Raw genomic sequence first — 121,896 nt, forward strand, 5'->3', positions numbered from 1 at the left:
AAGAGGAGAAACAATTCTTGATTTAGTGCTAAGTGATCAGGATCAGGTCCATGAGGTGAACATCCCTGTGGCAGCGAAAACACCACAGCAGCCCAACACTGTAACATTTAATTTCAGAAAGGGGAACTATAGAAAAGTTAGGAGGTTAGTGAAACAGAAATTAAAAGGTACAGCACCAAAAGTAAAATCTCTGAAAGCTGCATTGAAACTTTTTAAAGACACCATAACAGAGGCTCAATTTAAATGTATACCCCAAGTTACAAAACATAGTAAGAGAACCAAAAAAGAGCCACTGTGACTAAACAATAAAGTAAAAGAAGCAGTGAGAGGCAAAAAGGCATTCTATAAAAACTGGAAGTTAAATCCTAGTGAGGAAAATAGAAAGAAGCATAAACTCTGGCAAATGAAGTGTAAATATGTAATTAGGAAGGCCAAAAAAGAATTTGAAGAACAGCTTGCCAAAGACACAAAAAGTAATAGCAATTTTTTTTAAAGTACATCAGAAGCAGTGGGGTCACTGGATGATCAAGATGCTAAAGGAGCACTCATGGATGATAAGGCTGTTGTGGAGAAACTAAATGAATTCTTCATGGTTGAGGATGTGAGGGAGATTCACAAACCTGAGCCATTCTTTTTAGGTGACAAATCTGAGAAACTGTCCCAGATTGAGGTGTCATTAGAGGAGGTTTTGGAACAAACTGATACACTAAACAGTAATAAGTCACTAAGACCAGATGGTATTCACCCAAGAATTCTGAAGGAACTCAAATGTGAAATTGCAGGACTACTAACTGTAGTCTGTAACTTACCATTTAAATCAGCTTCTGTACCAAATGACTGGAGGATAGCTAATTTGATGCCAATTTTTAAAAAGGGCTCCAGAGGTGACCCCAGCAATTACAGGCCGATAAGCCTAACTTCAGTGCCAAGCAAACTGGTTGAAACTATAATAAAGACCAAAATTGTCAGACAGATAGATGAACACAATTTGTTGGGGAAGAGTCAACATGTTTTTTGTAAAGGGAAATCATGCCTCACCAATCTCCTAGAATTCTTTGAGCTGGTCAGCAAGAATTTGGACAAGGGGGATCCAGTGTATTTAGATTTTCAGGAAGTCTTTAAGAAGGTTCCTCACCAAAGGCTATTAAGCAAAGTAAGCAGTCATGGGATAAGCGGGAAGGTCCTCCCATGGATTGGTAACTGGTTAAAAGATAGGAAACGAAGGGTAGTAATAAACGGTCAGTTTTCAGAATAGAGAGAGTGGTGTCCCGCAGGGGTCTGTTCTGGGACCAGTCCTATTCAACATATTCATAAATGATCTGGAAAAAGGGGTAAACAGTGAAGTGGTAAAATTGGCAGATGATATGAAACTACTCATGATAGTTAAGTCCCAGGCAGACTGCAAAGAGCTACAAAAGGATCTCTCAAACCTGGGCGACTGGGCAACAAATGGCAGATGAAATTCAGTGGTGATAAATGAAAAATAATGCACATTGGAAAACATAATCCCAACTATACATATAAAATTATGGGGTCTAAATTAGCTCTTACCACTCAAGGAAGAGATCTTGGACTCATTGTGGATAGTTCTCTGAAAACATCCTCTCAATGTGCAGTGGCAGTCAAAAAAGTGAACAGAATGTTGGGAATCATTAAGAAAATGATAGATAATAAGAGAGAACATATCATATTGCCTCTATATAAATTCATGGTACGCCCACATCTTGAATACTTGGTGCAGATGTGGTCGCCCCATCTCAAAAAAGATATATTGGAATTGGAAAAGGTTCAGAAAAGGACAACAAAAATGATTAGCGGTATGGAGTGTCTGCCATATGAGGAGAGATTAAGACTGGGACTTTTCAGCTTGGAAAAAAGATGACTAAGGAGGGATATGATAGAGGTCTATAAAATCATGATTGGTGTGGAGAAAGTAAATAAGGACGTGTTATTTACTCCTTCTCATAACACAAGAGCAAAGGGTCACCAAATGAAATTAATAGGCAGCAGGTTTTAAACAAACAAAGGGAACTATTTTTTCACACAATACGCAGTCAACCTGTGGAACTCCTTGCCAGAGGATGTTGTGAAGGCCAAGACTCTAACAGGGATCAAAAAAGAACTAGATTAATTCATGGAGGACAGGTCCATCAATGGCTGCTAGCTAGGATGGGCAGGAATGGTGTCCCTAACCTCTGTTTTCCAGAAGCTGGGAATGGGCCACAGGGGATGGATCACTTGATGGTTATCTGTTCTGTTCATTCCCTCAGGGGCACCTGGCATTGGCCACTGTTGGAAAACAGGATACTGGGCTAGATGGACCTTTGGTCTGACCCAGAATGGCCATTCTTATGTTTTTACGTCCTCTTCTTGATTCACTTTGTTGAAACTTCACTTTCCGTATTTCTTCCACAGGTTTCGGTTTCAAAGAACAGCATTATATAGCTAAGCACATATTTCTTTTGCTGGTCCAGAAGTGCAGCTTTAGCACTGTAGTTGAATAACAACAACAAAATCACACCAATAATACTATGGATAGTACAATGCCCATATTACCCACAGATCACTAAGGGTTACATCCACTTCTCAGAATTGCAGCACCTAGCTTTTAGGCACCCTACCACCCCATGGAACCCTCAGCCCCAAATTAGGCACCCAGTGTCCCTAGCCAATGTATGAGGAGAGTTAGGCATCTAAGAAGGGAATTCACACTCCAGCAAGCTGATCTATAAATCACCTAAGCTAGCTAGTAGAAAATGCCAGGGATGGGGGTGTGGCTTAAGCCTCCCTTGTCAAAAGTAATTAGGCATCTCCTTCCTCTCAGGAGTCACAGCCACGAACTCTCTCCTGGAATACCGTTCCTAGATCAGGTCGGCCTTTTAGCATGAAAAATCACAAAGAGAGACTCATCCCATAATCCAGTGGTTAGGGTACACATCACAGATAGGGGAGACCAGTCTGCTCTGTCCAATTTGGAACAGGGAGTTGAATTTGGATCTTTTCTATCCCAGTTCACTGCCCTAACCAGACTATTGAACAAGTGATTCTCTTCTCTTGGAGCTGTTCCATTTTATATAAATAATTAGATTTTCACTGGTGCAAGAACTAAGAACTTGGGGCTAGATTCACAAAGGGTTGTGATGCTGATCATCACAATGCCTAACTTTTAGGTGTCTAGAAAATCACAGTAACACTGATTCACAGAGCCTGTTCATCACCTAGGGCTCCCTACAACATGAATGGAGAGAGATAGGTGTCTTAGATTGCAATTCACAAAAACCAGCATGATAGGCAGAGAGCTGCCTATGTTAGCCAGCTGGAGATGCCGAAGACAGGTATGTCCTTAGGCACCTATCTTCAAGGCTGGGGTTAAGTCCAAGCTGCATGGAGACACATATCTTTGCTTGCAGTCCACAATTGGAAACCCCTCCTAGTGAGGTGGCTTAGGAGCCTAAGATATATCATTTTTTCAGGCATCTTGCTCCACAAAAAATGTCTAGAGGAGGCCCACATTGTTACTTTTAGCCTAGTGATTAGAGCTCTTACTTGGGAGGTCCAGGTTCAATACCCTCCTCTACCTGAGATGGAGAAAGGATTTGAACAGTGGTCTCTAGCATACCTCAGGCAATTGAGCAAACCACTGAGCTATGGGATAGTTCAAGAGTTATTGGGTTAGCAAGAGAGAATGATTCTGTCACATGGTGGTTAGGGCACCAACCTGGGAAGTGAGCCCCCCCAGGGTCCAGTCCCCCTGTTCCAATGGTTCTTCAATTATTTATACACAGTGGAACAGCTTCACCAGAGAGATTGAAAGAGCCACACACCAGAATATCTCACTGAGCTAACTCACCAGATTTTGAATGGGACCAGATAGGGACCTTTCCTGTGAAATAGGCAAGTGAATGCCTATCTTCCCTGGATCACTCAGGTCTTAGGTGGGAGATAGGCATCCATGTGCCTTGAGTGGGGCAGCAGGTGCTTAGGTGCTAAGGGAACTTTTACAGCAGAAAGGAGTTATGTGAATAGTGGTGGAGCCTAAGACTGGGATTTAGGTGGCTAAACCCCAGATTTAGGTGACTAAATCAAGGATTAAGGCACCTAAGTACCTTTGTAAAAAGAAAAGGAGCACTTGTGGTACCTTAGAGACTAGCAAATTTATTTGAGCATAAGCTTTCGTGAGCTACAGCTCACTTCATCGGATGCATTCAGTGGAAAATGATTTTCCACTGAATGCATCCGATGAAGTGAGCTGTAGCTCACGAAAGCTTATGCTCAAATAAATTTGTTAGTCTTTAAGGTGCCACAAGTACTCCTTTTCTTTTTGTGAATACAGACTAACACGGCTGCTACTCTAAGTACCTTTGTGAATCCCATGGTTGGTCTCCCACTTCTCAGGGAATTCCCTTATAACTGGGATATGAAGTTAGTTGCTCCCTCTCTGGCCCTATGAATGTTTGTTCATTTATACAGTGGAACAGCTTCAGGAGGAGAGCTTTTCCCCTTCTATCATATAGAATACCCAATAGCTCAGTGGTTAGGGTACTCACTGGAGATGTCAGAGACTTGGGGCTGGCACTTAAGCCCAGATCTCACACATCCCACTTGAGTATTGGGTATTCTAGGGGATAGCCCTGCCCCAGTAATTTTTTGGAGAGGCTCAGTTTGGTAATGTTACTCCTGTTTATTATTCATCTATACAAATAGTGTATAGGGGCAGAAACAAACAAACTAGCCTACCTCAGTACAGTGCATTAACTGATAAAAGTGCTTAATTTCATTTTTCCTTCCATTTATTTTATTTTCCTTTTCTTCCAAAAGAAGTCATCAGTCAACCCTTTTAACTGAGTGATGGAAACTAAGTAAGCTTCCTACCAAGGCTGGGGGATGGCTTTTTCTGATCAAAGCTGTTTAGGATTATTTTTAAGAAACACTTTTTAAAATATTTTATTATATTAATGTGATCTGAATGTTGCAAGATATTTTTTGTTTTCAGATGACAAAACTTTTGTAAAGTATCTGAGAACCCAGAGGTTTAATAGGAATCTACAAAGAAAACAAACTATTTGACCCTGAGTTACCAATTAACAGTATCTCTCTGTGTTCTAGAAATAAAGAAGAAAATTACAAAAAAAGGGCAAGAGAGATAGCTCCCTCTACATATCAATCATTCCCAGTATTGGTTTTAAATTGCAAAACCTTACACTCATAAATTTTGGGTGATGTAAAGTGATGAAAGCTCCACCTCTTTTCCAGAAATCTTCAGACTCTCCTCGTATAAAACTTGTAGAAGAGCCAGGCTCTGAATTATATAAAGTTTTTTCCCCCTATTCGTTAAACAGGAGGATAAAAGAATACCACACTTTGTAAGGATGTCAAATGCTCAGTCATTGGATATCCCTGAAGTTCTTAAAGAAGATGACAGACCGAAGTGGGATAATAAATTGCAGTATATTTTAAGCTGTGTTGGATTTGCAGTAGGCTTGGGAAATGTTTGGAGATTTCCATACTTGTGTCAAATATATGGAGGAGGTAAGAGCAAGTTGGGATCTTTGTCAGAAATTAAACATAGAATACTAATTTAACGGTATATATAAAGCATGAATGGGCAGGGAAAATATGTTAATATCTAATATTCTATTTTTGCTTTTTTAATGTAACCTTTTCCACAAAGTAGAATAGCTTTCTCACTGTGTGAAAATTATATTTTAAAAAGATATATTGATTTAGGAAATGTCCACAAACTAGGAATACTTTACAGTAATCATGAATTAGGAAAAATCAGTGTTAAAACTTTTTGCAAACAATTTCTCATTATTACAGCTGTGCCATCAGAGCAGATTTAAACTTGGTTCTATGAGCTGAAATAAAAAGTGACACTTTGGAAAAGTGTCTGGAAGGCCTTTTGAAAGCTTCCTTTCTTTAGGAAAATTAAACCAATTGCTTCGTAATGCCATGCCTCATCAAAAGACAACTCAATTAAAATTCTAAATTATAAGTAAAATAAAATTGTATTTTAAATATATATCTTTAAATTATTTTAAGAAATGTTTGTTCACTATTGGATATTAAAGGTCTGAATACAAGTTGAAAAGGGCAACTGTGTTGACATAATGTACTCATACTTCTGTGAGGCATTTGATTTTAGTATTGCACAATTAATACTACACAAAAATAATGTAGCCCATATTAAGTGGATTCCCAACTGTTAAAAAGTAACTGCACCTGGAGAATCATCATAAAATGAGGTGTTTTTTGTGGGGTCACACAGGGATTTCGTTTTGGGCAATGTTATTCAATATCTTTCTCAATAACCTGTGTAATGCTGATGCCTTTGGGTTGATCATCATCCTCATCAGCGAATCAAACCTAGGACTTCTGGATCTTAATATCCACTACTACCTCAGCTGAAAGATTCAGCTATCCTATGCTAAGGCTGTAGAAGGCTCACCAATGTCTGTGTGATTTAGTCCCCACCAGAAGGGAATATAGTGCCACGGTGAGTGGACATGGCTTACATCTGGTAAATGTATAAAATCCATGCCAGTACAGTTTGCAGATGACACAAAACACGGAGTGTTAAATGAGCAATCAGGATTGTTTGGTAAACTAAGTTTAGCTGAATAATATGCCTTTTGGTAGAGCTAAATACAAGATCAGACATCTGAGAACCAAGAATGTAGATCACACTTATAGGATGGGGGTACTCTGGAAACAAGTGGCTCAGAAAGCTATTTAGGTGGCATGGTGGATAACTAAGTGAATGTAAGCTTCCAATGCAATGTAGTGTTTAAGAGTATAAACACTTGGAAGTATAAGCAGAGAACTATCAAGTAAATGTAGGGAGGTGTTATTACAACTAAATCGAGCATTAGTGAGACCATTTTTGAAATGGTATGTATGACGGGTTGGATCACAGAAACCCTCTTGGGGCTGCCAACTGATGTGCCAAGACTACTTCTTCCCCTGTTTTCCCGCCCTGGCAGCTTGGGACTTGAGTGCCCTGCATGGTTTGAGCCAGACCCGCTAGGCTGCTTCAACCCAGGCCCAGGTCTGAACCATGTCCCCTAACAACTGTAGGCTTAATTGAAAGCAGTTTAAGAAATGTTCCTGTCTTTAACACTCAGATGCCCAACTACCAATGGGGTCCAAACCCCAAATAAATCCGTTTTACCCTGTATAAAGCTTATACAGGGTAAACTCATAAATTGTTCCCCCTCTATAACACTGATAGAAAGGTATGCACAACTGTTTGCCCCCCCCCAGGTATTAATACATACTTTGGTTAATTAATAAGTTAAAAGTGATTTTATTGAATACAGAAAGTAGGATTTAAGTGGTTCCAAGTAGTAACAGACAGAACAAAGTGAATTACCAAGCAAAATAAAATAAAACATGCAAGTCTAAACCCAATACAGTAATAAAACTGAATACAGATAAAATCTCACCCTCAGAGATGTTTCAATAAGTTTCTTTCACAGACTGGATGCCTTCCTAGTCTGGGCACAATCTTTTCCATCTCTCTGGGTCCCGTCCCCCCCAATGGAAAAGCACCAGGTTCAAGATGGACCCCAGCACCAGGTGACATGGCCACATCTCCTGTGAGACTCCAAGCCTTCATTCCTCCTGCCTGACTCACAATTGTCCTGGCTGATGGGAGCCATCAAGATTCCAAACCACCACCAATGGCCCACACCCTGCATAATCACAATAGGACCTCAGAGCCACACTTCACACTTCCAGCTTCAGACACAAGAGTGATACATTTACACAACAAACAGGATGACCACACTCAGCAGATCACAAACTCTGCAATGATACTCCACAAGAGATCCTCCACACGAAGCACATTCCAGCCACACCACATCCACACTCACCAGCACACCTTCACAGAATCATATCGAGTGCAACATCACAGTACGCACACCTTTTAAAAAGTAAGCCGAAAAATTCGAAAGGGTGCAAAAATGAGCTACAAGAATGCTTCAAGGTCTGGAAAACCTGCCTTACAGTGAGAGACTTAAAAAGGTCAATACAGTAGCTCACAGAGAAGGTTAAGAGGTGACTTACTGATGATTTATATGCAAGTAGTAGGTGTGATGGCTAGAAGCAGAAACTAGACAAATTTAGATTAAAACATTTTTTTTTTACAGTAAGGATTGTTAGCCATTAGAACAACACCCCAGAGATATGGTGGATTCTCTGTGATTTGAAGTCTTTAAATCAAGTCTAGATATCTTTCTAAAAAGATATGCTCTGGCTCAACCAAAAGTTATGGGCTTGATTCAAGAATCACATTGAAATTCTATGGCCTGTGTCATGCAGGAGGCCAACCTATGTAACCTATCAAATTAATCAGCCTCTGACCCAGATGACTGGAGGATAGCTAATGCAACACTGATTTCTAAAAAAAGGCTCAAGAGGCAACTCTGGCAATTACAGACTGGTATGTCTAACTTCAGTACCAGAGAAAGTATTGAAACTATAGTAAAGAACAGAAATATCAGACACATCGATGAACACAATATGTTGAGGAAGAGTCAACACACCTTTTGTAAGGGGAATTTTGCCTCACCTATCTATTAGAATTCTTTGAGGATATAAACAAGCATGTGGGCAAGGGTGATCCAGTGGATATATTGTACTTGGGCTTTCAGAAAGCCTTTGACAAAGCCCCACACCAAAGACTTGTAAGCAAAGTAAGCTGTCATGGGTCAGTTTTCACAATGGAGCAAGGTAAAACTGGGTTACTGGACCACAAAATAGCATACGAAATTCAATATTGATGAGTGCAAAATAAGGTATATTGGAAAATATAATGCCAACTATACATATAAAATATTGGGGTCTAAATTAGCTCTTATCACTCAAGAAAGAGCTCTTGGGTCATTGTGGATAGTTCTCTGAAAACATCTGCTCAATGTACAGCAGCAGTCAAAAAAGCTAACAGAATGTTAAGAAACATTAGGAAAGGGACAGATAATGAAACAGAAAATATCATAATGCCACTATATAAATCCATGGTATGCCCACACCTTAAATACTGTGTGCAGTTCTGGTTGCCCCACCTCAAAAAAGATATTTTAAAATTGGAGAAGGTATAGAGAAGGTCAGCTACAGTGATTAGGAGTATGGAACAGCTTCTATACAAGGAGAGATTAAAAAGAGTGGGATTGTTCTGCTTAGAAAAGAGATAACTAAGGGAAGATATGACAGAAGTCTATAAAATTATGAATGGTGACAAGAAAGTGCATAGGAAAATGTTATTTTGTCCCGCAATAACACAAGAACCAGGGGACATCCAATGAAATTAATAGGCAGCAGATTTAAAACTAACATAAGAAATTATTTCTTCACACAACACACAGTCAACCTGTGGAACTTGTTGCTAGGGGGTGTTGTGAAGGCCAAATGTATAACTGGTTTCCAAAAAGAATTAGATAAGTTCATGGAGGATAGGTGCATCAGTGGCTATGAGCCAAGATGGTCAAGGACACAGCCCCATGCTTGGGTGTCTCTAAACCTCTGATTGCCAGAAGCTGGGACTGAACAACAAGGGATGGATCACTCAATAATTGCCCTGACTTGTTCACTTCCTCTGAAGCATCTGGCAAGGGCCACTATTGGAAGACAGGATACTGTGCTAGATAGACCATTGTTCTGACACAGTATGGCTGTTCTTATGTCCTTAAAAATCTATGAATCTTAGTTATTTTATTATTTAAAAATGAACCAGAATATTATTTTCCCAAGTTTACAATAGCAGTACTTAGCAATAACATTTAAAAATCACTTGTGTGGCAGTGATTGAATAATTTTTTCTCTAATGAATCATATCCTGCCATGGACTCTTATTGGCCTCCAGCTTGAGTTTTTCCCTAAATGGGACTCAGACACCAGGCTAACCCTTTGGGCTTGGTTCCATCTCAGTTATGGGGAGAAAAAAAATGATTCAATACTCATCCACTTGTACACCAAAATGTATGATCTGTCAGTGTACACTCCGTTACCCTTCATAACTTCCTTTCCTTTCTTACATGCTTTGATAAACTGGGAAAAAGTATCATTCACACCTGCATTAACACTCAAATGAATGGATCCATTCACACCTCAGAGGTTTTGTTTCAGGCTCACTGCAAACATCACTGTATTGGTTACACAGGTCACATCTAAAAATTTATATTTCTTTCTTTTTTCTTTTTTTTTTTTTTTTTTGAAGAGAGACTGTTCACAATCTGCTGCAAGGAAAAAAAATAACATCTTTGTCCTGAATTGAACTAAATCCAAAGAAAATCTTTCAGCTGAAATACATTTTCATATGCCTCTGCATTTCATGGTTCAATTTTGGACTAGAAGCAGAAGTGTAAAAATGTTATAAGCAAGTCCGTTATTCTGAGATTTATAAACCAATTTTTCAGATTCCAAATTGAACTTCTAAACCTTTTGTTTTTTGCTCTTCACTAATTTAAACATAATTAGGACAACTATGAAAAATGGCAGAATTATAAACTTGCATAAATGTCAAACAATGCACATTGACAAAAATAACTGAATTCATACAACAAAAGGCCCTGAACTTGCAGGATCCTCTGAGGAAAACACATTAAGAGCCATTGTGGATACCTCAGTTGAGATGATGTCTTTTTTAATAAGGCCTTTGGGTGCTCTGGGGCGTTACAAGCCAGTAAACCTTATAGCTGTATCTGGCAAATTGGTTGAAACATTTAAAAATAGAAAACAAAACAAATGGAAGATTATGATATGGTGGCCTCTAACCAACACTATTTCTGCAAAGGGACATTGCATTTAACTACGATTAGAATTCTCTGAATATATCAAACAGTAGAAGATAAAGGAGAATCAGTTAACATTATTTATTTAGCCTTTACAAGGCATTTGACAAGGTCCCTCAAAATAGGCTACCAACGAAACTAAGTAATCATGGGATGAGAGATAAAGTACTGTCATGTATCTGGCTAAGACAGGAAGCAAAGGGCTTGTGTACACGGTGTGACAGCGTGTACTAGAGGTGTGTGATTCTAAAGCCCAGCAATGTGTTGCACACTAATTGATCCATGTAGACCCTGCTGGTGCTCACTATCATTAACATTGAAACCGTACTATATTAACTCATAACAGGAAACTTTTCATTTATGCCAGCAGGATCTATACAGGCCCGTTACTGTGCAACACGTTGGTTGTGCATTAGAATTCACACCCCTGTAGTGAGCATTGAAAAGGTTAACAGCGGGGTGCGTTAAGTTTCCATACTATGTCTAGTGCTGTTTAGTGTGTTTATTTATGATCTAGAAAGGGGGTTGAGCAGTAAAATAGCAAAATTTGCAGATTACATAAAGTTATTTAGGTTAAACAATATCCAAAGGGCCTATGAGTAACTTCAGAGAGACCTAAACAAGCTAGGTAGATGGGCAGCACAACAGCAAATGAAATTCAATGATGAAAAATGCATGGTAATGCACACTGAAGGGAAAAAATATACACCTTACAGGATTCTAAGTTAATAGTATCAACTTTGGAAAGGGACCAGGGCATCATTATAGACAGCTTAATGTGCAGCTGTGGTCAAAAAAACAAATAAGATATTAGGATTCATAAGGATGGAGAATACTTCAGAAAATACTATAATGTCATTACATAAATCAGTGGTACAAACTCATTTTGAGTACTATGTACAGAACTGGTTACTCCCTTGCAAAAAAGATACTGCCAAACTGGAGAGGGTCCAGAAAAGGGTGAGAAAAATTATTAGGGACGTGGACAAACTTTCATCTGAAGAGTGACTGAAAAGAGTGGATAAGAGGGGCATAAAAAGGATATAAAATAGTGAATGGTACAGAAGATAATAGGTTGGGAGATTCTGTTCTCTGTCTCATAACACAAGAACAAAAAGACATTGAATGAAACTAAAAGGTGGCAAATCCAAAACTGACAAAAGGAAATACTTTTTCACACAATGTGCAATTAGACTGTGGAACTAATTGCCATATATAATTAAGGGCAAGAACTTAGCAAGATTCAAAAAGGAATTAGACATTTTATGTGGTTAACAAGAATATCCTGAGTTCGTAGTTAATGCTAACAAAATTTTGGAAGGAATATAAAACCTCATATTTCAGGGTTTACACCAATCTCTAAGTATTAGGGATTAGAATTAGGGTTCTTTGGGGGTGCAGTTATACTACATCTGCCTACTTAGGGGTTTCTTTCACTTTCCTGTGAAGCATCTGGTACTGGTCGCTGTCACTGAGGCAGGCTATTGAACTAGCTGGAACATTATTCTCATCAAGTCTGACAATTCCCAAGTGCTTATGTTGTCTACCCAGCACACAGCAGCAGTCAGAAAAAAAAAAGTAGAGTGAGCTAGATATTTTTAAAAGGCATTGAAAAATATTGAGATGTGATGCTTTGCAATTCCATAGTTACACCAGTGCAAAGTTGGTATAAAATGATATAATTATGTAGTAATTTATATCCACTTTGCATTGTTGTAAGCAATGACACAAAGTTACAGTGGTGAATAAGCTCTACTATATTGAACTGTAATCAGTGCTCCACACTTGAAGTTCCAGTTTGGTTACTTTACCTTAAGAAAGATAAAGTCATGAGACTAAAAAAGGTGTGGTGATATGGTGTGGCCTTGCACAGCACCTGACCTACCATTTGCTGCTCCATCTGAGGCATGGCTGGGTGCCCCTCTTCCTGTTGTCTACTACCTTCATTCTCTTTAGGTTATGAGCCCTCCATGCCCCTGACTATTTATAATAAGGAATTATACAAACTAGGTGTTTCTTGTGCATTCAGAAACTCCCAAGATTATTTATTCTGGAAAGTAGAAATTAGAAGATGTTTTGCAGATTATAGTGAAAAAAAATGATGGCCACAAGGTTTATCAAGATAAATAAATAACGTGGCTAGATTGATTTATTTAAGTCTTGTTAATTTCAGACTAAAATGTGACTTTGGGTGGGATTTTCAAAAGCACTCACTCAAACAACTTAGAAGCACAAGTCCCATTGACTTTCAATGATTTAGGAACATAAATCCCATTTATGTACTTTTGAAAAAAATCTCATCTTTCAAACCCAGCCCTGAGCAAGGAATGCACTTGGCCATACGAAATCCTGTAAAGCATTGTACCTCAAAGCCAGTCTATCCTGGGGATATCTGTGCCAATGTAGGTACAACACTATAAACCCTTAGTGTAGCTGCAATGCACCCGTGCAGTGTAGCCTAATTTGAACCTGGCATAGACAGGCCCTGAGGCACAGTGCCTTCCAAGGCATAAACTGCAATTCCCACAAGTGGTTCAGGTTTGGGTTTTATTCAAGTGTTTGGAAATCAGAGGCTATATTTTTCCTCATCTTTAAGTGCTCTACCAAACAAGGTATAAAAAGCAGGAACATATTTTCGATTAATGTCAATTGCTTTCCATCAGACCTCTGAACCTTATTCACGGCAATTTGTGTTACTAAGTAACTTGGGTCTAACACACTCAGCTCAGTACATTTGCAATCACAGAGAAAAACACAATATCGGTGCTGAAACTTTTATCACCCTCTGTCGTTAGTGATTATTTGGGTTTATTGCCTGAGTTAAGTAAGTTATTTACTTGCTATGACTAATAGATATGGATGCTGTTTGCCAGAGTAATAGCAGGTAAACAGACAGGATCCCTGGCAACTGGGATTGTAAAGGATTATTTTTAAAGACCCTGTTATGTACTTTGGAACTTAAAATTGACACATGAAAAAAGGTTTTTTAAATAACAAATATGTATTGTGATTTGGAAAATATGTAGGACTTGAAAAGAAGTAGCTAGTCTAACAGCATCTTGGTGCAGTGTTTTATTTCTGATTATAGCCTACCATAGGTATGTCTGCCTCAAGCAAAAGTCCTCAGTAAGAGAGCTTATGGGTCATATCAACTATTACTACTACACCTAAGCCCAGGCATGTGCCCTTACAGGATGAATTTAAAAAAATTACCATTCATGCAAACAGCAAGTTTTATTCTGGGGAAATAAAGTCACATTTTTCACCTTGGCATTCAAATCCCATTAGGGACGCAGTGCTACATTGCACCCAAACAACTGCTTTAGAAATCCCTATGGCCTACCTTATCCTCTGGCCTGATTTTGAACTAGCTGTCACAAAATACAAGAGTATCTGGAATAAAACAGATTCCTTATATTCTCAGCAGTGAAATATGACCTATACATATGAAATTCATTAGTTGTTTCAGTGAATGGGTTAGATCTTGAAAGTGAGAATTATGAAGTTATTGTAGGTAGAATAGATGTCTAACTTGCTCCTGCTTCTGGCCAAGTTTGAGACTCAGGAGGCCTCCATTTTACTGTACGGGAAGAGAGAGGTTAAAATTCAAGTGTACCTTTTTCAGAGGTGAAAGTAAGCTGGTCCGGTCTGGTATGGAGTACCGGTAAAAAAAGATGCAGTAGTGTACTGGCAAATAAGTGGAGCATTCAGTACTGGCTTACTTTCACCTCTTTTGGCTGCAGAACAAAAAGTTCAAACTAAAAGCTAATAAAAGCTTGGAAAGGGAAAACTCACTGTCAAATTTGTTTGTTGTTTCTCTCCCTCTCCTCCTCCAGCCAGGCTGCCCACGTGGCTAGGCTCCCTGTTCCCCCGACCCCCACACTCAGCAGGGGCTGCGGGGGCTCCCCTCTAGCTTGTAGCAGGGAGCAAGAGGGAGAAGCCTCCCCAGGTAGCCTGCTGCCTGCATAAGAACAGTTTAAATTGAGCTGTTCACTCCCCAGTCTGAACCAGGGAATGAGGGGCTATTTCTGGCTTCCTTGTTAATTTCACTCAGGGTTGTTGCTAGCAGCTGGCGAGGGGGCATTGTGTGAGACCAAGGCAGGGGCAGAATACAATAGCCATTTGGCCGCACAGCTTAAATCCAGAGGTAATAAAAGCCAGTGGAAGGGGAAAACTCACTGTCACATTGGTTTCTCTCTCCCTCCTCCTCCAGCCAGGCTGCCCACAGGGCTAGGCTCAGTGCTTCCCCGAACCCCCGCACTCAGCAGGGGCTGCAGCAGCTCCCCTCTAGCTTGTAGCAGGGAGCAGGGGGACTGACTGAGGGAGAAGCCTCCCCAGGATGCCTGCTGTCTGCATAGGAACAGTTTAAACTTGCCGCTCCCTCCCTGGTTCAGACTGGGATTGGGGCTATTTCTGGCATCCTTGTTAATTTCATTCACAGTTGGAGGGTGGGGAGGAAGGTGAGACCAAGGCTAGGCATTTACTGCACAGCTTAAATCCAGAGCTAATAAAAGCCAGTGGAAGGGGAAAACTCACTGTCACATCGGCTTCTCTCTTCCCTCCTCCTCCAGCCAGGCTGCCTGCCCCACGCTGCTAGGCTCCCCGTTCCCCTCCCCCACAGCAGGGGCTGCAGCGGCTCCCCTCTAGCTTGTAGCAGGGAGCAGGGGGACTAGCTTAGGGAAAAGCCTCCCCAGGATGCCTGCTGTCTGCATAAGAACAGTTTAAATTTAGCTGTTCACTCTGTGGTCTAAACCCAGAATTAGGGGCTATTTCTGGCTTTCTTGTTAATTTCACCCAAGGTTGTTGGGGTGGGGGGTACCAAAGCCTGGGCAGTTCTTTTCTGCCCCTTGGATGAGGCGATCTTCAATAATATAATACATGAAAAATACAATCAAAATCAGGAACCATTTCCAAGTTCAACTCTATCCCATTCCCTCCCCAGCAGAGGATCATGATTGTGATGTCTAAACTGCTTGCAGATCCTCTTTGAAATGTTACTGTTTAAAAAAAAAACATGGAGAACATGGTGGGAAGATGTGTTCTGATGATCAGGGTTTATTTTGGGCAAAGCAATTTTGCAAAACAACTAAAGATTCAAGGGGAAAGCAAATAGCCCTGGTTGCTGGCACAGAGTGCCCGAGGCAAGCAACAGGTGGGTTTGTTGCCCCGTGTGTGCTGCACCAATGACCACAATGGGGTGGAGAAGCAGAGAGTTTTATTTGAAGCTTTAGATATGGCGCAGGGAGACTGAGCTGTTTTAAATCCTGCAGCCCCGAATGCAGATTACATTACATAATTTATACCTTTTTTTTATTTAATTACACAAGCATATACAACCAATTACCTGTTGCCCCGTACAATACCGTAGCCAATTAGCTAAAGCAGCTAGTTATGTTTTTTTTTATTAGCATTGCTTGAGACTTGCCTTATTTGGTTATATTTATTACTAGTTTTTGCTAAACATTTTTTTTATTTATATGTTTTTTTGGCCGAAGCTGGTTTTGGCTAGCGAGCTGTGTGCAAACCTGTCTGTTTGTGTGCTAGCTTTTTTATAGTTTTGCAGGGTTACAGAAAGTTCAAGGAACGGAGGGGCTTCAGTTTGCCTGGGCCTAGAGCAAGAGGGCTTCATCGATACTCATGGTCTTCCACCCTCCCGAGTTACCTAGAGCAGTGCCCAGTGTTACCAACAACTTCCTTCTTTGAGTACACTTAATAAGCTTGTGACTGAGTTTTTTTATATTTTAAGGACAACAAGTGATTAAGCGCTGAGGAGTTAGAATTCTTAACAAGAGGATATAATGGGGTTTCTGTGGAGCGGGAGGCACAAAGTTTATATATGAGTGCCTTACAACAGGCAAGCAAGAGGAGAGTGATAATACACAACCCGGCACTTGTGAACAGGAGACTAACAATGCCTCCCCCCAGGTCAGGCAGCCATCCCCAGAGTGAGTCAAAAATAGTGGGCTTTTTTTTCTGGGCTTTTTACTAGTTAAGAGCCTGTTTGGCTGACAGGATGTGCTTGTTAATATTCTGTGAATTTTTTGGGACATACGTACAGCATGTATTTTTAATAATGGCACACACCCCGCCCTGTGCATCTGAAAGGTAATCTAGGGCCTGGCGGTTTTGCAGGGACAACAATTGGAGTTGATAAAGTTCCGTGTTGAGGCTCCTTTTTATGGCTAAGGTATTGGCGAACTTGGTGAGGAATGCAGAGAGCTGGCGATAGAGCTTGGCCAATTTACCCACCTTATATGCTGGGAGAAGGATTATACTGAATTTATTGTTTTTATTAATGGGTACGGGGGTGGCATACAGGGACTGCTGATGCCGGGGACAGCCCGACGGGAGTTGGGCCATGGCCCGAAGGGGAGGGGTAAGGTATTCCAAATAACAGCTTTTGTGCCAGTGGTGGGGTAGCCATTTATAGGCTGAGTTACTACAGACATAAAAGGACTGTTAATTAGCTACCATGCCATTGTGGCTTAATTTGTTGACTGCGGCTTTTAAGGGGGTATAATATTGAAGCCCTTTGCCTGTGTTTTGGCAAGCACTATTAAATAGAGGGATAGTGGTATTTGCGGAAGGGGACAAATAAAACTGACAGGTACTATTACCAGAGAATTAGGTATGGTTAGCAGTGGCTTTTTGGCGATAACAAAGGAGGCCCAACGGGACGGAGCATAGCTGGATTTGGATTTGGGCGGATGGGTCGCATTCCAGTAGGGTTTCCAGGGATTAGTGTTGCTGCTACACTTGGCCTTTTTAGTACAGTTTTTTGTTAAAGTAGGCTGTGTTTGAACTGAGTGGTGTTTGCTTTTAACTATTGGTTACAGAGGTCTGACCAGTTGTGGGGGGTCGCCCTTCAAGGGAAGCCGGCCGCATGGTAGGGGATCTGGAAACATATTTAGCAGTTGGAAAGATTAAATTTATGGGCAAAGGCTATTTTGAGGGCCTTATAGGTATTTACATTTAGGTTAACGGTTTTTATTTATTTTTTAGAGAGCGAGATATGGGGAATACTAGGCAAATGACACTCACTATGAGGGACCTTATGGTGTATATGCCCCTTTAGCCCCCCCCCGCCCCGTGCTTATGTTTTTTTAAACAATAATTTGAGTTTGAGATTATTGGAGGGTGAAGTGGTGATGGGCTGGATGGTCCACCGTTCTGCTGGTGGAGGAGTAGGCACCGCCTTCAGGCAAGAGTGATGGATTTAGTTTTTGTGTTTTTTGACCTTTGCTGCTGTGTGGGAAACCAGCAGGATGGTGTGGGGTCCCTTTTACTTTTTTGGAGAGGCTTGTTTTTTTAGGTACGAACAAGCACGGAGTCACCTGACTGCAAGGAGTGGACAGGGGCATTCAATGGAAGAGGCTGGAAGTCTTTGGTATACTTGTGGAGAGAAGAGAGAACAGCAGACAGAGAGCACATATACTGAGACAAAAAACTACACTTTATTTCTTATTTTTTTGCTAGAACCAGTGTCTCATTTATAGGCTATGCCCTTTTAAACATAATTTTAAAGGGACTAAGCCCTAATTTACCCTTTGGGAGAGCGCGGACGCAGAGCAGGACAAAGGGCAGAGCATCAGGCCATTGCAGGGAGGCTTCTTGGCACACTTTTGAGAGGTGTCGCTTAAGGGTTTGATTGGTACCCTTTATTACGCCACTGGCCTGCGGTCTTTATGGCGTATGGAGTTTTCAGGGGATCTGTAAGGCCTCTGAGATGTTTTGAATGATCTGTGATGTGAAGTGCATTTCATTGTTAGATTCCATTCATTGGGGCAGTCCGAAGCGGGGAATAAATTTTTTAACGAATTTGAGGGCCACTGTTTTGGCAGTGCAATTACAGCATGGGAAGGCTTTAGGCCATCCGCTGAATCGATTCACCAAGACAAGGAGATATCTGAACCCTTGGGTCCGGGGAAATTTAGTAAAATTTATTTGCCATACTAGTCCGGGGCCTGGGTTTCAGGTAGCTGGTGTTACTGGATGTCCCAGCCAAGGGTTATTTTTTTGGCAGACTAAACAGTCAGCTTGTATCTGGGAGCCAGGGGTTGGAGTCCAGAAGCCAATTAGTATTTTTTTATTAGCTGGATAAGGGCTTCTTTGCCAGCGTGAGTGGTTTGGTGTAGCTGCTGCAGTACTGGCCGGATCAAGCTCTTTGGTAGGAGGATATTTTGCGGGGGGGGGGGGAAATGAAGCCATTTTTTTTTTTGAAGACCGAGTTTGTTAGCTAGTTTTTTTTTTCCAGAGTACTGAGGGGTCGGAAGCTCCCCCACTGATGGGATAAGGGCATGCATGTGGGCATCCTTAGTTTCTAGTGGAGTCAAGGTGGCGGCACGCTTGGCTTTTTTGTTTGTCTGGGCGTTGCCCCTGGCCATGTCTTGATTTTTTTGATGGGCTTTACAGTGCACCACCACTACTTTTGAGGGGAGTTGTATGGCTTCTAGGAGCTGGAGAATTTGGGGCCCGTACTTGACTGGGGAACCTTGGGCCGTTAGCATTCCCCTTTGCTTCCACAGGCCAGCATGAGCATGTAGCACTTCAAAAGCATATTTTGAATTGGTAAAAATGTTGACCCGCTTTCCCTTTGACAGTTTGAGCGCACGGGTCAGGGCTACTAGCTCAGCAAGCTGGGCAGAGGTCCCGGTGGGCAACCCTTCGGCCTTCATGGTATCATGGAGGGTCACGACAGCATAACCCGCCCTCGTTTGCTTATTTATGACAATGCTGCTACTATTAGTGTACCACTTATAATTTGCATTTGGGAGGGGTTGATCCTTTAAGTCCTGGTGGCTGGAGTATTGGGCATTTATAATTTTTAAACAGTTGTGTTTTTGTGTTTTTGTTTTTGGCAAAAGGGTGGCTGGGTTAAGGGAGGGGCAAGGCTGCAGGGTGACCTCGGGGTTTTTTAACAGCTTAGCCTGATATTGAGCTATCCGAGCCTGGGTGAGCCAGAGCCCACTCTTGGTGTTTAGCAGGGCTCGGACCACATGGGGAGTATACACTTGCATGACCCCCCCAATGTTAGCTTCTTGGCTTCCTTAAGTACTAGGGAGGTGGCTGCGACTGCCGTAAACATGCTGGCCAGCCCTTGGCAACTTGATTAAGTTGTTTGGAAAAATGGGCCATGGGACGTTTACAGGTTCCCAACAACTGGGTTAGCACTCCCAGGGCTACCCCTTTTTGTTCATGTATATACAACTGAAATGGCTTAGAGAGATTCAGCAGACCCAGGGCTGGAGCTTTTATTAGCTTTTTTTAAAAGATTTTAAATGCCTTGTTGGCTTTTGGGGACCAGTGAAAGGGGTCGTGATTTGTTCCCTTGACACAGTCATATAATGGTTTAGTTTATAGTCCAAACTTTGAGATCTATATCCTGCAAAAACCCACCATACCCAGAAAGGCCATGAGCCGTTTACGAGTACTTGGGGTAGCGTCTTGACATATAGGGTTTTTTTTTTGTTTAAAAGCTGGCGCTCCCCTTGCCATATGTGAAACCTTAGGTACCGTACTTTTGGGAGGGCAATTTGAGCCTTACTTTGTGCAACCCAATATTTTTGGAGCCCAATATGGTTTAGGAGGCTCACGGTGGCTTCAAGGCAGGGGGATAGGCCCACAGTGGCAATTAACAAATTGTCTATATATTTCAGAAGGAGGACCTCCTTCTTATTGTTCCACATTTTTAGGTTCCTGGCTAAAGCCTGGCCGAAGAGGGTGAGGGAATTTTTAAATCCCTGGGCTAACACTGTTCAGCAAAGTTGCTTTTTAACTTTTTTTTGGTTTTTTTACTTGAAGGAGAAGATCTCCTGAGATGGGGTGTCAACTGGAATGGTAAAGAAAGCGTCTTTCAGATTGAGCACTGAAAAATAGGTATACTGTCCCCCTATAGAAGCCAGTAATGTATACGGGTTTGGGACAAGGGGGTGCAGAGTCTTAACCTGTTTATTTACCGCCCGTAGGTCTTGTACCAGTTGATACGTGCCATCAGGCTTTTGTACGGGCAGAATGGGAGCGTTCCAGGCTGACTGGCATTCTTGCAGGATGCCGTATGCTTGGAATTGGTCTATAGGCTCCTGCAGACCTTTTCTGGCTTTTTTTTTTATTGGATACTGTTTGATTTGCACTGGGCTTTTCCCTGGCATGAGCTGAACATTGACGGAGGTTTGGTGGGTGGCCTTTCCTGGGACCCCTGCTGCCCACACTAGGGGGTACACCTGGTCTTTCCACTGGCTTCATTCTGGGGCTTGCATAGCTGAGGGTTTAACTGCAAGGGACATGATCCATGCATTCTTGGGGGGTAAGGTAAGGTTATTTTATTTTTAGTAAAATGCAGGGTGGCGCCTAGGCGACAAAGCAGATCCCATCCCAGCAGAGGCGTTGGGCAGTCGGGGAGGTATACCAGCTTGTGGGATATAGTTCTGTTTCTTAAAGCGCATTTCGCTGGGACATACACTGGGCACTTGGTGCCTCTGCCTGTGGTGCCCACCACGATAAGGGAATCTGCTACCGGCAACCAAAGGGGTCGGTTTACGGCAGTTTGTGCCACTTTAGCGTTTACTAAAAAATTTATATCCGAGCTTTCCACCTGCATTTTTACTCAGGGTTCCAGGGGCAGGGCGGTCTGTCTCCCCTGCCACCTCTATTCCTGCTCCACCGCTGCCATTATGGGGGCATGCTTCCTTTTTGGGCATTTATTTTTTTAGTGTTTTTTTTTTCTGGCATAAGGCACACTGGTTGCGACTTAGCCGTCTCTCCTGCGTCCTCGTCCTTGGTTTTTTCTTTCCTGTCCACTGCTACCATTCCAGGGTTTTTTGTTTTTTTTTTTTTTGTGCCAGCCTGCACTGCTGCTACCAGTATTTTACATTGCCTTTTTTTTTAGGCTATAAGCTTGGTTTGCAGTTTCTAAAATTTGTGCCATAGTCATGCCCATTAAGTTTTTTTTTTTGCAACTTTTTTTTAATGTTGGGGGCTGCTCGGCTGGTAAAAATGCCTTTTATAATTGCCTCGGTTGCCTGGTCATCGGGGTTTGCGTTAGTATTCTGCCGAATGGCATTCTGAATGCACTGTAAAAAGGCAACCGGGCTTTTCTTTGGTTTTTGTATTATTTTACATGGTTTGGCCCAATTGTTGTGTCGGACAGCCGAGTGTCAGAATCCATGCAAAAGTAACTCCTTATAGGAGGTGAGACGGGTCATGTGTACGGGGTCATTCGGGTTCCACCTGGGATCTGCTAGGGGGACCACGTCTGCGGCAGCGGGGACATTATTTGGATTTCCTTTGTGTCTTTGCCATGCCTCCTTCCTTGCCTTAGCTATAACCTGATTTTGCTCCACCTCAGACAACAAGGTTCTTAGGAGGATATTACAGTCATCCCAGTCTGGATTGTGACTACTGAGGCACCCCTCGAAGACTGAAATAAACCGGCTTGGGTTCGTTGAGAATTCCCCAGCTTGTGTTTTAAAAGCTGCTAAGTTTATTGGATTGAATGGCACATGGGTGTAAACTTGCATAGTGGTGGCCTGGCACCCATCTGCCCCTGGGCAAGCCACAACAGTCTCGGTAATCAAAGGATAGAGTCCCACCGAGGGGGCAATCTCTGTAACCTGAGGTGTCCTACCTTTATAAGGTGGGGGTGTTGGGGCCGAAGGGGACACCGAATCTGCCATTACAACATTAGGGAGGTTCTGGGGGCTAACATTAGTTACTACCGGTCTTGTTGGAGTCAAATTACATCTCTGTAGAACATCTGTTTTATTTCTTAAAGTCATAAATGCTTGCGCATACAGATGTTTATTTCATTTACCCGTTTGCTGACAAAACAGGACTAATTGGAGGATCATATTATAATTAATTGACCCTCCCGGTGGCCACCGTTTCTGGTCCTCTAGCCGATATTGAGGCCAGTCTACTATACAGAACCTTTTTAATTTGTTTTTTGTTATTGGATCTGATTCAAACACTTTCCAGTTTGCTAGAATGCATTCTAGGGGCGTGCACTCTGCCCTGCCTGTGTTACTCTGTCCCTGTCCCATATTCCCGGACGACACTGGGCGTCCCCAGGTTTTAACAGAGAAAGTCCAGACTTCTGGACTGTTCTTACCTTTTCCAGGGGACCGGTTCCTCACCATCGCCCGCAGTCACTTCTCCATTATAGGGGCGCGTTGCACCATTGTGCCCTCCGGGGTCGAGCAAATTGCGTCTCCTCTGACGCCTCCCGATGAACTCACCGGTGCACACTGGGCGTCAGTTGTCGCCACAATCCGTTGACCGCCAGGAGGGGTCCAGGCAAGGCTAAATAGCAGCCTCGAGCCCCACGTTGGGCGCCAAAACCTGTTGCCAGCACAGAGTGCCCGAGGCAAGCAACAGGTGGGTTCATTGCCCGGTATGTGTTGCACCAATGACCACAATGGGGTGGAGAAGAAGAGAGTTTTATTTGAAGCTTTAAATATGGTGCAAGGAGACTGAGCTGTTTTAAATCCTGCAGCCCCGAATGCAGATTACATTATACAATTTATACCTTTTTTTAATTTAATTACACAAGCATATACAACCAATTACCTGTTGCCCCGTACAATACCGTAGCCAATTAGCTAAAGCAGTCAGTTATATTTTTCTTTATTAGCATTGCTTGAGACTTGCCTTATTTGGTTATATTTGTTACTAGTTTTTGTTCAACATTTTTTTTTATTTATGTGATTTTTTGGCCAAAGCTGGTTTTGGCTAGCGAGCTGTGTGCAAACCTGTCTGTTTGTGTGCTAGCTTTTTCATAGTTTTGCAGGGTTACAGAAAGTTCAAGGAACGGAGGGGCTTCAGTTTGCCTGGAATTAGAGCAAGAGGGCTTCATCGACACTCGTGGTCTTCCATCCTCCTGAGTTACCTAGAGTAGTGCCCAGTGTTACCAATAGCCCCATAGACAAAACCACAAAGGGACTGGAGGGGAAAACTGGATATTCAGAGGAAATTATTGTGCTTCCTTTGAAAGAAATAGTAGTTTTCATTCCACCCTCTTTATATATTGAATTAAACACCTGAAATGTGCTTAGGACATAGGGGCTCAGATCTCTTTTTGTTTTGTGGGTGTCCGTGTCCTGCAGAGTGCGGAGACTGAAATTGACAAAACTTTCTCTAAGTATCTTGTATATTTCATGGCAGCTATTCTAGTTGCCCTTCATTCACCTCAGTCTTCCCCTACTAATAGCCACCCATTGGTGTACCCCGTGCCCACTTTTATGTGCTTGGGTGGGAGATTAAACAATCCTTGATATCTGACTTGCTAGGAAATAGGGAGCATCTAGGGAAAGTGGGGCACTGGTGGGCATGGCGCAGTGGCTGGCTGGCTGGCTGTGGTTTTGCCTTGGTTACTTACTCCTTGGCAGACCCAGCCCAGTGGCACCTGCTGGCTCTCTGCAGGTAGCAGTCCACAGGGGTTGGTTGCTGGGGTCGCTGCTGGTCAGCGGCAGGCTGCAGCTGCATCGTTTGTGACACATTCATACACATACATACTGTATGTATTGCTGTCCTTATGCAAGCAAGTGACCACCCATTGCAGTGGCCAGGCACATTCTCCAGGAGTGCAGCCCATGGGGAGGGCGCCAGTGCCCTTTTGAGTGGTGGGGGGACAGGGGAGACAGTGTTTCTGCAGCTAACACCTCAGGAACTTCTGCAAGAGGCAAGGTCTGGCTGGGTACTGTCAGCGCACCTGTGGACACCCAGCTTTTGGGTTGCTGCTTAATGGTGCCCACAGGAAAACTTCCAGCCTCAGCAACTGCTACTCTGTCAGGTTGCAGGAGAGAGCCACCTAGGAGGCAGGGGAGGAGACAAAGGTCCGGGGGGCGTGCAGCAGCAACAACACAAGCGATAGCAGGTGGCAGGAGGGGGCTGCAGCTCCAAGGGGAACCACTACCCACAGCAAAGCCGCCCCAGTCCCTGTCTCAGTCCTGGCATGTGGAAGGTGTGAGATGGCTAGCCAATGGGGGCAAGAAAGGGGCATCCCTGGGAAGGACTAGATGGAGCAAAGCATCCTTGTAGAAACTCCCCACATTGGGCCATAAGCTGATCTCGCTGCTCTCTCTGTTGTCGTGCCATGCCTCGAGATGAATGTGGTGCACGTCTGCCCTTTGCAAGCCACAATTTCACATATGGCATTCCCCTAAGTATAAGGAGGTCCCACACATGAAATGAATAGCAAGCCCGCCACATGATGAGTGGTAAGTACAGTCTGTTTCACTGTAATGATGTTGTTCATCGCACTGAATCCTCTTTCGCAGTCAGCGTTGCTTGCAGCAAGGGTGTCCACTGCAAGGACGAGTTTTTTAAGTTTACCAGGAATGTTTTTTCCTCCAGAAGCCTTGAATTCAACAAATCCCAAGTGTGTTTCTTGTTGATTGATTCTCAGTTGATCAGCCAATGCTCTTATTTCCTTTTCTCCAAAGTAGGGATTCTCTGGATTCTCGTGCCATTTTTCAGGATTCAAAATTGACAAATTGTTAATTAAGTCCTTATAATTGGAAGCCCTTTCTTCACGTGTGCTTTGATTGGCTTTGTTTGAGGCAGTTGTGAAGAGTTTTGTCCTCACGTTGTCAATGACTGCTTGAATGAATTGAGACGAGTTGATTCTGGGGCTTTTTCCAGCACCGTTTAATCTGCTGTTTTTGAACATCATGGATTGTTCAGCCTTCTGAGCTTCTTCAGAGTGAATTCCTGGGTCTGTTTTTAGGTTTTCGATTCTCTTGATGTATATTTGCATTAGATTGTCTGCTTTTGGAATGGTCATGTCTCGTTCTTGTAACATCTTGGACAAGTTCTTCAGTTCTGTCAGCACATGCAGCATTAACGAAAGGTTTCTGGTGAAATTTACAGAACACAGCTTTGAATGTAGTCCTTAAAATTTAATACGTTCGCTTCCGACTCTTGACAGGTCTTGTGAGGCCGTCTCAAAGTGTTTTGCCAAAGCAGGGTATGTTTGCCACACTGCATTGACTGCTCTCCATGTTGACACCACCCACCTTAAATTGAATATTTTGCCGATTTTTTTAAGTACAATGGGTAATTCATTGGCATGAGCACTCAGTTCTCAAGAGCTTTCTGGTGATTGACTGTACAAGGAATATAATGCATCCCAAAAGGCCTTACAGTCATTTCTACCTCCGGTGACTTCTTAAGCTTCATCAACAGCAAGTTCCAGTCTATGGTTGAGACAATGCCATAATAGCACATTAGGAAAGTCCATTTGTAGTAGTTTTCCAACACCAGCTTTGACTCCTAACATCACATTTGCGCCATCACTACAGAAGCTGATCATCTCTTCCAATAACAGTTCTTTAGTGAACCCACAACGCAGCAAGCATTTCAAAATTTCCCCTTTAATGGCTGCTGGTGTTGTGCTTTGCTGCTCTAACAAGTCCAGAGGAAATGTAAGAGGCCTCATAATTCCATCTATACTGGCTTTGAAAAAAATGATGAGAGTCGAGTTTCCAGCAAGAGTAGTTGATTCATCAACAAATACTGTAATTTTTGCCTTACTGTTGATGATTTTGTTGACAATTCTCTTTTTCATTTCAGTGGCTATATGATTGATTATGTCTACACAAACTGTTCTACTATGCAACAAATGCCCCATTTCAATTCCGTTGATTTGCTGTAGATCAATAAGGATCTCGTGGTCACTGAGGGGTTGATTTGTTTTGGCAATGTAGTAGGCTGTTTGGAATACACGAGCAGTAGTTTCAAATGCTGCTTCTTCACTTTTAGCATTCAGATTAAGAAGAGTTTCTTTTTTAGCCATGGCTTGAATTTTTTCAGCCTCCATGTGAACTGCAGATTTCTTATGTTCGTTTATTTTTTTGTGAAGGGAAGACAGCTCTGTCTCTTTATTCTTTCCATATGAGGATATTTCACAAGAGGCCCACTTTGGAGAGATGTTAACCCCTCTTGCAGAATGGAGCTTCAAATCTGAAACGTCATGACATACTGTGCACCCAAGTTTACCGCCGAAGCAAAAAGCCAGTAGTTTTTCTTTTTGAACTCCTCAAATTGAATTTTTGACCACACAGCTGGGTATGGTGGTGGAGTATCAGCTTTTTTACAGGGCAATTCAGCAGTTTCATTTGTCTCCTTTCTTTGTGGTGGCTGCAGCTCACCACATGACAAAGGTGTAAAAGTGTCAGCATTTTTTCCCTGTGGATGACTAGTTACAGCTTCTTCATTTGTTGCTGTTCTTTTTGACTGACAATCCCCCATTTCCTCACTTTTACTTTTAAACATACCTGTTAGGGTCGGTTGAAAGTGTATCTTCTTAGGCGGCATTTTTTCCCCCACTTACTGTCCTCCAGCTGTTGACCAATAAGAAGCAAGCCCGCGCAATTACCATGTGGCGGTATGGCACTCAAAAGCTAACTTTGGAACAGCCACATGAATGTCTTCTTGTGAAAACAAAATCTTCTTGTCTTCCTTGACAGATCTAAATCTACTCTTATTCCAGGTATGTTCTAAATATATATGTCCAGTATGGATGGATCTCTCGGAAAAGATAGCTCTTCAGTGTAGGAATTGGACCAACAGCCCCCCAGGGGCAAGATGCCATTAAGCAGCACACATTAAGCAGAAGTTCCTGAGCTGCAAGTGTGCAGGGGGCACACCAATATGTGGCTATTAGTAGGGGAAGACGGGTGAATGAAGGACAACTAGAAGAGCTGCCATGAAATATACAAAATACTTAGAGAAAGTTTTGTCAATTTCAGTCTCCCACTCTGCAGGACACAGACACCTACAAAACAAAAAGAAATCTGAGCCCCTATGTCCTAAGCACATTTCAGGTGTTTAATTCAATATATAGAGAGGGTAGAATGAAAACTATTATTTCTTTCAAAGGAGGCACAATAATTTCCCTGAATATCCAGTTTTCCCCTCCAGTCCCTTTGTGGTTTTGTCTATGGGGCTATTTGCTTTCCCTGTGAATCTTTAGTTGTTTTTTTTTTTAATCAAAATTGCTTTACCCAAAATTAACCCTGATCATCAGAACACATCTTCCCACCATGTTCTCCATGTTTTTTTTTTTTTAACAGTAATATTTCAAAGAGGATCTGCAAGCAGTTTGGACGTCACAACCATGATCCTCTGCTGGGGAGATAATGGGATAGAGTTGAACTTGGAAATGGATCCTGATTTTGATTGTATTTTTGTGTATTATATTATTGAAGATCGCCTCATCCAGGGGGTAGAAAAGAACTGCCCATGCTTTGGTACCCCCCGCCCCAACAACCTTGAGTGAAATTAACAAGAAAGCCAGAAATAGCCCCTAATTCCTCAGTTCAGACCACAGAGTGAACAGCTAAATTTAAACTGTTCTTATGCAGACAGCAGGCATCCTGGGGAGGCTTTTCCCTCAGCCAGTCCCCCTGTTTCCTGCTACAAGCTAGAGGGGAGCCGCTGCAGCCTCTGCTGAGTGGGGGGGGGCAATCGGGGAAACAGGGAGCCTAGCTGAGTCAGGCAGCCTGGCTGGAGGAGGAGGGAGAGAGAAACCAATGTGACAGTGAGTTTTCCCCTTCCACTGGCTTTTATTAGCTCTAGATTTAAGCTGTGCAGTAAAATGGCTATTGTATTCTGCCCCTGCCTTGGTCTCACACAACGCCCCTTCCCCCGCTGCCAGCAACAACCCTGAGTGAAATTAACAAGGAAGCCAGAAATAGCCCTGAATCTGCAGAGTGAACAGCTAAATTTAAACTATTCTTATGCAGACAGCAGGCTACCTGGGGAGGCTTCTCCCTCAGCCAATCCCACTTCTCCCTGCTCCAAGCTAGAGGGGAGCCCCTGCAGCCCCTGCTGAGCGTGGGGGTCCGGGGAACAGGGAGCGTAGCCCCATCAGCAGCCTGGCTGGAGGAGGAGGAGGGAGGACAAGGAGAAATATGTGACAGTGAGTTTTCTGGCTTATTCCAAAAGTAAAGTTTTATTACAGACCATACTGGTAGTAGTAATAGTAGCTTTATTTTCTATAGCTAAGTCACACAATGGGAGGGATCCATGAAGTATATAGGAGAGGTGGGTTGCTTGTGTTTGGATTGTACGGGTAAGAAATGTAACTTACTTCCAGCCCTGGCCTCGCCCCTTCTGCCTGAGGCCCCTCCCCTTCCGGAGGGAAAGAGTGGGACCTGTATTGATAAGAGCTGTATTTTACTTTCACCCCTGACCTTTTTCCTAAGGAAGCAACAGGTTAGGTATGTGTGCATAAAATTGGAAGAAATTAAATCCCACTGTACACGTATCTGGCTATAGTGCATGTAAGTGTATATTCATAGAAAATTTAAGGCCAGCAGGAACAATTAGATAACCAAGTCTGTTTATCACAGTCCATTACATTTCACCATTACCCCTGTATTGAGCCCAGTAACTTGAATTTGATTAAAGGCACCCAGTCTGAATCTGAAGACTCCAAGAGATGGAGAATCTACCACTTTGTTGGTAGTTTGTTCCAATCTTCACTCACTCTCACTGTTAAAAAAAATTGGCCTTGATTTTTAATTTGAATTTGTCTGTATTTAGTTTCCATTCACTGTTTTGCCTTTCTCCACTAGATTAAAGATGACTTTCATAGATGTTATTTTCTCCCTGTGAATGTACATATACAAATCAAGTCACCTTTCAGTCTTAGTTTTGATAAATTAAACAGATTATGTTCTTTAAGTGCAGTCCTAGCCAGAAAAGCTCCAGGATCTTCTGGAGACTAGCCAGAGTTTCTGAGGGCAGGCTTAGGGTGTTGAACCAGTGTGAGAGCATGGACAGGACCAGCTGGTTGAGCACCAGTGCCCTTTCCAAAGGAAAAAGCAACGGAACAGTCTTGTCCACCTCCACAGCCAGTCAGATCCCAGAAAGTGAGTAGTGAATGAGACAGGGGATTGCAGGAAAATAAAGAATGTTTTATAATGAAGGTAGTAGAATGCTGCCCTGGAGAGATGGGGTGTCACCAGATTTGCCCATTACTTTGGGGTATGCTCATTTATTAGGGTTACTCTTCGAGGGGGGGGGTTCTATAATTTTATCAATGTTGTCAGGGATTTTTTAATCAGTTGTCCGAGATAAATCAGATCCCCTGATCACCATGAGTTTTCAAAGATAATAGCCAATGGCCCTGCAATCACATCCACCAACTGCTTGTGTCACGTGTGTTTTCAGATGGAGCTCTACTTCTCCCTTCTTCAAGACCCCTCCCAATCACAGAATCATAGACTATCAGAGTTGGAAGGGACCTCAGGAGGTCATCTAGTCTAACCCCCTGCTCAAAGCAGGACCAATCCCCAACTAAATCAGCCCAGCCAGGGCTTTGCAAAGCCTGACCTTAAAAACCTTTAAGGAAGGAGATTCCACCACCTCCCTAGGTAATGCATTCCAGTGCTTCACCACCCTCCTTGTGAAAAAGGTTTTCCTAATATCCAACCCAAATCTCCCCCACTGCAACTTGAGACCATTACTCCTTGTTCTGTCATCTGCTACCACTGAGAACAGTCTAGATCCATCCTCTTTAGATCCACCTTTCAGGTAGTTGAAAGTAGCTATCAAATACCCCCTCATTCTTCTCTTCCACAGACTAAACAATCCCAGTTCCCTCAGCCTCTCCTCATAAATCATATGTTCCAGCCCCCTAATCATTTTTGTTGCCCTCCGCTGGACTCTTTCCAATTTTTCCACATTCTTTTTGTAGTGTGGTGCCCAAAACTGGACACAGTACTCCAGATGAGGCCTCACCAATGTCGAATAGAGGGGAACGATCACATCCCTCGATCTGCTGGCAATGCCCCTAATTATACATCCCAAAATGCCATTGGCCTTCTTGGAAACAAGGGCACACTGTTGTCTCATATCCAGCTTCTGGTCCACTGTATCCCCTAGGTCCTTTTCTGCAGAACTGCTGCCGAGCCTGTAGCGGTGCATGGGATTTTTCCGTCCTAAGTGCAGGACTCTGCACTTGTCCTTGCTGAACCTCATCAGATTTCTTTTGCCCCAATCCTCTCATTTCTCTAGGTCCCTCTGTATCCTATCCCTACCCTCCAGTGTATCTACCTCTCCTCCCAGTTTAGTGTCATCTGCAAACTTGCTGAGGGTGCAATCCATACCATCCACCAGATCATTAATGAAGATATTGAACAAAACCAACCCTTGGGGCACTCCGCTTGATACCAGCTGCCAACTAGACATGGAGCCATTCATCACTACCCACTGAGCCCGACTATATAGCCAGCCTTCTATCCACTTTATAGTCCATTCATCCAGTCCATACTTCTTTAACTTGCTGGCAAGAATACTGTGGGAGACCGTGTCAAAAGCTTTGCTAAAGTCAAGAAACAATACATCCACTGCTTTCCCTTCATCCACAGAACCAGTAATCTCATCATAGAAGGTGATTAGATTAGTCAGGCATGACCTTCTCTTGGTGAATCCATGCTGACTGTTCCTGATCACTTTCCTCTCATGTAAGTGCTTCAGGATTGATTCCTTGAGGATATGCTCCATGATTTTTCTGGGGACTGAGGTGAGGCTGACTGGCCTGTAGTTCCCAGGATCCTCCTTCTTCCCCTTTTTAAAGATTGGCACTACATTAGCCTTACAGTAGTCTGGGAGCTGACCTTGTTTGTGAAGACAGAGGCAAAAAAAGCACTGAGTACATTAGCTTTTGCCACATCCTCTGTCACTAGGTTGCCTCCCTCATTCAGTAAAGGGCCCACATTTTCCTTGACTTCTTGTTGCTAACATACCTGAAGAAATCCTTCTCATTACTCTTAACGTCTCTTGCTAGCTGCAACTCCAAGTGTGATTTGGCCTTCCTGATTTCACTCCTGTATGCCTGAGCAACATTTTTATACTCCCCTCTGGTCATTTGTCCAATCTTCCACTTCTTGTAAGCTTCTTTTTTGTGTTTAAGATCAGCAAGGATTTCACTGTTACGCCAAGCTGGTTGCCTGCCATATTTACTATTCTTTTCTAGGGATGTGATCGGGATGGTTTGTCCCTGTAACCTCAATGAAGATTCTTTAAAATACATCCAGCTCTCCTGGACTCCTTTCCCCCTCATGTTATTCTCCCAGGGGATCCTGCCCATCAGTTCCCTGAGGGAGTCAAAGTCTGCTTTTCTGAAGTCCAGGGTCCATATTCTGCTGCTCTCCTTTCTTCCTTGTGTCAGGATCCTGAACTCAACTATTTCATGGTCACTGCCTTCCAGGTTCCCATCCACTTTTGCTTCCCCTACTAATTCTTCCCGGTTTGTGAGCAGCAGGTCAAGAAGAGCTCTGCCTCTAGTTGGTTCCTTCAGCACTTGCACCAGACAATTTGTCTCCTGCACTTTCCAAAAACTTCCTGGATTGTCTGTGCACTGCTGTATTGCTCTCCCAGCAGATATCAGGGTGACTGAAGTCTCCCATGAGAACCAGGGCCTGCGATCTAGTAACTTCTGTTAGTTGCTGGAAGAAAGCCTCGTCCACCTCATCCCCCTGGTCTGGTGGTCTATAGCAGACTCCCACCATGACATCACCCTTGTTGCTCACACGTCTAAACTTAATCCAGAGACTCTCAGGTTTTCTGCAGTTTCATGCCAGAGCTTTGAGCAGTCATACTGCTCTCTTACATACAATGCAACTCCCGCACCTTTTCTGCCCTGCCTGTCCTTCCTGAACAGTTTATATCCATCCAGGACAGGACTCCAGTCATGTGAGTTATCCCACCAAGTCTCTGTTATCCCAATCACATCATAATTCCTTGACTGTGCCAGGATTTCCAGTTCTCCCTGCTTGTTTCCCAGGCTTCTTGCATTTGTATATAGGCACTTAAGAGAACTCGCTGATTGTCCCGCTTTCTCAGTATGAGGCAGGAGCCCTCCCTTCTCATGCTCTCCTGCTCATGCTTCCTCCCAGTATCCCACTTACCCCAAGGCTTTGGTGTCCTTCCCCCACTGAACCTAGTTTAAAGCCCTCCTCACTAGATTAGCCAGCCTGCTTGCGAAGATGCTCTTCCCTCTCTTTGTTAGGTGGAGCCCGTCTCTGCCTAGCACTTCTCCTTCTTGGAACACCATCCCATGGTCAAAGAATCCAAAGCCTTCTCTCCGACACTACCTGTGTAGCCATTCATTGACATCCATGATTCGACGATCTCTACCCAGGCCTTCTCCTTCCACAGGGAGGATGGACAAGACCACCACTTGCACCTCAAACTTCTGTATCCTTCTTCCCAGAGTCACGTAGTCTGCAGTGGTCCACTCAAGGTCATTCTTGGCAGTATCATTGGTGCCCACGTGGAGAAGCAGGAAGGGGTAGCAATCCGAGGGCTTGATGAGTCTCAGCAGTCTCTCCGTCACATCATGAATCCTAGCTCTTAGCAAGAAGCAGACTTCTCGGTTTTCCTGGTTGGGGTGGCAGATAGACGACTCAGTCCCCCTGAGGAGGGAGTCCCTGACCCCCACCACCCGCCTCCTTCTCTTGGGAGCGACGGTTGTGGAACCCCCATCCCTGGGACAGTGCATCTCATGCCTTCCAATCGGCGGAGTCTCCCTGTGTTCCCTTCTCTCAGATGTATCATCTAGTCCACTTTCCGCATTAGTACCTGTGGAGAGAACATGAAAATGGTTGCTTACCTGTATCTGCATTGCTGGTACATGGATGCTCCCCTTTCTTCTTCTGGAGGTCACATGCTGCCAAATTTCTGCACCATCCTTCTATCCCCGCTGAGCAGCCTGCTCTGAATCTTCAGAATGTTGTGTCCGTAGAAGCATATCCTGATGTCTGTCCAGGAAATCTTCAGTTTCTCTTATGCAACACAGGGTCGATACTTGTTTTTCCAGACCTTGAACCTTCTCTTCAATATGGAGACCAGCTTGCACTTTGTACAGACAAAGTCGCTTCTGTCCTGTGGAAGAAAGACAAACATAGCACATCCTGTGCAGGTAACAACAGCTGAATGCTCACCATCCATATCACCTTTCTTCTACAAGCTTCCTCAGGTGTTGTAGTAAGAAGTGTTGCTGCAGAGTGAATGGGGAAGCTAAAAACACAAAAGAGTAAAGTTCAGAGAGAGAGAAGCAACCAGCTTAACTGTAAAAGTTATTTATTGGATAATAGTGATAACTACACAAGGAGAGCCTAAACCAACATAACATACATTATTAAAGGTTAATACCTGAAGTAGAAAGGAATGGGGGAGGGATAGCTCAGTGGTTTGAGCATTGGCCTGCTAAACCCAGGGTTGTGAGTTCAATCCTTGAGGGGGCCATTTAGGGATCTGGGGCAAAAATTGGGGATTGGTCCTGCTTTGAGCAGGGGGTTGGACTAGATGACCTCCTGAGGTCCCTTCTAACCCTGATATTCTATGATTCTATGAAAACAGAGACAGAAAGAAAAGGATCTCACTGCTCCCTGAAGCTTGAAATGGTCGGAGTTCCCAGGTGACGGTGGTAGCTCAGGGTTCTGAGTGCGGGAGACAGGCAGAGCCCCCAGCATGATCAGTCAGGAGATGGAGTCTCAGTGGGATACAGAGTTTGGGTCTCAGAGTAGCAGCCGTGTTAGTCTGTATCCGCAAAAAGAAAAAGGAGTACTTGTGGCACCCTAGAGACGAACAAATTCATTTGAGCATAAGCTTTCGTGAGCTACAGCTCACTTCATCGGATGCATGCAGTGGAAAATACAGTGGGGAGATTTATATACACAGAGAACATGAAACAATGGGTGTTATCATACACACTGTAATGAGAGTGATCAGGTAAGGTGAGCTATTACCAGCAGGAGAGCGGGGGCGGAGGGGAAACATTTTGTAGTGATAATCAAGGTGGGCCATTTCCAGCAGTTGACAAGAACGTGTGAGGAACAGTGGGGTGGAGGGGAAACAAACATTGGGAAATGGTTTTACTTTGTGTAACGACACATCCACTCCCAGTCGCTATTCAAGCCTAAGTTAACTGTATCAAGTTTGCAAATTAATTCCAATTCAGCAGTCTCTTGTTGGAGTCCATTTCTGAAGTATTTTTGTTGAAGAATTGCCACTTTTAGATCTGTAATCGCGTGACTAAAGAGATTGAAGTGTTCTCTGACTGTTTCTTGAATGTTATAATTCTTGATGTCTAATTTGTGTCCATTTATTCTTTTATGTAGAGACTGTTCAGTTTCACCAATGTACATGGCAGAGGGGCATTGTTGGCACATATCACATTGGAAGATGTGCAGTAGAACGAGCCTCTGATAGTGTGGCTGATGTGATTAGGCCCTATGATGGTGTCCCCTGAATAGATATGTGGACACAGTTGGCAACGGACTTTGTTGCAAGGATAGGTTCCTGGGTTAGTGGTTTTGTTGTGTGGTTGCTGGTGAGCATTGGCTTCAGGTTGGGGGGCTGTCTGTAAGCAAGGACTGGCCTATCTCCCAAGATCTGCGATCATGATGGGTCATCCTTCAGGATAGGTTGTAGATCCTTAATAATGCGTTGGAGGGGTTTTAGTTGGGGGCTGAAGGTGATGGCTAGTGGCGTTCCATTATATTCTTTGTTGGGCCTGTCCTGTAGTAGGTGACTTCTGGGTACTCTTCTGGCTCTGTCAATCTGTTTCTTCACTTCAGCAGGTGGGTATTGTAGTTGTAAGAATGCTTGATAGAGATCTTGTAGGTGTTTGTCTCTGTCTGAGGGGTTGGAGCAAATGCAGTTGTATCATAGAGCTTGGCTGTAGACAATGGATCGTGTGGTGTGGTGTGGATGAAAGCTGGAGGCGCGTAGGTAGGCATAGCGGTCAGTAGGTTTCCGGTATAGGGTGGTGTTTATGTGACCATCGCTTATTAGCACCGTAGTGTCCAGGAAGTGGATCTCTTGTGTGGACTGGTCCAGGCTGAGGTTGATGGTGGGATGGCTGACTTAGAACAACGCTTTCTCAGCTCTCGTCCCCTAATGCCCCTATTCTACTTGCGCTACATTGATGACATCTTCATCATCTGGACCCATGGAAAAGAAGCCCTTGAGGAATTCCACCATGATTTCAACAATTTCCATCCCACCATCAACCTCAGCCTGGACCAGTCCACACAAGAGATCCACTTCCTGGACACAACGGTGCTAATAAGCGATGGTCACATAAACACCACCCTATACCAGAAACCTTCTGACCGCTATGCCTACCTACATGTTCTTGTCAACTGCTGGAAATGGCCCACCTTGATTATCACTGCAAAAGGTTTCCCCCCTGCTCCTGCTGATAATAGCTCATCTTACCTGATCACTCGTTACAGTGTGTATGGTAACACCCATTGTTTCATGTTCTCTGTGTATATAAATCTCCCCACTGTATTTTGGGGAACCAGGGCGCAGGATCTAGGGGAGTGGTCTCTGTTCTCCATTCTGCATACTAATGGAGAGGTCTTAATCTTGTCACCCTTGTCAGGAGGGGTCTGGGTGTGTCTCCCAGCGCCCTTCACTGCTTTCTGCAAGCCTTTTTTCTGATCGGTTTTGGTTCAAGCAAAGACGGGGGTGGAGGTGTCTTTCATGAGTCAGACAGGCTAGATACTGCGCCCTCATTTCCCAAGAGCACAGAACTGACTGGTATCAAGTCCCCCTATTGATGGGGTGCTTGCGCTGAGCGAGTATCCCCATCACATCCTTACTCTGTGGTACCGGATCTGATCTTCCACCCATTGCAGCCACCGCATCAGTTGTTGTATCCAACAAACCAGTAGAACCAGACCAATTGCTAGTATAATTTGGAAACCAATGATCACCACAATGGGGTGAAGCATGATATTCAAAAGACCTGTTGCACTGGGGCTCCACCAAAGCAAAGACTCCCACCAGGAGTGATGGCCTGTGTTTTTAACTGTGGCTGAAATGGGGGAAACCTCCTTGTAAAGCTCAGGATAGGCATTTAAATGTTGTACAGTCCATATAGGCACAGTAAACTTAATATCACAACTAACAATGGTTGTTACATTACAGAAACAGTGATTAGCATAAGGCACCATGGGTTGGGTCCAATGTCCATTAATTAATACAATATTACATTTGGTTCTTATACACACACATGTGCTTTACCAACAAAGACAACAACAGACCCCTCTTCCTGGATAACATCAAAGGAACAGTGAGACTTATTCCCAAGTTACCCATTCATCCCAACCCTTATGGCTAGTTCCAATCAAGGGAGCACATGCAGGTGCTGTGTGAGAGATATTCATGCCCTCTAAGTGGATTTGAACCTCCTTCAGAGAAGTCTGAGGTTGCAGCTAGCAAGGGATGTTAAGAGTAACAAGAAGGGTGTCTTCGGGTATGTTGGCAACAAGAAGAAAGCCAAGGAAAGTGTGGGCCCCTTACTGAACGAGGGAGGCAACCTAGTGACAGAGGATGTGGAAAAAGCTAATGTACTCAATGCTTTTTTTGCCTCTGTCTTCACGAACAAGGTCAGCTCCCAGACTACTGCACTGGGCAGCACAGCATGGGGAGGAAGTGGCCAGCCCTCTCTGAAGGAAGAAGTGGTTCAGGACTATTTAGAAAAACTGGATGTGCACAAGTCCATGGGGCTAGATGCGTTGCATCCGAGAGTGCTAAAGAAATTGGCGGATGTGATTGCAGAGCCATTGGCCATTATCTTTGAAAACTCATGGTGATCCGGGAAGTCCCGGAAGACTGGAAAAAGGCTAATGTAATGCCAATCTTTAAAAAAGGGAAGAAGGAGGATCCTGGGAACTACAGGCCAGTCAGCCTCACCTCAGTCCCCGGAAAAATCATGGAGCATGTCCTCAAGGAACCAATTCTGAAGCACTTAGACGAGAGGAAAGGAAAGTTCCTCAAGGATCAGGAACAGTCAGCATGGATTCACCAAGGGAAAGGCATGCCTGACTAACCTAATTGCGTTCTATGATGAGATAACTAGTTCCGTGGATGAAGGGAAAACAGTGGACGTGTTATTCCTCGACTTTAGCAAAGCTTTTGACAAGGTCTCCCACAGTATTCTTGTCAGCAAGTTAAAGAAGTATGAGCTGGATGGATGCACTACAAGGTGGGTAGAAAGTTAGCTAGATTGTCGGGCTCAAAAGGTAGTGATCAATGGCTCCATGTCTAGTTGGCAGCCGGTATCTAGCGGAGTGCCCCAAGGGTCAGTCCTGGGGCCGGTTTTGTTCAATATCTTCATTAATGATCTGGAGGATGGTGTGGATTGCACCCTCAGCAAGTTTGCGGATGACACTAAACTGGGAGGAATGGTAGATACGCTGGAGGGCAGGGATAGGATACAGAGGGACCTAGACAAATTGGAGGATTGGGCCAAAAGAAATCTGATGAAGTTCAACAAGGACAAGTGCAGAGTTCTGCACTTAGGACGGAAGAATCCAACGCACGGCTACAGACTAGGGACCGAATGGCTTGGCAGCAGTTCTGCAGAGAAGGTGACAGTGGACAAAAAGATGGATATGAGTCAACAGTGTGCCCTTGTAGCCAAGAAGGGCCAATGGCATTTGGGGGTGTATAATTAGGGGCATTGCCAGCAGATCGAGGGATGTGATCGTTCCCCTCTATTTGACATTGGTGAGGCCTCATCTGGAGTACTGTGTCCAGTTTTGGGCTCCACACTACAAGAAGGATGTGGAGATATGGGAGAGAGTCCAGGGAAGGGCAACAAAAATGATTAGAAAAGGAGTAGTTGTGGCACCTTAGAGACTAACCAATTTATCTGAGCATGAGCTTTCGTGAGCTACAGCTCACTTCATTGGATGCATACTGTGGAAACTGCAGAAGACATTATATGCATCCGATGAAGTGAGCTGTAGCTCACGAAAACTCATGCTCAAATAAATTGGTTAGTCTCTAAGGTGCCACAACTACTCCTTTTCTTTTTGCAAATACAGACTAACACAGCTGTTACTCTGAAAAATGATTAAGGGTCTGGAACACATGACTTATGAGGAGAGGCTGAGGGAACTGGGATTGTTTAGTCTGCGGAAGAGAAGAATGAGGGGGGATTTGATAGCTGCTTGTAACTACCTGAAAGGTGGATCCAAAGAGGATGGATCTAGACTATTCTCAGTGATAGCAGATGACAGGACAAGGAGTAATGGTCTCAAGTTGCAGTGGGGGAGATTTAGGTTGGATATTAGGAAAAAAGTTTTCACTAGGAGGGTGGTGAAACACTGGAATGCGTTACCTAGGGAGGTGGTGGAATCCCCTTCACAAAGCCCTGGCTGGGACGATTTAGTTGGGATTGGTCCTGCTCTGGGCAGGGGGTTGGACTAGATGACCTCCAGAGGTCCCTTCCAACTCTGGATATTCTATGAAGAACCAAATGTTTTTGTTGATCCAATTTCAACACATGGGGTCCTGAAATTGGGGCTCTTAAACATTGGAGGAGAGCAAGGTTTGTGATCAGAGGGTTGAAATTTAAAATTTTCTTTTGTTGTTGGCCCAATTCCACTCTGTACAAATCGGGCTCATGAAATCCCTCCGAAATGGCAATATGCCCATAGAATTTAAACCAAATTGCTGTCATGAGCTTGTTACAATGTGTGCCTTTTAATAGAACTACCCAGTCTGGGGGACTTTGCTGAATCAAGTCATGTCCAGCTAAAGTCCAGTTAAGCGTTTGGCACAGCAATTTTGCTTTCTGGGCTCCACTGGAAAGCACCTCCAGAGGCTCAGAGGGATCACAGGTACAGCATAGAGCCTGGACCGCATCAGACTCCAGACACTTATGACCAGTAGGGTGTTGGTGCACCAGTGGGATGTCATGGGTTGTGCTCGGGACCTGTGAGGGGCCAGACAAGAGAGAACAAATTCCCACACTCCCCCTGTATATATTGGGAGAATCTGGGACCAATATTACAGGACAAACATGAAGTAGTGACCCACGTGAGGGTGGCCATAAGAAGTCAAGGACTTTTCTGGACTTTTCCTGTCTTAACATCAGGGTAGGCACTGACCAGCCCACTCGATGCGTATTTTCCAATGGCTCAAAGCTGTTCCTTCTTGCTGGCCAAGAAGGGAGGCTGACAGGATGGAGAAGACAGTCTTGAGGGTCAGGTGGTTTATCCTTCCATTCTTTGAGCTGTGAGGAATGAAACCATTTCCGCCAGGGTTTCCCATTTTTCCTATTCAGGATTTCTACCTGACAAACATTAGAGTTAGCCCAATTCACAATAGAGTAGTGGCCATCCCAGGTGTGTGTAAAGAGCTGCTTAGCAGTGACAGAGGCAGTGTTGGTTTTAGTAGGGATGGCTTCCACCCTGGATCTTTTTAAAACAAAGTCAGTGGATTTATACACAGTTGAAAAACTTTGGCAGCTAGAAACTGAACCACATTTCTCAGCACCTACACTGTTGCTTGCTACAGGCAATGATTCATTATGAGCTAACTCAATCAACTCACTTCCATACCCTTCAGTTGCAGCAAACTGCTTGCAAAAGCTACCATGAGGTTCTATTCCTTCAGGAGCACTTTTAGGCAACAATTCATTTTCCCCAGAAATTTTGTCCTTTCCCTTTTTAGATAGGGGTTGCTCTACAGAAACATCTTCCTGAGCATCTTTCTGGGGTTCATTTGAGTCCAGAAGGACTCCTGAGACAACTGACATATCCTCAATCATTATAAGCTGAGGGGCACATTCTGTCTGTTCCTCAGACAGAAGATTGGTGACAAACTCTCCCCCAGCAGATAAACTGCCATTCTTAATATTCACAGCGTTCGGAATTTTCTCCCCTTTGTTCCCAGACAAATGTTTGGAGATTGAGGTAGCTCCCTACATGGACAAGTCATTACCCCCAACAGACGCAGGCTTAGGAACACTTCCTTCCTGGTTTTCAGTTGAGTCCAGAACCACATCTGGCACAACTGACAAATCCTTAGTCTGCATAAACTGAGAGGTATTTTCTGCCTGCTCCACAGACAGAGCACTGGAGACATTTTCTCCCTGTGACAAAGCTCTGTCCTTGCCTCAGTGGGTGCTGCATTTCCTGGCAGATTTCACTAGCCTCAGGGGCTCACTGTGACCCTCTGCGTAGCCCTTCTTTCTCTAGAGGCAAGGGTCACAGCCTACTGAGCCACTTTCATCATAAGTCAGCAAGGGAGGTGAGGAGAGGCTACTCTCCCTTGCACAGTCTCTGTTGTCTCCCAGTCTCACTGATTAACTCGGGGGGGGGGGGGGGGAGCCCAGGCACATCCTCTACTCTGGGCTCCAGCCCAGGGATCCTAATAGTATCAGCTATGGTAGCTGACCTTTTGGAAACAGGACAAGTACAATTTCCTGGTCCACTTCCCCACAGCAGCAGCCCCCCAATTCCTCAATATCTCCTTCACCCTTACTTCAGGGCCTCCTTCCTTCTACCTGTTTTGGTTTGTACTGCTCAGTTTATCCAACAGCACAACTTCCTCCTACAGCTCCTGACATGCACCTCACTGACTAACTGGGAGGCTTTTAACTAGTTCCAGCCAGCCCTTGATTGGCTTCAGGTGTCCCAATCAACCTAGCTATCTCCACTGCTTTCTAGAAGGATCTTAATTGGCCCCAGGTGTCTTGATTAACCTGGAGCAACTGCCATTTGATTACCATGGTACCAGGAATTTGTTTAGCCTGGGGCTAACACACCTGTTCCTCACTACTTTACTGTAGCCATCTGGCCTTGCCCCATGACATATCTCTCCCACCTCCCACTCAACACCACAGAGTTGGGCAACTTGGGATGCCAGGCAGTGTGCTTGCAACAGACCATCAGCATTGCCGTGGTAGCATCCAGCCCTGTGCCGTATGCAGAACTGGAATGGTTGGAGGGATAAGAACCACCTGGTAACCCTTGCGTTCTTTTCCTTCTTCTGCTGCATCCACTAGAGGGGTGCATGGTCCGTCACAAGAGTAAATCACCGGCTTAAGAGGATATAACACAGTGCCTCCGTGGCCCATGTGACAGCCCTGTTCTCCGTTCTGTATACTAATGGAGATGTCTTAATCTTGTCACCCTTGTCAGGAGGGGTCTAGGTGTGTCTCCCAACACCCTTCACTGCTCTCTGCAAGTATTTTCTCTGATTGGTTTTGGTTCAAGGAGAGGTGTGTGTGTGGGGGGGTTCGACAGGCTCGATACTGCGCTCTGGTTCCCCAAGAACACAGAGCTGACTGGTATCAGGGGTCTATCCCTGCCTCTCACGCAGAGTTCCGGTATAATACTGGGCAGGTCACTGAAACTAAACTTTTCACAGGTGTGCGCCTCATTTTTTAGGTGCCTGACTTGAGACCCTGCAGTCTGATTTGCAGAAGAGTTGAGCATTCACAGCACCAACTGAAATCAATGTCAAGTTAATTTTGCATTTGGAGCAGTGTTTGAATAGTGTCCAGTAAACGATGCTTTGGAACCATCCATTGAACAATGAAAATAAAACACTGGATATGTGCTAATTCAGTGGCTCTCAAGCAGGGGTCTGGGGCTCCTTGGGGGGCTGCAAGCAGGTGTCAGGGGGTCCACCAAGCATAGCTGCCATTAGATTCATAGCCCCGGGCTGAAGCCAAAGCCTGAGCAACTTAGCTTCGCAGTTTGCAGTTCCCCCTGTGGTGTGGGGCCCCAGGCAATTGCCCTGCTTCCTACCCCTTAATGCTGGCCCTGGCTTTTATATGGAAGAAAACAGTTGTTATGGCACAGTTGAGCTGTGAAGTTTTTATAGCATGATGGGGGTGGGGGTTCGGGCTCAAAGAAAAAGGGTTGAGAACCCTGGTGCTAATTCAATGAGCAAGCACCATCCATTCTGTGCACTGAATGTGACAGGAATCCAGTGGGGAAAAATAGTATTATCATGGAATTAAAGACTGAATTATAATGAATATGCATAAATGAACCAATTTAAAGTTGCACAGGCAGGCTTAATTCTGGCATTTTCTAACTTCTGAGTACTTGTTTTAATAACCCTTCTGACAGGTGGTGCTGGCAGTAACAAGGGCCAGGTTTAATATCTAGAGGTTGCTCTTAACATTACAAAACAGAACTGGCTCCAGCCCTCACACAGAAAAACTGGAAAATGAACCACTATCCCTGGGCTGCCTCAAAGAGTCAATAGTCCCCACCTGCAAGCATTAAGTCTGTGTATAACAAAAGAAAACTTTTATTAAGAGGAGAGGGAACATAGGATTAATTTGCGAAAACACTGCGATAGAGATTCTGAAGTAAACAAACAATAAGTAAACCCACCATACAGTATCTTGAGCAGTAGTCCTTTGCCTCAGTTTCCCCCCTTGTGGTGTGAATGTCCTTAAACACACCACTCCCCTTTTCATAGAATCATAGAATATCAGGGTTGGAAGGGACCCCAGAAGGTCATCTAGTCCAACCCCCTGCTCGAAGCAGGACCAATTCCCAGTTAAATCATCCCAGCCAGGGCTTTGTCAAGCCTGACCTTAAAAACCTCTAAGGAAGGAGATTCTACCACCTCCCTAGGTAACGCATTCCAGTGTTTCACCACCCTCTTAGTGAAAAAGTTTTTCCTAATATCCAATCTAAACCTCCCCCACTGCAACTTGAGACCATTACTCCTCGTTCTGTCATCTGCTACCATTGAGAACAGTCTAGAGCCATCCTCCTTGGAACCCCCTTTCAGGTAGTTGAAAGCAGCTATCAAATCCCCCCTCATTCTTCTCTTCTGCAGGCTAAACAATCCCAGCTCCCTCAGCCTCTCCTCATAAGTCATGTGTTCTAGACCCCTAATCATTTTTGTTGCCCTTCGCTGGACTCTCTCCAATTTATCCACATCCTTCTTGTAGTGTGGGGCCCAAAACTGGACACAGTACTCCAGATGAGGCCTCACCAATGTCGAATAGAGGGGAACGATCACGTCCCTCGATCTGCTCGCTATGCCCCTACTTATACATCCCAAAATGCCATTGGCCTTCTTGGCAACAAGGGCACACTGCTGACTCATATCCAGCTTCTCGTCCACTGTCACCCCTAGGTCCTTTTCCGCAGAACTGCTGCCTAGCCATTCGGTCCCTAGTCTGTAGCGGTGCATTGGGTTCTTCCATCCTAAGTGCAGGACCCTGCACTTATCCTTATTGAACCTCATCAGATTTCTTTTGGCCCAATCCTCCAATTTGTCTAGGTCCTTCTGTATCCTATCCCTCCCCTCCAGCGTATCTACCACTCCTCCCAGTTTAGTATCATCCGCAAATTTGCTGGGAGTGCAATCCACACCATCCTCCAGATCATTTATGAAGATATTGAACAAAACCGGCCCCAGGACCGACCCTTGGGGCACTCCACTTGATACCGGCTGCCAACTAGACATGGAGCCATTGATCACTACCCGTTGAGCCCGACAATCTAGCCAGCTTTCTACCCACCTTATAGTGCATTCATCCAGCCCATACTTCCTTAACTTGCATTTCCCTCTGTTGCACCCCACTCTGGTTTGATGTCCCAGGTCAGTGAAGTTCCAGAGTCCAGGGGGTGTTGAGGTGGTACCTGAGCAATGCCAACTTCTGCTCATCTGCTCACCACTGCTACTGCTGGTAAACGTCTCTGCCACCACCTGCAGTAGTCTAAGGTTCCTCCATCTAGCCCAGTGCTTGTGATTTCACTGGGTAACATGGAACCTCATTGGGTTAGACCCACAATAGAGGTCTCCCTACGGGATGGGGAGCAAGCAGATATTAGACACAGTGTTGGTATATAATACTCTAAATGCTCTTTATTGATTACAAAACAAACCTTACTCACTCCACATTCACACCCTAAACATACTAAAGCAGAGTCCAAAGGTCAGAATGATCCTGATGACCAGTCAAAGTACCTTCCATCAGGATAAAATCATGAGATGCGGAGAGCTGGCAAAACCACATCTATATCCACACGGGACTCTGGATCAATAAACGACTCCAATTTGTAGAAATCATAGGCATCCATTTCTAGTTCATTCCGTTGGGTCATCGGTTTTTTGCCTTTGTTTACTAGGCCTTCTATCCGCACAATTCCAAAGAGACAATCTTGGGCGGGCCACCATGATCCAAGGCGAGCCATTTCCTCCAATTCTTATACAATTTTATAATCAGTCTAGCTGGTGTTATTTCCTTTTCTGATGATTTTCCGCATTTGTCTCGAAACATAAGATTGCTTTTGCACAAAGAGTTCTAATAGTCCCTGACCTTAAGTCCTTGCTTCAGTTGCTAACTTGCAATGCATGCATTCATGTCAAGCACGCATAATTCATACCAGGCCTCAATGACATCTTACATGGATATATGAATCACAATGTATATTGATATATATATATCTTTCCCAACAAGTGTTGCTGCCATTACCTCCCCTGCATTGTTTTCACCACTGTTTTCAACACTGTCCCCACACCAGGACTATGGCTCAGCCTCAAGACCAGCTTATCAGAGATTTCAGCTCTAGCGATCACTGAGAAGAAACAAGAACTCCCAATTGAATCCTAGCACCTCTCTCTTTAAAGACAGGGTGGGGGGAAATCACATGACATCTAGTACCATTTAAATGAGCCAACAGCACCAACCAGGAACACGTGTTGCCCGCCCCACCCCTGTCTTTCACATGGGTTTGGCATCAATACCCCACACCTAGCAAACAAGGCTAGATTTCAGGTGACTCCCCTCCATTAGGGCATATTAAGTATAGTTTGTTGCCTTTTAGTCAGCCAATAATAACAACATTTTATTACCCTTGAATCCAAAACTTATAATTTTTGATCAACATTGAAAATTGATCACTTTGGCAAAGCAGGCCTCTTTGCTGATCAGAGGCAAGTATGTGTGTCTATGCAAACACAGTCTTCTTCTGAGGGCTTTCTGAGGGCTTTGTCAACAGATGGCAGAGTAGAACACATTCAGTCCACTGGCTTACATCTTTGCAAGCTTAATAATGTTCTTTTTACAGTTTTTTTTGTAATTTAACAGTTTAAAAAAAAAAGAAAATTCCATCATATGGAATCATACTGATGCAAACCTTGGTCACAAGTAGGACTGGAACTTTTAGACCCACTGCCATTTTCTGTCAATTATTCCATTTGTTCAAATGGCAACCTACTACTGCTAGCTGGGGCTTCTCTGACATTTGCTAGCAGTAGGGGAATGTTGAGACCCATGAATCTTGGTTTCCATTCCAGTCTCTGGAGGGGAGCATATCTGAGTGGACACAGACGCTTTTCTCTGGGTCTCCTACAGCCTGTACCCATTCTGTTTCTTACACACATCCCACGCTAGCTCATCATCCAAGTCTCCCCAGCTTCCTCCTTGCATCCTCATACCAGTCCCGGTTCCCACATCTAGTGAGTCCCAGTCTCCACTGCTGGTCTACCTGTCTGAGTCCCAGTCTCCCTATCCCAGTCTCTTCAACCAATCTTCTCCCTGGCTCCTTCTCAGATCTTGTGCTTCCCTCCCCCTACTTGCTCCAAATCCCATTGCACAGCCAAACTATTAACTCCACCACTCTTCCCCTCTTTCCCTCCCCTCTGCCAATTCAGGTATCCTCTGCATTAGAGTCAGGTCGCTTCCACTTTCTTGATGTTCCCTGGGTTCCAGAAGATTGTATCCCTGCTCTTGGTTGCTGTGCCCAGAATCCCAGTGCCCACATCAGCAATTGTAAGGTTTTCTAATCCTTTAATTATTATCATAGCTCTTCTCTGAACTGGAGCTCCTCTCCATTTTATCAACATCCTCCCTGAGGCAGACACCTGGCATGGGAAATTTTCAGTCTAGTGGTTGAAGTTTGGCTGAATTATAAAATTGTTTCTCCCTGTCTAGTCTCAGCTGCCATGCAACCTTCCCCTCCCCTCACCGTCCAGCCTCATGAAGTAGAGGTAGTAGTAGAGGAGAGGGGCAGCCATGTTACGCATCAGAGATAGGTAGTGAAGGTAGGAGAAGAACTTGAGTCTTAATCTGGCCCTGTTTTCCATTGTGGAAATTTCTTCCTTCTCCCCTAATATAATGCTGCTGCTGCTTTTCCTCCAGCTAGATTTTGAATGGACCTGATTCAGGTAGGCATGCTCAAGTCCTTGAGGTGAAATAGACCATTTGTGGGTTGCTCTGGCATTTAGACATCCAGGTGCCTAGAGCGAGACAGCAATGCACATAGCCAGAAAAATTTAGGCATGTAGAGAACTTCAACAGCAGAAATGTAGACACCAGGTGAGTTAGGCACCTACAGCATTCAGCAGCAGCTGAATAGGGTATTGTAAATGTAAGGGGCATGTAAATGCTGGACTTAGGTGTCTAGGTCCTATCTCTTACTTTTTTCTGATCCTCCCCTTACTATGAAGAAGGTTCAAGTATGTGCAATGTCAGGTGATCAGAGGAGAAGGACAGGTGAGGATCCTGGGGTGGAAAACTGAGTGAGGGTCAGGTTTGTGGGAACCTTAGGGAGGGAAACTGAGGCAGGGGGAGAAAAGGCACTGGCTAGGAAGCGAGATGAGGGTGTTTGCTAGTGAGGGAGAAAAAAGTAGAATAAGTAGTGCTTGCTGGAGAAGGAGGGGAGATTAAACATTTGAAAGGAGGAGAAATGGAGGGAATGTTGGAGGATATTTGTAACCTTATGATTACTGAAGAGAATCTGCATTGCTTAAGGTTAGGGGGTTTGTAACATGAAGAATCTGAGTCATGCCTCCCACAACTAAACTGCTGACTGAGTAATCTGACCCTGTGCTTGTACAAGACCTATAGCAGTTGGGCCACTATCTGATTGTGGGCCTTGAGTATTACAGTAATAAAATATAACAAGCAGCAATAAAGCAAAAAAATCTGTGTGAGATGCAGAGCTTCTATGGCGTAACTATTTTTAATTATGTTCCCAGGGGCATTCTTGATCCCATATGTCATAGCACTTGTCTTTGAAGGAATCCCATTGTTTCATCTTGAACTAGCCCTGGGACAGCGCTTGAGAAAAGGCAGCATTGGTGTCTGGAATACCATCTCACCTTACTTTGGAGGAGTTGGTAGGTTTCTCCATGTTCTCTGAAAACTAGTTAGCCTATTGTCAAGAGCCATATTAAATATTGACTAGGGAACTGGTTAAGTAACTGAAACAAGTGCCTCAAGCTCCAACCCAGAGCAATACTGGCTCTAGGAAACTAAAGTTTGATCTCCCTGGTCACACTGTCCAGCAGTTCTTACCCATTCACAAGCATACAGGACTGCTCTCTGATATGAAGCCTCAAAACGCTTTTATTTAGGAAACACAAGACAGTTACATAAAATAAAATCAGTCTAGTGGGGACACAGTGGGTTTGTTAAAAATATCTCAAGACCAAGCGATGTGCCCAAGAGAACTCTGCTTGCCTCCCACTAGACCCAACCCCCTTTGGGTCCCTTCCACTCTGTTTGAGGAAAAATAAATGAATTAGGAATTAACCCTGGACAGAGACAAACCATTAATTAAAACAAGGGACCATTTGGGGTCCTTATCAGGAGTCACACAAACCTTCCTCCATCAAAAAATAATAATAGGACAATGTACAAGTCCCCAGCAGTTAAGCATGTAGAGGAATACTCTAACACTATTATGGGTCTGAACAGCCTAGCCCCATCCTGGGTACCTTCTGCAGGCCATTGACACTTGGGTGCAATACTCACAAACAGCCTCCAACATGTAAGTCACTCCCAGCTATGTCTGTGTGTGCTGCAGCCAGCTAGCCACACTTTGGCTCTCACCAGTCTTGGTTATGCTGCAGGGTGACTCCAACACACATCCCGTCCCAGATCTTCCCCCAAAAAAATGTATGTTCTGTACTGCCCAGCCCTCTCCCGAACAGTACAAATATGTTAAGTGCATTATTCCTTTAAGGGAATAATATGCACACAACCTGTTACCCAGACATTTAAACTTGAACACACTGGATTAGATAAAACAGTAAAACAAGTTTATTAATTACAAAGACAGATTTTAAGTGAAAACACGTAATGAGGCATAAAAGCCAGAAATGGGTACAAGAAAAATAAAGATAAAATCCTAAACTGGTGCTGAACTTCAATATTAATTTCAAAGTTCTCACCACATGCTTTCACTGACCAAACTGTCAGGTTAGGACTCCTCCCCCAGAGTCCAACAGCTGTTTCCTTTGTCTCTTCAGGCTTAGTGAATGCAATGGGTGGAGGGAAGGGGGTACCTTGGGTGTTTGTCCTTCCTTTTTATAGTTTCAGTCCCTTTCTTGAAAAAGATTTCCAGCTGAGAACCAGGAGCCAAAGAGTCTATGTGGAAGGATATTCCTTACTGTTTTTTTCACCTGTTTGAACTTTGTCTTCCCTTCCTTCTTGATGAATCTGTTCACTGCTTAAATCGATCAAATTAAAGCAAGCATGTATTCCTTTGTTTAGGACAGACCTGTTTGCAACTTGTGTAGGCAAAGCTATGCGGTTTGGAACATGTGTTAATAAACACCATACAGGGGAATATTATAACTTCATATACAATGTTGCCACACAGATGATACCTCACAATACATGTCTTGTACAAAATTGTTATAGTAATGTGTAGGGTATGAACACATGGGCCTATTCGGTCACACACACACAGTGAAAGACAGCAGCATATTAAGCTACTACCTGTAATGTGAAAAGGAGTACTTGTGACACCTTAGAGACTAACCAATTTATTTGAGCATAAGCTTTCGTAAGCTACAGCTCACGTCATTCGATGCATACCTGTAATGTGTAGACAGCAGCAGAGTGCACCAGAGACATTCCTCTGCATGCAGCACTAAATGGGCACTTTGTGGCATGAATTTCCTCTCACATACACCAATGGAAATCAGGCTTTTCTGGCTTCCACCAAAATAAGTATGGTTCTGCCCACTGATTCCTAGAACATTCCCTCAAGTGTTGGAAGTGATTGGATGGGCAACACCACAATCCTTCAGGCCAAAGATTATCTATTTGTAGCAGGATGGTGAGGAGTGGAATGAAAATGTTTAATTCCATTTGAAGCAAGGAACCTCTGAAATTCTTCAGAACAGAATTTAGGCCCATTGTCACTCATCAACTGTAACAGTAAACCAACCTGGCTAAAACAAGTTACCAAGACTACTGGACATCCTTGTAACTATAGCACAAGTAATTCTGGAAACTTCTGGTTATTCTGAATGGGCGCTGATTACAACCAAAAACATATCACCTTCTAAAGGTCCAGCAAAGTCCACATGAACATGTGTCCAAGGAGTCCGAGGCCACAACCAAGGATGTAGATAAACTGGGCTAGGATCATGCTGAATTTTCTGACACTTAGTAGAGCACTTCGCCTTACTCGCAATATCTTTGTTGATCCTCAGCTACCAGATGTGATTCTGGGTTATGGTCTTCATCCATACAATGGCAAAATGACCTTCCTGAAAAGCTTCCAAAACCTGAGACTGAAGTGATTTCAGAATGATCCCTTGCATTCCGCATCTGATGCGACCGTGATTCACAGATAATTCACATGAGACAAATTGTGTAAACTGGGGATTCTTTTGATCTTGAACAGTGTACATTGCAGTATGAATCCTTTCAGAACAAAAAGCACATCGTCCTTAGTGGTTACTTTGTTGACGTCTATGCTAGTGATAGGTAATTGTAACAGGGTCAGCACCTGCCTCTCATGAGCGTCCCCTTTCTCTGGCTTACAGTGCCTACAGTCTCTCAATTCTTTTCAGCAGGGCGGTACCCACCTCTCATGAGTGCCCCTTTCTGGCCTATCTCAAAGCCCTCGGTAATGTCCTGTAGCCCTTCCCAGGCTCTGGTCCTCAGTTCTGACCAACAGGGCCTCTCTCAGTACCCTAATTGTCCAGCTTACATGTGAAGGTTCCTGCTCGGGGGTTCATCGCCTGCCCTTTAGTCCTCTGACCCCAGCTCTCCAGCTGGGTCAGTCTAGATCAGTCCCCTTCCAGGGGTAAAAAGTTCCATGGACAGTCCTTTCCCTCGGCCGGTCTTCAGTGAGTCCTGGCAGCCAGCCAGAAGCTATTCCCTTGCTTCCCTGGTCCCTGCCATCAACTACCTGCCCTAGCCCTTGCAGCCAGCCAGGAGCACCTCTTGCTCCCCCAGTCTCTGCAAGCAGACTGCCCTCACTCTGGCCCTGCAGCTCCTTTTATATGAGCCTGCTGCGTCCTCACTGGCTGCTTCCTGCAGCCTCTCTGATTGGCTGCTTCCCCTTCAGCCACTTTAGCCCACTTGGAGGGCCTCTCCACTGCTCCTTTCCTGGGATGGGTGAGACAGGACTCCAAGGCCTCCAGTAGGAGGCCTTTGGGCCTAGTCCACCCCATCACAGTAATCTATTCATCAAATTGAGATAGATTACTTTGTCTGAAGTTTCTTTGGGTTGACAGGAGTTTGAGCGTAGCAGTCGCAACAGCCCATCAGCTTTGCCATGCTGAGTCCCATACAGTATAGGATAGAAATGAGTTGAAAGTAGCAATTCTCATCATTGCATATGAGCAGAAGCTAATGACAGAAAGCCAGGTTTTGGTCCAAAAAAATTGAAAGTAACAGGCAACGATCCATCAGCAAGGTAAAATGTCTACCATACAGATTGGTATGGAACTTTCCAAATTCCTAAGATAATGCTGAGAGCTTCTTGCTTTATCTGTGCATAGTTCTTCTCAGGAGTAGTGAATGTTCATTATGCAAAAGCAATTGCTTTCTCCATGCCATTAGGAAAAATGTGGGAAAGAACTGCAGCCACTCCGTGTGGTAAAGCATTACAAGCCAATTTCAATGGTAGTGAAGCATCAAAATGTGTAAGAACTTCAGCTGATGTCAGTTTATTTGCTTCCTTAAATGCACACTCGCACTCTTTAGTCCATTCCCATTTTTTCTTTGCTTGTAACAGTTCATGTAAAGGTGCCATTATCATCAGAATAGGCAGAAATGTACCATAGTAGTTAAGCAGTCCTAAGAATGAATGTAATACTGAAATGTTCTCTGGTGGTGGCGGCACTTCAAGAACTACCTTTTCTTTCTTTCTCTGGTGGTTTCCTTAAGCCACTGGCATCAATTACAGGTCCAAGGTATTCAACTGAAGATTTGAAAAACTCACATTTGTTTTGGTATACTCTCAGTCCATGGTATTGCAGTGTTTGAAAGACAGCACCCAAATTTTGAAGATGATCCTTTCCTATAACAAGGATGTCATCCAAAACAGCATTGAACTTCATTCAGCCCTTCAAAATCTCATCTATGGCTTTCTGGAACAGGGCAGGTGCCAATGTGATACTGAAAGGCAACCTGTTGTAAGAAAATAAGCTTTTTTGCATGTGATAGTGAGATATTTGCAAGATACCAGCTCAGCCTACATTTGTAGGTATGCATTGGTATGCAAATCCAATATACTGAAATACTGTCCACCACTAACAAACAAATCTTCAGTAGGAGGCAGTGGACACTGGTCTGCGCATAAAGCCGGATTCCGTGTCACTTCAAAGTCTCCACAAATTCAGACCGAGCCATCCTCCTTGATTACTGGTACAATGGATGTAGCCCACTCACTGTGAAACCAGTGACAGCGATCAATCAACAGTCCAAATCTGCTTCTACCAGAGGCTTCAGAGCATAAGGCACAACTCTGGGCTCTCAATACTTTGGTTGGCTTTCAGAGTTAACAGTAAGCTTCACTGACATGTTGTTCATCTTTCCAAGCTCTTTTTCAAAAACTTCAAAGTATCTGTCCACTATGTGATCATCATCAAGAATGGGGTGTAGCTATTTGATGATATGGGTCCCAGTGTGGGGTGACAGGTGACAACTAGGAGTGTGGAACTATAGAACTACTAACTGTGCTATGTAACCTATCATTTAAATCAACTTCTATATCAGATGACTGGAGGATAGCTAATGTGACACCAATTTTAAAAAAGGCTCCAGAGGCAATCCCAGCCATTACAGGCAGGTAATCCTAACTTCAAATTGGTTGAAACTATAGTAAGGAAGAGAATTATCAGCAACACACAGATGAACATGATTTGTTGGGGAAAATTCAACATGGTTTTTGTAACGGGACATCATGCCTCACCAATCTACTAGAATTCTTTGAGGGGGGTGATCCAGTGGATATAGTGTACTTAGACTGTTAGAAAGCCTTCAACAGGGTCCCTCACCAAAGGCTCTCAGCAAAGTAAGCAGTCATGGTCCCCTCATGGATCAGTAACTGGTTAAAAGATAGTAAACAAAGGGTAGGAATAAATGGTCAGTTTTCAGAAAGGAAAGAAGTAAATAGTGGTATTCCCCAGATGTATGAACAGGGATCAGTTGTGTTCAACATATTCATAAATGATCTTGAAAAGAGGTAAACAGTGAGGTGGCAAAATTTGCACAAGCTACTCATGATAGTTAAGTCCAAAGCAGACTGCGAAGAGTTACAAAGGGACCTCCCAAAACTGAGTGACTGGGCAACAAAATGGCAGATGAAATTCAATGCTGATAAATGCAAAATAATACACATTGGAAAACATAATCCCAACTATATATACACATACACAGAAAGGTGGAATCTAAATTAACTGTTACCACTCAAGAAAGAGCTCTTGGAGTCATTGTGGATATTTTTTTGAAAATATCCATTCATTATGCAGCAGTAGTCAAAAAAAGCTATCAGAATGTTGGGAATCATTAGGAAAGGGATAGATAATAAGACAGAAAATATCATATTGCCTCTATATAAATAGATGGTATGGCCACATGGCGTGCAGATGTGACTGTCCCATCTCAAAAATGATATATTGAAATTGGAAAAGGTACACAGAGAAGAGCAACAAAAGTGATTAGGTGTATGGAACAGCTTCCATATGAGGAGAGATGAATAAGAGTGGGACTTTTCAGCTTGGAAAAAAGAAGACTAAAGGGGGATATGATAGAGGTCTATAAAATCATGACTTGTGTGGAGAAAGTAAATAAGGTTTAAAACAAACAAAAGGAAGTATTGCTTCACACAATGCAGTCAACCTGTGGAACTCTTTGCCAGAGGATGCTGTGAAGGCCAAGACTATAAGAGGGTTCAAAAAGAACTAGATAAATTCATGGAGGATAGGTCCATCAATGACTATTAGCCAGGATGGACAGGGATGGTGTCCCTAGCCTCTGTTTGCCAGAAGCTGGGAATGGGTGAAAGGGGTTGGCTCACTTGATGATCACCTGGTCTGTTCTTTCCCTCTGAAGCACCTGGTATTGGCCACTGTCAGAAGACAGGATACTGAGCTAGACGGACCCTTAGTCTGACACAGTATGGCCATTCTTATGTTCTCCCAGGCTGCAAAAGCCAGCTGACACTCCTGTAGAGCCCTACATTACTGCTTCAGCTTCCTTCTGAGTCCACTCACCCGCCTCCCCACTTCTTTTCTATGGCTCTCCTCCTGTTCCATAGCTGTAAGATGAAGCTAGGTGTTCCTGCACTAGAAAACACTCTTGGTCCCACTCATCACTGAGGGAACCTTGAGATCATAGAATATCAGGGTTGGAAGGGACCTCAGGAGGTCATCTAGTCCAACCCCCTGCTCAAAGCAGGACCAATCCCCAATTAAATCATCCCAGCCAGGGCTTTGTCAAGCCTGACCTTAAAAACTTCTAAGGAAGGAGATTCTACCACCTCTCTAGGTAACGTATTCCAGTGTTTCACCACCCTCCTAGTGAAAAGGTTTTTCCTAATATCCAACCTAAACCTCCCCCACTGCAACTTGAGACCATTACTCCTTGTCCTGTCCTCTTCTACCACTGAGAATAGTCTAGAACCATCCTCTCTGGAACCACCTCTCAGGTAGTTGAAAGCAGCTATCAAATCCCCCTCATTCTTCTCTTCTGCAGACTAAACAATCCCAGCTCCCTCAGCCTCTCCTCATAAGTCATGTGTTCCAGACCCCTAATCATTTTTGTTGCCCTTCACTGGACTCTCTCCAATTTATCCACATCCTTCTTGTAGTGTGGGGCCCAAAACTGGACACAGTACTCCAGATGAGGCCTCACCAATGTCGAATAGAGGGGGACGATCACGTCCCTCGATCTGCTCGCTATGCCCCTACTTATACATTCCAAAATGCCATTGGCCTTCTTGGCAACAAGGGCACACTGCTGACTCATATCCAGCTTCTCGTCCACTGTCACCCCTAGGTCCTTTTCCACAGAACTGCTTCCTAGCCATTCGGTCCCTAGGCTGTAGCTGTGCATTGGGTTCTTCTGTCCTAAGTGCAGGACCCTGCACTTATCCTTATTGAACCTCATCAGATTTCTTTTGGCCCAATCCTCCAATTTGTCTAGGTCCCTCTGTATCCTATCCCTGCCCTCCAGCGTATCTACCACTCCTCCCAGTTTAGTATCATCTGCAAATTTGCTGAGAGTGCAATCCACACCATCCTCCAGATCATTTATGAAGATATTGAACAAAACCGGCCCCAGGACCGACCCCTGGGGCACTCCACTTGACACCGGCTGCCAACTAGACATGGAGCCATTGATCACTACCTGTTGATGATGATGGGGGCTGTTCTTGCACCTGCATCTTAAAAGAAAAGTTAAACTATCTGCTGTACCATCAAGTGTTGTGGGTAGCTGTGGTAGTAGGGCCAGGGACCTGAGGTTTGTGCTCTTCCTCTCCCTCACGCATTTGGAGTACCTCTACCTCCTCAGGACTCCTGTACAAAAGTTGATTCCATAGAATTGCTGCACTGTCACCGCAACCCACTCATATGTGAACACCTCATAGTCCTCTGCACAGGGGCAGCAGCAAACTATACCTGGTTTCCCCACTGCTATTGTGAAATGCTATCATGCATGAGAGTTCAGTGTTCTGGCCTTCACCCTGCCCCTTCTTCTGATCACCTGAATCTACATTTTCCCCATACCCTTAAACTCTTCCACCCCCTTTTCCACCTCTTTTCTCCTCCACCCTTTTCATTTTAGATTAAGATATTTGTTATAATCCCATCTCCTTCCACAGTCCTTTCTTTCCTTCACTATCACAGAATGTTAAGGACAAAGTGGCCACTCTTGTACTGCTCCCTGAATTTGAAATGTTATCCTAGCACTTTCACTCCCAGGGGAGGAGGTTTCCTGTCTGTGCTGTTGAGTAATTGTCATCTTGGTTCTATTCAGGGGAAGAGACCATCACAGCTGACCTAGACTGTTTTTAAAACCACCAAAGGGGAAAAACAAACAAAAACACTCACACAAAAACGAGAGATTAGGGCAAATGCAGTAGCAGGAGTGGCATAAATTTGTTGGGTAAAGTAAATAAGTGTTCTGACAGCTTATTTAAGCAATTTGTTTAAACTGAAATTTTTTTGTATTCAATAGGTATTGGTTCATTGATGGTGTCATTCATTGTGAGCTTATATTATAACACCATTTTAACCTGGGTGATGTGGTATTTCATTAACTCCTTCCAAGAGCCCCTTCCTTGGAGTGCTTGCCCACTAAATGGGAACAGAACAGGTAATTAATATTTCAAGTCTCTTGTTGGTGTTAAGGTTGCAAAGTGTTACCAACTCTTTTTTATTCCTATAATATGGCATTAAGTCCTACTGTACAGATTTTTTAAATGGCTCATTTTAAAATCTTCTCTTTGAACTAGGGCTGTCAAGTGATTAAAAAAATTGTGATTAATTGCACGGTTAAAGAATAATAGAATACCAATTATTTAAATATTTTTGGATGTTTTCTACATTTTCAAATATATTGATTTCAACTATCACACAGACTATGAAGTGAACAGTGCTCACTTTATATTATTTTTAATTACAAATATTTGCACAGTAAAAAAATAGTATTTTTCAATTCACCTAATACAAATGATGAAATGCAATCTCTTTATCATAAAAAGTTGATCTTACAATTCTAGAAATATGTACAAAAAATAACTGCACTCAAAAATAAAACAATGCAAAACTTTACAGCCCACAAGTCCACTCAATCCTACTTCTTGTTCAGCCAATCGCTCAGACAATCAAGTTTGTTTACATTTGCAGGAGATAATGCTGTCCGCTTCTTGTTTACAATGTCATCTGAAAGTGACAACAGGTGTTTGTATGGCACTGTTGTAGCTGGTTTTCAAGGTTCCTTCCCCACTCTGAACTCTAGGGTACAGATGTGGGGACCTGCATTAAAGACCCCCTGTCATAAATATAAAGGGAAGGGTAAACCCCTTTAAAATCCCTCCTGGCCAGAGGAAAAATCCTCTCACCTGTAAAGGGTTAAGAAGCTAAAGGTAACCTCGCTGGTACCTGACCAAAATGACCAATGAGGAGACAAGATACTTTCAAAAGCTGGGAGGAGGGAGAGAAACAAAGGGTTTGTGTCTGTCTGTATGCTGCTTTTGCCAGGGATAGACCAGGAATGGAGTCTTAGAACTTTTAGTAAGTAATCTAGCTAGGTATGTGTTAGATTATGATTTCTTTAAATGGCTGAGAAAAGAACTATGCTGAATAGAATGACTATTCCTGTCTGTGTACCTTTTTTGTAACTTAAGGTTTTGCCTAGAGGGATTCTCTATGTTTTGAATCTAATTACCCTGTAAGGTATCTACCATCCTGATTTTACAGAGGTGATTCCTTTACTTCTATTAAAAGTCTTCTTGTAAGAAAACTGAATGCTTTATTATTCTCAGATCCAAGGGTTTGGGACTGTGGTCACCTATGCAAATTGGTGAGGATTTTTGCCAAACCTTTCCCAGGAAGTGGGGTGCAAGGGTTGGGAGGATTTTGGGGGGGAAAGACGTGTCCAAACTACGTTTCCCAGTAAACCCAGTTAGAGTTTGGTGGTGACAGTGGAAATCCAGGGTCAAAGGATAAAATTGATTTGTACCTTGGGGAAGTTTTAACCTAAGCTGGTGAAAGTAAGCTTAGGAGGTTTTTATGCAGGTCCCCACATCTGTACCCTAGAGTTCAGAGTGGGGGAGGAACCTTGATACCCCCAAGCTTATTCTTACCAGCTTAGGTTTAAAAACTTCCCCAAGGTACAAACTTTGCCTTGTCCTTGAACAGTATGCTGCCACCACCAAGCGTTTTAAACAAAAGAACAGGGAAAGAGCCCACTTGGAGACGTCTTCCCCCAAAATATCCCCCCAAACCCTACACCTCCTTTCCTGGGGAAGGCTTGATCAGAATACTCACCAATTTGTACAGATGAACACAGACCCAAACCCTTGGATCCTAAGAACAATGAAAAAAATCAATCAGGTTCTTAAAAGAAGAATTTTAATTAAAGAAAAAGGTAAAAGAATCACCTCTGTAAAATCAGGATGGTAAATACCTTACAGGGTAATTAGATTCAAAACATAGAGTATCCCTCTAGGCAAAACCTTAAGTTACAAAAAGACTCAACAACAGGAACATACATTCCCTCCAGCACAGCTTATTTTACCAGCCATTAAACAAAATGAAATCTAATGCATTTCTAGGTAGATTTCTTCTTCCTGGTAAGTAAGTAAGTAAAGGAGTACTTGTGGCACCTTAGAGATTAACCAATTTATTTGAGCATAAGCTTTCGTGAGCTACAGCTCGCTTCATCGGATGCTGTAGCTCACGAAAGCTTATGCTCAAATAAATTGGTTAGTCTCTAAGGTGCCACAAGTACTTCTTTTCTTTTTGCGAATACAGACTAACACGGCTGTTACTCTGAAACGTAACTTAACAGGAGTTGTAAGGCTGCATTCCTGATCTGTTCCCGGCAAAAGCATCACACAGACAGACCCTTTGTTCCCCTCCTCCAGATTTGAAAGTATCTTGTCCCCTCATTGGTCATTTTGGGTCAGGTGCCAGTGAGGTTATCTTAGCTTCTTAACCCTTTACAGGTGAAAGGGTTTTGCCTCTGGCCAGGAGGGATTTTATAGCACTGTATACAGAAAGGTGGTTACCTTCCATTGATATTTATGACACTGGTGTAGCAAGATATTTATGTCCCAGATGCACTAAAGATTCATATGTCCCTTCATACTTCAACAATTCCAGAAGATATGCATCCATGCCGATGACGGGATCTGCATGTTCATTTTCATCATCTGATTCACATGCCACCAGCAGAAAGTTGATTTTTTTTTTTGGTGGTTCAGTTCTGTAGTTTCTGCATTGGAGTGTTGCTCTTTTAAGATTTCAGAAAGCATGCTCCACACCTCATCTCGCTCTGATTTTGGAAGGCACTTCAGATTCTTAAACCTGGGGTCGAGTGCTGTAGCTATCTTTAGAAATCTCACATTGGTACCTATGTGTTTTGCCAAATCTGCAGTGAAAGTGTTCTTAAAAACGAACATGTGCTGGGTCATCATCGGAGATTGCTATAACATCAAATATATGGCAGAATGTGGTTAAAATAGAGCAGGAGACATACAATTCTCCCCCAAGGAGTTCAGTCACAAATTTAATTAATTCATTCTTTTTTAAAAATGAGTGTCATCATCATTGAAGTATGTCCTCTGGAATGTTGGCCAAAGCATGAAGGGGCATACGAATGTTTAGCATATTTGGCACATAAATACCTTGCAATGCCAGCTACAAAAGTGCCATGCAAATCATAGAATATTAGGGTTGGAGGAGACCTCAGGAGGTCATCTAGTCCAGCCCCCAGATCAAAGCAGGACCAGCACCAACTAAATCATCCTAGCCAGGGCTTTGTCAAGCCAGGCCTTAAAAACCTCTAAAGATGGAGATTCCACCACCTCACTAGGTAACCCATTCCAGTGTTTCACCACCCTCCTAGTGAAACAGTGTTTCCTAATGTCCAACCTAGACCTCCCCCACTGCAACTTGAGACCATTGCTTCTTGGTCTGTCATCTGCCACCACTGAGAACAGCCTAGCTCCATCCTCTTTGGAACCCCCCCTTCGGGTAATTGAAGGCTGCTATCAAATCCCCCCTCACCCTTCTCTTCTGCACACTAACAATGCTTCACATGGGGAGACAAGCTGCTAGTGGGCATTGTCTTATGACTGTAGGATCACAACCAGGAAAGCTGTTAAGCACTGGGAGAAAGACTTTGGAGTGAGCTATGCTTTTAGATGAGAGTGTATCTTGTTACTTAAGTCTAGGTTTTAGAATGTATTTAATGATTTTGTTTAATATATAACCATTTGTTTCCATTATTTCAACTTACCATTTGAATCTCTATTCCTCATTAAACTTTTGCTTGTTTTTTCTATAAACATATCTAAGTGCTATGTGTTAAGCAGAGCTGTGACCTAAGGTGTAACAGATAACCTGATTTATAGTGTTCCTTTGAGAGCAGAATATCTGTGTCTGTGAACACTGAGTGGATCAGGGGCTGGGCACTCCAGGGGGATGTTTGGTGGCTTTGGGGCTTGGAGTGTTCCTATCACTAACCTACAGAGGGATAGTGGAGCCTCTGCAGTTTGAGAGGAGAGTGATTGTGTTGTCTGTGGCCAGTGGAGGTGAGGAGCTGACATCCAGCAGACACAGTAAAGGCTCTCTCATGCTATAGGGAGGTGATAACAAGGTGCCTCATAACCTTGGGTGCTCCCAGGAAGCATCACAGAGAGCCACCTTTTGAAAAAGAAATTTAAAAATTTTTTCACCCAAACATGACAAACAAAAAAGAGGTGATAGTTTAACAGTCTCAACTTCAGATTTCAAACACCTAGCATTCCTGGAACCACCTCAGTGGTACTGACTAAACCCATTATCCTACTGAGTTAGATCAGAGTACCATGCAGTTTGCTGTCTATGGGTCTTTAAGAGAAGACCTGGACAACTAGTATCTTATTTGGATAAGAAAGACATTAAAAACACCTTGGCACTTTTTGTAAGAGGAAGGAATTTTCCCCAATGTTCTTCAACAAAATGTTTCCATCCCCACTGTTGTGTAAGATGCTGTGTACTGGTTGCCTTCCACACTCCATCTCCTGGAGCTAGCTGAATTTCAGTAGTGCTATACTTTACAGTTTGTGAAGTGCTTTGGGATTTCTTGGATTATTCCAGATCCCAGATGTATAGAAACTGAATAGGTCATGAAAGGGTTGATCTAGTTTTCCAGAGTGACAAATTCCTGAGATCAGATGTTCTGACTTAAAATAAATAAATATCATAATCACAGACTTTAAGGTCAGAAGGGACCATTATGATCGTCTAGTCTGACCTCCTGCACAACGCAGGCCACAGAATCTCTCCCACCCACTCCTGTAACAAACCCCTAACCTATGTCTGAGCTATTGAAGTCCTCAGATTGTGGTTTAAAGACTTCAAGGTGCAGAGAATCCTCCAGCAAGTGACCAGTGCCCCAGCAAGTGATTCCTGCCAATCTGCCCTGGAGGAAAGTTCCTTCCCAACCCCAAATATGGCGATCAGCTAAACCCTGAGCACGTGGGCAAGACTCACTAGCCAGACACCCAGGAAAGAATTCTCTGCAGGAACTCAGATCCCACCCCATCTAACATCCCATCACAGACCATTGGGCACATTTACCGCTAATAGCTGACGATCAATTAATTGCCAAAATTAGGCTATCCCATCGTATCATCCCTTCTATAAACTTATCAAGCTTAGTCTTGAAGCCAGATATGTCTTTTCCCCCACTGCTTCCCTTGGAAGGCTGTTCCAGAACTTCACTCCTCTGAGGGTTAGAAACCTTCATCTAATTTCAAGTCTAAGCTTCCTGCTGGCCAGTTTATATCTATTTGTTCTTGTGTCCACATTGGTACTGAGTTTAAATAATTCTTCTCCCTCAGTGGTATTTATCCCTTGGATATATTTATAGAGAGCAATTATATCTCCTCTCAGCCTTCTTTTGGTTAGGCTAAACAAGCCAAGCTCTTTGAGTCTCCTTTCATAAGACAGGTTTTCCATTCCTCGTATCATCCTAGCAGCCCTTCTCTGTACCTGTTCCAGTTTGAATTCATCTTTCTTTAACATGGGAGACCAGAACTGCACACAATATTCTAGATGAGGTCTCACCAGTGCCTTGTATAACGGTACTAACACCTCCTTATCTCTACTGGAAATACCTCGCCTGCTACTTCCCAAGACCGCATTAGCTTTTTTCACAGCCGTATCACATTAGTGGCTCACAGTCATCCTATGATCAACCAATACTCCAAGGTCCTTCTCCTCCTCTGTTACTTCCAAGTGATGTGTCCCCAGTTTATAACAAAAATTCTTGTTATTAATCTCTAATCCCTTGCACTTTTCCACTATTAAATTTCATCCTATTACCATTATTCCAGTTTACAAGGTCATCCAGATCTTCCTGTATGATATCCCAGTCCTTCTCTGTATTGGCAATACCTCCCAGCTTTGTGTCATCTGCAAACTTTACTAGCACATTCCTGCTTTTTGTGCCAAGGTCCCTAACCTCTTCATTAAAGACGGAGGCAAAGTATTTGTTTAGCTATTGGGCCATGCCTAGATTATCCTTAACCTCCACTCCATCCTCAGTGTTTAGTGGTCCCACTTCTCCTTTCTTTGTTTTCTTCTTATTTATATGGCTATAGAACCTTTTACTATTGGTTTTAATTCCCTTTGCAAGGTTCAACTCTACAGGGCTTTTGGCCTTTCTCACTTTATCCCTACATGTTCTGACCTCAATAAAGTAGCTTTCCTTGCTAATCCCTCCCATCTTCCACTCCTTGTAGGCTTTCTGCTTTTTCTTAATCACCTCTTTGAGATACTTGCTCATCCAGCTTGGTCTACAACTCCTGCCTATGAATTTTTCCCCTTTCTTGAGATGCAGGCTTCTGATAGTTTCTGCAACTTTGACATGAAATAATTCCAGGCCGCCTTCGCCTTAGATCCACAAGTTTTTCAGTCCAATTCACTTCCTTAACTAATTTCCTTAATTTTTTAAAGTCAGCCCTTTTGAAATAAAAAACCCTAGTCACAGATCTATTTTTGTTTATCCTTCCATTTAGATTGAACTGAATTAGCTCATGATCGCTCAAACCAAGGTTGCCCCCTACAACCATTTCTTCTAGTACTCACCAAAACCAAATCTAAAATGGCATCCCTTTTATTGGTTCAGCAACTGCTTGGTGAAGGAACCCAGTTATTGCATCCAGGAAAATCTGAGCCCCTATTATTATTACTAGCACTTGTCCTCCAATCTATATCTGGGAAGTTAAAGTCTCCCATGATTACACAATTCCCATTAGTATTTACTTAATTAAAAACATTAAAGAAGTCTCTATCCATATCCAGATCAGATCCTGGCAGTCTATAGCACACCCCATGCACTAAGGCTCAAGTAGCTTTCTTCCCCAATGTGATTTTTGCCCAGACAGACTGTCTTGTCCATTCCAACACTTATTTCTTTACAGTCTACCTCATCATTGATATACAATGCTCCATCACCTTTGCCTTTATTTCTGTCTTTCCTAAACAGCACATACCCTTCAATACCTGTAGTCCAGCCATGACTACTATTCCACCATGTTTCTGTTATCCCTATAATATCTGGTTTCACTTCCTGCACCAGTAGCTCTAGTTCCTCTAGTTCCATTTTGTTACCTAGGCTCCTCGCATTGGTGTACAAACATCTTAATTTTTGCTGTTTGGCCTTGCTCACATTCTTTATCCGATTAGGCACAGACATTCTATTGTCAGTATCACCTATTAGACTGGTATGTACACTACCCTTCCTTCTTATGTCCATTCTCCTACCCACGGCTGTATCCTTTCTTACTTTGTTTTCTTCCCTCTCAATGTTAAAATCCGGCATGGTGATTACCTGGACATCTCCCAACCATCTCCCCAAATTCCTAGTTTAAAGCTCTCTTGATCAGTTGTGCCATCCTCCATCCTAGACGTCTATTTCCCTCCTTACTCAGTGAAGTCCATCCCAAGAGAACAGTCCTCTGTCCATGAACGCTTCCCAGCGGCCATAGCCACTTCCCAAAGCCCTCCTTATAGCACCAGTGCCTGAGCCATCTGTTGAGCATCATAATCTTGTCACACCTTTGTTGCCCTTCTCTAGGAACAGGTAGAATCCCACTGAAGATCACCTGAGCCTCGATTTCCTTAAGCATCTTCCCCAGCCTGGCATAGTCTCCCTTGATACATTCCAGCGAGAATCTAGCCTTATCATTTGTTCCCACATGAAGGGCAATCAGTGGATTCTTTCCCGCTCCTGTTAGGATCCTCTTCAGCCTCAGGTCCACATCCTGTATCTTAGCACGTGGCAGACAGCACACCCTTCTGTTCTCTGGATCAGCTCATTACAGGCCTGTCTATTTTTCTCAGTAAGGAGTCCCCAATCACGTAGACCTGCCTTTTCCTGGCAATGGTGCGATACTCCAGTCTATCCCCTGTTCCCTCTGGCTGCAAGTCCTCTCGATTCCTATTGTCCCTTGCAATCCTCTGCAACCCATCCCGTATCCTCCTGGGGCTCATATTTGGTGTTGTTATCTCCATTGACTCTTGCCCTCTTCCTATACGGCTAGCTGCTCTTTTCTTCTTCCTTCCCCTCTCACCTTCAGTGACCACTTGCTGTGCCCCTTCTTAATTTTCCAACTCCGCAAACCTGTTCCTGAGCTCTGTTTCTTCTTCACTAGCCCATCTTTTCCTCTGCCTGGTTCTCTTAGTCACATGCTTCCACTGTCCATTTTCCTCACCCAGCAGTCTCCCCTCAGAGTTCTTTGGTCCTGCTTCCATCTGCAAGTCTGACCTTTTCCCTTTAGCCTCCTCATGTCTTTGCTCCTTCATCTGCTTGAACCCCCTTCTAAACTCAAACAAACAGAGTTTCCACCTGCATCTCCAATCCTCAGATCTTTTCTTCCACCAGCTCTATCAGGCGGCACTTCATGCAGACGAAACTCTTTTCAGGTACCCCCTCCAGGATCATGTACATGCCTCAGCTTCTACATCCAGTCATCTTCATTGTGTCTTCCACTACTTGGGTCACTACCACTGCTGCCTCTGTATTGGTCATAGCCTTCCTACCTAAGTCCTTCTCCTCCAACAGAATTGTCACTCAAACTCCCCTGTTTACAGCTCTGTTTGCTGGCTCCTGTGCCACTGCAGCTGTCCTAGCTGCTGCCTGACTGGCTGGCTGCCTTTATAGGACCCCTAGTCAGAGAAGCCCCGCCCCCTAATCAGGGCTCAGCTTCTCTCCCAGCACACTGCCCCTACCAGCCTCTTCTCCTCCAACAGAATACCTTCTCCTCCAACAGAACTCCCACTCAAACTCATATGGACCACCTCAACCTCCCACTCTTGATAACACAACATCCTTGTTGTTATGAGGCAGGCAGCTCCTCCAGCTCTTGTGTAGAATGGGACAGAATCGCACTCATTCCCACAAAAACTATTTAGGCACCTAGACCACCTGACTCTACAGCTGGGGTTCCTATTCATGGATCACAAGCAGAGATAGTCCTAGGGCTGGTCTACACTGGGAATTTACATTGGCATAGCTATTTCTCCCAGGGGTGTGAAATATGCATACCCACAGAAGACATAGCTATACTGATCTACCCCTAGTGTAGACAGTGCTAGGTTGACAGAAGAATCCTTCCATTGATCTAGCTACTACCTCTCGGAGTGGGAGGGTGGATTACCTACACTGGCAGGAGAACCCCTCCTGTCTGTGTAAGTAGGGTCTATGCTGAAGTGCTACAGCAGCACAGCTACAACATTTAAAATGTACACTTTTAAAATGTACACATTTGGGCACCTATCTCCATGAGAACAGTGGGGCTTAGGACACATCGTTGTCATCAGCATCTCCCATTGGCTATCTTAGGCAGCTCCCCACCTAGTGTGCTAGCTTTTGTGAACTGCAGTCTAAGGCATGTATCTCATGGACACCTCAGCAGTGGGAGGGGCATGGGCAATGCCCCTACTTCTGGCTGCGCAGAGGGACCCTGCTCCCAACACCTTCCCCAGTGACCTCCCACCCTGCGCCCGGCCTGGGGCCACCACACTCTCCCTGCCAGAGTTACCTGTGGGGAGTGGGGGCTCTGCTTTCTCCTGCACCTCCCCACATTTCTGGCTCATTTGTCCCGTCCCAGCAGCAGGCCCAAGTGGGGAATATAGGGGGCGGGGCAGAGCCGCTTCTCACACCAGCTGAGGCTGGCTGCTCAGTCGCTGCCTAGCAAGCTGGAGACCCCCATTCCTCTGCACATTTCCAGGTCACTTGGCCCCTGTCCCTGTCAGCTGGGACCAGGCAGGGAGCAGAGCGGATGAGCCACCACTGCCTCCCCGCCAGGCTCTCTCCCAGGCGGGGTCCCTGAGCTGAGTCAGCCGACACGAGAAGCAACTCCATACTGCACTTTCAGCTCCCTGCCCAGGCCCAGCTGCTGGGGAAGGGGCCGAGCAAGCTGGAAGTGCCAAGGGAGACGCACAGCAGCAGGACAGAGCTAGCAAGGCTCTCGCAGAAATGTGGGGGGGCACTTGACCCCACATGCATCACCTCTTTTACAGGTAGTCTTTGTCCATGCTTTATTGCCTAAGACTAAAGGTCACCCAGGAGGGTGTGGCACTGGAAGGAATTGAACTCTGGTCTCCCAAATTCCATGCTAGTGCTCTAATCACTGGACTATTTTGAGATGGGTGTGGTTGCTTAGGAACTGTGAAATATTAGCTTTCCTGACCTGAACAGTGCTGAAGCTTTATCCCTGCACACTTCTTAAGGTTCCTGTAACCAAAGTCCCCTTGTAAGCTGGTATGGTCTCTCACCAGCCTATCTGGATCTAGTCCTGCAGGAGAGAGAAAGGCAGGGAAATGCCTAGTTTGAGGATGCTGCTGGCTCTTAGGTGCCTGGGTGTCAGGACTAAGGAAGTTATGCACAGGCCCAGCAACATATCCATACTATTGTAGGACTGGAAGGGACCTCAAAAGGTCATCTAGTCCAGTCCCCTGCATTCATAGCAGAACTAAGTATTATCTAGATCAGAGGTGGGCAAACTATGGCCCACAGGCTACATAGGGGTTGGAAAACTATATGGAGGGCCGGGTAGGGAAGGCTGTGCCTCCCCAAACAGCCTGGCCCCCACCCCTTATCTGCCCCATTCCACTTCCCGCCCCCCGACTGCCCATCCTCAGAATCCCTGACCCATCCAACCCCCCCGCTTCTTGTCCCCTGACTGCCCGCTCCTTGGACCCCCACCCCTAACTGCCTCCCGGGACCCCAGCCCCTATCCAACCCCCCCTTCTCCCTGTTCCCTGACTGCCCCAACCCCTATCCACACCCCTGACAGGCCCCCTGGGATTCCCACACCCTATCCAACCCCCCCCCCCCCGTTTCCTGTTCCCTGACTGCCCTCCCCAAACCCCCAACTCATTCAACCGCTCCCTGACTGCTGCACTGGGACCCCTGCCCCCTTACCATGCCGGAACCAGCCATGCCGCCATGCTGCCCAGCAAGAGCGGTGGGCCAGAGTGCTGGCGGCGCGGCATGCTCAGGCTGCAGGGGAGGGGGCTGGGGGTGAGCCTCCCCGGCCTGAGCTCAGGGGACAGTCAGGAAGGTCCTGCAGGTCAGATGTGGCCCATGGGCCATAGTTTGCCCACCTCTGATCTAGATAATACTTAGTCCTGCCATGAATGCAGGGGACTGGACTAGATGACCTTTTGAGGTCCCTTCCAGTCCTACAATAGTATGGATATGTTGCTGGGCCTGTGCATAACTTCCTTAGTCCTGACACCCAGGCACCTAAGAGCCAGCAGCATCCTCAAACTAGGCATTTCCCTGCCTTTCTCTCTCCTGCAGGACCAGATCCAGATAGGCTGGTGAGAGACCATACCAGCTTACAAGGGGACTTTGGCTCCAGGAACCTCAGGCAAAAAAGTTTGCCCACCCCTGATCTAGATCATCCCTGACAGGTGTTTGTCTAACCTGCTCTTAAAAATCTCCAATGATGGAGATTCCACAACCTCTCTAGGCAATTTATTCCAGTCCTTAACCACCCTGACTGTTAGGAGGTGTTTCCTAATGTCCAACCTTAACCACCCGTGCTGCACTTTAAGCCTATTGCTTCTTATTACAAGGAGGGAGAAAAATTGTTTTCCTTAACCACTGAGGATAGGACAATCTTTTATGTACTTGAAAATGTCTACCAGCTGCCAACTAGACACTGAGCCGTTGATCACCACCCATTGAGCACGACAATCTAGCCAGTTTTCTATCCACCTTATAGTCCATTCATCCAATCCATACTTTTTTAACTTGCTGGCAAGAATACTATGGGAGACTGTATCAAAAGCTTTGCTAAAATCAAGATATATCATGTCCACTGCTTTCCCCATATCCACAGAGCCAGTTATCTCATCACAGATGGCAATCAGGTTGGTCAGGCATGACTTGCCCTTGGTGAATCCATGTTGACTGCTCCTGATCACCTTCCTCTCCTCCAAGTGCTTCAAAATGGATTCCTTGAGGACCTGCTCCATGATTTTTCCAGCAACTGAGGGGAGGCTGACTCGTCTGTAGTTCCCCAGGTTCTCCTTCTTCCCTTTTTTAAAGATGGGCATTATATTTGCCTTTTTCCAATTGTCCAGGACCTCCCCCAATCGCCATGAGTTTTCAAAGATAATGGCTAATGGCTCTGCAATCACATCCGATCAAGGGACATAATCGTTCCCCTCTATTCGACATTGGTGAGGCCTCATCTGGAGTAGTGTGTCCAGTTTTGGGCCCCACGCTACAAGAAGGATGCGGAAAAATTGGAAAGAGTCCAGCGGAGGGCAACAAAAACGATTAGGGGACTGGAACACATGACTTATGAGGAGAGGCTGAGGGAACTGGGATTGTTTAGTCTGCAGAAGAGAAGAATGAGGGGGGATTTGATAGCTGCTTTCAACTACCTGAAAGGGGGTTCCAAAGAGGATGGACCTAGACTGTTCTCAGTGGTAGCAGATGACAGAACAAGGAGTAATGGTCTCAAGTTGCAGTGGGGGAGATTTAGGTTGGATATTAGGAAACACTTTCACTAGGAGGGTGATGAAACACTGGAATGTGTTACCTAGAGAGGTGGTAGAATCTCCTTCCCTAGAAGTTTAAGGTCAGGCTTGACAAAGCCCTGGCTGGGATGATTTAGTCGGGGATCGGTCCTGCTTTGAGCAGCGGGTTGGACTAGATGACCTCCTGAGGTCCCTTCCAACCCTGATATTCTATGATCAGCCAATTCCCTCAGCACCCTGCATTAGATCTGGACCCATGGACTTGTGCATGTCCAGTTTTTCTAAATAGTCCTTAACCTCTTCTTTCACCACTGAGGACTGCTCACCTCCTCCCCATACTTTGTTGCCCAGGACAGCAATTTGGAAGCTGACCTTGTCTGTGAAGACTGAGGCAAAAAATAGCATTGAGGACTTCAGCTTTTTCCACATCTGTCACTAGGTTGCCTCCCCCATTCATTAAGGGTCCCACACTTTCCCCGACCTTTTTCTTGTTGCTAACATACCTGTAGAAACCTTTGTTACCCTTCACATCCCTTGCTAGCTGCAACTCCAGTTGTGCTTTGGCCTTCCTGATTACACCCCTGCATGCTTGAGCAATATTTTTATACTCCTCCCTTGTCATTTGTCCAGATTTCCACTTCTTGCAAGCTTCCTTTTCGCGTTTAAGTTCATTGAAGATTTCACAGTTAAGCTAAGCTGGTTGCCTGCCATATTTGCTATTCTTTCTGCACATTGGGATGGTTTGTTCCTGTGCCGTCAATAAGGCTTCTTTAAAATACAGCCAGCTTTTCTGGACTCCTTTCCCCCGCATAGTAACCTCCCAGGGGATCCTGCCCATCAGTTCCCTAAGGTCTGCTTTTCTGAAGTCCAGGGTCTGTATTTTGCTACTGTCTTTTCTTACTTTTGTGAGGATCCTGAACTCAACCATCTCATGGTCACTGCTGCCCAGGTTGCCACATTTACTGCTTCCCCTTACCCACAAGGCTTGTTACCCTTTGAAAGAAAGCTATTAGGTTGGTTTGACATGATTTGTTTTTGACAAATCCATGGCGACTGTCACTATTTGCCTTATTATCATCTTCTAGGTGTTTGCTAATTGATTGATTGTTTAATTAGTTGTGTCATTATCTTTCCAGGTACTGAAGTTAAATTGACTGGTCTGTAATTCCTCAGGTTGTACTTATTTCCCTTTTTATAGATGGGCAAATATAGTGCTCCAGTCCTCTAGAATCGCTCCCATCTTCCATTACTTTTTGAAGATAAGTTCTGATGGCTCAGATATCTCTTCATTAAGCTCCTTGAGTATTCTAGAATGTATTTCATCAGGCCCTGGTGACTTGACGACATCGGACTTGTCTAAATAATTTTTAACATATTCTCTCCTTATTTTAGCCTCTGGTCCCACCTAATTTTTACTGGCATTCACTATGTCAGATGTCCAATTGCTACTAACCTTTTCTTTCTCCTCGGTCATTTCCAAGTGATATGGCCCCAGCTGATAAAGTCTAACAAGAATTTTTGCTAAATGGGTGGCCTTGCACTTTGCATCATTACATTTCATCCCATATCTATTACTCCAGTTTTAAAGGTCATTCAGATCTATTTGTGTGGTATTCCAGTCCTCCTCCATGTTGACAGTACCCCCAACTTTGTGTCATCCACAAATTTTATTAGCATGCTCCCTCTTGTTGTATGCATTGGCAGAGCTGGGGATGCAGTTGGTTTGGGGTGCACTGGCAGAGGTGTGGCCTACATGGGGTTCACCCTGGGCTCCAAATCCTAGTTCCTGCCCTGGCTGTGACCCTTGGCTCTGGCCCCTGATACCTGCTCTAACCACTAGGCACAACCACCCATATCCTGATCACTGACAGTTTGAGCAGTCCCAAACACAAACAATAAGAGAACTAGAGCGGATATGGCAAATATGGACTCTGCAAAGGTCAATCTCTCTCTGATGGAGACAGTGGAAGCCCTTAGGGTGACCAGATGTCCTGATTTTAAAGGGACAGTCCTGATATTTGGGGCTGTGTCTTAAATTGGCACCTATTACCCCCCACCTCCTGTCTGGATTTTTCACACTTGCTGTCTGGTCACCCTAGAAGCCCTACAGATCTTGCAGGCTCAAGTTGCCACCCTGTAGACGCAGAATGCAGTGCTGCAAGCTCAAGCCACACTGCCTTCAGCTTTGACCCCTATGCAAGCCCAAGCTCCCCTACCTGAAAAGTTTAATGGCAATAGCAACAAATTTTGTGGGTTCTTAAAATCAGCGTTGGCTCTTATTTCTGCTATGCCCACATTTGTATCCACTGATGAACTGCAAGTGAGATTATCAGCCTGCTTACTGGGGAAGTCCCGGTTTAGACATCTCCACTCCTAGAAAAATTGATCCTGCTTCTGGGACAATTTGAAGACTTCATTAAAGCTATGGTTGTGCTCTTCAGTGATCCAGGTCACAAGCGGACATCTGAAGCTGTGCTTCGGGTATTGCTGTAGGGACACCAGCCACTTACTAAAACATGCAGCAGAGTTCCAACCCATGTGTGACACTTTATGGTGCCCAGGGTTGTGACACTGATAGCTTTTTGGGGTGCCCAGGACTAAGTCACCTTTTTACTCCTTGTTTTCAGCAATAGGGAGGGGTGTGGGATTTTTTTTGTCGTAGCTGGTGTCAGCTTCTTGACACTGCCAGCCCTTCAATCACTTAAGCACTCTTCTCTGGGCTTATGCCAGCTCTAAATTCACCTTGCAAGTTAACAATAGGTGCACTCTGTCAAGGTTCCTTCCCCACTCTGAACTCTAGGGTACAGATGGGGGGACCTGCATGAAAACCTCCTAAGCTTACTTTCACCAGCTTAGGTTAAAACTTCCCCAAGGTACAAATTAATTTTACCCTTTGCCCTTGGATTTCCACTGCCACCACCAAACTTTATCTGGGTTTACTGGGAAACGTAGTTTGGACACGTCTTTCCCCCCCAAAATCTTCCCAACCCTTGCACCCCACTCCCTAGGGAAGGTTTGGTAAAAATCCTCACCAATTTGCATAGGTGACCACAGACCCAAACCCTTGGATCTGAGAACAATGAAAAAGCATTCAGTTTTCTTACAAGAAGACTTTTAATAGAAGTAAAGGAATCACCTCTGAAAAATCAGGATGGTAGATACCTTACAGGGTAATTAGATTCAAAACACAGAGAATCCCTCTAGGCAAAACCTTAAGTTACAAAAAAGGTACACAGGCAGGAATAGTCATTCTATTCAGCACAGTTCTTTTCTCAGCCATTTAAAGAAATCATAATCTAACACATACCTAGCTAGATTACTTACTAAAAGTTCTAAGACTCCATTCCTGTTCTATCCCCGGCAAAAGCAGCATACAGACAGACACAGATCCTTTGTTTCTCTCCCTCCTCCCAGCTTTTGAAAGTATCTTGTCTCCTCATAGGTCATTTTGGTCAGGTACCAGCAAGGTTACCTTTAGCTTCTTAACCCTTTACAGGTGAGAGGATTTTTCCTCTGGCTAGGAGGGATTTTAAAGGGGTTTACCCATCCCTTTATATTTATGACACACCCCAATCTCAAAGAGCATCTGAAGTGTCCCCCTGCAGTACCCAGATGCTCACAGATATTACGTAAAAACTGTTTAAGAAACAGTATGCTCATCTAGACTGGTACAAACTCAAGATCAGGTCTCTTATAACATTACAGCACTGAAATATATTTCTAGTGAAACAGTCATAAATTTATGATTAATGTTAAATTTTAAGAGATACGGAGTAAGGCTAGTAAATGGAAACAGAAATGTTTCCACATATAAAAAACAAAACATAAAACACTATCCTAGGTCTTCACTTATTAAGTGTTTCTTTTTCTGTTTAAGAAAGTAGATTTTCTCCTAAGGATTCAGTTTGACAGAGCTGCTGGTTTTCAGTCAAAACTGGAATCCAAGTATTTGTGAACATCCTGTGCCCTTCCAGTGCACCCCCAATAAAAAACTCTTCTCCTCCATTGCTTGTTGTCGGTTTTTTTGTTTCACTTTATATCATTGTTCTTTTATTAGCATTTACTTCAAACTGATGATGGGAGGCCCATTGGGAAACAATGCAATGCTTAATTTTCATGGCAATTAGCTAGATGGACAAACACTCCTGGCTTGAGATAACTGGTCTCTGCTGGTGACTTATATCTGGAGAGTCTGGGTATTAAAGTATATGTTCAATACTAATACACAACTCCATAAATATCTGTACATACAACATACAAGGATATTAATGACCAGCATGATCCTCAGTTTCATTTAATTTCTTACATGACACTTTTTATGGATAAATACTATGAAAGCAGTACGTTAAGTGTAGGGAGTATGTCAGACCTGATAGGAGTTGCTGACATAGTAATGAACCCTTTGCCAGCTAACACTAATAGATCCCTAGGTCACAGCTTGGTAGTAGTCACGGAGTGGAATGAGGCCACCCAGCATCATCTTTTCTCTCTCAGCCTAAACAATGATACTAAGAATGAACTGGCACTGGTGGAATAGTCATCTGGCCTGGATGACTTAGTCAACTTAAGGATCAGGATTGAAGACCACCTGACCAAACACCACCAAGAAAAAAAGATGGCCCTCCTGGCTCTCTCCAGCCCTGCTGGCTCTGGACCAACTCCCCTCATAGAATATCAGGGTTGGAAGGGACCTCAGGAGGCCATCTAGTCCAACCCCCTGCTCAAAGCAGGACCAATTCCCCAACTAAATCATCCCAGCCAGGGCTTTGTCAAGCCTGACTTTAAAAATATTTAAGGAAGGAGATTCCACCACCTCCCTAGGTAACGCATTCCAGTGTTTCACCACCCTCCTAGTGAAAAAGTTTTTCCTAATATCCAACCTAAACCTCCTCCACTGCAACTTGAGACCATTACTCCTTGTTCTGTCATCAGCTACCACTGAGAACAGTCTAGATCCATCCTCTTTGGAACCCCCTTTCAGGTAGTTGAAAGCAGCTATCAAATCCCCCCATATTCTTCTCTTCTGCAGAAGAAACAATCCCAGTTCCCTCAGCCTCTCCTCAAAAGTCATGTGTTCCAATCCCCTAATCATTTTGGTTGCCCTCCGCTGGACGCTTTTCAATTTTTCCACATCCGTCTTGTAGTGTGGGGCCCAAAACTGGACACAGTACTCCAGATGAGGCCTCACCAATGTTGAATAGAGGGGAACGATCACGTCCCTCGATCTGCTGGCAATGCCCCTACTTATACATCCTAAAATGCCATTGGCCTTCTTGGCAACAAGAGCACACTGTTGACTCCTATCCAGCTTCTCATCCACTGTAACCCCTCGGTCCTTTTCTGCAGAACTGCTGCTGAGCCATTCGGTCCCTAGTCTGTAGCGGTTCATGGGATTCTTCTGTCCTAAGTGCAGGACTCTGCACTTGTCCTTGTTGAACCTCATCAGATTTCTTTTGGCCCAATCCTTTAATTTGTCTAGGGTCCTCTGTATCCTATCCCTACCCTCCAGCATATCTACCTCGCATCCCAGTTTAGTGTCATCTGCAAACTTGCTGAGGGTGCAATCCACACCATCCTCCAAATCACCAGTCCCGTCTCTGTCATCCAAACCCATACAAGTTGATCAGGTCAAGCCTTGCCTTTCTATGTCGAGAAGGCTCAATGCTGGGCATTGGGCTTCTGCCTATACTGCAGGAGACCAGAACACACTGCATCAAGCTGCTTTGCCAAGGTCCAATCTGTGCCTGAATCAGGAAATGCCAAGCCCCAACCCGATAGGAGACCCTGGGCTGGGCTGGTGCCCTTCCCCTCTTCCCAGCAGCCCATGCCAACACTCATCCATGGTATCCTGGTGATGGCCAAACTTCCTCCCTGTCTCCAGCACCTGGAGATACCCAACACCAACTTAGAGGTGGACTTGGGTGCCTCAGCCAATTTCATGAATCTGGAGTTTCCCCAAGGACACAATATCCCCACTGAGCACAAGGACTCCCCCAGTTAGTGGAGTCCATAGACAGGTCACTCCTTTTGTTGGGACTGGTCACCAACAGATGGCTCCTTATGTGTATGTCTACACTGCAATTAGACCCCTGTGGCTAGCCTATGCCAGCTGACTTGTGCTCCTTGGGCTTGGGCTGAGGGGCTATTTAATTGTGGTGTAAATGTTTGGGCTCAGGCTGCAGCATGAGCTCTGGGACCTTCCCACCTCACAGGGTCCAGCCAGAGCCCAAATGTCTATATCACAATTAAACATCCCCTTAGCCCAAACCCCTTAGCCAGATTCCGCTGGCATAGGCCAGCCATGGGTTTTTAATTGCAGTGTAGATGTACATAGAGGTACCTACCCTTCAAGGGCATTCAGAAACCATCTAGTTTGGGTTAATTCATGCACAGCATTTACTAGGTGTCCTTGGAATCCCCTGGTTAGTTGCCCAGAACCTGCACATCTGCTGGTGGTTAGGCAGGATATGCTTTGACTTCCTGTCTTACCAACAATGCTATCTCCCCAAAAGCAGACCTGGTGGCCAGCAACCTTTTGTGGCTTATTCAGTCTTTGAACAAATTCTGTGATACAAAGAGAGGATCCAAAAGCGACTTTGGCAACCTGCATAATCTTCCCCAATTGCTGCAGGGATTTATGTTGGCAAACAATTGCTATTTAACATATTGAGCAAAAAGAAAGCTGACCTGCACTGCCTTAACACAGCTATGACTGCCTCAATGACCTCCAGCCAGGAGCAAAGGTTCCATTTGGGTGCATTTACTCCCTCTAAACCCAATCTAGAGGAAAACCTGCAGAAGGGGTTCATTGGCCTCTCCACATCCCCAGCGGGGGGCTTAATAGTCTTTGTAAGAAGAAAGGCGGCTCCCTCCAGCCTTGTGTGGACTAGAGAGTGCTGAACAAGATTACATTCTGAAACTGGTACCCGTAACCACTTATTAATGAGTTGTTCAAAAGACTCCACTCCACCAAGGTCTTCACAAAGTTGGACCTCCATGGAGCTTATAACCCAAGGAAAGCAGATTAATGGAAGACAGCCTTCCATACCAGGTTGGCCAGTTGGAGTATTTGGTCATGCTGTTTGGATTTTGCAACACCCTGGTGACTTTCCAGCACTCCATAAAGGACACCTTTAGGGACATGCCAGAGCAATTTGCCTTCATTCACCTGGATGACATTCTGATTGTCTCTGAAAGTCAGGACCTCCACAATCATCATATGCACATTGTCTTGGAGAGACTCTGCCAAAAAAACACAACACCTCTACACAATGCTCAAGAAATTTGAATTCAATAAGGACACCATGGAATTCTTGGGATATATCATCCCACCTGAGGGACTCATGATAGACCTGTGTGAAGTGGTGACAACATCTGACTGGACAACATCCAAGGATGTATGTGGGATGCAGCAATTCCTGGGGGTTGGCAATTTCTACCAGCAATTTATTGAAGGATTCTGTAGCCTGGTTGCATCCATAACGGCAGTCCTGAAAAAGGGGACCCAGTTCACCTGGTCCATGGAGGCTCAGTTGGCCTTTGATTAACTAAAGAGGGCATTCACTTTAGCACCTACCCTGAATCACCCAGATACCACTAAACAATTTGCAATCAAGGCAGACACTTAATACTGCACCTACAGCAAAGTTTGATCTCAAAACATGGGCCTCCACAACCAATTCTACCCTGTGATTATTATTTGAAAATAACCCCAGCAGAGAAAAATATGATATTTGGGACACGGAGCTCATGGCATCTTTTGATTAATGCCACCTCCTAGAAGGGGACATTCCCAGTCCAAGTTCTGACAGTCCATAAGAGCCTAGAATATCTACTGACTGCTAAAAACCTTAGTCAATTCAGATCTGCTGGTCCCTCTTTTTGGCTCACTTAGATTTTGTTGTAACCTATTGCCTTGGGATGAGCAACTTGAAGGCACATGCCCTATCTCACAATGATGATTATCTCAAACCCGGCAAAAAGTCCTCTGCCAACATGTTCAACTTTGTCAACAGGACACTCAATCTGTCTTCCATCCACTGCCTGTGATCCACATCTGCCAGACACTGAATGATGCAGACACCCAACCCAGAATTCTGATGACAGAATGGCCTCCTATCATAAGGGTTGTCTTTATGGTCCAGAGGGATAACCAAAGCTCAAGTATTGAAACTATGTCACAATTCACCACTTGTTGTACATTCTGGCTAATTCAAAATCTGAAATCTAGACTGGAGAAGCTTCTGATGGCCAGCCTACGAGCTTACATGAGGTCCTGCAACTTCTGTTCCTGTACCAAGAACCCACAATCAAATCCCGTATGGTCTCCTCCAGCCTCTGTCCATTTCAAGAGACTTCCCTGTAGAACTGCCACACAACCAGGAACACTCAGTAATCCTTGTTATTGTTGAGCTCCTAACAAAGATGGTGCACTTCATCATGTGCTGTACTGTTCCTACCTCCTGGGAGACAGCTCAGTTCTTCCTAGAAAATACCTTCTGTTATCACAGGTTAACAACTAGCATTGTATTGCCAGTTCATCTGATTCTGGCAGGAATTTCTTAGATTCCTAGGCATCAAGTCCCTCACTTTGTCTGCCTAGCGCCCACAGACTAATGGGCAAATACAGACTCAATCAAGTCTTGAAGCAGTACATTAACTGCTTTTTGAGCTACCACCCAACTGGCTTCTGCTGCTGTGCAATGCCAAATTTGCATATAACAATGCAATCCATGCCTTGACCCAACATAGCCAATTCTTTGCAAACTATGGCTTTCACCCCAACTTCCACCCAGACTTTCCCATGAGTTCCCCAGTACCAGCCACCATGGATTTTGACTACACCAGCAGAGCCAGCCTCCAGACAACCTAACAAGTGCAGCTGGCCTACAGTAAGATGCCTAATTGGCTATACAGCAACTAATCCTGTTCTGATTTTATTTGGTAATCTGTAACAGATCCTGTCAAAAATAAAGGGAAGGTAACCACCTTTCTGTATACAGTGCTATAAAATCCCTCCTGGCCAGAGGCAAAATCCTTCACCTGTAAAGGGTTAAGAAGCTAAGGTAACCATGCTGGCACCTGACCCAAAATGGCCAATGAGGGGACAAGATTCTTTCAAATCTGGATGGGGGGAAAAAGGCTTTTGTCTGTGTGATACCTTTGCTGGGAACAGATCAAGGATGCAAGCCTTACAACTCCTGTAGATTTAGTAAGTAATCTAGCTAGAAAATGCCTTAGGTTCTCTCTGTTTTTTGGTTTGTATATTTGCTGTGCTGGAGGGAATGTGTATTCCTGTTTGTGTCTTTTTGTAACTTAAGGTTTTGCCTAGAGGGATTCTCTATGTTTTGAATCGGATTACCCTGTAAGGTATTTACCATCCTTGTTTTATAGAGGTGATTCTTTTACCTTTTATTTAAATAAAATTATTCTTTTAAGAACCTGATTGATGGTTCATTGTTCTTAAGATCCAAGGGTTTGGGTCTGTGTTCACCTGTACCAAGTAGTGAGGATATTATTATCAAGCCTTCCTCAGCAAAGGGGGTGTAGAGCTTGGGGGGATTTTGGGGAAAAGACCAAGTGGTCTCTTTCCCTGTTCTTTGTTTAAATCGCTTGGTGGTGGCAGCGTATCAGGTTTTTAACCTAAGCTGGTAAGAATAAGCTTAGGGGGTCTTTCATGCAGGTCCCCACATCTGTACCCTAATGTTCAGAGTGGGGAAGGAACCTTGACATATCCTAACTAGTACCCTCTCCTGACTACTGGTAGGGAACAGTTTTCTGGTGACTGGTGTCATGATTCCCTGTTATTGTTTCTTATAGTGGCCCCTACTGGTTGCTGCTCAGTTAGCTATTCCTCTCACCTTCTACAGCCATCCACACTGATGTGGGACTCTAGGGCGTCATAGTACAGCTGGGCCAAATTTTTTGGAAGAAAAGTTTTTGCCAAAAATGCAGTTTGGCTCAACCAAAACTATTTGTGAATTTGACACATTAGTGGAACAGTTTCAGACAAAAATAATTGCGGGAGGCTATATTCAAAAAGGGATTTGGGTTGTTCTGTGAATGGTGCCTGAGGAGAAAAATGTGGAAAATGCCAGGTTGAATCCCTACTCACTAACAGGGATTTGAACTTGGGTCTCTCCTTCCTAGGTGAGTGCCCTAGGCTAGTGGTTTTCAAACTTTTTGGGCTGTGTATCCCTTTCCAAATGATGTAGTCTACCGCATATCCCCATCTGAGATAGGTATATTATGATCCTATGATTAGATGCCAAGTCTGTCTAAATAAAATGTGTTGTCTGCCATTACATGATTTTCCTCATGTATCCCCAATGAGAGCTTATGCACCCCTATGGATATATGCACCCCAGTTTGAAAATCACTGCCGTAGGCTATAGTCATTATCTCTCTGGCCCAATGACTACTCAAGTATTTGACACAAAGCAGAATGGCTTCAACAGGAGAGACAGAGAGAGAAAGACCCAGCCCAGAATACCTACAAGTCTGGGATTAGTGCACTCACCTGAGGGGGTGGGGGTGGGGGTGGGGGTGGGGAGACCTTCACTCAAGTTCCTATTCCAGAGTTTCCTGTATCTCAGGTGAATGCCCTAGCCATTGGGGAGGGCAGAAAAAGGGTGAATGCACATGCCATCATGTCCTCCTTCTGTCCTGTCAATCTAGCTCTTCATTTCCTGTGCTTTCTCACACACACACACACACAGCCCACAATAAAATGTTTCATTCCATTTAAACAATTTTTGTCAACACTTCTGATTTGCCAAAAATTCTGAATTTCAGTTTTGCTCAAACCAATTTTCTTCATTTTTGGAACTGCCAGTGAACCACAAAATCAGTTACTTGCCCAGCTCTATTCCACAGGACTGACCACTGGTAAAAAACCTCTGGAGAATACCAGCAGTTAGTGGACCACAGTTTGGTTACTGCTGCCCTAGCTAAGACTGCAGACTTGGAAACTGAATAAAAGATCTCCCCACTGTATTTTCCACTGAATGCATCCGATGAAGTGAGCTGTAGCTCATGAAAGCTTATGCTCAAATACATTTGGTAGTCTCTAAGGTGCCACAAGTATTCCTTTTCTTTTTGCGAATACAGACTAACACGGCTGCTACTCTGAAACCTGCTGAATATTGGGTCCCATGGCTCCCATTCTGGCTTTCACAAAGTGAGTTGAAAGCAGTCTTCAGCTGAGGAGTCCCTCAATACAAGGGAATTCACCAGTGGAAGGATGACCAGCATTCTGTCTCCCCTTCACAGCCCTTACATAGGAGGATATGTTGGGGCATGAGCATAGCCTCCTCTGCACTCTGTCATTCCCTAGCTGCTGAAACAGCCCATTGGGCAGGGATTGTTGCCATGTGCAATGTAGAATAGCTCCTCATGGCTGCTTATAACTGGTCCCATAGGGTCGCTGTAAAATGATGTATTGCCTCCTTCTGTACACTACCCAGATGAGGATTTCAGTCCTTGATCATTTAGTCTTGACTAAATATTTTAAGTTTCCAGAATAGCTGCCTTTCTTGAATAATATAGAATGTTGCTTCATAATTACTGATCCCACAGTGCATGGGAAATGAGGTATTGTTTAAATTTCACACTTGACAGTTTAGTAATACTTGTCATACTTTTCTTTTTAGGACACATTGAAGAATGCCATGAAAGTACTGCAGTAAATTATTTCTGGTACAGGAGAACTTTAAACATAAGCTCTGATATCACTGACAGTGGCAACTTACAATGGTGGTTAGTTTTGTGCTTGGCCATTTGCTGGACAATTGTGTACATTTGTACCATTCGAGGAATTGAATCCACAGGAAAGGTGAGGAAATAGAGAGCAGACCACTTAGAAAAGTTGACTTGCTGCTCTGTCTCTTGTCCTTAAAGTACTGAATTTCAACTTCAGGGGAAATACAAAAACAATTATAAAAAGAAAAGGAGTACTTGTGGCACCTTAGAGACTAACCAATTTATTTGAGCATGAGCTTTCGTGAGCTACAGCTCGCTTCATCGGATGCATACCGTGGAAACTGCAGTAGACATTATATACACACAGAGACCATGAAAAAATACCCCCTCCCACCCCACTGTCCTGCTGGTAATAGCTTATCTAAAGTGATCATCAAGTTGGGCCATTTCCAGCACAAATCCAGGTTCTCTCACCCCCCCCCCCACCCCCATACACACACAAACTCACTCTCCTGCTGGTAATAGCTCATCCAAAGTGACCACTCTCCCTACAATGTGCATGGTAATCAAGGTGGGTCATTTCCAGCACAGATCCAGGCTTTCTCACTCCCCCCCACCCCCGGGAACACACACACACACACACACACGTATAAACTCACTCTCCTGCTGGCAATAGCTCATCCAAACTGACCACTCTCCAAGTTTAAATCCAAGTTTAACCAGAACGTCGGGGGGGGGGGGGGGTAGGAAAAAGCAAGGGGAAATAGGCTACCTTGCATAATGACTTAGCCACTCCCAGTCTCTATTTAAGCCTAAATTAATAGTATCCAATTATCCAATTTGCAAATAGAGACTGGGAGTGGCTAAGTCTTTATGCAAGGTAGCCTATTTCCCCTTGCTTTTTCCTACTCTCCCCCCGCCCCCGACGTTCTGGTTAAACTTGGATTTAAACTTGGAGAGTGGTCAGTTTGGATGAGCTATTGCCAGCAGGAGAGTGAGTTTATGTTTATGCGTGTGTGTGTGTTTTCCCGGGGGGAGTGAGAAAGCCTGGATCTGTGCTGGAAATGACCCACCTTGATTACCATGCACATTGTAGGGAGAGTGGTCACTTTAGATAAGCTATTACCAGCAGGACAGTGGGGTGGGAGGGGGTATTGTTTCATGGTCTCTGTGTGTATATAATGTCTACTGCAGTTTCCACGGTATGCATCCGATGAAGTGAGCTGTAGCTCACGAAAGCTCATGCTCAAATAAATTGGTTAGTCTCTAAGGTGCCACAAGTACTCCTTTTCTTTTTGCAAAGACAGACTAACACGGCTGTTACTCTAAAAACAATTATGTTTTTTCAAACCCTAATTCTTGGAGTAGATACCCCCAAATGTATTTTAGGGAGGGATTTTATGACAAAACAAAATGGTCTTTCTGCTTCCTGAAAAAAAAGTTATATTTAGAATATGCTGCTTCAAAAAATTGTACTAGAATGAGATGTTGTAGTAACTAAAATAACCTCTATTGATCCTGTTGTCTCTGTCTCACTTTTCTTATTTCCCTGTTAGGCTATTTATGTAACAGCCATATTTCCTTATCTGGTCCTAACTATATTCCTTATTCGTGGACTCACCCTACCAGGAGCCACTGAAGGTTTAGTTTACCTCTTCACTCCTAATGTAAGTATCAGTGTTGGCAGTATAAAAAAAAATATTTTTCTAATTGTACTGTCCATCTAGTTTCAAATATCACTTTTCTAAAACTTCCTATCCAGTATGTCATCTAAGGTTTTTTTCAGTCAAAGTATTTGTAGTTGTCTGAATATATCTTAGATCTCGATAACAGTGAAAGGAGTACTAAATCATTTTTTTTATTAAGCATTTTCCCGTACTTTGATACAATATATGCTTAGGCGGAAGCATATTATGAAGGCATCATTAGTGACACCATAGTTTATGTGGAATTGAGTTTTGCTCCTTAAGGACTGATTCAGCTTCTTGTGTATCCTTCTGAAAATTACAGCACTTACTGAGTAAAAAAATTATTCTGAGATTTTAAAATTATTCACTTTAGGAATTAAACACTTGATTTTTTTTAAAAAAAAGATTAATGGTAATTCTGCTCCCATCCCCTGCAATTAATGATTCTTCATAATTGAAAGCTTCTTCAGGAGAGCCTGAAAGAATCAGGATTCACTGTGAAGAACTGTCCTATTTCAAAATGACTGCCATCCCCCAATTGACCTCAATAGGGCTGAAGGCACAGATCCCCTCATTTGTAGCCATTTTGAGAACGCTACTTAGCTTGTAATTGCTTTTTGAGGAGGGGAGGGGGAAGGGAGAAGCAAACAGCAAATCAGCACAGGGCGGAGAAAGTCAAAATTCTCTATAGTTTTTGCCTAGAACATCTACAGGTCCCTGCTTTAGCTACTTTTGCTTCTGCTGGCTGGAGTTTCCCGCTGGCTCCTCTCTACCCTTCTTCTCGAACACAAGATGGGGGGAGGGGAAGAGGAGTGGCACCACCTGGACCCTAGTATCCCCAGAGTGTGTGTGGGTCTCCCCATCACTGTTCGAGGACCAGGGAAGGAATGGCCCAGCTGGGCACCATTTTATCACCATCCCTTACTGCCACAGTTCCTGCTTTGGATGTTTCTGTTCTCACAGCTCCCAGGTGAGTGCCTTATTCACTGGGATATTGGGTATTCCGAACACACACACACCAACCAATCCCTAAAATCCCCAGCTGGCTCACCCCTGGCTGTATTTTGTGGGAGGTAGGCATGCTCTGATCATGCCTACCAGATCGGGCCACAGAGGCAAGACAGGCAGGAGAAAGCCTAGTTTGAAAATCACATTGGGGTAAGGCATCTAGCAGCTCATCTAGCTGTGAGGAAGTGTTAGGATTTAGGCAACTTTGTGTGTTCCCAGTGGGGGGAAATTGGGATTAGGTGCTCATAGGGTTAGGCAGCACAAGAACAGTGGTTTTGTGAATGTTAGGCATCAAAGGCCATTATTTAGGCACCACTAAGTAAGTCCCCTTGTGTCCCACAGTGTTTCTGGCTCCTCATAGCATAGTGGGCCACCATCTTCCCTCTGGGCAGTTATGGCTTCAATCCCCATTGAGAAAAATGGAAAGCGGAAAGCAGTTTGTGAAAGATGAACTGTCATTTATGAAAAATAAATGGCAAAAATTGACCATTAATCCTAAATATCTTTTCAAAAGCAACCCATTGCATCAGATCTACTCCACAGGTAGGCCAGGAGCAGGTATCTAAGCTGTAAGTGTGTATATGCAGGGTCACATAAGGAGTCTAAGAAGAAGGGGGAATTTGTAGGTGGTGCGCATGGGGTAATGTAGGGCAGTACAAGACGGAGGGGGACTTTGGAGGACAGAAGGGAGGGTGAAACTGGTGTACACTTTAGCTATTTTCTTCTGCTCTAGCTAAGAAGGCAGTTGAAAAAATAAAGTTTTAACTGATCCTATGCTTGGAGCCGCTCCATAGTAATGTAAAGCAGCTAGAGTGTATCAGTAAATCTGGCCATAAAAGTTAAAATTAAGAAAGTGATTTAAGGTCGATACATCATATCTTCAAATCATTAAACCACCACATGGTGACATTAAGTTTCTTCAGTATACATGTATGAAATTTTATTTTATAAAGGAGGACACTCCTAGGCAAAAACTGTTAAGATGTTAAGGTGGAGCGTACAGTTTAGCAATTTAGGATAAATTACATTACAGGGATGTTGCAACTATCCTAGAACCTAGCATTATAAACATCAATGGGCTTTGGATTAGGCCCTTAAATATTACACAAAGTATTTTAAATTCATGTCAGTGGAGGAGTATGATAACAATGGCACTAGTGAGCTGTGGCTCACGAAAGCTCATGCTCAAATAAATTGGTTAGTCTCTAAGGTGCCACAAGTACTCCTTTTCTTTTTGCGAATACAGACTAACACGGCTGTTCCTCTGAAACCAGCTAAATAAGAATTCTTCTTTATAAAATTGGATAACAGAAGTCTTAAAAATCTGTTCAGATCAGTAGTTCGGTGGACAAAAACCTATTTAATTGACTTTCACTGTCTTAATAGCTAAAATAACTACTATAAAATCCTGTACTGCAAGATGGATCTAATTCTTAACATCTTCTAAAAGGCTTCAAATTCTATTTACATAAAAATATAATTAGAGTTTTGTAACAAGATGCACTCACGTCTCACAAGCACACCCTGTCTCAGTGAGTGTGCCTGCACATTCTCTCTCAGTTTGTGGTGTGTCTTTGGTGACTCAGCCCTCCAGCCAAGTCTGTCTTCCGGGGTACAAGTGCAATAGGGGTTCTCTCAGTGCCCCCTGTAACATCTCTCTCAAATTGTCCCTGCTTCAGAATAGGGCCGTGCCCCAGGCCTCTTTCCCTGGAGGCAGTGTCTTCACCCTCTCAGAGCCTTTCTGGGTTCAGCTGGGCCACTACAGTTCAGTTCCCCTTCTGGGGTGCCTCAGAGCTCAGGCCACTTTCCCAGTGGCTGGGGTGGGGTAGGGAACCCAAGCCCACCCTCTACTCTGGGTCCAAATAAATAGCAGACATGCCATGTCCCTTTATCTAAGCTGCACTGCTACTCTAATTCTCTAGGCCACTTCCCCAAGGCTCCAGCACATTCTTCATCCTTACCTCAGGGCCCTGTCCTGATGAAGTCCCAGCAGCAAGAGCTCCTTCTTGCTCTCTTTCAGCAGCCCAGCCCAGCCCAGCCCAGCCCTGGGTCCTGTAGTTCCCTCAGCCAGCCAGGCATGCCATCTACTCTCCTCCAAGCAAGGGACTGGACTCATACTGGCCCTTCAGCTCTTCTTATATGAGCCTGCTGGGTTACGATTGGCAGCTTCCCGCACAGCCACTCTAGGCAGATTGGAGGACTGCTCTACTGTCCTTCTCTGGGACAGGATGTGGCAGGTGCCTCAGGACCGAGTCCACCCCCATCACAAGCATGTTAAACCTTACATACATACTCTTACTTTGTACATACTCCAAAAGAAAATAACATATAGCTTAGGTTATAAAGTGAAAATAATGGAAACAACTTTTGAAGTTTCACCTTGTTAGTGTTTAGGGGAACTAAATTGTATTAAATACCAGACTGCCTTCTAGATGGTTGCGGATGATACTAAACTGGGAGGAGTGGTAGATACGCTGGAGGGGAGGGATAGGATACAGAAGGACCTAGACAAATTGGAGGATTGGGCCAAAAGAAATCTGATGAGGTTCAATAAGGATAAGTGCAGGGTCCTGCACTTAGGACGGAAGAACCCAATGCACAGCTACAGACTAGGGACCGAATGGCTAGGCAGCAGTTCTGCGGAAAAGGACCTAGGGGTGACAGTGGACGAGAAGCTGGATATGAGTCAGCAGTGTGCCCTTGTTGCCAAGAAGGCCAATGGCATTTTGGGATGTATAAGTAGGGGCATAGCGAGCAGATTGAGGGACGTGATCGTTCCCCTCTATTCGACATTGGTGAGGCCTCATCTGGAGTACTGTGTCCAGTTTTGGGCCCCACACTTCAAGAAGGATGTGGATAAATTGGAGAGAGTCCAGCGAAGGGCAACAAAAATGATTACGGGTCTGGAACACATGAGTTATGAGGACAGGCTGAGGGAGCTGGGATTGTTTAGCCTGCAGAAGAGAAGAATGAGGGGGGATTTGATAGCTGCTTTCAACTACCTGAAAGGAGGTTCCAAAGAGGATGGCTCTAGACTGTTCTCAATGGTAGCAGATGACAGAACGAGGAGTAATGGTCTCAAGTTGCAGTGGGGGAGGTTTAGATTGGATATTAGGAAAAACTTTTTCACTAAGAGGGTGGTGAAACACTGGAATGCGTTACCTAGGGAGGTGGTAGAATCTCCTTCCTTAGAGGTTTTTAAGGTCAGGCTTGACAAAGCCCTGGCTGGGATGATTTAACTGGGATTTGGTCCTGCTTTGAGCAGGGGGTTGGACTAGATGACCTTCTGGGGTCCCTTCCAACCCTTATATTCTATGATTCTATGATTCAAATAATATTTTAAGATGCTATATTTTATAAATATTTAGTTTATAAATTGAACAATCAGATTTTAAAATGAATGAATTAAACATTTCAATTATGCTGTCAAAGCAAAGTTGAAAGTGATGAATACTAATTCTATAAATATATGTTCTTGATTCTTTTGAAGTATAATTCATATAAATTAAAAGTTTATTCTTGCAGCTGCTCCCTCTGTAGTACTCCCATTGACTTAATTGAGACCATTATCGCACTACATCTAGCGCTATGCTGATGGGAGAGTGCTCTCTCATCAGCATAATTACTCCACCTCCACAAAGAGGTGGAAGCTATGTCGGCAGGAGAGTGTCTCCCCACCAGCATAGCATGGTGTGGACAGTGCTTAAGTCGATGTAACTTATGTCTTTTTCACACCTGAGTGACATAAGTTATATTGACTTAAGAAGCAGTGTAGACCAGTCCTCAGAGTTCTGCATACACCACATCTGTAGGCCTATGATGGATCCATTACCTTTTTACTGTGGTACTTGACAATGCCTTAATCATGTCTCTACTACGGTACTTCAGTTTCCCTTCGTTTGGGGCAGTTGTGTGATTTTGATGCAGTTTAGCTTTCCACCCAAACCATAAATTCTTTCCTTTCCAGGGTAACAAAAAGTACAGAAGAAACAAAATACATTCCTTTCCCTCCCTCGCCATAATCTTCTTCCAGGAACATATGTTCTCCCTCTGCCTGCTACCCTTCATTCAGAGGAACGAAGGGTGCAGTATTGCTAACCCCGAAGTTCAAAAATAATGAACCCCTTGCAGTGGGATGAGGAGCTACAACATCCCAACTCCATCACCCTTATGCCGCCACATTTGATTCCCTGTTTGTCAAGACCTTGTTATGACCCAGCGATGTGGCCAGGTTCTTAATAGTCTCTGCCCTCCAGGATAATGGAGAGTCAGAAGCCCCATGGCTTTAGTGGGGCTAGACAGCCCTAGGTCTCCTCGGTTTAGAGATTTCTTCTCAAGAGTCCTTGGCTGGAAAAGGTAGAAGAGCCCAGACCCACGCACTCCACTCAGTGTTCCAACTCAGGGACCTTGTTTAGGGCAGCCAGAACTAATAATTTTCTATCCCTTCCTGCTCTATAAGCTATTTATTACCTCTCCTTCTCTATAGGCTCCCCCAGCCTCTTGCCCTGGGCCCTGCTTCTCCCCCTTCAGAGCATTGGCTTCTCTGGTAGCTTCTCCCCAGTCTACTGGAGGGATCATATCACTGCAATTCTTCTGCATCTCTGGCAGTTTCTATTCTCCTCAGAAATCCCCCCCCCCCCCAAACTGAGGTCCTTTTATCATGCCTGGGTGCTTCCCTGCCTAATTAACTACATCCCAGTTACTTGGTGAGTTAACTACTCCCAAGTGAACATGAGCTGCCCCATTTCCCACTGTGGAGCCTGTCAGAGGGCCACCTACCCACTAACATTGTTTTTAACCCTACCGGTCATGAATTCTTTCATTGATACCTTTAGCTTCCCTTTATGAAGTGTTTGCATTTCTTAACTTCTAATTCATTCTTCATTATTAACATCCCCTTTTTTTATTATCTTTTTACTTTTTATTGCTGCTTTCTTTTCTCTGCAATTAGTACACCTTTTTAACTGATAAAGCCTTGTTATGTGATTGTGGCTTTTTGGTGCCGCTAGTATATTTTAATATTTTTAAACACATTGATTCAAGAGACATGGAAAAATAAACACACTTTTCTCCAAAAAACAGAAAACAGTGAAGGTTAAATACAATTTTCATACACCACAATTGGTGGCATTAGCAAGACAATACTGAAGTAGCTTGATTTCATAGATACTCAGTTATTACTGTGGTGAGCACCATAGAAATACATATACATAAGTAGGGAGAAAAAAGTATTAATCAAAGTTTAATATGTCCATGTAAAGTGTCACTCAGAAAAACTTATATCATAAAATAGAAGATTTTTACTACAATAAAAACTAAGACATTTCAGAATCCCTACATAATGGGCCTTCAAATTATGCTGATTTATTGGAATATTTTGGCATTCACTTCCATTTTTCAGCACACTTAAGTAGGACCACAATTCATGAAATATGAGAACAAAGAAAAAGACAACTGAAAATTTGAAAGAAAGTCTAATACTCACATTCATTGCAATTGTTTCAGCTGAACATTCTCAAAAATCCCCGTGTATGGCTTGATGCAGCCACCCAGATATTTTTCTCTCTCTCCTTGGCTTTTGGAGGACTCATAGCATTCTCAAGCTACAACTCACCAAAGTAAGTATGGCTATGACTTTCACAGATTAGATTTCAAAGTAGCAGCCATGTTAGTCTGTATCCACAAAAAGAAAGCTGTAGCTCACAAAAGCTTATGCTCAAATAAATTTGTTAGTCTCTAAGGTGCCACAAGTACTCCTTTTCTTTTTGCAGATACAGACTAACCATTTGTTGCATATTATTATATTCTTCAAATTGTCAAAACCAGCATTTATCTGTGATACTTGTAAAGTATCTTATCAAACTTTGACCTTCCAATGGCTAAACTATGTTCACACTAAATTGTGTATTTTAAATAGATTAGAAGATGGTAAGAAAAAATTACTAATTTTAAACCTGAAGGGAAAAAAAATGACAATTTCCCAAATATCACTATTTGCAAGAATATTATTTCTTATTGAAACTGAGCATAGTTTTATTTCAGGACTTACCCATAGAAAAATCACAAAATGTAAAATTTATATCTATATCTATACACACACACACACACACACACACACGAGAGCTGTCGACTAATCGCAGTTAACTCATACGATTAACTCAAAAAAATTAATTGTGCTTAAAAAATGTATGGTGATTAATCACAGTTTTAATCACATTAATAAATTTCAATTGGTATTCTATTGTTTAATAAACATTTTTGGATGTTTTTCTACATTTTAAAATATATTGATTTCAATTACAACAGAATACAAAGTGTACACTGCTCACTTTATATTATTTTTATTACAAATATTTGCACTGTAAAAATGATAAACAAAAGAAACAGTATTTTTCAATTCACCTCATGCATGTACTGTAGTGCAATCTCTTTATCGTGAAAGTGCAACTTACAAATGTAGATTTTTTTTTGTTCCATAACTGCACTCAAACAAAACAATGCAAAACTTTAGAGCCTACAAGTCCACTCATTCCTACTTCTTGTTCAGCCAATCGCTAAGACAAACAAGTTTGTTTACATTTACAGGAGATAATGCTGCCCTCTTCTTGTTTACAATGTCACCAGAAAGTGAGAACAGGTGTTCGCATGAGACTTTTGTAGCTGGCATTGCAAAGTATTTACGTGCCAGATATGCTAAACATTCATATGCCCCTTCATGCTTCAGCCACCATTCCCAGAGGACATGCTTCCATGATGATGCTCATTAAAAGAATAATGCGTTAATTAAATTTGTGACCGAACTCCTTGGGGGAGAATTGTATGTCAATTGTCTGCCATATATTTCATATTATAGTAATTTCAGATGATGACTCAGCAGATATTCATTTTAAGAACACTTTTGCTGCAGATTTGAGAAAACGCAAAGAAGGTACCAATGTGAAATTTCTATATAGCTACAGCACTTGACCCAAGGTTTAAGAATCTGAAGTGTCTTCCAAGAGCTGATAAGGACGAGGCATGGAGTATGCTTTCAGAAGTCTTAAAAGAGCAACACTCCAATGCGGAAGCTACAGAACCTGAACCACCAAAAAAGAAAATCAACCTTCTGCCGATGGCATCTGACTCAAATGATGAAAATGAACATGCATTGGTCCGCACTGCTTTGGATTATTATTGAGCAAAACCCGTCATCAGCATGGCTGCATGTCCACTGGAATGGTGGTTGAAGCATGAAGGGACATATGAATCTTTAGCGCCTCTGGCATGTAAATACCTTGCAATGCTGGCTACAACAATGCCATGAGAACACCTGTTCTCACTTTCAGATGACTTTGTGAACAAGAAGCAGGCAGCATTATCTCCTGCAAATGTAAACAAAGTTGTTTGCCTGAGAGATAGGACTGAATGGACTTGTAGGCACTAAAGTTTTACATGTTATTTTTGAATGCAGGGTTTTTTGTTTTTTTTTTACATAATTCTACATTTGTAAGGTCAATTTTCAGGATAAAGAGAGAGCACTTTTTTTTTACAGTGCAAATATTTGTAATAAAAAATATAAAGTGAGCACTGTGCACTTTGTATTCTGTGTTGCAATTGAAATCAATATACTGGAAAATGTAGAAAACATCAAAAATATTTAAATAAATGGTATTTTATTATTAACAGTGCGATTAATCGAGCCATTAATTTTTTTAATAGTTTGACAGCCCTTATACATGTTTATCCATATTATATGGATAAACAGTCCACAGTCTAGGTCCATGAATTAAATTGTAGACTAATTACTAAAAACTAATTATTTTGCTAAAATATATATGTTGAATAAACCCTATCATGTTGTGTAAATTAATTTGTATGTGTTTTCTTTCTAGAAATGACTGTGAGAAGGATGCTGTGACAATAGCAATTGTAAATAGTATGACATCACTGTATGCCTCCATCCCAATTTTTTCTATTTTGGGATTTAAGGCAACCACTGGTTATTGGGACTGCCTGGACAGGTGGGACATCTTGGATTTTCAGATGCTATGGTGCAGCCTAAATAGATAACATGCTACGGCAGAAACATATATTTGGAGAACACATTTGTATTGAAGGGGAACAAGTTATAAATAGGAAACCTAATATAAACATTTTATGGCAATGCACATTAAAAGGTCATTATCAATAATTATCAGAGGAGGCATTAATAACATGTAAAACAAATACTAAAATACTTATTCATTATTAATTATTATTATTATTTACTTATTTGTATTACAGTTGTGCCTGAAGGCCCCAGTTAGGGATCAGTGTTAAGTTGTGCTAGGTGCTGTACAACTATATAGTAAAATGACATTTCCTACCCCAGAGAACTCTCAGTCTTACAAAACACAAGTGGCTCTGACAACAGGTGGAAGTGGGAGGGAGAGAGAACAAGATAGCAATAATATGAGCTGTTTTTACAAAGACCTGCTTTATGTACTATGTCTGCATAGTCTGAAGGTGGAGTTTGTATTTGAAACTATAAGCCAAATTGTAATACTTAGTTTCTCCAAATATTTTCCCCATAATTTTAACAATACCCTCGTTTAACATTTTTGTTTCTATTGTGAAAACTGTATAAACCTCAACGCAATTCTCTATTAATATTTTAAATGTACATTGTACCATAAATATATACAGTACTGACTATAGCTAGGTGACTACAAAATAGATAATGGGTTCCTGCAAAAGCTTCTGTAGCTATAATCTAAAGATATCTAAACAAATTCTTATACATTAAGGAAAAATGTTGAAGCATGCTTTCTCTGGCAGGAACATTATCAGTATCCTCAATGAATTTGATCTTCCGGACCAAAGCATCACAAGAGACAACTATACAATCTGGTTTGGATTCCTGAATACAACCCATCCAAAAAAAATCACTAGTCTCAAATTGAGAAGTTGTGACCTTCAAGAATTTCTTGACCAGGTATCACGCTTGCATGCTAAAAAATAACCCTTGCTCAAAAATGTTATGGACTGTGATACTTTTCATCTTCTTAACATATATGTTCCATTGCACTTGCAAAACATTGTTACAAAGAACATTGGATACCTACCAAACTGACCATATTTCTTTTGTTTCTACATTTCAGGCATCAGTATTGTTATAAAAACTTTGAGCTCAAAGTTCTCTGGCTTAGCATTCCAAGAATTCCTCTAAATTAATAGATTCTTAGATTTTAAGGCCAGAAGGGATCATCTAAGTCTGATCTCCTTAATAACACAGGTCATAGGACTTCCCTGAATTCATTCTTGCTTCACATCCAATAGCTTGCAATTACAGGATCTCTTTTAGAAAAACATCCAATCCAAAATCTTGACCTTGGGGTTTAGAATTTGAATGAACAAGATCTGCATGTGCATTATAATGCTATATGTTTGAAAAATAAATCTTATTCATCAAAATGTGTTATCTGTTTGTGAATTCTGCAGAGTGCATCTGGAACTGGCCTTGCCTTTCTTGTTTTCACTGAAGCAATTATTCTGATGCCTGGCTCACAGGGCTGGGCTGTCCTGTTTTTTGTAATGCTGTTCAGCTTGGGTCTTTCCTCTATGTTTGGAAACATTGAGGGAATTTTGACTCCTCTCTTGGAGCTTCCTGTTGTATCTAAATCTGTACCCAAGGAGGTTCTATCAGGTGAGCAGGTTATTTATAGGACTTTCTTCATTTTGTTCACAGAAGCTAGGCTCTTTACAAACTCATGAATTCTTAACAGTTTAATAAATATTTTATGGGGAATTAGTTTGCAATATTTACTCATTGCCACTTCAGAATGTAAATGAAGATATTACAATTGTGAGTTCAACTGCTTTATCAAGTCTCTTTATAGGAGACATAAGGTATAGATCAGGTTGTGTTACGGCAGGAGTTGCCAGATGGTGATGTTACATAGTCCTTCACATTTTTTTTCTTAGCTTGAGAGTACTGACCAGTCTTAGAAAAATTGCTTGTAGTATTGTTAGTTTTCATATGCAGTTTCCTTTTATGGAAGCAAGCAGAATAAGAGTGTTCTCTACCTTAATCTCTCTAACGAGAGCCAATTAGTGAAGCAGAATTGCTCCCAGGGAACTGGGCATTGGAGCTGTAGCAGGTTCTGTTTGGCTTTCTTCTCTGGAGTTTAAAAGTGATTATTGGCAACTGGAAATGGATCCAAAGGACAGGGGAAAGACTGCTTTCACAGCTGGACAAGGCCTGTGGCAATTTAAAGTAATAGCTCTGGGTTCATGTAATGTCCTTGCCACCGCTGAAGCTTTTGGAGAGAGTATTGCATTCCATCTCTCTCTCTCAGCCTATTACACTTGGATCCTAGTTCATGATAAAACTTTTGAGCAGGAATGGATACATTTACAAAAGGTCTGCAATAAGGATAAGGGTGGTGATCTGAAAATGAACCTGAGGAAATGTGTGCTATTAAAAAATTACTCTGGGCACACAATTAGCGAGGAGGGGATTTTGCCCTAATGGGTCTTTACAGGAATCAGAGATTACCACAATGCAGGATTTTGACTGACAGAAAGAAAAACAAGGCAATAGAGAACTGGACAATTCTCCAGATACTGGTAGATTTACAGAGTTCTGTAAGAATCTGCACTGAAGTTCCATTTATGAATTCTGCACAGGTTGGGTGAGAAGACCATTTCAGTGGTCATGGGAGTAGGATTTGACATTTGCACTACTAAAAAGAACATTGTGACCATCCTTGTTTTAGCACACCCAAGTTTCAAAAGCTCTTTCCCCTTTCCAGATAAAAATGACAATAAAATGGAACTACTTCTTTTCTTCTCTGGCCCAATACTACTCCTTGACCTCTACCTAATGCACAGTGAGCCCTTACCCTTATGAATACACTGTGCTACAGTGGCATACAGGCGGAGATCCTCCATTCAGAGCACCCAGCCCAACTTCAGGAGACTAGGGACTCAGAGTCCCCTTTAAAAAGAAAAAGAGGACTTGTGGCACCTTAGAGACTAACAAATTTATTTGAGCATAAGCTTTCGTGAGCTACAGCTCACTTCATCAGATACATTCCCCTTTGTACTCCCACAATCCTGGGCTGTTTTGGGGCCAGTTATGCAGTATAAATTAAGGCAGCTGAAGGCCATTCTAAATTATGCTGGAAGCCATTTGCCCTAAGGGGTCTTTACGGAAGTCAGAGATTACCAGACTGCAGAAAAGCCCTAGCCACACCTCTCACATTGGCCATAGGCAGCTGGGGGCTATGACAAAAAACTGCCACACCTGCTCTACACTCCAGAGGATCCTCCTTCACTATACTGATTTTCCTGTTGCCAGTTATTCCAGCTTTATGGCTGCTTTGCACCATCGTACAGTATCTCTTGGCCAAAATGCCAGGGAGAATTTGGTCTGTGTATTAATTCCCCAAACAATGTAGCACTTTGAATTTAACTGTTGCTTACACTGAGATAGCAAATTATAGCTCCATACAGAAGTTTGTTGGATAAAATTGTTAAAATGAGAGCAAAAATATTAATCATATCTGAACAGAGCACCCACCATGTATTCTTTATTAACAGAAATAACTTTTATTTAGGTGTAATATGCCTGGTCTCCTTCGTGACAGCTCTGTGTTTTACCCTGAGGTCTGGAAGTTACTGGCTTGAAATTTTTGACAGTTATGCCGGTTCCTTGCCTTTGCTAATCATCGCTTTCTTTGAAGTGACTGGTGTTGTCTATGTTTATGGAATTAAAAGGTAAACTGGGAACAAGTTTGGATTTTTTATTTTTAGGGCTGTCAATTAATCAGTTAACTCAAGCAATTAATACAAAACAAATTAACTAGATTTTAAAAATCAGTCATGATTAATAGCAGTTTTAATTGCACTGTTAAATAATAGATTACCCATTTAAATTTGTTTTTCAAGAATTTTCAAGTATATTGATTTCAATTACAACACAGAATACAAAGTGTTCAGTGCTCACTTTATATTATTATTTTTGTTACAAATATTTGCAGTGTAAAAAAGATAAACATATTGTGGCAGAGCTCTGACCTTGTCCCCATGTGTCCTGCACTTCCAGGTGGTTTATGCTAACCTCAGAGACTCACTGTGACCCCCTATGTAGCCCTTCTCTTTCTAGGGCCAGGGTTACAGTTTACTGAGCCCTTTTCATCATAAGCCAGCAAGGAGGTTGGTGAGAGAGCTCCTACAGTCGCTGTTGTCCCTGTGGACTTATTCCTAAACAGTTTAGCCTCCTGTCCTGACAGGGGCCGGTCTTCCCCTCCCAGGAAGTCGGTTTCTGTAGTGTCAGGTTCAGGGGAACCTGAGCCCACCCTCTACTCTGGGTTCCGGCCCAGGGACCCTAATGGCAACAGTTGTTGGCAGCCAACCTTTCACTGACAGAGTTGCTACATTTCCCTGGGTTACTTCCCCACAGCTCTCCTGCTTCTTTCTCTCTTAACACCTTCTTCACCCTTACCTTAGGGCTCCCTTTCCAGTGGCTTGAGGGCATCTTTATTACCTAGCCCTTCAACCACACATCTTCTCCCCTGGTTCCCTAGATCTCCTTAGCCTGGCCAGAGTAGCCCTTTTATAGTATCAGAGGGGCCTTAATTAGAGTCAGGTGTTCGCATTAGCTTAACGGCCTCACCTGACGCTTTGCAGGTTAATTGGAGTCAGGTGTTCTCATTAGGCTAACAGCTTCAGCTGACTCTTTGCAGGCTAATGTGTCAACTAGGGAACAGAAACCTGTTCATCTAGGGGACAATAGATCTGACTCCTCTGCTGAACCCGACTGGCCTGGAAGAAGGAGGGAGATTAGAGCTCCTGCTGCTGGGCCTTGGGCTCCAGCTTCTTCTCTGGCTGGGCCGGACACCACCCACCCCTTCTCTGGTACCTGGTTGCTGGCTAACTGCTGGACTCCCCCACCCTAGGGTGCTGCTACTGCTCCAACTACAGCCCCTTGGGGGGGTGTGGCGGCGGTGGCCTGCTGGCCTACTCCCCAGAGGGGGGGGAGTGAAGGACCCCTACCCCAGCCATTGCTACTGCTGCTGTGGACACCACCACCACCACCACCTGTGAGGGGTCCTCTCTGCCTGCCTGGCCACTGGGCTGCTGCGTGGAGCTGCTGCTGCCTTTGCTGTCTGGGAGCTGCTGGACCCCAGAGGAGGAGGAGGGGATGCAGCCATCTGCTGCTGGGGGAGTGCGCATGGACTCTGCAGACCACTGTGGAGGGGACCTGAAGGCTGAGTAACTTTTGAACTGTGTTCTTGTGGTGAGGGTTTTGACTGTGTTTGTGGGGACACGGAGGTGTGGTATGGAGCCTGCCCCCCAGTCCATCTGTTAGTCCCCCCCCGCAACCCCCACCATCACCATTGTTGCTGCCCCCTCCACCACCCCTAGTGGACACTTATCATCTGCCTCAAGCTCCTGCCTCTGGGACTCCGCTGCTTGCTTGACCTGCCGTGCCCTTTCACCACCTTTTGGGCATGAAGCAGCAGTCAGCCCTCATTGATGCTTTGCATGCGCATGTAGGCGCGTGTGCCCCCCCCAGACTGACCCCTTCAGCAAGCCCCCAGCTTTGTCCCTTGCTACCTGCCCCATTTGCCCCTTGCAGACTTTTTGTCCTCCCTTTTACCCCAGCACCTCACTAGCTTCAGTTTGTTTGCCTGCCCTGCCCTTTTCCCTCTGCAGCTTTTGTTTGTTTGCCCCACCCCAGCCTCTGAAGCTAGTTCCTTGGTTCCCTGTCCTACCTCCAGGCTGATTCTCCCCGCTCCCCATGTGGTACCCCTGCTCTGATTGGCCCCTTACTCAGTGCACCCATGCCCCCTCCCATGCGCTTGTGCCCTTCCCCTGTTTGAGTTTGCCCCTATCTCACTGCACCCCTCCCCCAACGTTGTTATGACCCCCCTCCCCTAGTGCAGCTAGAGGAGCCGGATTTCTATTCTGAGTCGGTGATTGTCCCCCACGAGCCCTTGATAGCCCCCCTGCCCAGCCCACCCCTTTGGGCGCCCTCCTCCCCTGCTTGCAGCCTTGCAGGGAGGAGTGGTTGACCTGCTTCCCCTTTCCCCTCCTCTCTCTGGTGTTTTCCCCTCCCTCCCTCCCTGTTCATTATGGCAGGGGAAATGGTGGGTGGGGCCCCTCCAGTAGCCCTGGCTGCCCCTCCATCCCCCCCCCCCGCAGGCCTCTACCTCAACCGCTGCTGCCAAACCACCTGCCACCTCCCCTGCTGGGGCGCCATCCAACGCGGTGACCTCCGCTACTGCCACGTCCCTCGCCTCCTCCAATTCTGGGGGAGCCCCCCCAGCTGGCGGGAAGGGCCAGGGTAAGAAGAAGGGGAAGGACCCCGCTAAAAAGACCAGGCCCTCCGTGGCAGGGACTGCCCCCACTGCCGCAGCCCCGCCACAGGCTGCGGCGTCCCTACCCGCTGCTCCCTCCACCAGCTCTGCAGGTGTCCCTCCCCCGGCTCCCAGGGCGTAAGCCCAGGTGGTGGCAGCCCCCCCCCGCCTGTGACTGTGTCATCTCTCCCATCCACCGCCTCCGCTACCATCTATAGCGGCCAGGGCCCCTTTCCCCCTATGACCAGAAAGCACGGCGTCTGTTGCCTCCTGGTGCCTGCCTTGCCCCACATGGAGACCTACGTGCGGGCGTTGGCGAGGGTGGTGGGGCCCACGGTCATTGTGGTGGCCTCCAAAATGTATGGCAAGGTCGTCATCTTCTTAGCATCGGAGGCCACCGCCCAGGAGGCGGTGGAGAAGGACCTGGTGGTGGGGAGTGTGTTCGTCCCCCTGGAGCCGCTGGATGACCTGGGCGTCCGCCTGGTCCTGACCTCCGTCCCTCCCCAATGCCGTCCTATTACCCACCCTCTCCACCCTGAGGAAACACATCTCTGTCGTGAGCCCTCTCCCACTGGGCTGCAAAGACCCCGCCCTCCATCATGTCCTCTTGTTCCCCCAGCAAGTGCAGCTTCAACTGCCGCCAGCGGCATGTGATGGAGAGGCACTTGAGGGGTCATTCTTGGTCCCCTACCAGGGGGCCCATTACCGGGTGCATTATTCCACAGGGGAGGCCCCGGTGCTACCTCTGCTGGGTGATGGGACACACCCGCAGGGACTGCCCTTTGGCCGGGCAAGGAGGGGCATCTGGGACCTCTCAGCCCTGGCGGGGCGCTGACCCCATCATCGCTGGCACTCCTGGCTGCCCGGCACTCGGAGCCGCCCCTCCTCCTACTCAGTCCACCAGTGCTCCCGCTCGGGCCCAAGGGGTGCTTTCCCCAGTGCGCACAGACAAGTGGGAGAGCCCTGCCTTTGCTGCCTGCAATCCGGCAGGGCCCCAAAAGGAGGGTGCGGCAGGGATACTACCAAGCATGGGAGAGGGCCTGCCCCAGGGGAATCTTCCCTCCCTCGTGCCGCCCCACCGCTGCCTCCCACAGTCCCTGAGCCATCGCCCCTGCACCCCCCCAATGATGCCATGGAAGGCCGGGCCCTAGTCCACGGGAAGTGTGGCAAGCGGAAGGCTCAAGCTCCGCTCCTTTCCACTGATGCAGAAGCCCCCCGGAAGACCAGAAAGGGGGGCACTGATGCCGAGCCTTCTGCCTTGCCCGCAGGTGCGTTCCATCCCCCCGGTACCAGCTGGGGAAGACGTGGCAGCATGGGAGGGCAGTACCGCCCTTCCAATGGAGTCATAGAATCATAGAATAACAGAGTTGGAAGGGACCACTGGAGGCCATCTAGTCCAACCCCCTGCCCAGAGCAGGACCAATCCCAACTAAATCATCCCAGCCAGGGCTTTGTCAAGCCTGACCTTAAAAACTTCTAAGGAAGGGGATTCCATCACCTCCCTAGGCAACGCATTCCAGTGTTTCACCACCATCCTAGTGAAAAAGTGTTTCCTAATATCCAACCTAAACCTCCTCCACTGCAACTTGAGACCATTACGCCTTGTCCTGTCATCTGCTATCACTGAGAATAGTCTAGAGCCATCCTCTTTGGATCCACCTTTCAGGTAGTTAAAAGCAGCTATCAAATCCCCCCTCATTCTTCTCTTCCGCAGACTAAACAATCCCAGTTCCCTCAGCCTCTCCTCATAAGTCATGTGTTCCAGACCCCTAATCATTTTTGTTGCCCTTCGCCAGACTCTCTCCAATATCTCCACATCCTTCTTGTAGTGTGGGGCCCAAAACTGGACACAGTACTCCAGATGGGACCTCACCAATGTCGAATAGAGGGGAACGATCACGTCCCTCGATCTGCTGGCAATGCCCCTACTTATACACCCCCAAATGCCATTAGCCTTCTTGGCAACAAGGGCACACTGTTGACTCATAACCAGCTTCTCGTCCACTGTCACCCCTAGGTCCTTCTCTGCAGAACTGCTGCCTAGCCATTCGGTCCCTAGTCTGTAGCGGTGCATTGGATTCTTCCGTCCTAAGTGCAGGACTCTCAACTTGTCCTTGTTGAACCTCATCAGATTTCTTTTGGCCCAATCCTCCAATTTGTCTAGGTCCCTCTGTATCCTATCCCTACCCTCCAGCACATACCGCTCCTCCCAGTTTAATGTCATCCACAAACTTGCTGAGGGTGCAATCCACACCATCCTCCAGATCATTAATGAAGATATTGAACAAAACCGGCCCCAGGACCGACCCTTGGGGCACTCCGCTAGATACCGGCTGCCAACTAGACATGGAGCCATTGATCACTACCCGTTGAGCCCGACAATCTAGCCAACTTTCTGCCCACCTTGTAGTGCATCCATCCTGCCCATACTTCTTTAACTTGCTGACAAGAATACTGTGGGAGACCGTGTCAAGCTTTGCTAAAGTCGAGGAATAACACGTCCACTGCTTTCCCTTCATCCACAGAACCAGTAATCTCCTCATAGAAGGCAATTAGATTAGTCAGGCATGACTTTCCCTTGGTGAATCCATTCTGACTGTTCCTGATCACTTTCCTCTCCTCTAAGTGCTTCAGAATTGATTCCTTGAGGACATGCTCCATGATTTTTCTGGGGACTGAGGAGAGGCTGACCGGCCTGTAGTTCCCAGGATCATCCTTCTTCCCTTTTTTAAAGATGGGCACTACGTTAGCCTTTTTCCAATCTTCCGGGACCTCTCCTGATCGCCATGAGTTTTCAAAGATAATAGCCAATGGCTCTGCAATCACATCCGCCAATTCCTTTAGCACTCTCGGACGCATCTGGCCCCATAGACTTGTGCACGTCCAGTTTTTCTAAATAGTCCTGAACCACTTCTTCCTTCACAGAGAGCTGGCCACCTCCTCCCCATGCTGTGCTGCCCAGTGCAGTAATCTGGGAGCTGACCTTGTTTGTGAAGACAGAGGCAAAAAAAGCATTGAGTACATTAGCTTTTGCCACATCCTCTGTCACTAGGTTGCCTCCCTCATTTAGTAAGGGGCCCACACTTTCCTTGGCTTTCTTCTTATTGCCAACATACCTGAAGAAACCCTTCTTGTTACTCTTAACTTCCCTCGCTAGCTGCAACTCCAGGTGTGATTTTTGCCTTCCTGATTGTATAAGGCAATGTACTTGTATAAGTAGGGGCATAGCGAGCAGATCGAGGGACGTGATCGTTCCCCTCTATTCGACATTGGTGAGGCCTCATCTGGAGTACTGTGTCCAGTTTTGGGCCCCACACTACAAGAAGGATGTGGATAAATTGGAGAGAGTCCAGTGAAGGGCAACAAAAATGATTCGGGGTCTGGAACACATGAGTTATGAGGAGAGGCTGAGGGAGCTGGGATTGTTTAGCCTGCAGAAGAGAAGAATGAGGGGGGATTTGATAGCTGCTTTCAACTACCTGAAAGGGGGTTCCAAAGAGGATGGCTCTAGACTGTTCTCAATGGTAGCAGATGACAGAACGAGGAGTAATGGTCTCAAGTTGCAGTGGGGGAGGTTTAGATTGGATATTAGGAAAAACTTTTTCACTAAGAGGGTGGTGAAACACTGGAATGCGTTACCTAGGGAGGTGGTAGAATCTCCTTCCTTAGAGGTTTCTAAGGTCAGGCTTGACAAAGCCCTGGCTGGGATGATTTAACTGGGAATTGGTCCTGCTTCGAGCAGGGGGTTGGACTAGATGACCTTCAGGGGTCCCTTCCAACCCTGATATTCTATGATTCCATTCCTACATGCCCGAGCAATATTTATATACTCATCCCTGGTCATTTGTCCAATCTTCCACTTCTTGTAAGCCTCTTTTTTGTATTTAAGAGCAGCAAGGATTTCACTGTTAAGCCAAGCTGGTCGCCTGCCATATTTACTATTCTTTCTACACATCGGGATGGTTTGTCCCCGTAACCTCAATAAGGATTCTTTAAAATACAGCCAGCTCTCCTGGACTCCTTTCCCCCTCATGTTATTCTCCCAGGGGATCTTGCCCATCAGTTCCATGAGGGAGTCAAAGTCTGCTTTTCTGAAGTCCAGGGTCCATATTCTGCTGCTTTCCTTTCTTCCTTGTTTCAGGATCCTGAACTTGACCATTTCATGGTCACTGCCTCCCAGGTTCCCACCCACTTTTGCTTCCCCTACTAATTCTTCCCAGTTTGTGAGCAGCAGGTCAAGAAGAGCTCTGCCCCTAGTTGGTTCCTCCAGCACTTGCATCAGGAAATTGAGTCCCTTCCCTCCAAGGCCCCCGATGGAGCCCCTCCTGCCCCGTTACCATCTGGAGCCCCTGTGAGCCCCAAGGTGAGCGTCGCTTCGGGCACTGGTGGGGAGAACTCCAGAGTGGTGGAAGGAGAGCTCCCTTCCATCTATGAGGAGATTGAAGCCCTGGGTCTGATCCCGGTCACCCAGGGGGAGGATGACCGTCTGCCAGCAGGCCTCGATCTGAGCGACCTCACCCCGGCCCCCCTTTTCTCCATGCTCCCGCCTCCGAGGGTTCCCTGGACTCCTCCATCTGCCCGGCCACAGGTGGCACCCTGCTGACGGCAGCCGAGCCTACTGAGGCAATGGCCAGTGCCATGTGGCTGGGACCCAAGCCCCATGGGATGTCCCTCGTGGGCATGGGGCAACCGACCTCCTTCCCGGGTAGGGACCCCACTGACGATGCCGTGGCTACTACGCCGGCCATGGAGCCACAGCCTGGCATCATGGAGGGCCCCCTTCCCACCCCCCAGATCCCTGAGCTTGACTGAGATGGGCCATTTCCCAGCGGCCTGGCTACTGGGGCCCAGGATCCTGTCTTTGCCCCTCTCCTGGATTCTGCTCCCGACCCCTGCCCTGCTCCTACTCTGGATCCCTGTCCCCTCCACCTCCCATGATATCATTGCTGCCCCTGGGACCATCATCTCCTCACTCCCAGAGGATAGCCCCCAGGGAGCGGCCTCTATATTTCCCTGTCCCGACTCACCAGGGACTCCTATCTTCCCTCCGCTGCCCCCAATTGAGCTGGGGTTTGAGGGGGGCTGCGTGGCGCCAGCCCATCGGGTGCCACGTCGGGGGTCCGCCCCTTGTCTGCCCGTTTCAGTGGGCCACGGGGCTGTGTCAGTGGTCCCTCCAGAGGAAAGCTGGGGGCTAGTGACCCCGGCCCCCCATACGCTACGAGAGGAGCTGCAGGAGTTCTTGGAGGACGTCCATGGCTCACGTTAACAAGGTGCAACTCGCTCTCCAGCGATGGGGGGACTTCCATCAAATTCTCCAGGCTGCGGGGGCCCTCATGGGGGAGGCTAAAAGGACTGGGAAGCAGGCCGCCGCGGCCTACCAGCGGGTCCGCCTCTTCCATGACTCCTTACTCACTTATGGGGTAGGTCATGGATTGTTGTGTGGCCCGTTGGGAGCCGTGAGCATCCCTGCCGGTGAGGATCCTCCCCCCCCCCCCCCCCCAGCCCTCCTCGTGGCACCTCTCACCATTGCAATGTTCAACACCCGGGGCTGTAGGATGGGTTTCCGCAGGTGCCAGGTGCTCCCCTTCTTCCGGGATGGGGGGTACTCTGTGATTTTCCTGCAGAAGACCCATACGGATCCAGCTGCCGAAGACAGCTGGTGGCTGGAATGGGGGGGGGGACAGGATTTACTTTAGCCATCTCACAGTTCATACGGCTGGAGTGGCGACCCTGTTCTCCCCCGACCTACGGCCCGAGGTGCTGGGGGTCGCTGAGGCTGTGCCGGGCCGCCTGTTGAGGGGCTTGTGGTCAACCTTGTTAACGTCTATGCCCTGACATTGGGCCCGGATCAGCTGCGTTTCTTTCAGCAGGTGTCCGCCTTCCTCAGCACCTTGGATCCTCATAAGTGCCTGATCCTGGGCAGGGACTTTAATACTACCCTCGAGGAGTGGGACTGCTCTGGGACCAAGCAGTGCCCAGCTGCCGTGGATGTCTTCCAGGAGATAGTCGACCATCACTCCCTGGCGGACGTCTGGCGTGACCACCACCTGGATGACGTCTCGACGTTCACCTTTGTCCGGGTGGAGGCCCATCGGTCGTGACACTCCTGGTTGGACCGCATCTACTTATCATGTTTCCACCTTTCACGGGCCCACTCCTCCAGCATCCGGTCGGCCCCTTTCTCCGATCATCATTTAGCCACTGTGACAGCCTCTCTCTGTGCAGAGAGGCCAGGGCTGGCCTATTGGCATTTTAACAACAGCTTGTTGGAGGATGTGGGCTTCGTGGCGTCCTTCTGGGAGTTCTGGCTGGCCTGGCAAGAGCAGCAGTGTGCCTCTTCCTTGGCACTGCTGTGGTGGGACCTGGGGAAGGTGCGAGTCTGGCTCTTCTGCTGTGACTACACCCGGGGCGCCAGCCGATGGAGGGATGCAGCAATAGGGCAGCTGGAACAGGAGGTCTTAGAGCTAGAGAGGCTTCTGGTCACCAGCCCCGAGGTTCCATCCCTCTGTGGGGCATGCCAGGAGAAGCGGGAGGAGCTCTGGGCCCTCGAGGACCATCAGGCCTAAGGTGCCTTTGTTCGATCCCGCATCCGCCTCCTTCGGGAGATGGATCGCGGCTCCCGTTTCTTCTACGCCCTGAAGAAAACGAGGGGGGGGCCAAGGAACATGTCACCTGCCTTCTAGCAGAAGACGGCACCCCCCCCTCACAGATCCGGTGGAGATGTGTGGGAGTGCCCATGACTTCTACGCAGGCCTCTTCTCCCCGGATCTGACCAATCCTAACGCTTGCAGAGTGCTCTGGGACGAACTTCTGATAGTCAGTGCAGGCGACCAAGACCAGCTAGAGCTGCCTCTCACTCTGGTAGAGTTCTCTGAAGCTGTCCGCCGCACGCCCACCGATAAATCTCCAGGCATGGACAGGCTGACCGTGGAGTTCTACCGCGTGTTCTGGGACGTCCTCGGCCCAGACCCAGTCACAGCCTCCGCGATTTACAAAATTGGCATCCCATCTCGCTCCTCTGCATGGACTACAAGGTCATAGTGAAAGCCATCTCGCTGCGGCTGGGGTCCGTGCTGGCGGATGTGATCCACCCAGACCAGACCTACACCGTCCCGGACTGCACCATCTTCGACAACCTGTATCTGGTCCAGGATCTCTTGGAACTCATTGCCTCCTGGTGCCTGCCTTACCTCATGTGGAGACCTACGTGTAGGCGTTGGTGAGGGTGGTGGGGCCCACAGCCATTGTAGCAGCCTCCAAGATGTATGGAAAGGTCGTGTTCTTCCTAGCATTGGAGGCTGCCGCCTAGGAGGCAGTGGAGAAGGGCCTGGTGGTGGGGGGCATGTTCATCCCCCTGGACCTGCTGGAGGACCTGGGTGTCTGAGTAGTCCTGACCTCCGTCCCTCCCTTCCTTCCTAATGCTGTCCTGTTACCCATCCTCTCTACTCTGGGGAAACCCATATCCATGATTAGCCCTCTCCCACTGGGCTGCAAAGACTCTGCCCTCTGTCATGTCCTCTCGTTCCACTGGCAGGTGCAGCTTCAACTGCAGCTGGCAGTGCCTCACGGGGACCCGCTACTGGGTAGATTATTCCATGGGGGAGGCCCGGTGCTACCTCTACTGAACAATGGGACACATCCGGAGGGACTGCCCCTTGGCCTGGCACGGAGGAGCAGCCGGGACCCCAGAGCCCCAGCAGGGCACCATCCCTGTCATTGCCTGGTGCCACCCCTCCTCCTTTCCAGCCCACCACTGCTCCCGCTCAGGCCCAAGGGGTACCTCCCCCAGTAAGCCCAGACAAGCAGGAGAGCCCTGCCTCCACTGCCTGCAATCTGGTAGGGAGGAGGGTGTGGTGGGGATACCCCTGGATATGAGAGGGCCCACCCCAGGGGCAATCTTCCCTCCCTCATACTGCCCACCATTACCTCCCCAAGTCCCTGATCGATCGCCCCTACCCCTAGACCCAATCCCCGTTAGCTAGTCCCCAGATGATGCCATGGAGGGCTGGGCCCTAGTTCAGGGGAAGCGGGGCAAGTGGAAGGCTTGAGCTCTGCTCCTTCCATCTGATTCAGAGGCCCTCCGGAAGACCAGGAAGCAGGGCACCGCTGCCAAGCCTTCCACCTTAACCACAGGTGTGTTCCATCCACTGGTGCTGGCTGGGGAAGACGTGGAAGCACTGGAGAGAAGTGCCCCCCCCCCTGCACTGGAGTCCCTTCCCACAGAGGCCCCCGATGGAGCCCCTCCTGCCCCCTTAACATCTGAACCTCCTGCGAGCCCTGAGGCGACCTTCACTTCAGGTGCTGTTGGGGAGAGCCCCGAAGTGGTGGAAGGTGATCTCCCTTCTATCTACAAGGAGATCGAGACCCTGGTCACCCAGGGGGAGGATGACCCTCTGCCAACAGGCCTCAGTCTGGGCAACCTCACCCCAGCCCCCCTGTCCCCATGCTCCCACCCCCTAACCGCTGCTTCCGCTCCCTCCTCCGAGGGTCCCCCCAGATTGTTCCATCTGCCTGGCCACAGGCAGTACCCTGCTGCCGAGCCTACTGAGGCGACAGCCAGTGCCCCGCGGCCGGGACCCAAGTCACCGGGGCATCCCTCGTTGGTGCGGGGCAACCGACCTCCTTCTCTGGCAGGGGCCCTGTCATAAATATAAAGGGAAGGGTAAACACCTTTCTGTATACAGTGCTATAAAATTCCTCCTGGCCAGAGGCAACATCCTGTTACCTGTCAAGGATTAAGAAGCTCAGCTAACCTGGCTGGCACCTGACCCAAAGGACCAATAAGGGGACAAGATACTTTCAAATCTTGGGGGGGTGGGGGGAGAGAGGGACTTTTGTTTGTGCTCTTTGTTTACATGGTGGTTCTCTCTTGGGACTGAGAGAGGCCAGACAGAAATCCATCTTCTCCAACGCATCGTAATCCAAGTCTCCAATATTGCAACCAGTATAGGTAAGCCAGGCAAGGCAGATTAGTTTTTTTGTTTTATGTGAATTTTCCCTGTTAAGAGGGAGGTTTATTCCTGTTTTCTGTAACTTTAAGGTTTTGCCTAGAGGGAGATCCTCTATCTTTTGAATCTGAATACCCTGTAAAATATTTTCTATCCTGATTTTACAGAGGTGATTCTTTTACCTTTTATTTAATTAAAATTCTTCTTTTAACAATCTGATTTTTCATTGTTCTTAAGATCCAAGGGTTTGGGTCTGTGCTCACCTGTACAAATTGGTGAGGATTCTTATCAAGCCTTCCCCAGAAAAGGGGGTGTAGGGCTTGAGGGGATATTTTGGGGGGAAGACATCTCCAAGTGGTATCTTTCCCAAGGTACAAACTTTGCCTTGTCCTTGAACCGTATGCTGTCACCACCAAGCGTTTTAAACAAAGAACAGGGAAAGTTTTTAACCTAAGCTGGTAAGAATAGGCTGGGGAGGGGGGTGTATTTCATGCAGGTCCTCACATCTGTACCCTAGAGTTTGGTGGGGCCTGCCAGAGTTCCTTCCCCACTCTAAAGATTGTCCACCTCCTGATGCCATGGCTGTCACACCTGCCATAGAGCCTGAGCCCAGCATCACTGGGGACCTCCTTCCCACCCCCCAGACCCCTGAGCCAGACCAAGAGGGGACACTGCCCAGTGACCAGGCTACTGGGGCCCAGGATCCTGTCTCTGCCCTTCTCTCCAGCCCTGTTCCTGACCCCTGCCCTGTCCCTATCCCCTCCACCTCCTGCAATGCTATTGCCGCCCCTAGGGCTGTCTCCTTCCCTTTGCCAGAGGATGATCCCCAGGGAGCGGCCTTTGTGTTTTCCTGTCCCAACCCACTAAGGGCTGCTATCTTCCCTCCACTGCACCCCATTGAGCTGGGGTCTGAGGTGGACCACGTAGCGCCAGCCTATCAGGGGCCATGTGTGGGGGGGGTCCTCCCTATGTCTGCCCATCTCAGTGGGCCACAGGGCTGTGCCGGGAGCCCCTCTGGAGGAAGGCTGGGGGCCAGTGATGACCACCCCCCCCCATATGCTGCGAGAGGAGCTGTGGGAGTTTCTGGAAGATGTCCATGGCTCCTGCAACAAGTGCAGCTTGCTCTCCAGTGATTGGGAGGGATTTTCATCAAATCCTCTGGGCCCTGAGGGCCCTCATGGGGGAGGGTAAAAGGACTGAGAAGCAGGCCCCTGCAGCCTACCAGTGGGTCCACGGCTTCCGTGACTCCTTGCTCGACTATGAGGTAGGTTATGGTTTGCTGTGCGGCCCAATGGGGGCTGTGAGCATCCCTGCTGATGCAGATCCCCCCCCAGCCCTCCTCATGGCACCCATCATCTTTGCAACGTTGAATGCTGTAGGCTGGGTCTCCGCAGGTGCCAGGTGCTCTCCTTCCTTCAGGAGGGAAGGTACCCAGTAGTTTTCCTGCAGGAGACCCACACGGATCTGGCCGCTGAAGATAGCTAGCAGCTGGAATGGGGGCCAGCACCTACTTTAGCCATCTCACAGTTCGTACAGCTGGAGTGGTACCCTGTTAACCCAACCTTAAAAGAACCTTCATGCTGTTATACGTGGGTTTGTTTTTAATGTATTATTGTATCTTTCCATTTATTGTAACATTTTCAGAACTTTACAGTAAGCACCAAATACTCTCCTCAGTGTAACACCCAGACGGGCTGCACATGTGGACTCTCCCAAAGTACCTGGGATGAAAGGAATCCTTTTCCCACACTCTTCTCTTCACAACTTCCTTCAAGCAACAAGCAAACTTATCTATTATTTGTTCTTCCTGATATGCCCTTTAAAATCTCCACTCACTGACTGTCTGTCTAAATTTCTTCATCTATCAGGAAATAAATCTTCATATCAAGATATTTATTTTTCTTTTGGCATGTTTTTTTATATAAAATTTATATATTGTGACTGGACAAGGCCAGATGGCTATGGAAAAGTAGTGGGAGATAGATACATTAGCTCCAGGCTAAACAAATCCCTGGTACCAGGATAAGTGAAATGGCAGCTGCTCCAGGTCAATTAAGACACCTGGGGCCAATTAAGAACTTTCCAGAAGGCAGGGAGAAGGCTAGGCTGCTTGGGACACCTGAAGCCAATCAGGGGCTGGCTGAAACTAGTTAAAAGCCTCCCAGTTAGTCAGGTGGATATGCATGTCAGGAGCTGTGGGAGAAAGTTGTGCTGTTGGAGAGGTTGAGTAGTACACACCATATCGGGCACAAGGAAGGAGGCCCTGGGGTAAGGGTGAAGTGGAGCTTGAGGAAGTGAGGGCTGCTGTGGGGGAAGTAGCCCAGGGAATTGTACATGTCATGTTTCTAAAGGGTCAGCTACCATAGCTGATACTATTAGAGTCCCTGGGCTGGAGCCCGGAGTAGAGGGTGGGCCCAGGCTCCCCCCCGACCTTTGCCCCCTGATTAATCACTGAGACTGGGAGATAACGGAGACTGTGCAAGGAAGGATAAGTTCTCCTCACCTCCCTCGCTGGCTTATGATGAAAATGACTCAGTAGACTGTGACCCTTGTCTCTAGAGAGAGAAGGGTTACGTGGAGGATCACAGTGAGCCTCTGAGGCTAGCGAAATCCGCCAGGAAACATGGGACCCATGGAGGCAAGGATAGAGCTTTGTCACAATATATATAAATTAAATTAATAAATATAAATAAATTCCCTTATGGCCTGAAATTAATCCTTTGACTAAAACTTATGTGCTTACCTCTTTCTTTATAATTGTCTATATTTATAATGGTTATACTTTCTCCTTGCCTTTTACCAAGGAATAGAATTCTGCAAAGGCTACTATGGAATTGTCAGATATCATAACCCCCAGATTTAGTCCTTGGATATCTTAGCAGCTGAGGAAATCAGAGAATCCAAGAAATGAAGCGCCAGAAGCGGAGCCTAGTAACTTTACAAATTATTCTTGTTTTGTTTAAAAATTATTTAATTTGTTAATAGTCTGATTAAAACTACTACTCTTCCTCAATCATTAAGAGAAGCATCATCACAGATGATGGTGGTTGTTCATAAGGTTGAATGGACAACCTTAATCTTGACACTTTATTTTTATTTTTGAGTATCTCACTTTACCGACTTCTTATTCATTTATCAGTTTTTTATGGAATATCTGTAAGGCTGCGAATCTGTCAGGGAGGTCACAGAAGTCACTGATTCTGTGACTCTCTGGGACTTCTGCAGTGGCCAGTGCAGCTGGCCTGGGGTCTGCTGGGGCAGTCTCAGGCCAGAACCCCCTCACCCCCCCCCAGCAGCAGCAGGAGTTTAGATGTAGGGGGGGGTTGGGGTGCAGGAGGGGGTGAGGGCTCTGGGTGTTGCTTACCTGGGGGGGGGGGCTCCCCAGAAGCAGCAAGATGTCTCTCCCTCAGCTCCTAACTCTGTATGCTGCCTCCACCTGCAGGCACTACCCTTGCAGCTCCCATTGGCCATGGTTCCTGGACAATGGGAGCTGCGGAGGTGGCGTTTGGGTCTGGACAGCATGCGGAGCTAGGAGCTGAGTGACAGACATATCACCACTTCTGGGGAGCAGCGTTGAGCCTGCCAACCCCATCCCCTTCGCATCCACGGCACCTCCCAGGCCGCTCCCCCTCTGAGCACCCACGGCACCTCCCTGGCTGCATCCCCCAAGCACCTGTACCCCGCACCCCCCCAAGCATCTGAGGCAGCCCCTGGGCTGCCAGCCCCTCAAGATTTAGTCAGGGGTATACAGTACAAATCATGGACAGGTCATGGGTGGTGAATTTTTGTTTACTGCCCGTGACCTGTCCATGACTTTTACTGAAAATACCCATGAATAAAATGTGGCCTTAAATATAGGGCATATAGCATCTATATAGAACAGAGGTTTTGCAAGCATTATGGGTATCACTTCCCATTTAAATTTTAACAGAAGCTTCACTTAAAACATTTTTAAAATAGGAATTTAAATAAAAAGTTGTTCAACTACTACAGAAGCTGCTAAGTTAATTCATGAGAAGACATACCTTTAAATATTTTGTAATCAATTTAAAAATTAAAAATTGTAAATCAAAAGGTAAGGTTTCCTAAATAATTTAACACCAACCTTAATAATCAGATCTCTCTCACCAAACACCTTCCCATCCCTCAAGCACACAATTAAAGTAGGAAGAAAAAAAAAAAGCCACTGACTGATACCCAAGCAAACTTAACTGTGCCCCCTGCATCAACACTCACAATCACTACAAAGTCTAAACGACCTTAAGCATTCAGTAGATCGCTTCCGCTAAGCTATCTGTATTAAATATTTAGAGATTTTAATGTAGAGTTGGAAAAAGTCTGGCCTTACATAATACTATCCACAAAATACATTTGATTCAATAGTATTTGAATTTCATCAATCTGTCTGTCTAATCTGTCCCCCAGAACCCATAGAGTATAAAGACATCCAAACAGACTTTCTAATGAACAAAATAATTCCAACTTTCTCTAATTAGACTAATATAATTGGAGACAAAACCACTGTTTGAACATAGAATAAACATAATTCTCACTCCAGATTATAAATCTGTCCTATACATTAAAACAAACTGTTCATGTAATAAAAAACCATCAAACTTGATAATACACAATGATACATGCAGTTATATTATTCATATTTATCATGTTTAAAATGCATATTAAAGTTCAGTCCAGATCCCAGTAATATCAAAGATTAGACCCTGATTTCAGTGGAAGCTGGCTGAGACACTGCCATCGTAATACCAATTTGGGGGCGCAGATAAAGGGATGGTCACTGATAATTTCTTTTTAAGATGTGTGTGTGCTGTATTAGTTGGGGGGGGAAGGGTTAATCCTCAGATGATGTAAATACAGTTGCATCCAGCTGAGCATCTGGTTTAAGGTTTCTAAGAGCAATACATGTGCACACATACCACTGAGCAGATTTATAGAACAATTCAAACATTAAAAAGTATGGAAATCACAAGCTGAGGATCTGGCCTCTTACTTGTAACTTAAAGGTTTTTGTTATTAATTAAAATCCAGGGTAAGGACATAAGAATATATAATATACTTCTCAATAAAAATGTAAAAAAATTGTATAAATCTAAAAATAATCGTAAACATTATTTGGCTCATAGGTTCAGTGATGATGTGAAATGGATGACAGGACGACAACCAAACTTCTACTGGCAGGTGTCGTGGAGAATTATTAGCCCTCTGCTAATGCTTACAGTCTTTATTGCCTTTGTTACCCTTCAGACCCAGAATCAACCAAGCTATGGAGCCTGGAATCCTAAATATGTATGTTGTCCAATATTTTTAATCCATTTATTTTCAAAAAACATTGTTACACTCTTCTCCTATCTCCGGATGCTTCCAAATTAAGGCATTCACCTGGGAGGTAGGAGATGTAATTCGAATCTTCTGTCTTCCTGGTTCAGAGGAGACATTTGAATCCATATCTCGTACCTCCCTAATCACCAGGCTAAAAAGTCAATTTGTCTTTCGTTTTGGCCCAGTGAGTACTAAATATTTATATGGAACAGCTTCAACAGTAGCAACTGAGAGCAATCCAACCGCAAAGAGTCGATAGCCTGGTGGTTATGATGCTCACTTCAGAGGGGAGAGCAGTGAGTTAATGTTCCTTCTTCAGCAGAGGGACTCAAAAGCTGGGTCTCCCATATCCCAAGGCAAGTGCCATAACAACTGGCCTAAAGGTGATGAGGGGAACACACACACATTTCTGAAGCTGACTGGACTTTTCCAAAACAAATTCCAAACATTTTCAGAACCAAACTAAATACTACTTCTGATTTTTCAGTTTGCTGGCTGAACTGAAAATCAATTATTTGTCCAGCTCTACTCTCAGGTCCATTTGTGCAAAAGTGGAGGCGTGCACATTTCATTCTTTTTAAATACCTTTATTTTCACATACATTGTGCAAAATGCAGAAATTAGGGAGAAAACAAATAAGCAAAACAGTAATTGCAAGTCAAAAGTCATCTCCAGCTGGCCTACCATCCCCCCAAAACACACTCAGTTTACACCCAGCATCTGTTCAGTTGAATCTTCTTATTTGCTTTGTGCACATTTTCGGTATAAGGTCCCATAATGCAGGGTAGTAGTGGCTATGCAGGGCCCCCAGTATCACAATTAGTCCCAAGATTGTTACGAAGAGTTCTATTTGACTCTCTCTAAAAGAGTACTAAATCCTTAGAAATTCTCACATCATACATTTTTCTAGGCCATCTGATCTAGAGGTCCTTGGATCTACTAAGGTCCACATCATCAAATAGCTATACTCCATCTCTTAATGTAGTCTTTGGCTTGACGTGGAAGACACAGAATGGGCACCTGGATACACAGTTGTTCTGGTATGATTTGGGAAGACTAACTGCTCTAGTCCCTCATTAAGTAATGGACCATTGGCCACCTTGATAACATGACACTGAAAAACATGATGGTTGTCTTTGCACATCTCCATGGTGGATTAAATAATACTACATATCTTGAACATAGTATTTTTCATCAGTAGGTCTCAAAGCACTTTATAAAGGATATCAGTATTGTTATCCCCATTTTAGAGCTGGGACAACTGAGAAACACAGAAGGGCTGTGACTTGCCTATTACCCAGCAGAAGAACAAGGACTAAAACCCAGGTCTTCTAAATCCCTGTGCAGTGCTCTGTCCACTAAGCCACACTGCCTTCCTAACTTTATGATACTTCTCCACTGACCAATAGCAATCTGGTATGGCCAGCTTCCACAGAGCAACTGCCATTCACTTTTCTGTGTTCAAAAGAGGGTAGATAACACTTAACCTAGATATCTGCCTGCCACTGCAGGGTTGGGACCAGCACAGGAAAGCATTCCAGGAATGTCACTTTCCTCAAAATGAAGTGCTGCAGCCATTGCCAATTACCCCAGGTCTTGAGAACTATGTGGTCCCACCAAACTGTAGCTGTGGTCTAGTTCTAAAAGGATTCCACAATGTACACTGCATCTCGCTGTATGGCTTGCAGCCATGAAGGCACTGCTTGCAAGAACCTTCCCCATTGAAGTGCATGCACTGTTTATATTGGTCAAAGACTCTCTACAGGAATCCCCAGAATACTCACAACATCCTCACTGAAGATGCCTCAAAAGCTCCAGCACAAATGTTTCTTCCTTGGCAAAGAAGACAACAGAACATTCCGCCTGGGCTCCATATTGCAAAACAGCCTAGTAACTGTGCTGACATCAAGCGAGTTCTGGGATACCCCCATGAGAATTATGGGAGTTTCCCAAGAGATAGTGAAAGTTTGATAACTTCTTCCACAAGGGGTCCCATATGCTTCAAGATGTATCCCACACTGCCTGCAGAAAATCCTTCCGACTGCAGAGCATCTACAGCTGTAGCAGGTATTGTGAGATAGTTACCGAGAGGACATTGCAACTGAGCGCAAGTGTGGAAAAAGAGCAAGAGTGAAGCTGTCTTTTAACAAAATTCAGCACGGATTGTATGGACACACTGAATCATTTGTGTTACAATAGGTCCAAAACAGTTGGTTCATTTACAATCAACTTAGTTCTCCAATCCTGACAAGGCCTTAGAAAGGGGGTAGTATAGACTCATATTACCTCAGCAGTACTTCCTAGAAGGACTGTGCTTCCCTGAGCTCCCTAGTCTACAGAGAGACATGACAGATAACACTGTTCTTTAACACAGAGCATCCTGCTGCCTTCTGTTTGTCTCATCCACCCTGTAAACTGTTGTGAGTAGTGGGCAGGGCTTTGGCCCTGCTTCTTCTTTGTCCCATTTGAGAAGATATTTCTCAGTAGGGGCACACTGAAGGAACACTGCTTGGCAGGGCCAGTTCTAGGGTTCCATTATGGGGGAGTGCAGGGGAGAGAATGAGCATTTTGGGATCCCTGGATGTAGCTATTTAAAAAAAAACAAAAAAAACCCCAAAACCTTCCAGGAATCCAAGGGACCCTTGGAAAATCTTGGATTCTGAGAGTTTCAAAAAGCAACATTTGGCTACTGTGTCAGTATTTTGCTGTGATTTATAATTTATATAAAGGATGAAGACTCTCCAATCTGCTGCTATTCCACTGCTTCATACTGAATAACTCTGTACATATTGTGGCCTTTCTGACAATAATTTGTAACTCTTTGAAGATCATTTGGGGTGGGGAGGGAAATGTCCCTTTTGTCTCCCTGGTAGCATTGGACCTGCTGCTTGATTCTTGTAAGCCTCATGCAAAATTGATGGAATGGTTCTTGAACCCACACAAGAGCCAAGGACAAATTGTGACCTAAAATTGCAACTGAAAATGCCAAAATTGAAAAAAAATCAGTTCTTCTGATTTATGAAGTTAAAAAATTATGGGATTAAGTTCAATATAAACTTAATTTTTCTGTTTTTAAAATTGGTTTTATCTGAGATTTAAAAAGTTATTCTATACTGTTTTTTTCATGTATGCCAATCTGTATGTTTAAATAATTGTTTACAGTAAAATGTATACATTAAAACCCCTTCATGTTTCAATTTGGAAGAACAGGTACAGTAACAGTGTCACTGGTCCCCTGTTTTTATTGCTAGCATAATTTTTCTTCTTTTTTTATTCTTATTTTTCCATGTATGTCAATTGATGCCATAAGTCATTATATATTTCAGTTACTGTTTATATTTATTTTTATCTCTATAGAAAGATTTTCCCATGAAGGAGGAGAAAGACTATCCAGCTTGGATACTGGCCATCTGTGTCCTGTTGGTAGTCCTCCCTTGTATATTCATACCTATGGTAGCATTCTATCATCTGATGAAAAGAATGCTAGGAAGGAGAAAGAAGGAAGGAACCTAACCCTGTGAAAACACTACCAATGGCACCTCAGGAAACTGATAATGCTTTTTATAAAGTTCAAGAATATGTATTTATCCTAACTATACATCAGCAAAATATGTGAAAATTTTAATTGTTAGACAGTAGCACCATCAGTATTTCTCTTTAAATTACTGTCAATATCTCCTTATTCCCTAATGTTTCTCCTTTTCTCAATATCTAATAGGCCACTTCATGCCCATACACATAGATACAGCACTGACAACTAAAGTATCTCTTATAGTGGAGAGATATTAGCACCAATATTAATCCATTTGAGTACAATATGCTACATTTTAACTCAAGAACTTGTTTTTTTCAGAGAAAAGACAGTTACCTTTTCCGTAACTGGTGTACTTTGAGATGTGTTGCTCATGTCTATTCCACAATAGGTGTGCGTGCTTGCCACGTGCACCGGTGCTGGAAGTTTTTTCCCTAGCAGTACCTGTAGGTGGATGTGCCCCCCAGGGGACCCTGCCTGGCGCGGTAGAAGGGGGGCTGTGCTCCCCCCACCCTCAGTTCCTTCTTGCCAGACAACTCTGAAAGAGGGGAAGGAGGATGGGATGTGGAATAGACATGAGCAACACATCTTGAAGAACACCAGTTACGGAAAAGGTAACTGTCTTTTCTTCTTCGAGTGTTTGCTCATGTGTATTCCACAGTAAGTGATTCCAAGCTATATCTGTTGGAGATGGATAGGAGTTCACAAGTTCTCAGGGCGGAGTACCGCCCTGCCGAACCCGGCATCATCCCTGGCCTGGGAGACGATCGCATAGTGAGAGGTGAACGTGTGAACCAAAGACCATGTGGCGGCCCTACAAATGTCCTGGATGGGGACGCGGCCACGAAGGCAGCCGACGAGGCCTGCGACCAAGTCTAGTGTGCCCTCACAATGAGCGGTGGGGGAACCCCCGCCAGCTCATAACAGGAACGGATGCACGAAGTGATCCGCTTAGAAAGCCGCAGAATGGAAATTGGCTGACCCTTTGCAGGCTCAGCTGGGATGACGAACAGTTGCGAAGACTTTCTGAACGGCTTGGTCCGCTTGAGGTAGAAAGCCAGAGCTCGCCTCACATCAAGCGTGTGGAGACGGCGTTCCTCACTAGTTGTGTGAGGCTTGGGGCAGAGGACTGGCAGAAAAATGTCCCGACCCATGTGGTAGGTGGAGACCACCTTCGGGAGGAATGCGGGGTGTAGGAGAAACTGGACCTTGTCCTTATGAAAAACCGTATACGGCGGTTCGGAGGTTAGGGCCCTGAGCTCCGAGACCCACCTGGCCAACGTGATAGCTACCAGGAAGGCCACCTTCCATGAGAGGTGAGACCAGGAACACGTGGCCAATGGTTCAAACAGGGCCCCCGTGAGACGAGCCAGCACCAGGTTTAGGTCCCACTGTGGAACCAGGGGCTTGGAATATGGGTAGAGACGGTCCAAACCCTTAAGTAACTGGCCAGTCATAGCATGGGAAAACACCGTGTGCCCTTGCACCGGGGGATGAAAGGCCGATATGGCCACTAAGTGCCTCCTGACTGACAAGGGCGCCAGTCCCTGTGTCCTCAGGTGGAGGAGGTAATCAAGGATAAGCTGGATCGGGGCAGCCGTTGGGGAAACACCCTGGCCTGCCGCCCACCTCGAAAACCGAGACCACATCACCACATAGGAGCGGACAGTGGAGGGCCGTCCACTTTTGAGGAGGACGCGCTGAACCTGTTCCGAGCATGTCCTTTCCTCAACACCTAGGCACTGAGCAGCCATGCCGTGAGGTGAAGCGTTTCTAGGTTTGGATGGAGGAGGCAGCCCTGGTCCTGAGAGAGCAGAGCAGCAACTGCCATGGCTATCACCATCCCCGAGAGAGTCTCGTACCAGTGCTGCTGGGGCAACGCCTTGGCAATGAGGAGGACCCTGGCTTTGTCCGTCTTTATTTTCTCCAGGGCCCTGCTGATCAGAAGGAACAGGGGAGCGGCGTAGAAGAGCTGGCCTTACCAGGACAGGGGAAAGGCATCGGATATAGCGCCCCTCCCTAGGCCTCCCCCGGAGCAGGGGCATTGTTGGTTCTCCCCAGTTGCAAATAGGTCCACCTGGGGAGTACCCCACCTTTGGAAGAGCTGGTGAGCCACTTCTGGGTGTAGAGACCACTCGTGCTGAGAGGAAAAATCCCTGCTCAAGCGATCCACCCTCACATGCCGGGCGCCTGAAAGGTGGAAGGCTTTTAGGTAGATGTCGTGGGATATACAGAAGTTCCACAGACTAAGTGCTTCGTGGCAGAGGGCAGAGGATCAGGCCCCACCTTGCCACTTGATATAGAACATCGCGGCTGTGTTGTCCATGACAACTCTCCAGATGCGAACAGAAGGCCATACACACCAGTCACATTGCCCTGAGTTCCTTGACATTTACATGAAGGGGTAGGTCTTGTAGAGACCACAGGCCTGGGGTTTGAAAGTTCCCCACATGGGCTCCCCACCCCAGGTCCGATTCGTCGGACACCAGCTCTAACGACAGGGCCCTGTCCCTGAATGGGATCCCTTGGAGCATGTTGTTTGTGATGGACCACCACTGCAGGGAGGTGATCACCGAGTTCGGCACAGTGAGGACTTTGTCCATTCTGTAGGTGGCCTGGGAGAACTGCAAGGCCAGCCAGAGCTGGAGGGGCCTCATTCTGAGTCTGGTGTGACGGATCACATATGTGCACGCAGACATGTGACCCAGCAGTTGCAGGCAAACCCTGGCTGTCGTCACTGGGAACCTTGTGACCAAGTCGATGAGCCCTTTCAGGGTCTCAAACCTGTCTGGTGGGAGAGAGGCCCTGGCCGACATTGCATCCAGTAGCGCCCCAATAAACTCTGTGCGTTGGATCTGGACTAACATGGACTTGGTATTGTTTATCAACAGGCCCAGGGCAGTACATGTGGACAGCAGGCGTGCCACATGATCCCTCACCTGCAACCGGGAGGTGCCTTTGACTAGCCAGTCGTCCAGATATGGGAATATTTGGACCCCCTGGCGTCTGCGGTAGGCCGCTACCACCGCCATACACTTTTGTAAAGACCCTGGGGGCAGTGGACAGACCAAACGGTAGGACCATGAATTGGTAGTGAATCTGTCCCACCATGAAACGAAGGAAGCATCTGTGCCCCTCGAATATGTGGATGTGGAAGTACGTGTCCTGTAGATCGAGGGCAGCATACCAGTCCCTGGGATCCATGGAGGCCAGGGAAACCATGCGGAACTTGAGTTTTACCATGTAGTGGTTCAGGCCTCACAGGTCCATGATGGGCCTGAGTCCCGCTTTGGGATAAGGAAATACCAGGAGTAATACCCCCTGCCCAGGAACTCCTTGGGCACCACCTCTATAGCTCCTAGGTACTGGAGCTGCCCCACCTCCTGCTTGAGCAGGCCCTTGTGAAAGGGGTCCCCTGGAAATGGACAGAGGCGGAGGGTGGTTGGGCGGGGAGGAGGTAAACTGAAGGGTGTAACCTCAGGAGATGGTGTTGAGGACCCATCGGTCCGAGGTGAGCCGCGACCATTCCGGGAGGAAAGCACACAACCAATTGGAGAAAAGGAGCTTTACTGGGGGTAGGTCCCTGCTGAGAATTGGCAGGGTACCCCCGAGCGTCCCGTCAAAAGCTCCTTTTGCCTGCCTGCTTTCCCTTAGAAGACCGAGGCTGGGGGGCTGACTGGGATTGCCATTGCGGGCTCTTTCTATAGTCCCACTGCTTTTTGTGGGCGGCCTCATACTTTGGGAGGGCGGCCTGGGCTGGAGTCTGCTGAGGCTTGAACTTGGGTTTTGCCGGAGGAGGGACATAGAAGCCCAAGGTCTGGAGGGTCGTGCGGGAGTCTTTCATGCCATGCAGCCTTGTGTCTGTTTCCTCAGCAAACAGAGCCTTCCCGTTGAAAGGGAGATCCTGCACTGACAGCTGCGCTTTGCTGGAGAGCCCAGAGAGCAGAAGCCATGACGCCTGTCTCATGGACACCACTGAGGCCATGGACCATGCAGCCATGTCTGCTGCATCCAAAGCGGCCTGCAGGGATGCCCTTGTGGCCGCCATCCCTTCCTCCATGAGCATCTCAAACTCTTTCTTACTGCGCTCCTGGAGGGAGTCCTCAAACTTGGGGAGGGATTCCCAGAGGCTAAACTCGGAGTGACCCAGGAGAGCCTGATGGTTTGCTACTAGTAGCTGGAAGCTTGACTTTTCTCCTGAAAGTATCCAGCCTCCAAGAGTCTTTGTTCTTGGGGGTCGGGGCTGGTTGCCCCTGCCGCTCCCTTTGGTTGACCAACTCAACCACCAAGGAGTTGGGCACCGGGTGGGTATTCAGATACTCGTGTTCCTTCGTGCGTACCAAGTACTTGTGCTCCGCCTTTTTAGAGATGGGAGCCAACAAGGCTGGTGTTTTGCCACAGGGTGGTTGAAATTCTTGCCACCCCTTCATGGAGCAGCCAGGCCACCCTGCCTGGTCCTGAAGAGGACAGCACATTGAACAGGGAGTTTGAGGGCCCTTCCATCTCCTCAGCCTGGAGGTAGAGGCTTGCTGCCACACTTTTTAGGAGATCTTGGTGAGCCCGGTAGTTCTCCTGTTGTATAGAGGGGGGGCAGGGTTGCAATGAGCTCCTCCGGATGGGGCGAAGCTAGTGCGGTGCTTTGGGTGTTTGTCCGGCACCAGAGGATCCACCACCTAGTCGGACTCCGGGTACGGTACTGAGGACACAGGTCCAACCATCCTTTATTCTGGCGGTCTAAAGATGGACGCTGATGGTGCTTCCAAGGCCCTGGCCACCGAGCGAACCCCCATCGGGTGCTGCGCTGGAGGCCACAGTGCTCACTGGTACCACTGCGCTGGCCATGATGTTTGGTGCCACTGCGCTTGCTGTGGCACCAGCGGGGCTGGCTGTTCGGGCTGGCTAGCTTGGCCTGTAGACGGGTGGCTGTGAGGGGAGTCTGGGCTGGTGTATGATCCGCTGCTTCCTCTGGACCAGGAGCATTGGTGGTGCTGGTACCTATGTTGGCCACGGGACTGTGATCTTGATGCGAAGGAGCGGCACTGATAGAAGTAGCTGCTCTGAATGGCCCCGACAGGTGGACCTGCATCTGGTGATGCCCGGGGCTATGGTGCCTTGGTGGAGACTTGGAAAGGGAGTCCGAGCGGGAACGGCGTCGACGATTGTGCCGTGACCGATGGCAGTATCTCTTGCGAGAGGAGGACCGTTGGTGACGTCTGCCATGGTCCCGTTGATATTCGCTTGGCAAAGATGAGCAGTGTCGGGAGTCCCGGTCGGACGCCACCCATCTGGACAGTCTGGCTGGTGTCATGGGTGATCCACATGGACTGAGTCCTGAATGGTCACTGGGCAGTAAGTGGTGTCAGGAACGTTCTCTTGACTGAGACAAGTATCGGGCCAGTGGCGACTGCGGTGATCCCAGCGGCGGCTTGCCTCTGGAGTATGGGGCCAACATTGGAAGAGCTCCGGGCACCGGCATGGACATGACGTCCCTGGCTGCCTGGATTGCTTTGGGCGTAGGTGGCATCCCGACATCCGGAGATGCCTGTTCCGAAAGGGCCAGGCTACTCTACTTAATGTGAGTTGGAGGCCTAGGGCCCAAAGGGGATTAAGGACTACCTGACATGGGCCTAGCTTCTGTCCCAGACTTCCCTTGGTGCCATTCATAGAATCATAGAATATCAGGTTTGGAAGGGACCTCAGGAGATCATCTACTCCAACCCCCTGCTCACAGCAGGAGCAATCCACAACTAAATCATCTCAGCCAGGGCTTTGTCAAGCGAAGAGGGAGTCTTCCCGGTCCTCTTGGCGTGGCCCATGGACAGGGAGCAGTACCGACTGCACGATGGTACTGGAGGGTCTCTGCATACCGACGCCGCAGTGCCAGGTACTGGTTCGGAGTGGCGTGTCAGGGTCAGAGCCAGCGCCGACTCCATCAGGATGGGCCGGAGCCAAATGTCCCTTTCTTTTTTAGTCTAGGGCTTGAAAGGACCTAGGGGTGACAGTGGACGAGAAGCTGGTTATGAGTCAGCAGTGTGCCCTTGTTGCCAAGAAGGCCAATGGCATTTTGGGATGTATAAATAGGGGCATAGCGAGCAGATCGAGGGACGTGATTGTCCCCCTCTATTCGACATTGGTGAGGCCTCATCTGGAGTACTGTGTCCAGTTTTGGGCCCCACACTACAAGAAGGATGTGGATAAATTAGAGAGAGTCCAGCGAAGGGCAACAAAAATGATTAGGGGTCTAGAACACATGACTTATGAGGAGAGGCTGAGGGAACTGGGATTGTTTAGTCTGCAGAAGAGAAGAATGAGGGGGGATTTGATAGCTGCTTTCAACTACCTGAGAGGTAGTTCCAGAGAGGATGGTTCTAGACTATTCTCAGTGGTGGAAGAGGACAGGACAAGGAGTAATGGTCTCAAGTTGCAGTGGGGGAGGTTTAGGTTGGATATTAGGAAAAACTTTTTCACTAGGAGGGTGGTGAAACACTGGAATGCGTTGCCTAGGGAGGTGGTGGAATCTCCTTCCTTAGAAGTTTTTAAGGTCAGGCTTGACAAAGCCCTGGCTGGGATGATTTAATTGGGGATGGGTCCTGCTTTTGAGCAGGGGGTTGGACTAGATGACCTCCTGAGGTCCCTTCCAACCCTGATATTCTATGATTCTATGAAAGACTTGCAGATCTTGCACCTTTCACGTGCGGGTCGCTCCTTGGCATAGAGCAGCTACAAGAGCCGCACGACTTAAAACCTGGGGCGCGGGGCATGCCCCGGCCCAGGCTCAATGACTAACTAAACCAACTGAATTAG

At 45.4% G+C, this 121,896-nt stretch overlaps 1 protein-coding gene across 3 annotated transcripts; it reads left to right on the forward strand.

Moving 5' to 3' along the window:
* The first annotated feature begins 5,209 nt into the window (after nt 1-5,209).
* LOC125631976 (sodium-dependent neutral amino acid transporter B(0)AT3-like) lies at nt 5,210-121,415 on the forward strand. Of its 3 annotated transcripts, XM_048839510.2 has the most exons (12): nt 5,210-5,529; nt 47,565-47,705; nt 56,017-56,154; nt 80,207-80,388; nt 81,812-81,922; nt 88,457-88,569; nt 90,823-90,951; nt 91,748-91,904; nt 92,411-92,615; nt 94,531-94,690; nt 111,365-111,527; nt 114,918-121,415. In XM_048839510.2, exons 1-12 carry the CDS (start codon nt 5,370-5,372, stop codon nt 115,071-115,073), a joined length of 1,815 nt encoding a protein of 604 aa, XP_048695467.2. In that variant the 5' UTR covers nt 5,210-5,369; the 3' UTR covers nt 115,074-121,415. The 3 variants fall into 3 exon arrangements, with proteins under 3 accessions (XP_048695467.2, XP_048695469.1, XP_074981579.1); XM_048839512.2 differs by lacking the exon at nt 47,565-47,705; XM_075125478.1 differs by lacking the exons at nt 111,365-111,527; nt 114,918-121,415 and adding an exon at nt 103,146-106,437 and having other exon boundaries at nt 5,211-5,529.
* Nucleotides 121,416-121,896: the final 481 nt, after the last annotated feature.

The sequence above is a fragment of the Caretta caretta genome, chromosome 2, assembly GCF_965140235.1.
Source record: "Caretta caretta isolate rCarCar2 chromosome 2, rCarCar1.hap1, whole genome shotgun sequence".
Classification (NCBI taxonomy): domain Eukaryota; kingdom Metazoa; phylum Chordata; order Testudines; family Cheloniidae; genus Caretta; species Caretta caretta.

What these genes read in the sequence shown, in the direction of transcription:
- LOC125631976 (XM_048839510.2), top strand. Translation starts at nt 5,370, where the DNA reads ATGTCAAATGCTCAGTCATTGGATATCCCTGAAGTTCTTAAAGAAGAT. An exon ending in GAATTGAATCCACAGGAAAG is followed by an intron (nt 80,389 to 81,811) that starts GTGAGGAAATAG and finishes TTTCCCTGTTAG; the next exon opens with GCTATTTATGTAACAGCCAT. An exon ending in TCAAGCTACAACTCACCAAA is followed by an intron (nt 88,570 to 90,822) that starts GTAAGTATGGCT and finishes TTTTCTTTCTAG; the next exon opens with AAATGACTGTGAGAAGGATG.